The sequence below is a fragment of the Squalius cephalus genome, assembly GCF_949319135.1.
Source record: "Squalius cephalus genome assembly, chromosome: 9".
NCBI classification, from domain to species: Eukaryota; Metazoa; Chordata; class Actinopteri; order Cypriniformes; family Leuciscidae; genus Squalius; species Squalius cephalus.
In genome coordinates, this window is record NC_137130.1 from 13,911,421 (window position 1) to 14,055,599 (window position 144,179).

The 144,179-nt window shown below is 39.5% G+C and overlaps 6 protein-coding genes across 9 annotated transcripts; 5 read left to right on the forward strand and 1 right to left on the reverse strand.

Annotated features, from left to right (window-relative positions):
* Positions 1-12,417: 12,417 nt before the first annotated feature.
* Positions 12,418-24,542, reverse strand: ankrd50l (ankyrin repeat domain 50-like). The gene is made up of 5 exons (XM_079881727.1): positions 24,281-24,542; positions 22,302-23,018; positions 18,204-18,451; positions 13,729-17,340; positions 12,418-13,478 (listed from the first exon to the last, which is right to left on the reverse strand). Exons 2-4 carry the CDS (start codon positions 22,769-22,771, stop codon positions 13,730-13,732), a joined length of 4,329 nt encoding a protein of 1,442 aa, XP_079737853.1. The 5' UTR covers positions 22,772-23,018; positions 24,281-24,542; the 3' UTR covers positions 12,418-13,478; position 13,729.
* Positions 24,543-28,161: 3,619 nt separating this feature from the next.
* On the forward strand, positions 28,162-38,836 carry hpxa (hemopexin a). Of its 2 annotated transcripts, none has more exons than XM_079881731.1 (11): positions 28,162-28,364; positions 35,187-35,282; positions 35,925-35,953; positions 36,081-36,197; positions 36,348-36,505; positions 36,617-36,770; positions 36,875-37,087; positions 37,191-37,292; positions 37,962-38,086; positions 38,191-38,338; positions 38,439-38,836. In XM_079881731.1, the coding sequence occupies exons 2-11, from the start codon at positions 35,221-35,223 to the stop codon at positions 38,666-38,668; spliced, it is 1,338 nt and encodes a 445-aa protein (XP_079737857.1). In that variant the 5' UTR covers positions 28,162-28,364; positions 35,187-35,220; the 3' UTR covers positions 38,669-38,836. The 2 variants fall into 2 exon arrangements, with proteins under 2 accessions (XP_079737857.1, XP_079737856.1); XM_079881730.1 differs by lacking the exon at positions 28,162-28,364 and adding an exon at positions 34,996-35,079.
* A 4,530-nt stretch (positions 38,837-43,366) lies between these two features.
* LOC307164685 (interferon-induced GTP-binding protein Mx) lies at positions 43,367-78,474 on the forward strand. 2 transcript variants are annotated; one of them, XM_079881728.1, is made up of 12 exons: positions 43,367-43,451; positions 45,835-46,064; positions 47,112-47,249; positions 47,374-47,528; positions 50,385-50,523; positions 50,628-50,826; positions 53,310-53,388; positions 53,535-53,657; positions 53,935-54,082; positions 60,386-60,544; positions 77,552-77,841; positions 78,169-78,474. In XM_079881728.1, the coding sequence occupies exons 2-12, from the start codon at positions 45,848-45,850 to the stop codon at positions 78,400-78,402; spliced, it is 1,881 nt and encodes a 626-aa protein (XP_079737854.1). In that variant the 5' UTR covers positions 43,367-43,451; positions 45,835-45,847; the 3' UTR covers positions 78,403-78,474. The 2 variants fall into 2 exon arrangements, with proteins under 2 accessions (XP_079737854.1, XP_079737855.1); XM_079881729.1 differs by lacking the exons at positions 77,552-77,841; positions 78,169-78,474 and adding exons at positions 60,753-61,036; positions 61,430-62,542.
* A 623-nt stretch (positions 78,475-79,097) lies between these two features.
* On the forward strand, positions 79,098-86,344 carry gatd3 (glutamine amidotransferase class 1 domain containing 3). Of its 2 annotated transcripts, XM_079882331.1 has the most exons (8): positions 79,227-79,266; positions 79,403-79,426; positions 79,491-79,540; positions 81,747-81,799; positions 82,342-82,455; positions 82,603-82,722; positions 82,908-83,000; positions 84,808-85,111. In XM_079882331.1, the coding sequence occupies exons 3-8, from the start codon at positions 79,529-79,531 to the stop codon at positions 85,094-85,096; spliced, it is 681 nt and encodes a 226-aa protein (XP_079738457.1). In that variant the 5' UTR covers positions 79,227-79,266; positions 79,403-79,426; positions 79,491-79,528; the 3' UTR covers positions 85,097-85,111. The 2 variants fall into 2 exon arrangements, with proteins under 2 accessions (XP_079738456.1, XP_079738457.1); XM_079882330.1 differs by lacking the exons at positions 79,403-79,426; positions 79,491-79,540 and adding an exon at positions 85,747-86,344 and having other exon boundaries at positions 79,098-79,266; positions 84,808-84,967.
* A 21,971-nt stretch (positions 86,345-108,315) lies between these two features.
* Positions 108,316-110,537, forward strand: olig2 (oligodendrocyte lineage transcription factor 2). The gene is made up of 2 exons (XM_079880324.1): positions 108,316-108,400; positions 108,877-110,537. Exon 2 carries the CDS (start codon positions 108,919-108,921, stop codon positions 109,732-109,734), a length of 816 nt encoding a protein of 271 aa, XP_079736450.1. The 5' UTR covers positions 108,316-108,400; positions 108,877-108,918; the 3' UTR covers positions 109,735-110,537.
* An 8,006-nt stretch (positions 110,538-118,543) lies between these two features.
* Positions 118,544-121,338, forward strand: olig1 (oligodendrocyte transcription factor 1). The gene is made up of 2 exons (XM_079882056.1): positions 118,544-120,150; positions 120,584-121,338. The coding sequence occupies exon 2, from the start codon at positions 120,585-120,587 to the stop codon at positions 121,290-121,292; it is 708 nt and encodes a 235-aa protein (XP_079738182.1). The 5' UTR covers positions 118,544-120,150; position 120,584; the 3' UTR covers positions 121,293-121,338.
* Positions 121,339-144,179: the final 22,841 nt, after the last annotated feature.

Sequence of the window (144,179 nt, forward strand, 5' to 3'; positions counted from 1 at the left end):
AATCACTGTTGTAAAGATATTCAAAGTTACTTACAAGTTTGCTAAATCAGCGTTTATCAGGTATTTATTTTGTTTTGCATAATTCTTATGCTGTGACAAAGTAAAAATTGCCAGTACATTTAAGACATAAGTGCAGGATAAAGAGAATAAAGTTATTTTTTATGGCAAAACATCATTATGCATTTGTACAAAAATGTTCTTTTGTCTAACTTTTCATACATTCTTTCCAATTAGCCCACTAGATTTGTTAGTTTGGGGTGAATAATTTCACTAAATGAATAAATACATAGCTCAGTTTTTCAGCTTTGGTAGTAATGATGTTTCTTGCTTATTAGAATGATTTCTGAAGGATCATGTGACACTGAAGACTGCAGTAATAGCTGCTGAAAATTCAGATTTGCCATCATAAATTACATTTTAAAATATATTAAAACAGAAAACTTTTTACAGTATTTTAAAAAGACTTATTTAAAAAAAAAAAAATATATATATATATATATATTTTTTTTTTTAACATTACCTCAAACCAGGTAAGTAAATGCACTACCTGCAATTCAACCTATTGTAATGTTGAATAAAGGAAGGCATAAACTAATCAATATCTTGAAATGTACCATGGCCATGGAAGAAGTCATGCATTAATAATTACCACCTTATGTAGCTACACTTTAGTACATGTATGATAGTTAATGTATTCATTAACACTAGGGATAAACTGGTTCAAATGGGTTCCTTAACAAGGACGTGTGAATTAAACCATTTGAATCATTACACTTTTGCTCTCAAACACATTTGCAGTTTCATAATGAACATAATTGGATCGGATGGAGCTGGATTATTGCACTTCAACATTTACACAGACGATCCAGTGAGACGCAATCGCCTCCTTTTAATTAAATTATATTAAACGTGATCAAAGGCATAAGGTTGGCCTCTTCACATGCTTTGTAATTGAGCCAATTTATTTATACATGTTAATTAATAGCACTTGTACATTCGAAAGTTAAAGTGGCCATTGTTCACATGAGACTTCAGCTGTATCTGATGAGCTTGTTGACTTGCATTCACCATTATTTCATGTTGAACATTCAATCAATCTAGTACATGATTACTTATTATGTTATTAAGTGTAACTTGGCCTCCTGAGGTGATTATATACATGTGCATAAAGCAAAATTATTTCAGCAACTACCTGTAGAAGCAACTAGATCTTCCATTTGTACTATGGACTTTTACAGTCTCTGTGCTGCATCAGAAGTCTTGATTAGTTAAGTGCTCTTCATAGATGTAGCCTACAGTGTGAAGAGAACACTTTGATATACAGCCAAAGGTCCTCAAACTCCCACAGGATTACCATTTTGTTGATTAGTGACTCATGGAGCTGGCTATCCAGTAGCTGAAATTTCTCTTCTCATGTCAGATCAGTCTAGTTTAGTTAACGGAAAATTGTTTTTCCATGAGCGAAGACCAGTGCTTCATTGTTCATTTTTATGTAAATAAATGCATAATTAAAGTTTATAATATATAAATGGCCTACCTAAAAAATTGGGTACGTTTGAATTGAATTAACTGCAGAAAATTATCATTTTGAAAAATTCTAAGTAACGTTACGAGGAATTTCATAACGGTGCTGTATTTGAAATATATTGTTTCCTGTATTGAAATAAACATATAAGGTGCAGGAGACGTGTAGATGGCTATTCAAATTCCAAAGTCCCTGAAATTAGTTTAATTGCACGTTGTGATAAATAAATACCTTTAAATTTAGAATATAGTTTTAATTTTGCATAATTCATTCTTCGCAAAAGGTGTTTTGGGTCTACTTAGATTACTGGTAGTTAATTGAATTTGTTTTGTACAGTTTCCTAGCAACAGTGGGACAACTAGCAAGAGGGAAAAAAACCTGCTTGAGAGACAGGAGGGCAGTGACAAAGGAGCAGGTGAAAGACACACAGGTAAGACTTACAAATTTAATACAATTTTATAATTGAAGACAAAGTATTTTTTTAAATAGTAATAAACAGTCAAATACTAAGTTCTTTTTGAACAATTTTTCTTTTCTTTTAATGAATTGTCTTTTAAGCAATACAATGGAATTAAATGTTTCACAATGCTTTTAAAGTGTAGTTAAAGAATATAAATGTGAATTGCTTTTTTCATTTATGTGGTTATAAATAAGTTGGAAATTATTCATATCGTTATCTGGCACTGCCAGTTTGCAGTTTGTTTAGTGGACTAGTTTTATTGCTTTTGCCTAGATTTAGTTTGATAATGGTTATTTGTGCACTAAAAATAATTGTTTTTGCTGTTTTTCACTGTCATTCTTGTGCAAAGCCAATACGCAGAGTTCAACTGCAGCAACCCCTCATAGATAATGTAAGAAGTAATATGAGAGGAAAAGACACAGGAGAACACATAAACACATGCACCATATCAAATGACTTTGCATGTACTGTTACAATAATGCAAATGACAGTTAAAATTTGTAATGAATTGGTGTTATCTCCAGTTTTGTAAATTAGCATACAAAAGACATAAGTTCACCTTGACTGTGGACTAAGACAACAACTTTTTAAAAATGTTTATACATCCTGACCAAAAAATCGCTTGAATATCATCAGTGCTTATAAAGTTTTAGCTTTTGTTTGTCAGACTTTTTTTATTTATTTATTTTATAGAAAACTACACACAGAGACAACTTTGCTGAATTGGCAAATAGAGTGACAGTGAACAGTCCCTTATGTCTTTTTTTTTTTTTTTTTTTTTTCTTCTTTTTTTTCTGCTTGGCATTTCTTGCTGACATCTATATTTCTATCTTGTCCCTCCTCTCTTTTATAGCTCTGTCTCTCGAACAGAACCAATCAGGAAAAGTGCCATTAAAATAGCATTACACAAAGAAGGTTCAATTTCAAATACCTGAATGTGAATATATATTGAAATACCTGATTGGTTAAATGCTCATACTTGTATACAAGATCTTGACTCTCTCTCTCTCTCTCTCTCTCTCTCTCTCTCTCTCTCTCTCTCTCTCTCTCTCTCTCTCTCTCTCTCTCTCTATATATATATATATATATGTCAAGTTCTAAGATAGTATATGTGAATTTAACTAATATAAGCTTTAACTTTAGTTGATTAACTAAAGTAATTGATAAACTTTTACTTCAGTTCATTCCCATTTATCCCACTTAGGTTTTTTTTTTTTTTTTATCTTAGAGCAATTGTGATGTTTATCATGCATCTCAAGTACACACTGCTATCAGACGGTGTATTCACAGCATGAATATTCATGTCCTCTGATAATAACCTAATTTTCTTTACTTTCAATATCTCTTCCTCCCACTACACATGCGCACTTTGGACTCGACTGCTTCATACCTCATCATGAATTAAGTATATCAGAACGTTGTGCCTGATGTCACACTGAGCTTGAAGGGGCCTGAAGTGCTGAAAAAGAAGACTGCAGAGTGAGAATACAAGTGAACAATGGAGAGCAAGTGCACTTCTCAGTTTTTTTTTTTCATTTTAGTCTGTCTTATGCCTCCCACATATATGCTGTCCTCTTTCGTTCAACTGTCTGCCTCCCTGAATTTGAAATGCTAATGATCTCCTCAGTGCTAGAAATTCGGACTCTCTTTCTTCTATCTGTCTCTCCCTCGCCTTTGCTTGCATTTGTCTGTCTTTCACTTTTCTGCCATGTGTTTTCCAGTAGTCTCTCTTGCCAATCATTGGTTCCCTCAATTCCTCAGTTCTGTCAGAGTTTCTCAGTTTTCCATCTGTCAGTCAAGGTCAAAGTTGTTTTTATCACATGCTCATCAGTACAGCCAGTGGGAAAGAAATATTTTCTTTGCATCTCTTAAATAGGCTAAGTAATAGAAATAATAATAATAATAATAATAATAATAATAATTGGCAAAGAAATAATCAGTTGCATAATCAACTAAATGTTCCATAGCTGTTCCATCGATTATATAAAGACAGTCAGAGAAGACAAACAAAATGTGCATCCTTTGTTCTCTGGTCTGGTTTCACTATCTGCCCTCTCAAATGTGTTCAGCAACTGTTCCTCAAGACAGCAAACCATATCAAATTCCCAGAGTAAGCTTTTTACTTTTAGTCCGTACAAGAGCCTGAAACAATGGGCTGAGTGTTGTGTTTTTGTCTCCAAGAAACTTCTTAGATATAACATTAAAAAAGGTTGAGATGAAAACTTAAAAAATATATTATATTCTCCTATTTCTGCATTTTTTGCAGTTTGTTTGCTTCTTTGTTTAGCTTGTTAATTTTTTAAATTTTCTCAGGATATAATCCAGAACTATAAGATATTTTGATGTAATAGCAGCGTTAATGATCATAAGATTAATTGCATAACATTGCAATAATTGAGAGAATAGGGACTTTAAGCAACAGCTGCTGATGGAACGGCAACGGCATTCTGTTGCGCATGCGTGACTTTAAAAGCAACTTCGTGACGTTATACAGCAACCGTAGCCTAGAAATCTAGACGCATCCTAGCGGCAGCAAAATGTATTTTGCAGCCAGGGTAGTCTAGCAACTCTCCGTTGACTTTCGGAGCTGTAGAAACCTAAATTGGGTCAGGCCAATCACATCGCGTATAGAGTAGGCGGGGCGGGCTTAACATAATAATGACAGAGTTGCGACCCTGCTACTTGAAAACAAAGACGAGTTGCTGCTTCTGGCGAACAGTCTTTCAAATCGGCTTTGCCCGTGACTCTGGAGGACTTGGAGTTAAGTTTTTCTTTGAGAAAAGAGCAAAGAACGGCACTTAAGTCATTCTTAAAAAAGGAAGATATGTTCGTAGTTTTGCCGGCCAGATTCAAAAGTTGAATCTATCAACTAAGGTTGGTTGGTTGAAGCGCTGTCCTATAGAGAGCCTAAGTCCCGCCCCTCCGCTTCCGGCTCATGGGACCTTATTTCGGAAAAAATATGTATGGAAGTCAATGGCGAGAGATAACTTATCTTTTTATTCCGTCTGAACTGTGCCCTGAACTACACATATGATGTTTGTCAATTTAGAAGGTAATTATGAAAGTCAAGAAAGTCGCAGTTTGTCATAAAACAGAAGAGTAACGTTTAGTTTTATGTGAAAATCGCTCAATGAACTACATCTCTCGTCTCGCACTATGTACGTCACAAGATCCGTTGCTCGTATGTGTGTATTCTGGCTCAAAACACTCAGGCATGATGGCGTAACGTTACGATTATAATGTAAGACTATAGAAAAAATGACAGACGTTAGCTTCAGTAAAGTTAGCTTCATTCATTGAGAGAAAAGGTGTGACGTCGCATGTGCGCCTTCTGGGTTTGTAGTCTTTGTAATTACGTATTTTCACAGTCTTATACCTCAGCAGTTTTACATCAAGCTGCGACTTTCTTGACTTTAAAATGTATCTTTTAAATTGACAAACATCATATGTGTAAATCAGGGCACAATTCAAACGAGATCAAAATATTTGTTGTCTCTCGCCATTGACTCCCATACAATATTTTTCCGAAATAAGGTCCCATGGTGGTCGACCGGAAGGGGAGGGACTTAGGCTCTCTATTGCGTGCAGAGGGAATTTGAATGACAGCCGTTTATCCCACCCCTCGGATTGAGCCGTGTCTATGGAGAGTTGCCAGACCTAACATCTTGATGTAGGTCTGGCTTGCCAGGCTACAGCAACCGTCTACTAGATGGCAAACTTGAATTTTCAGCAGTCTGAATTTCCGTCTACTACGGGAGAACAGCTGATTTGCCATTGTCAAAAGCTTTATCCTGCACTTATGTCTTAAATGTACAATGCAATGTACATTCACATCACATGTTAATGCAGAGGTAGAGTTACACTCAAGGGATTCTGCTATTTATTCAACATTACAATAGGTTGAATTGCAGGTAGTGCATTACTTACCTTGAGTTAAGGTTTAAAAAAAAAAAAAAGTTTTTGAAATAAGTCTTTTTAAAATACCGTAAAAAGTTTTCTGTTTTAATATATTTTAAAATGTAATTTATGATGGGATTCTGCTATTCACAAAAGTTTATTATTTGTATGTTTTAAAGCCTTGCTGGTTAAACATTTAATTCGCGTTACATTAAATTATATACAGATGCAAAAAAAAATAATAATAACATTTACTTATCTAATCTGTCACATAAAATGTGATTGTTGGTGTGAAACCTGTTTGACAGTAAAATTGATCAAATTAATATCCAAATAATTAAGATTAAATATTTCACCTAAGAGAGAATCATTTGATGAATTTCATAACCTCAGTTTGTTTTGTGCTTGAATGTTATATTAAGTTATTAGACAAAGACAATTGTTCAAAAATTATGTGATTACCATGATAATATTTTTTTAATGATAAATACCTTAATATTAAATACAATTTATTGCAATGAAGATCATTTTTCTAATGGCCTCAGTATTAACCCCTCTTTTTCTGTACCTTTCTTAACAGGTCCAAAATAGGCCTTGATACAAGCCTCTGCAAATAGCCTCTACAAATTCTCTGCAAAGATGTCTGCTGGCTCTCCAGTGAGCAACAAGACTTCCCGTAGTACATCTCCACAGCCCCCTCTAAGCCCATCAGCACAGTCAGACATAGAAGGTCATGAGGACTCAAAGCCTACTCCTGTAGGATCTTCGTTTTCCTTACCATGTTGGGCTACCCAGGCCCTATGTGATTTGGCAAGATGTGAAACAGACCTCAGGCGTCTGCGGGAGCAACAAGTGACTGAAGCGCAGACAGTAGTTCGAGGTGTGGAGCGTGCACTGCTTGGAGCACAAAGGGAGGAGCACCGTCTACTGGAAAGGGTAGAACAGGATCACAGGGATCTACAGCGCAGACTGGAAGAGGTGCAGAGGGAGAATGGAGCAGCCATAAGGGTTGGACAAAGATTAGTAGAACAGCGATTATATAAAGTCATTAAACTTCGAGAGCTAATAAGGAAAAGTTGTGGTGGTGATGGTAGTAAAAATCGAGAGGGGGATCAGAAGCGGGACCAGCTTCTTAAGGGCGTTACAGAACTGGTCCAGCCTTGGGAAGTCTCACTTACACTCAAACGTGTATCTTTTAAACCAAGTGCCCAACCAAACGCTGTAACCTTTGGTGATATCAATGTGCAAGATCACAATGTTCATATTCCTGTAGGAGGCTGTGGGCAGCTGGGGCAAATGTGTTCCCTCCATGCCACTGAAATACGCAGTGGGGCTCATGTCGGTGGAGAAGGCCAGAGTACGCCTGATGGAACAATTCCTGGGCAGAACCAAATTCTATCTCCTGGGCTTAATCAAAGGCACTCATCAACTAGTAGCAACTTGAGGGTTGTCCGGAAGCTCCGTTTGTCAGCCCGAAGTGATGATGAATCAGGAGAAGACGTAAAACGCCAGTCCCCACAACTGCGTCACTGGTCCCCTAAACAAGTCCCATGTGAACGTGATTCATCACAGGAGGATGAGTGTGAATCGCCTACATCTGAATGCAAAGGAGATGAGCTCTTCTTGGCTGTACCATCCCTTAGTCATGGTGAGTTAGAGGGTGAGGATTTTGCTTGTATACAAAATGAACCAATCACACAGTTTGCTTCACAGAGAGCAAAAAGACAAAAAGAACTCTCTCCATCTCCAGAGCAAGGTCACCAAGAACAAGGTGGCTGGTTCTTGAATCAGTTTGACCATAAAAATCATGCCAGAAGGACCGGATCTTCAAGAGAAACATCAAGGTATGGCACACACTCATCACCACAAAGCCCCAGAGAGATCATCTCTAGTCAAGGCAGCAACAACAACTTCTTTCATGGCAGGTCTTGCTCCCAATTAAGTGCATCCTCAGATGACCACCCACAAAACCGTGCACCATCCCCTGCAGACAGTGTAGATTCTGGGTACACTTTCATTGTCAGCTCCCCCAGGGATTTCTCCAACTCCCTGCGTCCTACTGCTCGCCTCTCCAGATCAGCTGCTGACCTTTCCTACTGTAACAGACCGCTCAGTGAAACCAGAACACCGCAATCAAGCATATGGTCTGTTTCCAAGAGTCAAATGTCCTCAAGTTCCACCTTCCAAAAACAAAGCGAGGTGTCACGGACTAAATCCTGTCCCAGTCATGGTAACTTCTCTCAAAAGAGCACCCAACCACACGCTACTTGCTCCAGAGTGCCTCGTTCGCTTTCTATGTCTGTTATCGATAACTCATCTCAGAAAAGACTGAACCACCTTACAGCAGGACGGCAGAATTCTCTAAATGAGAACAGAATGCGGGGAGAGAGGAGTGAGCCAGCCCTCCTAGTGTTAGAGGAGGATGAGGAATCATTGGCACCAGAGGAGGTGCGCCTTGTCCGGCAGTTTGGTAAACAAGGCTCAGGACGTGCTGATCTCACGCTACCCAGTGGTGTCCACGCAACACCGCAAGGTCAACTGTTCCTTGTGGATTGTGGGAATGCTCGTGTCCAGGTAACTGATGCCCATGGCAACGTCCTACAACAAGTGACAACAAGTAACGACTTAGGAGGCTCCTCACGACGCTGCCGTAATTACTTTGATGTGGCCGTTAATGCCAAGGGTCTGATTGCTCTGAGCTGTGCAGCAGAGAGGGCTCTCCTGATCCTTAGTCGGCATGGGCGTCTCCTCCAAACATTTGGAGGAGGACCCTACATTGCAGGAGTGCCTCGAGATGAGTTGGAAGCACCGAGGGGAGTGACAGTTACCCAAAGAGATGAATTCCTAGTTGCAGATATACGAAAGGGTACTCTTACTGCACTGAAACTTGAACCTAAAACTGGTTCCAGATTGGAACGCACTGTGGTGACCGGTTTCCACAGGCCTTATCTGGTTGCAGCATGCCTGCACTCTGGTCTGGTCGCAGTGTCTGAGCGAGGCAGTGAAATGGGGCAGGAGCCTTGTGTGAAGATATTAGGACCAGGATGGGACACCTTACGAATCCTGGGTGTGTGTCCCAGCTTAGGGCCTGTACTCTCCTGTCCCTGGGGCCTCTGCGTTGATAAGGATGGGGCTGTGTTGGTGGCAGACTGGGGAGACAAACATAGAGTGCTTCTTTATCCTTCTGAAGGGGCAGGGCGAGTGATTGTGTCTGATGGACTGAGCAGCCCTCGTGGACTGGCACTTTTACCACATGATCTCCTGGTTGTGTCAGATAGCATGCACCACTGCATTAAAATATATCAGTACAAATGAAGTTACCACAAAGCTCAAGATTCAAAAGAAAGATGTCACTGAATGAGATGAGTATTTGGCAACATATGAATATTTGGCAAACAATAAAAATGTACTATTTGCTGCTAGTGCAATATCATACTGCATGGTATATAGCAGGGCTTGACAACCTACAATAAGCAATAAGAGTAGAGATGAATACTATATTTACTTAGATGTTTATTAAAAAATGTTGAAATCCCTCTTATCTACATACCATTTAACCACACAGTGTGCGGCTTGACCCATTTGATAATTCAGTATTCATACTCACGTGACCAGTTTTTGACCAGAATAATATTTTGTGGTATATTTTGTAGAGGTGAAGGTGGTGTGTGTGACTTTTGTGTGACATTTTATTTACTTTTTTTTTTTTTTTTAAAGGAAAACTCAGATAGAATACAGTTGACTGACCTTGGCATGTTGCTATGTAGATTTTCATAGAGTGTGTCTTGACATTAGTTTTGAATCCCTGGTTGCTTCTATTGCTTATAGATTGTAATTTCTTTCACAATACATGACTTTTTGACAATACTATATGCTATTGAAACCGAAGAACCTTACCAGCAGGAGGCAGTAATGATACATGCACATGTTAATGCATTTTGTAATGCTTTGGAAAGGATCTTTCATGAATGAAGAATGGAATTAAAAATAAAACGGCTTAAAGTAAATTAAACCATTCATAACGCAAATGCATATAATGAACAAGGCTCCTGTTCAAATGTATACATTTTGTGCTTTCTAAAATATATATTATTACATATGTGTTAATGTATTTTACTGTTCTTAAAATATATCATTAAAAAAGCTTTTCTGTTTGAGCATTTCTGTTCATCATTAATCTGCTTACACCTGGAGCAACAGGAATTTAACTGGTGAATGTGAAATATTCTTGGTAAGACTGAAATCTTAAAAAGTGAACCAGCACCACTGGAATGTTTTAATTCCCAGTTCTATAACGACTTGCTGTATGAGAGCCTCTCGAAGCTCAACAGGGCATGTTGAGTAACAAACACACCCAGTCTGCCATATCTTTACAGTTTGAATTTAGGCCAAACGTATTCTTTTGGCTAGTTCACAAAGACCAGGATGGCTATACTCTAATCAAAATGACATCTGCTTATTTCTAAGAGGGTCTACATAAGAGTTTATCTCCTCGTTTCATACAGAATTTTTTTGAAATAAAAGTTTCATGCTTTGTGATATCCTTCCTGTGCCCTAAAAATGGCTTGCTATTCAATAGAAAGGTTTTCCTCTCCCTTGTTTACACTCTAAGAGGATGTGGTGTCTCCTTGTCAGGAAGCGGAACCTCGTCTTTAACTTTGTGTGAGACTGAATCCGGAATTAATTTGACTAAGGTTTTCATCACAAGTCCACACATCCCTTTTCCCCTAATGTGCAATGAATGACCTTTAACAGTTTAAGACACACTTTCATTGCAGATAATCTGTTTATTTTTATCAGTGTAGGATGTGATCTTGTGAGAAAACATGGGTAGATGAACTTCCCAGAAAGCTGAACCTGTTCAACTTGCTCCTTTCTAGAATTGTTGTAGGAAATTACATATTTTTTAACAATAAATATTTTAATTGTAAATTTTCCATTGTTTATTTTATTATTATTTCTTTTAAGATTTTTAATAAAGATATTATAGTGTGCTTTATTAATAATTACTGTAAAAATGTTTTACACCGCCATCTTGTCTGAGAGATCCCATATAATGGTTGCAATGAATAAAGCATCTAAGAATGTTATTTAGAAAGGAATGTTAGATGGCCCTTAAAACGTCTCAAATAAAAATGTATCCTGCAGTGTCTACAGGGGAAAAAAATCCCACCTATAAAAGAACTGGGTGCAAGTTGTCCTTCATTATAGAGGAATGCCTGAGTTTGCAGTTTGTCTAGCAACCCCAAACCACATCAGCCAGGTAAAGACTAGTTATGTCTTGGAATAAAAAAAGAAAGAACACAGATGACTAACTTTTAAAATGGAAATGACATGTTTTAAAATGTCTCAGTAGTCTGAGAAATTAAAATGTTTCAAAGAGAATTTTAAATGGATGATAATGGCATAGTGAACCTTTTGATATTGCATTTATGAGTCTTAGCTTGTTGTAACAGTAACAGTTTTACCACAAGTCTCAGTATGCAGCTGCATATTTGAGATCCTCATGCAACCTATAATAATGTGCTTATGGATAATTATTAATATGGAGCTTTTCTCTAGTTGACAAACTTGAGAGGAAGAGTTTGTCACAGTGTTTGGTGTTGCACGTCTTAATGAAATTTACCTTTGGTCATATAATAATAATAATAATAACAATAAACCTTTCATTGCAGTGTTTGTGTGTAACAGTTTTTGCTGAATCTTGTGGCTATTGTGTGTACATTACAGTATAAGCAGTGTCCATATTTGTGGCTGTATGACCAACAGGCAAATTGTCAAAAGAGTAGCAGAATTCTGCTTGTTGCACATAGCCACAGTTGTTTGCTTTGAGGGGGTTTATGGAAGTAGCAAGTAAACTTTAGAGAGGCAATAAAAAATACCCCTCACAGGGAGAGACGTGTCTGTGTGTGTGAGAGAGAGAGAGACAGAGGGAGAGAGAAGAAACAAGAGTTAACCATTACTGAGGATGTACAAATAAGGAAAAGCTCACTGAAGAATGTGTGACATTTTCACATTTAAACCATAGGGGAAATATAGGCTACACACCAACTCAAAAGGACAGAAAACATCTGAAATCTTTTTTTCTGTTAATCATGAATGTCCATGTCCTTGTCCACATTAATATTTCTGTTAAAAATTTATAAACTAAAAAAACTTTCCTTCCACAATTTTCAAAGCTCATTCATTCATTCTTGTATTTACATTTCTGTACACTACAGAGCAATACAAAAAACAAACTGTCTAAATATTTCTGTTCCATGTTAGAAAAAAACCCATACTGCTTTCCAAAGACATGAGGGTGAATTAATGATATTTTGGGGTGAACTATACTATGAAGCTCTTATGATTTCGCTGATTTTGTAATATAACCAATGAAATCATGATAATGCAAAAATGGTTATCGCCTCCCATGCCGGAGATGCCAATTCGAGTCCTGCTCAGAGTGAGGCGAGTAGGGGTTACACATGCAAACCAAAGGGGTGTCAGGTTTGCTTGCTTCTTCTCCATACAAATTTGCACAAAGACACAAAATCATATACATTGTTTTAATTAGTGCATCTCAATAAATTTTAACATACAAAACACTATAAATTACCTATGGCAGTGTGTTAAATTCACATCCCTTTCTCTTCCTGTCACACCTATAAGGTTTTTATGACCTTCCATTCAAATCTAGTCATGCTCTGATGAACATGTACATGTATTTGAGATCACTTATATATCCTTCCCTAACTACATCTGTCTGCTTTTAGAACGATAACTTCTCACTTTCTTTTTCCCATCTCTCTATATAATTCAATTGGAATGAAGCTTTAAAATGTTAATTTGCCTTGCTGATAGGTAGATGGTACGTGAAAATTAAAAACTCAATGTAAATAAGTAGTGACACATCTATGTCCTGAAACATCTTTAAAGGACAGAAACATTGCTAATGACCTGGTCTAGCATATAAAGCCACTAAGTGACAGTGGCGCTTTGAAAAAGCCCTTTTTTAGCAAGTCCAAGCCTGGGTGTAAACCAGAGCAATGTACTGAAAATCACAGACATTTAATATTTTAATTGTAGATACCTTCCAGTTTTGACCACATTCTTTTGAACAAAATAAAATAAAGATGGCACTTCTTAGCACAATGAGTGTGTGTATGAAGAAAAAAGAGTGAACAGCTGTTCGGCCTATGAAAAGTTGTCATTCATGCCGAGTTAAAATGTGCACAAAAATCCCTGGGGTACATATATCAACTTTTGTAAATGCACAACACCAGCAGAGGAAATATCCATAAGTGTCCCTCTGAATGTAAATATATTTTCCTGTAATTGTGTGACAGAGTATGAGAGATTGCCAGCTGCTCTCCATTGTGACGGCATAAGGAGGAAAAGCTCTGGAATGTACACAGCTTGAGCCTTTGAACTCAGGTTCCTCTAGGCCTTTCCCTCTTCTTTGTGCCTTGGGGTCAATTGGTTAAAGAGAGGTGGAGGTCAGTGTGTTATAACACTCTCATCTGCCATCCTCCTCTACTCTTAACATCTCCCACACAGTGCAGTGATTACCCACACAACCCTCACCTCCTTGAAATCATAAATGCCCAGGTTTGCCTACAACAGACAAAGTTGTCATTAGAATTCCAGACATTCCAAGTTACGATCATAAATACTGCAGCTCAAAGTACAGTGTGGTTTACTTCAATCTGGCATATCTGAAAACTGCCTGATAAAACACATATTTTGGACATACTACATACAAATATAAAATCTTAATCAATTAATAAAATTCCCATTTATTAGATAACTGACAAATTACAAGACAAATGTATTGTTCTTGTATGTGTGAAACTCAATGCCTCACCTCAGAGCGGAGTTTCCCGCTTGTAAAGTGCTGCACTGGTCGGCCCTTCAAACTGCAGCTTAATTGCCTGTTTGAGATTCAGCTGGGGGTCAGTAGTTGTCATGTTAAACATAGACTCATTAGGTAAGGCACTATGTGGGGAAATAGCTGAAAGGTCAATGATTGGAGACATGGATGTCTTTTGAATTCCCCCCCAGTCATTTTTTTGTCCATGGGATTGGATGAGAAAAGGTGGATACCCCAAAGGGGGGCTTTCCCTAATTTTTGTCTGTCTAATTGGGACCTCTTGGTTTGGCATCACCCCTAAGGAAGCCATAACAGAGTTCCACTTTAGATCAACTCCTCCAGCTTGTTTGTGGCTCTTCTCAATCACATCCTCTATGATGTAAGGAGTTTTAGGTTTTAAGAGGTAGTTACCATCCCCCATTGATCCAAGCCCTTTTAAGGGGTTTTCTGAGTCAGGCAGTTCAGTGAAGGTGCACTGTTCATGTGTGGGACTGCTCTTGGGTACAGACTTTTGATTATGCCTAGATGCTCTGCCCTGAAGACTGGCAGGATTGGAACCAGGAAGAGGCAAGGTGGATGGACGACTGCGGGAACGAGAAAGTGAATGTTGTTGTATCTGCTGGATGAAATTTAGGCTGTCAGCAGGCACGGTCTGTACTGTGGCATGGGAGTGGCAGGTGGAGGAGGAAGTCTGTGAGGCAGGAATGGAGTGGAAACGCTCTGCAGTCGAAGCTGGGGAACAGGAGGCAGAAACTGAGGTCGAGGATGGAGAAGATGTAACTCCATCAACACCCACCTCTCCTGAACTAAGAGACGTACGGGTCTTGACTAGGGCTGAAAGGTAAGAGGTGTTGGAAGCTCCACTGGGTGAAAATGGTATGAGACCTGAAAAGGGCTTTGCACCATAGTTTTCCAGAAGTCGCACAATCATGAAATGACCTTGTTTTCCTGCTACCTTTACTGGGCTGCGACCATAACGATCCACATTGTCTGGTTCTGCACCTTTTTCTAAAAGCATGGCCACAATTTCAGCATGCCCCTCCTGAGCAGCAATGCTAAGCGCTGTGGCACCCTGCTGTTTGCAAGCCAGGTCTACATTGAGACCTTTAGCCCTAAGGAGCAGCCTGCCAGCAGCTGCATGACCTCTCCATGCCACAGAGTGCAAAGGAGGCCGACCATCAAGATCTCTTGCATTTGGGTCAGCTCCATATTTCAGCAACAGTTCAATACCTTCCAAGTCTCCTCGCCAAGCTGCTACGTGGAGTGCAGTTCGCCCTTCTGCATCTTTTGACTCCAGAGGGACACCACCTTTTTCTATGAGTAGGGTGGCCATGTCTAAACAGCCCTCCAGGACCAGCAAATAAAGAAGAGGTCTTCCTTCAGCATCACGGACATCAGTGTCAGCCCCTCTACGCATCAATAACTCCACAATCTCCCGATGTCCCTGCAGAGCAGCCGCACTGAGTGCGGAGTGTCCATCATATGCACGATGATCAATGGGTGATTTTCGGTCTAGAAGCAGCCTGACTGTACTGCAGTGCCCTTCTTGTGCTGCTAGAATTAGAGGGCTCCGACCCTCCACATCAAGCTCACCCACACGTGCCATGCTACCTCGCTCTGTCAATATTGCACACACACTTTTGTGACCTTCACAAGCTGCAGCATGCAGTGGAGTCCAGCCCAGATCATCTTTGTGATTCTCATCCAAACCTCTGTCCAGCAGTGCTCTTACAACTTCAACGCTACCCTTTGCTGCAGCCAAGCAGAGAGCGGTGCGGCCTTCTCCATCGATGCCATCCACTGCTGCCCCCCAAAACAGCATACGATTAACTGTGCCAGCATGTCCCATAGCTGCAGCCGCAAGAAGAGGAGTGACAGCAGAGGGATGAGCTCCAGAACTTTCATCTACATCAGCTCCAGCTTCCAGGAGGAGTTCAACCACTTCCTCATGCCCTTCGTAAGAGGCTAGTAGTAAAGGGGTCATTCCATCTCTATCCTTATGTTCTGGATCAGCACCGCGCTCCAAAAGAAGATTTACAACCTCTCCATGTCCTCGTCCTCCAGCTGCTGACGGCACACACAATGCAGCAACAGAGAGAGCAGTACGTCCGTCCCCATCTGCAAGATTCAAATCAGCCCCAGCATCCAAAAGTATTTCCACTGCCTCTTTGTGACCCATGTAGGTTGCAGCTATTAGTGGAGTACGTCCCTCACGGTCTGAACGGTCTACTTCAGCACCATGTTTAAGGAGGGTCAACAGAATTTCCTCATGTCCACCCCATGCTGCTGCTCGTAAGGCTGTCCGGCCATCTGAATCGCACCCATCAATCTCTGCCCCAGCTTCCAGAAGTAGACGCACAGCTTCCTTGTGGCCACCCCATGCAGCAGAACGAAGAGCAGTCCATCCCTCACTGTCAACATGCTCCAGCAGGGCCTGTGCTGCAGGACTCTTGCTCCCTTGCTTCTGCACCCACTCTAGCAACACCTGTAGTACACCAGCATGGCCTTGTCTGGCAGCAAGCGTCAGTGCAGTCTGCCCCTGGTTGTCATTCACTGAGGGGTCTGCTCCACGGCATAACAGCAATACAGCTACATCTACAAGTCCAGCATGGGCTGCAGATGCTAGTAAAGTCCGTCCATCTGATGGGTCTGTACGGTTCACACTGATGCCACTGTCAAGAAGAGCTCTCACAGAGTCTTCCCTCTGTAATGCTCGTCGAACTATCCTGCCTCCTCCCCCAACACAGTGAACCCCCACACTGGAGCTATTGTCAGGGGAACAGCTTGCAGGGTAAATTCCACTTTTCATTAAGAGCTGAAGTACATCTTGCTGAACTAATACAGGTGTATGAGGAGGTGATAGCACATTAGAAGAACAGTCTTTTCTGGCACTATTAAGAGATGGAACTCCAGTCCATAGCAACCACAGTGCCAAGAGGGATGGTTCCCCTTGATGGATTCCGCTGCTGAGGAGGTGGTGGGCCAGCTGGCAAGTCTCCTCTGTACCCAAACTACTGGCTCGAAAAGAAAGGGACATGGCCAGAGAAAGTTGACCATCCTTTACACAACACAAAAACTTCTGTGTGCAGTATTTGACATCAGTTAACCATTCTGCAAAGCTGCTGTGAAAGAGGAGTTTACTGCCCTCAGGGCCATCTACAAACAGAGATGCCAGAGTACCCATCTGTGCTTTGAAGTCTCCAATCCCAAGGTAGGAGTCACGGCTTCTAGCAATAGTGTAGAGCTGATCAGCTGTCAGTGGTTGTGGGGATGCCAAAAGGATATTTAGCAAAGGCCTAATATGGACAAACAGATTTCTAGGAAAGAGTCGCTGACAGAGCCATAGGTAAAGGCCATTTAGTGTGCCAGGAATGTCCCGAATTTCTCTAAGTCCTACTAGACCATGGGCAACTCCATCTAGTACTCGTTCAAGAAACAAGAAACATCCACCACTTTTGATGTGCAAAAGATTAAGCATTTCAGCCGTATCTGGTGTAAGTTGTCTTCTCAAAGCCCCGTCCTGGTCAAGCCTCCGCAGGATATATTGCTGTACATCTCGTACAGTTGCAGGCTTTCTTAAGTCATCCAGACACAACCTCCTAAAACCTGCAGGGTAGAAAAGCAAGAGATAAAATCAGAGCAGCAAAATCAGAGATAAAATAAGATACAACAATGAATAAAGCATCATGATGAGTTTTTTAGGGCTTCAAAATTAAAATTGAAACGTAATATCAGTCACGTGAATGGCGTGGAGACCTGGAAGGCAAAACATTATAGGCCTGTCCATTTTCCATCTCAAAAGAAAAACAAAAATAAGTGAACAAAATGCACGTTTTGGACACTTGTGATCCATATACAGCATCTGTTGCAGTATTTGAATTACTAAAAACAGCGGGACATTCTAAAACGCTTAACGCGGAAAAAAGATTTTTAAAGATCAAATTTAGCAGCAGTATGAGATTTTTATCATAACTACAAATGCAGCATTTGTCAGAATAATTGCAATATATTTTTTAGCAAATTGTGTAGACCAACAACAGTAGTTTCTTTCCAGTATTTTCATCTCGTGGGCAGAGGTAAAACATGATGGTCCTCGAGGCTTTTCAAGCCTAGGTTCAGAACCTTGCATTCAAATTTGTTTATAAAGGCTGAACTATGCACACAACTACTGTACAAAAGATTGTAGTCTCTTAATGCTATACTTCAGATGTCATCCACAAAGAGCTATGGGACCCTCATCTCATAAGACCCGGCCATAATATACTGATATAAGAACAAACAGTCATAAGCTGTATGTTTGGTAATACTGAATGTTTGGGTGGTCATACAAGTGTGGAGAACATTATTCATTTGTTACTAAAAATGTTTCTAAAGACAGATTCACAACAATTCACAACAGAAAGCAGTAAAGCTAATCATCTAACATTTCAGTGCTCATGAAGTGGTTTATGAATCATCCAAGTGTGTACCTGAGAACATCTTGCATATGGCTTTGTTCTGTCGGCGTGCAGAGCAGACCAGCAAGATCCAGGGAGGCAGGAGCTGTATGTATCTGAGCAGGAGCTCTGCAATAGAGGAACTCTGAGTGGCCGCAGATCCTGATATTGACCGTTCTCCAATTCCATTACCTCCACAACACCCTGAGTCCAGCGAATCCACCACAATAAACACACTGTGAGCTGGTGGTGTCAAGGACATGAGAGGCTCTAATACTGCCCTAAAGAAAAACCAAAGGAGGAGTTTAAAATATATTATACAAAAGTAAAGGCATAACCCAGCATGACTGCACAATTGATTATATTCAGCTAGAACACTGATAGCAAGTGACCACTGCTAGTATCAAACCATCTTTAACAACACAGACATTACTTTTTTAAAACTGAATCAACCTTACCTGCAAGACACTGATATAAAGTCTTAGTTTAATAAAAAATGTGACCAGGAATAGGGCAAAAATAGTTTGGTAGAAGAAACAGAAGAATGGAGGAAGGAGAAGCAAGGATATATATATATTTCTTTAAACAACAGTGAGCAAATGAAAAAAAAATAAAAAATCAATCATTTTAAGAACTGGAAATAGGAAAGAGATGTCATCACATATGAATGAAAGTCAATTCAGAACTAAAACAGAGCTTATCTGACATCAAAACAAGAGTTCAGAAATGTGGCATTGTTTTGTATAGAATGGAATCATGTGACAAATTTATTTTGAAAAAAACAAACAAACCCAACAACATCCTTTAAAATGCTGGGAGTTCTTTGGATGTTTTTTTTTTAAAGCTTTCTTATTCCTCAGCCTTTCTTTCTTTTTGGCCACTTCTTCTGACTTAAGGTGTGGTTGCAGAGGCATCGTGACTCAGTGTTATGGAAGCTCAGTGATTTCCTGTTGCTTCCAGGGCATACCAGTTGACAGTGAGAAGGTGCTGCTTTATCAGACTCATAATTACCTATCTGTCTTACTCTTATTACTGACCCACTTCACTCACTATATGATTGCCCTGTTAATCAAACACTTAAATGTAATACAGTATAATACTTTCATCTATCCCAGCCTAATATGCAGAGACAACTACAAACCACTCATAGGTTGATTTCCCAAAACACAGTTTGAGCGTCCTCATACAACCTAAAGCATCCTGATACCTAAATCAGTGGCATGAGCAGAGGATTATGTTTGTGTAAATTTAGTAAATTGTGGCAAAGAGCTCAGGAGCAACCATCTACAACTGAAGCACTGCAAATGACTTAATCAATTTGAACTACCTACACATTTAGACTATGTGTGTATAAATAAATCTCAATATTTTCCAATGAGCGGTGTGTGAGCTTGTGTGTGTATATATATGTATGTATGTATGTATGTATGTATATATATATATATATATATATATATATATATATATATATATATATATATATATATATATATATATATATATATATATTATTTTCTTTTCTTCTTTCTTTCTTTTTTTCTTTCTTTCTTTCTTAACTGCTTTGGCCATGGACTCTTTTTTTGACTCTTGGCCCATGGAAGTCTTTCTTTGTTTTTGTTTTTTAAATTGTGATTGAGAAAATGAATTGGAAAAAAAAAACATCCCAAACTGGAAGCATTGCGTTCTCTATAGAATAATCATAGCTCATATTTTGATAATAATGAAGATCCACAATCGCTTTCTTTAATAGCAAAGCGTTTTAAACAACACACCTCATTCTGTCTATTATGGTTACACGGATCAGTATTGAAGTTCCTCTCTCTTACTCCCGCCATAAAATTTATAAATCACAAGCATGCTGTGTTTATCGGTTCCTTATCTCCAACACGTGGGCTCACATAATTTGTTGAGCTAATGCCCTTTTAACATGCTCACAGATCACAGCTTGAGCTGAACAACCTAATAAATGTACTTCCTGACTCATTCTGTCCACAAAGACAAGCTATGGGCTTGTCTTGACCCCGAGAATGGTCATGCTAGTTAAAGTTGTCAAACAGAGAAGGGTTAAGAGATCAAGCTCAAAAGAACAGTTATGTGACACTTTTTTTTTTTTTTTGACTTCAGTAGAGGACAAAATAGAAAGGTTGTGGTCATGGTCAGGCCAGAAGATTACAGGAGTTACAATGAAACTGAGAATGAGTTACAATGGCTATAAGTACAATTCCATTTCGCTAGACAAAACATTTAGCGATCTACTTTTCAATACAATACTCTTAAAATACATTTTCTGTTTAATACAACTATATCTCTATCTAGAGCTTCAAACTGACAAAAGACAAAATTATTTCCTTATGACAAAAGTTCATGTCCAGATAAAATAAACATTATTTATAAGACAACAAGTGATCTCCACTCTGAAGACAGTGTTAAGGATAGCTTATGTACATCAGAGAGCATGTTGAATACAGCAGGGACTGAGACTTGCATTTCACCTCTAAATAATTAACTCTTCTTACAATCTCTTGTCAGGACCAGCGAAAAACATCACAGCAGTTTGTCAGCATGTGTAAGGCAAATGTGAAATGTGGGCCTGTACGTCAGATCTGTGAGGGAAAGCTGAAAGAACTAGTGTAAGAGCAAACACCGAAAAGCAAAAAAAAAAAAAAGAGAGAATAGAGAAAGCTGTCAGCATGGCGACCTCACCAACTCCAGAAACTAGTGGCACAATTCTCTTTACCCCTATTTTTCCCCTGAAGGTTGTAAATAGCGTCATCCATCTGCACTGAACGCTGGGCTATTGTGATAACTGTGAATAGGCATCATTATTGCGATGAGAGGAATAAATAAATAAATATATGTGGCAGAAAAGCAGAACAATAGCCCCCTTTCCTGCCTTTGACAGAGTCTTTCTGAGGGGCACCAGACGAAAAATACGATTGGAGGAGGAGAATACAGGGGGTGGGAGGGTTTGGTAGGAAACAATAAAAGAAACCTTGTTCAAGCAAGATGCCATGCACTGAGTGCATTTATATTCATAACAAACACACAAAAAAACATCAGCTTATTATAAATAACCAGGAAATATAAGAAAAATGTGTTTGCATGATTTTTAAATTGTCCGTTTTTTTCTTTTCTTTTTTCCCCCCAAAATGTCATATGCATAAGACATATAAACATTGAATAAGCCCTCAGCATGGCTCCAAAACTGTTTACATCCAAAGCACAATAGGGCTAATGTGCATGTCTACATGTCAGTTGGGTTGTTCTTCAACAGTTTATGACCTTTACTCCATAACAGAACAAAGTTTGAGGCATTTACATTATCTAAGTATAACTGATTAGGATTGTACAGAAATACACTAATTAAAAAAAAAAAAAAAAGATTAAGTGGTGCGGATTACATTCAAAACAAGTGACTTCTGTAATGACTTTTACACAAAACATCTTGAATTTAAGTTTTAATTGATTTTTTTTTTTTTTTTTACCTTATAACTCATAGTTGAAATACAAAATGTTCTAAGCCTGAAGCGTCACTTTCCTTGCACAAACAATGTGAAATACAGAGGGAGTGTGTAAGGTACACCAAAGGCCTAGCTGTGAAACATCTGGGATTTCTCACAGAAGTAATACTTGGAGAGCAAACATGAAATGCTTGGAGAACTAAAGGCAGAAAGAAATGAGTTCAAAGAGTTCTTGAACAGGGAGTGATTTGTTGCAGAGCAAAAGCAACAGAAAAATGTTAGAAATTCTGAGTAAAGACAAAGTGATTATTAGAACTGCTGAAATAGTGAATGTTTAAGATATAAAAAAATTAAAATAGTATAATTTTGTACATTATTTAAACACATGATTTTCAAGAAGAAATGTAAGTTACTGTGAATCAAGAAGAAAGATTGTCACTGTTTTATATACATCATGACATAACGATATAAATTGTGATTCTTTTTCTCATGATATTGCATTAATAATTAAGGTTCTTCTAACAATTTCTGTAATTATTAATTATTTAAATAATTTATGTGTTCATTCATACAATACAGTTCAGAGGAAACATGCTCTTTAAAAAAACTTGCAATCAACTTATAATATTGTGACATTGCAATGTATAAATTGTGATAGATCTACACCAACCTTTTAAAAGTGTCATCAGGTGCTCTTTGGCAGTAGAGGGGCTCCAGGACAGCGGCAATAGCAGCACTGCTAATCACTTTCATATAGTTTGGTCCCAGTAGAGGACTTTCCTTCAGCTGTTCAACCAGCCCCAGTACAAATCTCCACACTTCAATACTGCTCGCATCCTCTCGCTGGCAATAATGCCAGGCCAAACACCGTGATGCAAACCCTGCCGCCCTGCATGCTTCCGACTGGGGCCAAACCAGCTCTGTGCAGAGGGCCGTCTTACCCGTGCCCGGGCCCCCAGTCACTAGAACCCCTGGAGAGACATGGATCGCTCCCTCCACAGCCTTGGCGGCATCTCGCGCCTCCAGCCATCTTTGTAGCTTCTCGAGAGCCCATTCACGGCAGTAGAACCGCCGGCCCCGTAACAAGCTGGGTAACATGCTCCTCATCTGGCCCTCTGGAGATAAACAGGGACGGACCATGAGGATGTACCTTCTTCCATAGTCCCTTACAGAACAAGCGAAGCAGGTGCTCTTAGAATCTCTTCAAACCTTCAATGTTTGCACTGCAGTAAACACAGAAAGAGCAGAGGGTTGCGTTGGGCTATATGCAAATTGAAAGGTTTCCGGATTGGAGAGTCAGAGAGAGTGTCCTCAGATAACTGTTGGCTGCAGGTGTGTTTGTATTTTGCAATCCCGTAGGTCCAAGTCATGCTGCTACTCGGAAGCCCTGTAAGACAAAACAAACATAAAGCTGGAGGAGAAGGGTGTAATTCTGTCAATGTTTAAATACTTTCTCCTAACCCAAATTAATATGCAGAAACAAGTCATAATAATAATAATATTTTTTATCTAAGTTTAAACAAGTTAGCATATAAAAACATATATAAATATATATATATATATTCCATATACAAAGGAAAGTATTTTAAAATTATATAAAAAAATAAATAAAAAAAAAATCTTAATAATGACTTAAACTTAAACTGTCTAATTGGTCGTATAAACAGACTGTGCCATTCCCAACTAATGGTTGTTGAGCCAATGTTACTGTGAATGTTTTCATAATACCACAGTGTTTAAACTTTTCAGGGAAATTCATTTTTGATTGGGTCACTTTATGAATGACTTCTGGCATACTGTAATGTAAATCCCATGCAATTCTGACGGGGGCGTGGGAAGTAGGGTTGCTGGGGGAGCTGCAGCTGTTTTTCAGAATTTATAATAAACACTTTTAAGTGGGCTAGTAAAAAGTGTTGTTTATATGTTGAATTACGTTTTTTAAAACATACACACTCGTACACTGTTCATTTTTTATTTCCTGTTGCTGTGCAGGATCTTTTATTGTATATGACAGTGTGCAAACAGCTCAATAAACCTTTTATTTATTTAACCCTTGCATTACTACTGCAAGCAGCATCACTGATGTCAGAAATGTGATGTGCAGTCAAATGTCCCAGTGTGTGCTGTTTAAACGAGGGTTCTCATCGGTTCGCTTGACGTGCTTCATGATGTCTAACGTGTTTTATAGACTCAATATTGTTTCTCATTCAAATGTGGTGATCCCCCCCACCCAAAAAACACAGCACCCCCAACCTAAAACATCTTCCCAAGCCCCCGAATTCAGGTGGTGCTGTTTTACCTATTACGCTCAAAAAACATTAATCCTTTTACTGATTGAAAACAGTCATTATTTTTGCAATTCCGTTTGGTGATGCTAGCGGCACAGAAATTACACCCTTCACCTTTAAATGAAAGCTTGGCATTTAACTCGCCCATGACATGTGAGAAGGAAAGGTTGAGAGAGAAACAGAAATAGAAAGAGGGTTTGAACGTATCTGACAAACTCCCATGAAAGTGAGAGCTTGGATATTCAAGCAAGTTAAGCTGCTGGCTCAACCCTCAACTTAAATTGTCCTAAGCAATAAAGAAATAAAATTAAAGATAGAATGAAAGACAGAGAGTGAAAGAGAAACAACAAAAAAATCTCACCTTTCATAAACACTGGTCATGTTTTTCCTTTTTGTTTTCTCCGTGGCAGTCTTCACTCGTCTCAAATATATTCTCTCTCTTCACGTCTTTCTGTTGCTCCTATCTTCCTCCTCGCAGGTCTTATGGTTCTGCTGGCCAGACTGAAATCTGCTCCTTCTTTCGCATATTCTCACCGGCTCCCAGCTGCTTACCGGTTTTTCTGGTCCTTTATCTCCTCCCCTCTTGCTCCTCAACATGTCAGGACATGAAGTGAAATAGCTGACTGCAAGAGAGAGAGAGAGAGAGAGAGAGAGAGAGAGAGAGAGAGAGAGAGAGAGAGAGAGAGAGAGAGAGAGAGAGAGAGAATAAGGGAGGAGTTAGGGTTTGGGGTCAAAGTTTAAACACAGATGCATGATGTCATATAGTGTTTCTCTTCCTTTGTCCATACACATTCTCTTAAGAGAGTGAGAACTCATGGACAGGATCCAGATTGTTGCCCTAAATACACCTCACATGTCTGCAATTTATTAGAATCCATAAAACAACACAGAAGTGCATTCCCTCAACAGCCAGCAACCTCATTACAACAAATACAGTGCTGACAGTGTATTTTTTACACAATGTCTAAATCAACAACTAACTGAACAACAACATGTGGTGGGGGTAGAGAAGTGGAGTGGATAAAGATGCAGGGTGTCTGCCCAGAGGTCGCAGAATCCAATTGTTACAGATGATCCATGAATCCTCTAACCATTGCGCCCTCGAGGGAAGCGCCCAACCCAAGACTGCTCAAGGGGGGCTCTCCCTGTAATTACTGTACTGTGGGTTACTTTGGATAAAGGAGTCAGATGAATAACAAGTAATATATGCGTTTTTAAAAAATATATGTCAGCATGTGCATGTAACGCAGGCGTCAAAATAATAAAAATGAAAAAAATATTATTTGTCCTGAATTTATCTGCTGGCTTTATTGACAAATGATCGGGTTTTTTCACACGAAACATATTTTACTCATAGATCACATCACAAATTTACTATCTTACACAAAGTATTTAAAGTATGTATGAAATGGAAGTTGCTATAGTCCTTTCTTCCATATTGTGACGTGCATCTGAGTGAAACGGCTTCTTGCAAAAGAAAAAAATGTAGTGCGGGACTTGATTTGGCCCATTGGGAATTGATTGGATGGTTGTGGTTTGCTATTGCTGTGATCACATGTGAGTGACACGTTGTGCCCTTTGCCAAGAACAAAAGTAAACTAATCAATCAGTAAACTATTACAGAAAGTTTATTAATACACATTTGAGTGATTCTGAGAACGTAAAATTGATGAAAAATCAAAAATCAAATTGGCTCTAAACATTCATGTACAAAATTACTCAACCCCCAAAAGTCAAATTTTGTGCAGAATCTTTTATTCTTTATAACCTCCAATAAATGCTCCCTGTAAGCTTCTGTCCCGTCTCTACTGCAATCTTGGCCTAGACAGTACTCGCTTGAAAAAGCTTCCAGATCACTGATAATCTTTGGTTTTCACATTACCACAGCTTTATTCAAATTCCACCAAATATTTTCAATGAGATTTAAATCTGAAGACTGCACAGGCCACTCAAGAACATTCTATGACTGATCCCTGAACCAAACTTAAGTATATTTGGATGTATACTTTGGGATGGCTGTCCTGCAAGAAAGTCCATTGATCACCAAGCTTCAGTTTCAGCACCAAAGTTATCACCATCTTTGCCAAAATAGCTTGATATACTTCAAATAATTCATTGTTCTTTATACATTCAAGATTTCCACTTCCTGCAACAGCAAAGCACCCCCGTAACAAGACTAGAGCCCCCCCCCCCCCCCCACATTTTATTCCCCTTAATGATATTGTGTTTTTCTTCAAAACCCTCTAAGGTTTTTTGGTACAACAAATTTTAAACTTATGAATAATGCTGCCAGCTGTGTTTCTAGGAACTCTTAGTGTTTTGGAAATCTTCTTGTAGCCAGAGACTTTCTAATGTAATAAAACAATTTGTTCTCTACAGCTTTTGTGAGAGCTCTTTTGACATGGCAATATTTGCTACTCAACTTTAGCACGTGCATGGGCTAAATGTACAGTATGTGTAACAACACAGCTAATTCAGTTTTGTTATACAGTTTCCAAAGGCTTAATTGTGTTTTAACAAATACCATATCATACAAATAAGTGACTTGGCAGTTAAAAAAAAAAAAAAAAAAAAAAAAAAGTAAAAAAATTTGATTTACAAAAACTGATTGGTTGAATTGTGTTCAAGGATAAGGCTATATTTTTCAGGTCGAGGCAAGTTCAATGATACGTTTTGTTAAAGCTCACATTAATGTTATTCTATGTCAACTACAGTGTTACATTTAGCTTCTATTCTAAAAAGAAGTTACAGTATGCATTTTGAAAACCATTACCAGATAATCAAACTTTCCCCATCGAATAAGAAAAAAAACAGTGCTGGGTACTAACTGATTACATGTAATCTGGATTATCAGATTCCAAAAAAATTAAGTACTTGTAATTAGATTATGCTAGCTTCTAAAATACTCGTAACAAGACTAAAGTTACCTTTTTATTGATTACATGATTACATGTTATTCTCACAATGGCAGAAAATTATTTATAATAGATTGATTCTCCTTACTACCTTTTTACTATTTAAATTTCCTTTCTAATAAAAAAAAAAAAAAAGCCTATACATTCATAAGGTCATCTAGGTTTGTGGAATTGCACACACAGACCAGCCACTAGTCATGAGCCTATCACCGAAAGCTTTTCATTAAACTCACGAACCCCCTGCAGTTCCTTCACAAACCTTAGTCTGGGAAACCCTGTGATTATTATTCTATGTAACGTTACTTCAAGTTGTAGATAAAGAAGGGAATACATTTTCTTTCTCTTTGTATTTTTGGTACACGATAATAGGGTACACGTTTATCCTTTTCAAATCAATGTGATAAACGAGTTAGGTCAAAAGTAATCAAAAAGTAGTCACTAGTCAGATTAGATTATTTTGAATAAAAAAGGAAATAAAAGCAGATCAGTCATTCAGCGCTATTATGGCTGCAGTGTCACGTGACAAGCAATGACGCGTCACCATGGAAACAATAAAGTGATCAAGACGGTCACCATATGAACTCATTGAAAAACTCACGGGGGTCAGCCAGAATATTTTAAATGTAGGCCCTACGTGTAAAACGGTTAAACATGAATACACAGCCTGTGTTAATTCTTTTTATTAAGTAGAGTAGGCCTACTTTTTTTTTTACTTAATATTTTAAGTACAGTACAGTTTTTATTTCACTTTTAGGTGCAATACATTTAAATTGAATCATTATTTACGTTTTTTTAATTTACCTTTATGTAAGCAGCACAGTGCCGTGTTAATATTCAAACTGTGTTTTTACAATGTTTAAAGTAGCTGACAATAATAAAAATTCTTATTATAAATAAAACGGCCTCATTTTTTAGCTTTGCATAACTGTAGCTGAATAGTGAGGCTTACTATACTGTATTTTCACATTGGTCATATGGTGGTAGCCTACTTGGAGAGCCAAATATTTTCTGAGGTGGTGGTAGCCTACTTGGTGTAAAAAGTTTGAGAACCACTGAGCTAAACGACTGCAAATTGTAAGTAATCTACCCAGCACTGGGAATAACATTTATACTTGCATCACATTGTAAGCTACAGTAAAATAATTATATAGGCTAGCTTTTATCAAAGCGTCAAGTTCAGCCCTGCTGGATCTGAAAACACTGAATCTTGATCATAAACACTAGTTTCTAGTTGAAACTATCACCTTTCAGTTACCATTTAACACGCTACACCATGTCCAACTAAGTTCAGTAAAATAAATTATCCAGGACGTCAACATAAGAACTCAGTGGGTCGAAATAAAAAAAGATGTAGAACCCTTGCCTCGACGCTTCCAGCGTTCTGAATCGCCAACCGTTTAATTGACTGGAACCGGAGACTCGGCAGGTTGCAGGTGCCGCATCTTCATCATCCTGACGCCCACCTGGCGCTCACCACGCTACACTTGGACAGAACAAACCCAAAGCCTCTGAATCCTTCAAGATACTACGGTACAATTTCAGCATTGCAACAGATCCACGCATGTCCACAGTGTCGCTCCACGCAGCGCACTCCGACGCGTTGGTTTTTGTACAGTGTGTAATGTAGATGTTTGGTTACATGAAGCGTGATGTTATTGTGCGTCGTGTCCGTCGATAATTCCTGTAGGTTTTCACAAATGCAAATCACTTAATGTGTCTGCAAAAAATAGAGCACATCGCGCGCTGCACCCACCATGGAAGTCTGTTAGAGCTCCAAGTTTTCATGCATCTTGATTGGTTTATTCCGATTTCCGACTCGAACATTATAGTCCACGAGGGGGCGCGTATGTCAAGTAGTGTGAGATGCCAGTTTAATTCAGCTGTAATTAAAAATGGTAAACCTTTAAGAAATATTCCTAATATAAATAAGCAAATGGAAATGGAAACAAATAGCCTATAGAAATATATAAAAGATATGTGACTGTGTGTCAGTGTGTGTCACTTTCACAGTAGATTCAGACATCAAGTGCCATGAAAATGTCATAATGCAAAAAAGATCCTAATAATCTCATATAGGCTTCATTTTTTGTTTTCCTATTTTTATTTAGATTTTGGGGTGAAATAAAACCCATAAATGTTTGTCATTGCTCACCAAAATGTTGTTAAAATATTAGGTTATTTTATCCTGATTTTTTTTACCTTTCTGGCACAAGAGTCTTTACATTCAAGATTCAACAATAGCCTTTTTTCCTTTTTCTGGGATGACCTGGAAATCCTCTGGTGTGATTTTTGCATTTGCAAGGCAGGACCAGGAATTCAGGGAATAATGCTTGGAGTGAATTCACAGCCAGCTTCCTGCCTACAGTAACACACCTGCACCAATGCAAAGATTTCTTCCTCGTTCATTTCACAGTTGGCAGACTGTCAAAAATGTAAAGTTTTCAGACATTACAAGGATCCTTCACGTTGATTAATTATTATATTTTCTAGATCAGATTCCACTTTAATTAATTGACAAGAGTAAAGGCGTTATACACACAAAGAAACATTGAAATTGATCTGAGATGTTGAAATGATTGCATGGGTCTGAGTAAAGCATTCATCTTTTATTCCTCTCACATGAATCAATTTTCCCTCCCACACAAGCCTATAACTTTGCATTTGCATTTGTTGCTTGGAGCTCTGCTCAATATTACAGCTACAGATATATTTTCTTAAAAGAACAGAGCAGAGATGGTTCAGCTCATGGATCAAATCTGTAACTGTTCTGTGTAACACAAGGCTATGTAAACATTGAGCAGACAAAGTCCAGACATGCCAGATATCAGATTGTGTATTAACAGTTTCTGGATGCTGTGATTGAATGCTGAGCCGAGCACAAGGCTGCAGGGGATGATATTGTTATATAATTGAACTGACAGGGTTTTTGTTGTTATGTTGAGACAGGGCTGTAAAGCGATTACATTTTTTTAAAAATCTAACTAGTGTAACATTAATCTTATTAATCGCAATATAATCACACATTAAATCCGGCTGAGAAATTACCCCCGAAAGATCATTTAAAGTCATTATTGTGTTAAATCTGAAAAGTATCAAATAGACTTTACAAAAAGTGGCTTTAGAAAGATTTTGTTTTTTAATTTGATTCAACATATAATTTATTAGACAGACTTTTAGGCTACAACAGGCAAGGTTTTATTTTTTTTTTTATTTTTTTTTTTGAAGCTGCATCTGAATTGGTAGCCTATTTAGATATTTTTACAGACTAAAACAGCTTGCTTACCAACATGCAAGTCATACAGGTTTGAAACTGAGGGTGAGTATAGGCCTAAATGAAAACAACCAGAATTTTCATTTTTGGGCAAACTATCTAAATAAGAAAATAAACTTTCAGTAGGTAAATGTCTAAACGAGTAAGTCATTGAGTCATTGATTAATACATTAGATTCACTCAAATGGCTGATTCATTCAAGAATTAAGTAAATGCCTGTGAATGGGCCATTGAATCATTGGTTCACCCAATTGATTCGCTCAGAACGCGGATTCATTTAGAAACTAAACACCGCTGTGTTGCTCTGGATTAACATTTCAAATATTCGTTGGCAAAATTGAGCATAAACAGACAATATCGTGTCTAAAATAACACAATATTAAGTTCTTATTTAATGAAAATCAATATTACATTTGCACTCGTGCTATTATAAAACAGCACTCGTGTGAAAGGTTATTGTGCTCGTCACTCGAGTAATATTGCTTAACTATCATAAGATATAAATATGAGACCAAAACGGGCATTTTTGCCCATTTTTGCCCTGACATCTTAAATTTAGGGGCACAATTTTTGTGTTAGTTTGTGTTGTATACTGCTGGATGATGCCATAGCTTCATTTTGTTCACATATAGCTACTGCTGAACACACATGATTCTGCTGCATGCATGTTTAAATCCTGTAATTGACTATCTGAATATGTCAACTAGGCTATCACAGTATGCAGGTCATTTGAAGGATCTCATTTGTCCTTAGGTGCAATGCTAATGTGATTATTTGGGTTGATTTTAATCGTGCATGTCTTTATGATGCCTTTAGTCCCAATATTTCTGCTCTAGTTTTTTTCTTTTCACAACCCTACTTTGGTTTGCCTTGACCCTGCATATTACTTAACTGCTTGCAGTGGGCATTAGCTATGCATAATGCTCTTTACTTACATTACTTGCCTTTTGCTTTCTGGATTGAGAATCTCACACTGCACAAAATGTGTTAAGATGAAAATATCATCTTTTCATGTTTGATGCAAACTGACTTATTCTTTGCAACAAGCTATCAGATTTTCTTTTCGTACTGTTTGCACATGTAATAGTGCCTTGACAGCAATATTTCAGGGGGTGTTGCATATGTTACCTCATTTGCATGTATTCATTGTAAAATACAGCAGGATTTGCACCGGCCCACACTGGCAAAATAACCAAAACCTGGTTCAATGACCATGGTATCACTGTGTAATTACGGTGTGATTTCATGTAATATTCTAATTTTCTGGGATTTTGATTTCGTGGGTTTCATAAGCTGTAAGCCATAATCATCAAAATTATAACAAATAAAGGCTTGAAATATCTCACTTTGCATGTAATGAGTCTATATAATATATTAGTTTCACCTGTTAAGTTGAATTCTTGAAATAAATCAACTTTTTGATGATATTCTAATTTTATGACCAGCACCTGTATATATATATATATATACATATATATATATATATATATATATATATATATATATGATGTGCAATGGAGAAGACATGACAAAGCAGAAAGTTGGTTAGAATGCTGAACCTGTCTTTGTCCAGCAGGGGGAAGCAACAGACTTTTAACCATTGTTTTTCGCAGCACTTCGCTTTTTGCTGGTTGAAACATTGCTATTGTTTCCTTGGACACAACTTTTACTGTTTTAACAAGTTATTGGTTCTTTGGTGGGTAACTACCCAAAAGATTCCCAAAACTGCTTAATGCGCTTTAATGCTATGTTACCAATAGGGAGAGTGAGAAAAATATGTGTAGCCTAATGTTTGTAATGCGGCATAATGACTGACCGGAAGTGCTAACCACTATTGTTAAAGCAGTAATGTGTTATGGTAACATTTAAAAACATAATAAATGTAAATAAATATTACACACTTGTCCCATCCTTTACAAACTGATTTTGGCCCTTGCTAGAGAACTTTTAGCTTAGCACATCATCATCCTTAAAATAACATTTCTGTGTAAGATAAATAAAAATGTTATATTTGATTCCATTGCCTATTTAAATTCATTTCTCTAGTCGGGAAACTTTTTCGCGTACCATTTTTGAAGCACGTAGCAATATAGGCTACGTGCCATGTTCAAGGTCACAGTAATGCATAAGGTCAACTATGCTGTGACATAGTCAGGTGGTTTTGTTGGTACACATACAGTCGTGGTAAAAAAAGAATGGCCCTTAGTAAATATGATCAAAGAAGGCTGTGAAAAAAAGAAAATCTGTATTGTTTATCCTTTTGGGGTGTGCAGCAATCGATTTAAATAGTATTTGGGTTTAATTGGTCGTATAATGAGATCTAATAGCCAATATGTTGTCAGTGCCGAGACTTTTCACGTGAAATAGATAGATCCGACTCTTAATATGCAGTAGAGTAGGGGCACACCTTTTGCCAAGTGTGTCAGAGGTTGTGGGTCCTAATCCGCACTCGCATAGTTTTTTTTTTTCTTCGTTTTTTTCTCATCAAAACCGATTAGACCTATGTTTATCAGTGGTTGTATATCAAGCAGGGACACGTTTGTGTGCATTTTGTTTTGTGATTTCACCGGAACGAATAGAGAGTCTCCGCAACGGATTGAAGCGCGCGTCTGAGTGAAGACAGTGCGGCGTGTGCGCGAGCCACAAGAGAACACTGTATCCGCGTTATGTTATGTTTTATTTGTATTGGTACATCCGTGCCGCGAGATGTTTCAAAAGTGGTGGGGATAATATCAACCCATGGCAAAAAGTGGTGGGGACATGTCCCACCCACAAATTACGCCTATGATTTAAGTAAAACTAAAGTAGGGGGAAAATCACATTAAGAAATTAATGTTTTTCTATACTGCACGTTGGCCACAATTATTGGGTACCCTTAGAATTCCTTATGAATAAAATATATACAAGTATTCATATTTTCATATTTATCATTTTTAGCACACCAGGGTGACTAGTAACATGAAATTATCCAGCCATGACTATAAGTATAAATAATAAATCAGGTAACACAAAGGCCAAATTCCTTTAATCATCCATCACATTGGTAAAACCAAAGAATATAGTTCTGACGTGCAGCAAAGATTGTTGAGCATCACAAAATAGAAAGTGGCAGTCAGAAAATAGCTAAAGCATTGAAAATTCCCATTTCCATCATCAGGGCAATAATTAAGAAGTTCCAATCAGGAGATGTTACAAATTTGCCTGGAAGAGGACGTGTGTCTATATTGTCTTAATGCACGGTGAGGAGGAGAGTTTGAGTTGCCAAAGTCTCTCCAAGGATCACAGATGGAGAATTGCAGAGATTAGTTGAGTCTTGGGGTCAGAAAGCCTTAAAAAAAAACCAGCATCCTACATCACCACACATCCGACATCACCACAAGTTGTTTGGGGGGGGTTTCAAGAAAAATCCTCTGCCCTCATCCAAAAACTGGAACCCACTACTGGAACTTCAAATGAAACTGGGTTCTATTGTCAGATGAAACTAAAAAAAAAAAAAAAAGAGCAAACCCACAAGATGTGTTTAGTGCACACAGGGATAAAAAAGTATACCACATGTGTACGATTAATAAACTGCTGGATCAGGAGAATGATCCAAAACAAACATCAAAATCAACACAAAAATGGGTCACTGAGCACAAAAGTAAGGTTCTGCCATGGCCATCCCAGTCCGGTGATCTGAATTCTAACTGAAGAGTAGAGTGTATCAACATGAACTTGGGAATTTAAAGGATCTGGAGAGATTCTAGTCTCTAATCTCAACAGGCATTATAGGAGAAGACTCAGAGCTGTTATCTTAGAGAATTTTTTTTATTTCATTGTTCCATTTATATACATACATACCTTTTCAATTGTTTTAATCCAATTAAGGTTAGATTATTTTCACAGGCTATATATATATATATATATATATATATAGTGAGAAATGCAAGGTTGGATGCTGATGCTAATCTGTGTAAGCCAGTTATATACTGTAGCTGCCTTTATATTATAGAAAGGGGTCCCTCACAATAATAGCAGCATATTTGAGGGTCTGGGTGGCATTCAAAATGCTTGAAAACCCCTCAAATAAATATTATAAAATATAGTGATGTATCAGGTCAGTCTCTCTATCACAGTCTCTGCATTAATATGAATTCTGCAAAACACTTTTATGCTTCCATGAGTATTTTGACAGCGCAAAAATTCTCTGTTAATGATCACCATATCAAACTAAACTGCAGAGGTCAGCACTTCATATTGATTATCTATGTTATTTGCCTGGTTAACCGGGAAAAAGGTAACACGGCCCGGTTCACATGGGTTTTCTAGAAAATTCGACCCTGTGCATGCACATAGTGACAAAGCATACATTTGAGCACACATTGCATTTCAATAACTTTATCATTATCATTTATCATTATCATTATCTTTTCATTAATTAATTTTCTACAGGTTAAAACATATCAATCAGTATTAATTGGCAATCAGCTTGCACTGCTTAGTGACGTGTTAACTTGATGGTTGATCATTCTTGACTTTTTTTTTTTTTTCCTACAAGAATATTATATTATTTTTTTTTTTTTACAAGAAATGTCCCAACAAATTAAAATAACAACAACAACAAAAAAAAAAGTGTAGTGACCAACCTTTCAGAAAACAAAATGCATGCAAATACTATATACAACATAAAGTACAGTTTACTTTTATATTCCTAAGTAGGAAAGTTTGAAGATGCATGCTAAAGCATGTACTATGAACTATCATGCCAATGACTGCTGACCTGCAAAGGGGGTCTCTAATTATTTACTAATTCATGCCAAGTCTAATTCACGATGGATGGATCTTTGCATTGTGCAACTCATGTTACCCGTACCACCCCCAATACCACACCAGAAATTCCTTGAAAAAATCATATGCACCTTGACCAGCTGGTGAATGGGGGAGTTAGGGGAATCGTGCAAACGTGCATTTATGCGTGTTGTTTTGTGTGGGCACGTAAGTTACTGAATGTCCCTTCCTACGCTCTGTGCAAACGGGGGCGTACGTGTTGTCTGGTGGAGTGTATAAATTGGGGTCATCAGGTTGTGCTTTACCTTTTCCAGCTGAGCTCTGTCTCACCAAAGGACCCTGCTGATCATGAAGCTCGTTCAAACGCTTACTCTGTGCCTGGCTCTGTTGCTGAGCCTTGCTGCTCCCTCGTGAGTATACACACAGACACATGTCAACACAGTACGTACAATGTTAAAATGAGTCAAATACTGAATAATGTGTTCAGATTAGCTATATATCACACGTTTATTACTTTAACCTAGCATTAAAAATAACTTTTGCAAAAAAGTTTATCTGTTTGAAGTGGGATTTTATGTGTTCATGTGCACCAACATTTAGATTTTTTCAACTTTAATTGCTTGGTCTCTAACTCAATAAATTATTGAATTCACTTCATTTAGCAAAAGCTTTTATCAAAAGTGACTTATAAATGAGAAACATAACAAGCAATTTATCATAAGAGACAACTATTCTTGCAGTATGGCACAATGGCAAGTTTCAAGTATAAGGTCGATTAGTACAGTAGTTTTACAGTTTCGTTGTACATTTTTTTTTATCTCAGACAATTGCCTTAATTGCTTGATTTGTTTGTTTTTTGATTAAATTATTTCTAAAAACAATTTTATAAATAAATCTAATGGTCAAATAGCTGATTTAGAGATATACTATTTTGTTATCATTAGAGATATTTTGCATGGGCTCCCTAATTTGGGTTAATGAAAAGGGCCCGTTGTTACAGTGTGTTGTAATGGTTAATTTTAACGTAGACGTATTTGTTTATTTGTGTTCAGGCATCATCAGGAGGTTCATGCTAAAAAAGGTGGGTCTTCTCAATAACCAGATGTAAACAATTTTCCCTTAAGTGGGTAGTAAATGAAAGTGATACATCAGCAAATTCTGATTTCATCAAGACACATATTTCATGATATGAATTATTTTTGGTTCAGACAAACCTGAAGGACATAAGCATGAATTGCACCATGATGCTAAGCTTGACCGCTGCGCAGGAATGGAGTTTGATGCAGTCGCTGTGAACGAGGAGGGAGTTCCTTATTTCTTCAAGGGTGAGAGATGAAAAAAAAAATATGGTAAAAAGTAATGATAAATCAATGTAAACAATAGAAATTTGAATTTTCTTGAGTGAATGAATTAATTTTTTTTTTTTTTTTTGAGTGGCCCTTTAACTGACCTTTCTCGTTGACTTTTGACCAAAGGTGACCACTTGTTCAAGGGTTTCCATGGCCAGGCTGAGCTGTCTAATCAAACCTTCCTTGAGCTGGACGACTATCATCATCTGGGACATGTGGATGCTGCATTCCGCATGCACTCTGAAGACAGCCCAGACCACCATGACCACCAGTTCTTCTTCCTGGTAATTTTAACATTACCTGAAGTGCAATTTATTTGTCGAATCCACTGTGATGTTTGCTTTATGTATCAACACCAGACAAGTAAACTAACATCTTCTTTAACACCATTTAAGGACCAAAAGGTCTTCAGCTACTACAAGCACAAACTGGAGAAGGGCTATCCCAAGGACATCTCTGAAGTTTTCCCTGGGATTCCTGACTACTTGGATGCTGCAGTGGAGTGTCCCAAGCCAGACTGTCCTAATGACACCGTAGTCTTTTTCAAAGGTATTGTAATATTGTATTATATTTCTTTGATTAATTATAATGGAAAACATGTAAGTATGTTGAGAAGATTTTGTAGGTTTAAATTCCTTCATAATCCACCAAAGGTGATGAGATCTACCACTTCGATATGAAGACGAAGAAGGTTGATGAAAAGGAATTCAAGAGCATGCCCAACTGCACAGGAGCCTTCCGTTACATGGGTCATTATTACTGCTTCCATGGACATCAGTTCTCCAAGTTTGACCCCATTACAGGAGAAGTCCAGGGCAAATATCCAAAGGAGAGCCGTGATTACTTCATGAAATGCCCACATTTTGGTAAGCGTAACAAGTGTGGAAAAGTTAACAGGCTTGAGAAAGCATGCATTAAAAAAGCAGAACTTGGAGTCTTATAGGGTGTCTCTACTTGTATCACCCTCAGGAGAAAAAAGCACTGATGACCACATTGAGAGAGAACAGTGCAGCCGTGTGCACTTGGATGCTATTACATCTGACGACGATGGCAGTGTATATGCTTTCAGAGGTGAATTTCCTATTGTTATTTTGTCTAGACAGGAACAAGGAATTTTAGTGACTCTTTTTCAGGTTACATCATTACACCAGTAGGTGGCAGCAAGTGACTAGTTGAGAATCATTCATTCAAACGATTCCTTCAAAAACGCAGACCCTGCATCTCATTTGCCATATAATCCGCCATTAATAGTAGGCCTATTCAAGACCTAATCAGGCTAATATTTAGGGTGGATAGGATTCGAATTGGGAGGCAAGATTCGATTCCTATCAGGATCGAAGCCTTTATGAGTGAGTCATTGAATCACTCATTCAACTGATTCCTTGAAAAATGCGAATTGTTGCTCGGATACGCGTTGTTCGCATAATTTTTTTCAATTACTTTTTTCGTATAGGCAGAACAAAAACAGACATTGTAACTGACCATAATGTGTCTAAAATATAAGTTACACAATATTAATCTTTTGTTTATTAAATGTATATATACAAGTAAAATCACTTGCAAAATCCCAATTGTACAGTCCGTCCAAATATCAGTAAGGCATCGAAAGCTCTCTTGTTATTGTGCTATTTCTTAAAAATGTATACCAATGTACACATGCAACTGCAAGTCACTATTTTAACAAATGCAATTTCACAGACCCACACAATAATAATAATAATCTTCGTTTCTCTTCCCTAGGGTACCACTTCCTCAGCATAACTGGTGATAAGTTTCATTCAGACACAATTGAGAGTGCTTTTAAAGAGTTACACAGTGAAGTGGATGCAGTCTTCTCTTATGAAGGTCATCTCTACATGATCAAGGTTATTTTGTGCAGCAGTTTAATTTTTTTTACCAGGCTTTATTATAGCTGTATTTTATTTTATTGTGGAAATGTCTTCTCATATATATTATATTCCATGCACAGGATAAGCAAGTGTTTGTGTACAAAGTTGGAGAGCCACACACACACCTAGAGGGTTACCCCAAACCCCTGAAGGAGGAGCTGGGAATTGAGGGTCCTGTAGATGCTGCCTTTGTGTGCGCAGACAAACACATTGCTCATGTCATCAAAGGTATAATCACAGGAATGCTTGTTCTGTCACATTCTACTGTAGATCCTTACTACAAGCTTTTGTCATAGTGACAGAAAACTCACTGTCTTTTCTACTATAGGTCAAACAATCTATGATGTTGACTTGAAAGTCACCCCACGTAAGCCTGTGAAGGAAGGAAGCATAACACAATTTAAAAGGATTGATGCTGCAATGTGCGGCCCCAAGGGTGTGACGGTTGTCATCGGTAACCATTACTACATATATGATACTCCCACGATTATGATGAAAAGCAAAATCATGCCTGAGCAGCACAAGGTGTCTCAGGAGATGTTTGGCTGTGACCACTAGAGAGTGGCGTGCAGAGCCATTTACTGCCATTGTACGGTGTGCTGGCTAATGCATGTGTCTATTACCACCGAGCCTGCATTATTTTATTTGAAGCTCCATTGAAGAATAAGATTTGGTTATTTCTCCTTGATCTGTGCACTGTGTGGTTAATAAATAATCTTATCTTTCATATTTGTCTGTTCAGTGTGATCCTATATATTACTGCATATATATGTAGTTATTAGATTTGTTCATTAATTACACTGTTATATATAGGCCTATACTTTCTAAACTGCTTAAATGACCTAACTTCACATAAACAGCTTCAATACAGAAATATAGCTGCAAGCAGCCATTAGCTTATTCACCGTATCCCCCAGAGTTAGATAATTCCATAAATACCCTTTTCATCTCACGGAGATGAAAAGGTTATGTATGGACATATCTAACTCTGGGGGATGCGGTGAATAAGCTAAAGTCCCAAAAAGTCGGCATGTTCCTTTAAAGCCTTTTCGAGGTATGCGAATGTTGCGGCACCTTGGACAAAGACCCTGCATGCCACTGCAAGTCAATCGGACTGCATAGCTATAGCTGTTTTCATGTTTTTTTTTATAGTGCCACCAAGTGGCCGTCACCACATCCTTTGTCATACAATCACAGACAGAGCCCAACTCCAGTTTAAGAGTTACTTTTGGTCGCTGTAGCGCTGTAGGAGATTGGGGCAAGTCTTGGAGACGTTGTAGACGGGTGGGTAGGCTACCATCCCTTAAAGATTCAAGTCTCTATGACTTATGGTTTGGTCTGCCCAATCACTTTCAGGGAAAAATGCTGATCCTTGGAAATTCTAACAGTTACAAAAGGGTTTCAGTGATACGTGCTTGATTACATAATATATAGCCAGTCTGTAAACACGCACACCAGAGAGGAAAAATACCCATTTCTGCACTTTCAGGTCATTTATCATGGAAATCTAGTGGGTTTTTTTTGTTGTTGACCTTTTAATGTGTAATAGCTCTGGCCTGATCTCTAGTTTGCACGCTTCTTTAGAATCATGTAACGCATGTGCTCACCTAATTCCGTGAAGTTCTACGTAAATCAGACAGGAAAAGTGTAATTTTCAGCAGCCATTTTCGTGTGATGTGCCATATGAATACAGCATTTTTACAACTTTTTAGCAGTTATAGCCCCACATGTTTGCATGCTTCTTTAGAATTATGTGGCAAATGTCCTCACCTAATGACGCAAAGTTTTCTAAATTACCCTATTATAGCTATGAACATTTTTTGATAATTATTGACCGAGAGTCCAGAGAATTATGCCACAGTGGTTTATCGATGTTGAGCCAAAAATCTAGGACTAGTTTGCGAAAGTAGGTTTTTGAAATAATCTCCAATATTTAACGAACAAATCGATTGACAGCAGTGGTCCTACAGGCAAAGTTGCTCAGAATGAGTAATCCTGATTTTTCCGGATACCCCTACGAACAACGATGGAGCAAACCAGAGCGCACGGCCCTCATGCGCCTCGACAGCAAGCTCGTCGCTAATGTTTGCTAGTTCTGCTGGAAGCTCAAGTTTGACAAATTCCCCTGGCCACACAGTATGCGATGAGGTGGCACGAAGTATGTGAGCTCGCCGAATGGCATGTCTGTCTCCGAACGTCAGACTGGCACCATACTCGTATATGTCTGACCCCACACAGACCTGATGTCGAGCAGGGCGGATGGAGATGTCATTACATTCCATAAAGGGGATGCCAACGAGAATGTCAGAATCCAGGTTTTCTACCACAAGTCCGTCGAAAAAAGAGCTTGTGCCCATCTCTCTGAAAATGTGTGCGTGTCTCTCCCACCACCTTCAATGGCGAGGAGCCGTCTACCTGATGAGCTGACTGCGTATACTACTGGAGACTTTAAGGCCCAGTCTGCTGGCACACGCCACACTTATCATGTTTCCTGTTGCACCAATGGACAGCCTAATGGGGATGTGGCCATGGAAGGCTCCGATGCATAGTCACTGCATGATATGAACGCGCTGTACCGCCTTAAGGTTGCACGCCGTGTCCTCGTTTTCATCCTCGGACTTGCCGTCAGAGTGATTGTCCGGTCTGCGAGCCTCTTTACAAAGTGGGCAGGATTTCCTGAGTTGACCCAGTGAAGCCAGCTTCTCTCTTGGGGGGTTAGACACAGCCGAGCACGTAGCTCTAGCATCCTCTGATGACTGCAGCTCGTCTAGTAATGAGCACAGGCCTTGAGATATCTCTGGTTTAATGGACGCCAGAGTGCGTGACCGTAACTCTGTGCCATACCTCTGCTTTACAAGCTTCAGCAAGTCGCTGTGTATAAGACGAAGCCAAGTGAGAACAACAAAGTTTTCTATCGTGGGGGAGAGCTCCTCATTTTCCGCAATGGGTTCACCTCCGTGAGTAATGCCAGAGTCTCTGCGTATAGTAGATTATCCTCAACAAAAGCCATTAATCTCTGGTACAAATCCTCTGGTCCTTCATTAGACTCTAGTTAAATAGCAGAAAAATCAATAAAATGTGCAGCATTCGGCTGGAATCCATAATGTAGTCTGATTGTCTGCCATATGAGATCAATGCATGTAGAGCTCTTAACAATAATATTTCGGGAAATAACTGGGCAGTAGTTTACAATCTGCGCCAGCATAAGCTCAAGCATGCTAAACTTTTGTTGGCGCTTGCGCCGTTGCACCGTGGGAACATCTGCGTCATCATCGGTAAAACCTCTGAATAGCCCTCATCTTCTTTTCCCAGTGTGCACCGTCAACTAGAAATGAAGCGAACTCTGTGTATGACGCCAGTTCTCAAATTAATTCACAGTCTCAACTTTTGTGAGGCACCATTGTTTCGGTGCTGTGTGTATTCACCATGGGTTAAGTCTCGCATTTCACCAGCGGAGATAATCCACAATGCAGCTCGTTTATGCGTTGTCTATTCACCTTATTTTCGAACGCGGAAGTAAATATGGGCCTAATTTCCGTTTTTTGTGCAGCACTTCCGTTACCTCGCTTCTCTGGGCTAACTAACGATATCGATCGCGAAGGATTATGCAGAGTTGACAGAAAAATGTTACACGTGCCGTAGCAGATGAATACAACAAAGAACTAAAGCCCCGCCTCACCCAGTTCGGGTACCGGACCTGGTTGAAACACTCATGCATTTAGCTGGCAGAGTGCTAAAACTTCGCCGGCGCCTTCAGCACAGCCCTAAACACGGTCGAGCCAACGCTGGACTAATATATCTATGGAGGTATTTTGTCATGTCAAATGTATTTAATGCCATCAGAATGCAACCAAAGCACAGGATAGCAATAAGTAGATGGCTATAAATAATTGTAAATCATACAAAATAAATGCCATGATCATGCCATTATGACTAGATTTTATACAGGGGTTAACGTTACTATAATGATTTTGTTTCCCCTTTTTTGAGTTTTTATTGAGACTTCGTAGCACAGCCACTTTTCTGGTATCGGGTGGTCTTCTGTAGGCCTTGTGTTCACGAAATGAAAAGAACAAACATACGGTCGTTTCGGTGGTTTCTTCAAATGTAATGTTTAATAATTAATAACCAATTATGACAACCTCTAACTTCACAAACAATCCTGGTCTTCCTCGAAGCCATATCGATGAGTTAGTAGTTACGAACACTTGTTTGATTAACGGCTACGGTGAAAAGTCATAGGTCTCCCACCTTACTCATACCTAAACCTACCCATCTCCACCCCATCCCTAAACCCACCCCTAAACAATCTCCACCCCTTAGATCTGGATCCAGCTCCGCCCCCTGGATCACGTGTACTGCAGTGAGGTGTAGGGATGGGCGTATCGATACAAAGTATCGATATATCGATACTGATGTCAAGTATCGAAAGTATCTCTCAAATAAAAATATCAACAGTGTTTTTTTTACCAGTGATTTTGTTTATTTGACAATAAATCTAATGCTTACAATATGCAGTGAATTGGATGAATAACCTATGTTAGTGAATAATTGTGTAGTAGAACCACTTTCCTGCTTATCTGAACTGAATACACGCAAATACTGCAAGTCAGAACCAATCGATCACAGACTGATTCGTTCACACACTGCTGACAATGCATTCAAACAGGGCTGCGTTTCCCAGAACAATGCTTAACAGAAGACAGAAAAACATATGTTTGAGCTATTTCACAAATTTAAACAAATTGTAGCCTACATAGTTTGTGCAATTAAATTGTTTTAAATTGAATGTTAAAAGTTCATACTGATGTTCTATTCTGTAACTAATTTTAATATAAATCATACACTGTCAGAATAAAAAGGTTGCATTTTATTGGTGCAACAGCCTATCACTGGCAGACCCTTATGACAATTAACTTTACAGTGACCATAGTTCAAATAGGTCTATAATATTTTGTAGATTTTTGTAGAAGTAAACATTTTAACCATGTGTAAATAAAATTATAATCTAATACATTCCAATTAAGGCGTATTGAATGTTAAAATGCCTTTCAAATATAATGTTAAGTGGGTGTCATTACCCATTTTAATCTTAGTAATTCAATAATTTAAGAATTTTTCAAATTTTAAAGTTCAGTTTATATCGTATTGGTATTGGTATCGGCGATACTGTCCTTGAAAGTATCGGTATCGTATCGAAAACAAAAGAAGTGGTATCGCCCATCCCTAGGTGCTACTGGTACATTGTGCAGTTTCAGATTAAATGAAAGTGAAACTTTTAAGCGTAGGCTATAACACGGTCAGCGCATCTCACATCACAGAGGCGCCGTTGGAGAACTGAGTGAGTACCTGCTTCCATCTCATATAAACTCTATTCTCTATTCTCTATTCTCTCTCTCTCTCTATAAGTCTTTCATTAAAAATGGAGAGAGAAAAAAACTCAATTTGTTAACTCTGGAACGGAGTGGAGCGACTTTCTGCGCTCAAATCGTTATGTGAGTCCTTTAAATTTAATAATAATGATTATTCTGGTTGTAAGCAAACTTGACATAAACTGTAAACTTGTCCTTCAAATATCTGATTGTTTGATGTCATTCCAGGATCAACATGAAAACATGAACATGAAAACACGTCATAAAAACATGTTCGCCAAAAAAAAAAATGGTGCTGTAATTGTAATATAGCATATAGGCCGACAAATTATGCTCCAAACTTCTGTTTCCATTTCTAAATCTCAGATGGCCAGACAGTGATTCGTATTTCATGAATCGTTAAAATAACACCTGTTACATTAATCCTAAACTAAGTGCTCGATCTGCCTCTTTTCCCTGTTCTTTTTTTCCACATTCCATTCCACTTTTTTTCCACATGCAGCAGAGAGAGAGAGAGAGAGAGAGAGAGAGAGAGAGAGAGAGAGAGAGAGAGAGAGAGAGAGACGTTTTTCGTCAAAAAAAAAATAGTTTTGTAGGCTAGTTTAACTGAATGCAGCACAAAACGTCACGATCTCCAACAGCACACTACATCTCCCATAATCCTTTCAGGCTACCACCTGAGCACACTCAACAGCACACTCAAACTCAACTGCAGCCTGCAGTGCGATGACGTATTTGATTGATCATTTGATTTGACAAGCACGCGCGGAATTGGATGTTTTTAACAAGCATGTGTTAATCTTGTATTTAATGTAATATAAACTGTAATGGCGAGTTAAAGATAGAATAAATAGATACAATGTTTCATTCAAAAAATTGTTAAGTGATTTTAAATCAATAGCTAGCATATTTAAACTTTAATAAACTTTAGAGTGGCCTTTTATTGTGGCCAGCCTAAGGCATACCTGTCTAATCAGCATCTGTGTGTGTATGTGTACAGTACTGTGCAAAAGTCTTAGGCATGCATGTTAATATTAAAGGGGTGGTTCAGGATTTTGGACATCGGACCTCATCGGACATTTACCCACTCCACAGTACACCAAAAGCAAATAAATTATACCACCAGTCTATCGATGTAAATGTCTGTTGAGAGAATAATGTTAGAAATCAAACTACTCTTGCATCTCAATGATCGCATTACATTTACAGGAACTAGTTTCTCAGCAGCGGTGGAATTTTACTTTGCTCGGGTTAGTACTGCGCCGAAAAGTAAACACAGAACAGAAGCGCACTACAGTCAGGACGTCTAGCTAGCTAGTAGTAGTCTCGGTTGCCTAGGTAACTTAATATCACTCCGCCGCTGCTGTAGACTGTGCTAATAAATACAGGGAACAAAGTATAACTATTGCAACGCGATGAAAGGGTAGTTTGATTTCTAACATTATTCTCTCAACAGACATTTACATCGATAGTCTGGCGTTATAATTTATCTGCTTTTGGTGTACTGTGGAGTGGGTAAAACTGTTTTAATGGCAGGCTAACAGATACCGTTGACTCGCGCTAGCCTAGCACCGGCGAACTATGCAACTGGGAGGACTGGGTGAAAATTTTTGAAATATATATATATCAATGTTAACATAAACATTTCATATACAATGATTGAACACGTTTGTAGGTCTATATTGTATCATTTATCATTGTAGCCTTAAGTTGATTTTCTGTATACTGTATATTTATTTTTGGACTGAAAGTGGTTAATAAAGTCAAACAATGGTATGCAAGAGAGTCAGTGGTAATATCATTGTGTTCCTGTCGGTCAGTGTTAAAGGAACGGTGTAAAAACTCAAGCTTAGCCTGACAGTTGGACCAGGTTAGTTTCCCAGTATAAGTTGCCAGAGTAACTGAGTTTGAACAATTTTAAGTTTGCTGCATGTAACAGAATCCACCAACAATAAGTCTGACCAACTAAAATAAGCCTGGCTTGTATTATAAACTTGTTTTATGGAACAGCCCTCTGAACTGTTACCTTGGTGTTTTCCTCTGTGACTGGCACTGCCGTTTTAATAAGACCGAAATATACAGGCATTTAAATCAGAATCTACGTCTCAGCACGTGTCTCACTCAGTGAAGATCCTGATGAATCCTTTGCATTAACCTGTTTTTTTAAACTTCTCTATAGACAGACATTTAAATGTCATCATGGTTTTAATAAGATTGTCAAGTTTTAATAAGGCTGTAACCTATCTTTATTTTTGTTGACTTTGTTTCTAAAATTGATAGGTCATCATTGGTTGACAATTGGTCAATATCACTGATCTACAGAGAACTGTTTCTTTTTGTCATATTTTCCAGACAGAGTTCAGACATGTCTCCAAGCAGTTCTTCAAAGGGAAAGAGTAGTAGTCTGAGCCAGCACTATGAAGAGAAGGTCCGCCCATGCATTGACCTAGTGGACTCTCTCAGGTCATTAGGTGTTGAAAAGGACCTGAACCTGCCAGCTATTGCTGTCATAGGTGATCAGAGCTCAGGAAAGAGTTCTGTGTTGGAAGCCCTGTCTGGAGTGGCACTACCTAGGGGAACAGGTAATAGCACAATATGCATTACACAACAGACTGGAAATACCTGTTTGCTCTTTCCTTATTTATTAGTCTGAATAATGTGTTGTTAAAGGAGAACTCCGGTCAATTTTAACATTGAGCTCATTTTTTTGTAAACTTGGAGTGCTGTCAGTACAGAGAACAACGACAAAAATCGGTGTTGCCTACACCGTGTTATCCTCTTTTTAAAATTTGCACCCTGTTGACTTCAATGGGGCAAGTTTTAAACCTGCTTTTAGCCTCTTAACATCCTTGATGTGTCATTACAAGTGCACAGGTCATGTGAGTGATTCCTTCGGAGTGAACACGGGTGAATCTGACTGCAGTAGATGTGAAAGAATAAAAATGATGTTTATTTAGCCAGCGCAAATACCTGTATTTACATTCTGTTTTCGGTCGAAGCCCACAGTAGTCGATTGTCAAGTTCACGCGCGTGATCATAGGTACTAAACCTATGCGCGTGAACTCGACAATCGACTACTGTGGGCTTCGACCGAAAACAGAATGTAAATACAGGTATTTGCGCTGGCTAAATAAACAACATATGGAGTTGTGGACAGACAGTCACAGAGCGCCACAAACAAACAGCAGCCACCTTTCACAATTCATCCTGAACAAAAACAACAAGCTTATGCTGCGTTCACACCATGTTATAACCGTAATTATGAGATGGCAACTCGTGACGTACTACTCGCTGTTTACATCCTCAGACTCTGATTTATGCGATTCTATGTCAACACTATCAACACCGAAATTAATCAGCAGTCAGGTGGTACAAATAAGAGTTCTGTAAGTTGTTTATGTTCATTGTTATTGTAATGTGCTTTGAGACATGACGTAGTTTAACGCCGTCTCGTGAAGCTTTGCAGACTCTGGCTGTACACGTTCATGCGTTTTGGAGGTGGTGTGACTTTGGAGAGCGCTCTGAAGGGAGGGTGGGATCTAATGCTTTCAAAGCTAGCTTGCTTTTGCTAGCCTCTCTGAAATTGCCTACTCTACCTTTAAGCTGAACATCTAGTATATTCAACACAGGTATTGTGACACGCTGTCCTCTGGTATTGAAACTGAAGAGAATTACAAAGGACAACAACTGGCATGGATTGCTGTCATATAATGGCCAAATAAAGCAACTGAAGAATCCAGCTGAAATAGAGAATGCTGTCTTAAATGGTTTGTATACTTACACATTTTATTGAGAACTTTAATTCCCTGTAAGCCTTTAGAATAGCTGAATTAACTGTTTTGTCATCTGTGGGATGTTTGTGACATGGTTGTTTTTTTTATTTTTTTATAGCTCAGACGGCATTGGCTGGAGAGGGAGAAGGGATCAGTCATGAGATGATCACTCTGGAGATCCAGTCCAGTGATGTCCCTGATCTCACTCTCATTGATCTGCCAGGTATTGCTAGAATTGCCACTGGTAACCAGCCAAAAGACATCGAGAAACAAGTAAGACACTAATAGGCCTTTATCGCATCACAATAGAACGCCGGAAGTAGCCGCGGAAAATTGCTGAAGCAGCTGTACTGCGTCTTCTGGTTATTGCGTTCACCATGGCTGCCTGTTAATTATCACTGGACTACTTAGCTCTCGAATCTCCCAAAAGGTTGCTTTTTTTTTTTCTTGTTTCCTTTTTAATGGTTTAATAAAATTGTTAACGAATTATTTAAAATGTAATGATTTAAGCAAAACTTTATTCAAAGGTTAAACCAAACTTTTATTTTGACGGGTTGCCGTGTAGACCTTTGAGTCTCTCTGTGTTTTATAATATGACGATAGTTTTTCTCAAATGAAGCTAAAATGCTGCTGAAGTGACTCTCAGAGCGTTTGTGTTGATGAAGTGCATTAATGTCCTCATATAGGCTGAAAACATCGCGAGCGTCAAGCGTGCCTCATGTGTGTGTGGTAAATGAAACAGCGCGTCTGTGCCATTCATTCACAGAGACACTCACGGTGCGTCCCAATTCGCATACTATCCGTTCTAAATATAGCCTGGTAAGCCAGACCTACATCAAGATGTTGGGTCTGGCAACTCACCATAGACACGGCTCAGTCCGAGGGGCGGGATAAACGGCTGTCTTTCAAATTCCCTCTGCACGCAACAGGACAGCGCTTCAACCAACCAGAGCGTTTTCCCAACAGCGGAGCAAGTTGATATATTCAACTTTTGCCATATCTGGCCGGCAAAACTACGAAAACATCTTCCTTTTTTTAAGAATGACTTAAGTGCCGCTCTATGCTCTTTTCTCAAAGAAAAACCTAACTCCAAGTCCTCCAGAGTCGCGGACAAAGCCGATTCGAAAGATGTTCGCCAGCAGCAGCCGCCATTCTTTGTTTTCAAGTGGCAGGTAACCGTCGCAACTCTGTCGTCATTATGTTAAGCCTGCCCCGCCTACTCTATACACGACGTGATTGGCCTGACCCAATTTAGGTTTTTGCAGCTCGAAAGTCAATGGAGAGTTGCTAGACTGCCCTGGCTAACCTAACCCTAACCGCCTATAAAAGGTCGCCATTCCTACGCTGTGTTTACCTCAGTAGCTGACGACCGGAAGTAGTTATATCTGTTTTGTAGAACCCGGAAGTATGTTGCGCATAACCCCTATTAGTACGTCGCAAATCGTAGTATGTTGAAATGAGTGTTCCAAAGATACCCGGATGGTCTACTATTTCCGGTCAGAATCCGAAGTGCAGATCGATGCGCACTCTAACGGCTAATATTGCCCACAACTCATCGCGCGTTGGACGAGGATTAGGTTATATTAGAACTACAAACACGAGTGAAAAGTGTTAAAAAACTACAGACATGGAGGACGCGTGAGTCCGCCGTTTATGTAGAGAGGTTTAGATAAAGGGGTTTGAGTGATTAATTATCAGTATCTAACCTGACGAAAATGTATTTATTCAATGTTGTCTACATTATATTGCATCTGCAGCAGCATTGTGAACTTTTGTAAATATACGTTTAGCCATTAACTTTTAAATGCATTATTATATTCAAATTGCAAACACATACCGTTGACGTTCGAACTTGAGTGTGTGGGCCAGTACTTCCGGTGAAAACTTCCAGTGATCTGACAGCGAGAGCGGGAGACAGCGAGTCTTACTGACCTACTTTTCATCTAAAGGTAACTAAGTAACCACCGGAAGTGCGAGTACACTGCTTGGCGATTTCGAACGTTCCGAAACCAGGAAATAAGATAAAGGGTGCTTCTCAATATCCCTCCTCGTCTCCTCTCTCCTCCGTCCTCCATCCTATGACCCGGAAACCGATCGAGCACAGCCATCTTGAAGGACATCTAAATTCTCTAATTGCACCGCGAGGAGTCGAGGATCGAGGAGTCAGGAGGCTTCCTGAGGAGTCGTGAGCGAGGATACACAGGTGTATCCTATACGGAAGAGTTTTATCGACTAAAACGTGACGCACGTATAAATTTTCCTCCCCCTTCACATCGGTCACAATAATTTTGATTTATACTTTACTTTTGCAGTTTATATAAACCACACATCTCACATATTTCAACAGGGTATCTTTCTTTATTATTATTTATTATGCATTTCTTAAATAAACAAATTTCAACAACATAAGGGCAGATCCTCTGAGCGCTGCTGATGACGCGATGAAGTGACGCTCGAGTGATCAAGGATTCCAATGTATAAAAAAAGCTTTCATTCGATCCCTCCGTCCTCGCATCTTTTCCTTGCAGCCTTCCCTCGCATCCTACAGGGGGTGGAGCTGAGACGCGAGGAAAGGAAGCGAGGAGAGGAAACGAGGATACACAAATAAGAATTGAGAAGCACCCAAAGGCTGCGTCCCAGTCCACTTACTTGCAACTTCCCTAAGCACTTCCCCTCGGGGGAATCCCTGCCGCCATTTTGAAGTGTGTTCCACTTCGCGAAGTGGACGAGGGAAGTTTATATGGACAGACCCTCGTTCCCTCGATTTTGACCGAGGGAAGTCTACTTTATATGTACACTTCAGGCACCTATATGATGGCACCTATGTGATTTTTTGTTGTTGTTGACAATTCTCTCTTGCGGGAATGAACAAATCACAGATTCTTGATTTTATTGCATTTTTCAAAATGTCCCAACTTTTCTTGATTTGGGGTTAGTCAAAAAGTCTCATGCCACTGAGATGAAGGGAACAATGAAACATCAAAAGGGTCTGAACGGACCCCAAACACCATATAAGTGTCAACAAATCTTCAGTTTATAAAAAAAGCTTGAGTATCAGATAACATTATGTATTCTAGATGCATTGATTCTTGCAGCACTGCATTCCCTAATTTTGGTTTTCTATAACAGATAAAAGATCTAATTGAAAAGTTCATTAAAAGACAAGAAACCATCAGCTTGGTTGTGGTGCCTGCAAACATTGACATCGCCACCACTGAGGCACTGCAGATGGCATCCAAAGTAGATTCAACCGGACAAAGGACCCTGGGTACAAATAGGCTACTCACTGAATATGTGAAGTATTGTCTGTATAGTTTATCTTGTTTTATGAAGTATTAAAAATAATAAAAATCTTTCTCTTTGCATTTTCAGGGATTCTGACTAAACCGGACTTAGTTGACAAAGGCATGGAGGAGACGGTGATCAGAACAGTCAATAATCAAGTGATACCACTGAAGAAGGGCTACATGATCGTAAAGTGCAGAGGCCAGCAAGACATCAATGAGAAGCTTGGTCTGGTCAAAGCGCTGGAAAAAGAAAGACTTTTTTTTTATGAACATGCTCATTTCAGGTAAGAAAAGAATATCTAACACAAACCATATATGTAAGAAAAACTGTAGAGTGAAAAAAAATAAAGCCAAGAAGTTTGTGAGAGATATAAGAGCAATATTACACGAGTAGCAGTGCGATATGGCTGTGTGAACAACGGAGTGTCTTTAAAAACCCTCTTTTGTGCAGAACTACTTCCTTCCGCCATGGATTCAAATCTCAAGTTGACAGTTTAACAGTTGAGCCCAAGCCTCCGATACTAATTCTAAAAATGTAGAACTTGTAACAAAGGAACGAGGTGGCTACCCCACCCCCTCAGTATAAGAAGAGCAACATAACGTCATAACGACATTCAAAACAACCACACCTCTTCCTCGCTTCACACAGCAAGGAGGGTGATCTGGTGAGACACCTCACTTAATGCTATCAGAGAACCAGGGTTATGCAAGTAACCTATTGTTCTCATTCAAGCATATGTTTCGGTGTCTCACTATGGGATATCCTAACTCTCGTATTGCCAGATAGCCTGTCTCGAAGTCTCCTGCCAACCACAAGTACCGCCTCCAGGGCTGGACAAGTCATGAGTCATGACTCAAACTCCTGCGCTTATTACTGCATGTGCTAAAGTTTGAGCTGTAACATCCAGTTTATAAAACCTTGCAAATGTATGCGGCGAGGACCAACTCGCCGCTTCGCAAATATCCATATTGTGACTCCTTTAAAGAGAGCCCACGAAGTTGACATTCCCCTTGTTGAGTGTGCACGTAAACCAGCTGGGGGCACATGACCCTTACTGGAAAATGCCAACAAAATTGTCTCCACTATCCAGTGCGACTGACGCTGCTTAGTAATCGGCTTCCCCGTACGTGGTTTCACCAATGCAGGATTAGGCTTCAGAACTACCCCTGCATCCTCGGGCATGAACTGTGTACATGCTGGATGCACCGAAAGTGCATGAATCTCACTTACGCGCTTCGCCAAAGTCAAGGTTAACAGCGCCGTCTTAAGCGACAATATTTTGAAATCAATCTTGTCCAGTGGCTCAAATGGGGACATTGAGAGAGCATCAAGTACAAGTTCTAAATCCCATGAAGGGGAAAGCGGTTTTGAAAATTCCCTTGGCAATTCCCTTCATGAACCTGCATACTAAAGGATGCTCAAAACCTATGTGACAAGCAGATATAGCAGCCAAATACACTTTTATGGGTTGAAAATGCTTTCCCTTGGTCTATCAAATCCTGTAGAAATTATAGAACTACTGCCACTGAACACTGAAAGGGAATCTCATGCTTAGCCGCGCACCAGAGCTCAAACACGCTCCATTTGCATTCATAAAGAGACCTCATCGACAAAGCTCTAGCATTCTGTATGGTTCTGATAACGCTGTCAGACAGACCGGTTGTATTCAAATTGAACCACTCACTGGCCAGGCCCATAGTGCCAAGTGTTCTGGTTGAGGATGAAAGATCTCCCCCCCTGCCTGTGACAGTAGATCTCTGCATAACAGGAGAGACCACGGGTCGTTAGAGCCCTGCACGGGCCAAAAAATCCGTCCTAACCCGGCCCCAGCCCGACAACGTCTGCAATTTTTCAGCCCGAACCCAACCTGACCCGAGACTAACATCAATATCACTTTAAGCTCTCTCTGACGCGCACTCTCTGATGCGCGCTGTCTATGCTACACGCACACACACACACACACGCTACTAAGAGGTAAACTTTTATTATAGGCCTCAAACATAACTACCACCACCGGAATACGCGGAAGGGGTGGATCCCATAGTGAGACACCGAAACGTATGCTTGAAAGAGAACAACTTCCTTTTTCTGACTCACTCATAAAGACAGTTTTTGCCGCCATCTAAAGGCATAATAATTTAAGTTTCACTCAAGTCCATATCAGGATCCTTTCTCAATACCAAATACGGCATACTTAAATAAAATATTATTTAATGAACAACAATATTTAAATTAACAACAATCGCCATTATAAAAGACAATAGGGAATAAACAAGCAAACGTACAAGCAGCACTCTAGTACAGGATTTAAGTGAAATAACCTATGAAACTTAATTTTCCCCTTAACCAAAATCGATTTGCTCTGGAACAAGTAATAGATTAATAAAACCAAGGATTGCCCATTTGATATACCCCAAATGAATTATATCTCATGTTTAACCACTATCTACATAAGAACCAGTGGCAAATTCCCGAAGGACTGGCCGATATGACGCTGTGCAATGAGCACATGAGCGCTGAACGGCCGGCCCACTGAAACACCCTTGTTGAGGTGCATCCTCAGAGTTGGACTTTTGTTTTGCAGTTTACAGTGTTTAGGGCACTTGACAATAGACTGCACTGAAATGTGTGTCAGGTATCAGGGACATTTGTGTGGCATTTTAAAAATGACCTTTTTTTTGTTAATATTTACAATATTAAATTATGCAAAATTCTCCAGTTGTCTTAAATTCTTTGTTACTATTGAAGTGATTTTTTTCCCTTCAGGCCTCTTCTTGAGGAAGGAAAAGCTACCGTACCCCTTCTTGCAGAAAGACTTACAAAAGAATTGGTTGAACACATTTATGTGCGTAAGCAAAGTTACATTACATACCTAGTTTATTAGAGTTTGCCTTAAAGAAACAAAAGACTGAAGTAAATTAAAGTCAGAATAGGGTCAGATTTTTTTTGCATTCTAATGTCTCCATTTCCATCTTATTTCTTCACTTTTAGAAAACGCTGCCACAGTTGCAGAAACAACTTGAGAGGAAATTAGAGAAGACGAATGAGGATCTTAGAGCAATGGGAGATGGAGTTCCAACTGATGAACAAGAGAAGAGCAATTTTCTGATTACGGTAAAAAAAAAAAAAAAAAAGAAAACCCACTACTGGACATATCTGGTGGTGAATGCCACAGAACGTCCTCAACTTTATTATTTCCCGTTAATGTACACTCACCGGCACCATCCAGCTAGACTTCTGAGTTTTCTATGAAGTTTCATTATATTTGTCCTAAATTATTGTTAATTACCTAACCCTATGCTGGAAGCATTAATTGTATATGTTCCACCCCAGCAATGTTTTTACTTGGATTTAATTTTTAAACATTTTATTTTATTTTTGTGCTCTTCAGAAAATTCGCCAGTTCAATGATGCCCTTGAAGGAGTAAAGAGGGCAGAAGAAGATCTAAAAAACTCAGACTCAGACATGAGGGTCTTCACCAAAATCAGGGAGGATTTTGGAAAATGGAAACTCGTCCTGACTGCCAAATCCATTAAGAGTGAGTTTATAATAGAATTGTTGCATTAGCATTATAGCATTACCCTGATTAAAATGATCCTGCATCCAGTGATGGACTGCTCTCTTGTGGGATGCAACCACAAGTAGTGACATTTTATGCAAACTTTTGTTTCTGGGATGAAGTTGTATTACTGATGGTTGCTTTGTGCAATTCAGCCTGTTCTATGATTATTTTATCAGAATTTTTTAACATAAATCAAAACTCCAATGAACTATACAAACAGATGCCATGAGAACTGATTACATTGAAATACATGTAATTGGGTAAGTCAAAATAAGCATGCTTAGGAAAACAGGGCTTTAATTTATCTAACAACATTTCAGCGATTTTTGCCCAGCTCTGAATAGTCTTGTCCTTTGCACTTTTAAAAGTAATGTGTTACAATATTACATTATTCCCTAAAAAGTAACTAATTGCACCACTTGGTTCCCTTTCAGTCGGTCACGTTCGACGCCACTCTCGCTAGAGAGGCCAATCTACTTCGAGTGTAACTAAACAAGCCAATGCTCATTGGTATGCGTTGTTTGCATCAGCTGCTCCGCCTCACAACGCAGGTATATAATGAATAGCAGGTGCATCGCATTTTTAGCTTTTCGCTTCAGAGCTGAGTGGTTCATGTCTTCTGCTCTCTAGAAAGCGTGTGTTTCTACAAACAAGTCAGCTCTTCTGGAAGAAGTTCTTCGCTTCGTTGGTGTTACGGCATTGCAGTGGGGTCAAGTTCTCTCATGGAAAAAAAAAAAGGCTGTTCTAACAGCTGGTAACGGTGCACTGGTTGAGAGCGCTAAAAAGGCTGTTATCACAGCTGGTAAGAGAGATTCCTATTTGTCGGTCACCGATGTGGCGTCTCCGTTCCCTCCTTCATGGAACGAGGGTTATGTAACCGAGACGTTACTTTTTATGGAAAGTAATGTTACATTACTCTTTCTAACCTGGACTTGGTTTACTTACTAAACTGAAATGAATAAGCAATGAATGAAATTCACACCAGCACAGTAGAGGGCACTGCTCAAACAAACCTTTCAGCTGTGCTGAAACACAACGCCTCTGCACTTACTCCCAATTTCTCTCAACATGGGAACAGGAGAGGTGTCAGCAGAGAATGTCTAATAGGAAGAGAATTGGCACTCTCTGGTTACTTCTGGTTTCTGGACTGGCTGCAGTAACACGTCTCTGTCCATGCGGGGGCGCTCACAGGCAAGTGCAGAATGAATGGAGGTCTATGGAGCTATACCCATCAAAATCCACTTTTCTCAGGATATAATTTTTTGTCTAGTAATTTGAATATTGTATTTGAAAGGAAATGCAAAGAAATTACACATTGCTGGGTGTTGGATTTTTTAGAGTCACTTATTTGCTTTAAAAAGTATTTTAAAGTGTCAATGACGTCATACACATCGTACGACCAGAGATACTGCTTTACGGCAATCCTTCAGTCGCTTTGGTGCTTTCGCGCTCTGCACTTCCTTTTCTCTCGAGGCATCGACAACACAGCTGACACAGGTAAATACACGTGCTAGACGAGTTTTTGTTTTGTTTGTTTCTGGTCCCGCTTCGGATGCCACGATGCCATCAAGCGGTATCTCTGGTCGTAATCAGTCCTTCACTGACCAATCAGAGTTCATTAGCAGAATGCTAGCGTGTTATGGGCAACAACAACTCAACCTGTAAGGAATCGAAAGGACATAAGTACTCGTTCATTCAACTTTCGACCTATAACCCATGTTGAACTTGCAAAACCTACAATCAAATCTGAGATTTCTCAACGACAATCGGGTGAAAGAGACAAATTTAGCCGTCTAGCCGGTGAACGTGATTTCACCAATAGCCGGTGAACGTGATTTCACCAAGTACCACCTGTTCCTGGATCAACATCTTTGTTGATCCTGGAACAACTTTCCAATCAACCAATCAGATTTGAGGGACAAGTTTACAGTTTATGTCAAGTTTAGGCTTAAAACCAGGGTGAGGTGCTTCAACATCAGTGTTATTCACTTATCATTTCCCTCTGATTTTAGGGAAAAGTTTGGGTAGGGTTAGGTTTAGGGGTAGGGATAGGGTTAGGACTAAATTTTGGGGCAGGAATGTTATTCCAGGATCAACAAAATATGTTGATCCAGGAACATGTCTTACTTGGCAAAATCACGGTGACCCCGTCTAGCTCCATAGACTCCCATTCATTTTGCACTCATGGGCGATCGCCCCCAGTGGAACTCTGGTGGAACTACAACCAAAATTCGGTACAATAGGACTTAATAGGGAGTGGGCAGGCTCTCCGTAGACGGGCTCTGGTGTCAGTCAATAAATGGGAAAAGTAACTTGCGTTACTTATTTGAAAAAGTGACTCAGATATTTTGTTGTAAATTTAAAAGTAATGTTTTAATGCTGTAGATTTAGGTAGGGTAGATTCTGGGTCTTAGCGCTAGTTTATGAAAAACATTTTGTAAGCTTTCTATCCTAATCGCTGAACACATCAGACACACTTTTAGCAGAATTGTAATGTCCTTGCGTTATTCAGTCTGAAGGTGGCACTCTAATGATGATTGACATACTTTAGTATAGGTAACACGACAAACGCGTAAAACAGCTTTTCCCAAGTGGCGAGAGCAGGGGTGCCATGTAAAAACTCCTTCAAAAATTTGGTTATGTCCGTGCTGTCAACGTTAAAGGTGCATTAAGCAACTGTTCATGTTAAAAATACCCGTTTTCTAACCCATACATGCTTAAACAATTGCCTGATGGGCTGAATGAGCCCTTCTCTGATCACTGAGATTGTCTCTATAATCCTGCAAAAACTCAGAGACTTGCTTAATGCACCTTTAATGCATGCGAATAATGTTTTTCAGTTTAATGCGTTAAAAATATTTAACGCAATTAATGCAGCATACATTTTTTCTGTCATCCTTTGGCTAGCGTTACATTATAATCACGTTCTTCTTCATGCAAATGCTTTTAAACCATTCAAGCGCTAAAAAAGAGAATGCGCTGCCTGTGAACGTGCTGCTTAATAATAACAACACACAATTATACCAAAATGTCCGTTTTGTTGAGTGTCCTCATAAGAGCAGTCTTAAATGAGTTAAATAAAGTCTTAAATGAACTTAAAGAGTTGTGAGAAAATGGGAAGAGATCTGGGTCATGTGCAGCAGTGTATGGAAAGCCATGTGCGCCAAAAACACGTGAATTTTAATGTCAACGCGTATTTAACACGTATTTAACGCGTTCTTTACGCGTGAAATACGCTTTAAATACGTGTTGTTTGCACATCAGCGCGTTAAATACGCATATTCAATGCATATTTAAGACGTGAAATACACATTAAATACATACTAAAATACGCTTGAAATAAACGTTAAAGTCCACATGAAATCAAAATTGACCATACTTACTTTGTTTGCCTAAATTGATCGTTTTGTGGTGAACAATTCATCCATGCAAGTCAATCCACACAAAAAAAATGTTTGGCTTCGTAATCTTTAATCAAAATCTGAAAATGCCCCTCCCCTCTGCATTGGAGGACCTTCCCTGATGACGCACACTTGACGGCTTGGTTTGGGAAACGCTTAACCACTCCCCTCAAACCGTTAGTCTGTTATGAGCAGAGATGGAGAGGAGGAGCGCTAGAGTAAAACCCTGCCCTCTGTTCAATATTCCGTTTCACTGGGAAATACGTCACAACACTGGAGAAAAGTCGTTTGCAACTTCCGGTTCACGCGGACTTTAAAAATCAGTTTGAACGGGTCCGTGTCATTGGCTGCTGAAGACTTGGGTCTAACCATTTCTGTGAGCTTAGGGGGTTATACCGTATAGGCTACCACCATTTAACATGCAATTGATCAGCTTATTCAGCCTATTTATTTAGTCTTTTTTGTCTTTTTTTTGTATAACCTATAGAAATAATATATTTAAATTGCAGTTTTATGAAAATTGATAAAAATATAATTTCCTTGTTTTCTCCACTCATGCCTTTTTGTTAATAAACATATTAGTGGACATTCTAGCTTTAACATCAAAGCATTAACATTTGTGTGGGAAATCAGTTACAGTGGAGGTTAGCAATCAATTCAGGTTTAAGATACAGACCATTGTAATCAATATCTGTCTTTGGAAAACAACGTGAGCTTTTGTTGTGCTTACATTTACAGCTAGGTGGCGCTTATTGAAACCTTTTTGTTCAGAGATTGGGCACTCATCAGACAAGCAGTAATTAGGTACACATGTGATATTATTTAAATATGGTATTTAAGACTTTATCCCCTGGTTTCACAGACAGGGCTTAAGACTAGTCCTAGACTAAAATGTAAGTCTGAGCTGTTTCCACTGAAATAAACTTGCACTGACTGATCTTAAAAATATATCAGTGCCTTTTTAGTTTTAAGATGCACATCGGTAATGTTTTTTTCTAAGCATGTTTAGAAAAATTACTTAAATGTCCTAATTGATCTATGGTCTAATCCTGGCTTAGTCTAAGCCCTGTCTGTGAAACCGGGCCTAAATATAAGTATTTAAGACTTTCAGGATTAGAATGAGAGCTTGTGCTCAGGTCAGGGTATAAGAATTTGATTTGGCTTTCCTGACAGCAGAAGTATTCTACTGTACTAAAGTCCTAGGCCACCCTGATGGTATTAAAGCAATTTATCTGTAAAAATTATGAGGCAATTTGTTAAAGCACTTTACAACATTTTAGTAAACATATAAACATAAAAATACCAAGTAGCGCTTGTTTTTTTTTTTTTTTGAACCACACACAAAAAAATTAACACATTTGAGAATTTGGATGAGTGAAATTCACGTTTTTTATTGCCGGAGTATCCGAAACTCGTGTAAAGCAAAAACTGACCCGCCAGCAATAATATCTGGCCCGCACCTGCAGCCAGATTATTTTGATAGCGGCTGGTTCTGAAATAGATCTGTCACTCACGACAGCAACAGTTACTCACAATCACTTCGTCTTTAGTGATTTTGCCTTCAAAATAAAAGTACAAGAATGTTTTTGCAGAAATGTTTTATTTTTAGATGAATTGAGAGCTTTTAATTTGAAAAGTTCAGAAGACATTCAAAAGAGTCTGTGGATCAAGAGTCAAGACACACCGGTTTCGACCCCCTGCCAAATTATTACCCCCCTTGTTGAAGTCAGTACCTGATTGCTTAATCCTAACCCCACCCCTAATCCTAACCCTACCAATGCTAGGGGGGTAATAATTTGGCGGAGGTCGAAATTCGCCACAACACCTGTTTTGCCTTCACAAAACTAGGTAGGATGAACTCATTGTTGTCTTGACATTCTTCTTTGTATGCCCTATTTTCAGTGTCATCTTTCCTCTTTAGACTCTTTGATAGTGCCATTTTTCTCTCACCAGCTATCTTAAATGTTAACATCACTCTGCACATGACATAATAGCGTACCTCCAGCACGCATTTAAAAAAATGCAGTTTAGTACGTGAGGATGCCAAGGAATAATTCTGTTCATCCATTAATTTCTTAAATTATCCTTTGACTATGTTCTGGGCCGCCAAATTTTTTTTTTTGGCCCGATGCCAAACTTACAGGCAGCAGCTCATTTGCATTTAAATATGTACACACACATATGTGACACAAAAACGTGTTTTTTGCTCACACCCAAAAAGGGGCAATTTTGACAAGCTATAATAAATTATCTGGGGGGTATTTTGAGCTGAAATTTCACAGACACATTCTGGGGACATCTTGTGAAACCGGCGGGGCATAATATAAAATAGAAGTAGATCGAGTAGATCAAATAAAAAGGGAGTTCATATTGACTGCTTGTATGCATTGATGAAAATTTAGGCATGTGCAGTAATATTGAAAAGTGAGGATACGACACTTCGTGATATCGTATAGAATCGTTGACATGATATTCGTAATCGAATTGAATCGTGAGATCAGTGACGATTCACACCCCTAACAAATATGTAAACCGCTTAAATATGGGGATCAAGGAAGGTAAGCTGTTTGATTCCTATCTAGCTGCATCATCAAGGGGCATTAATGCTGATGGATTCCCAAAAGTGTACCAAATATGAGATTTAAACATTCAGGACCGGAAACTGAAATATTTGAAACAGAGCAAAATATCATAAGCATAAAGAGATTTTATGTGAGGTATTTACACAGATGTATAGCTGATGACTGACCTACTGCTTGTTGTAACTGCTTACTTATGCAAGCATACTAAAAGCATGATTTATAACTAATGTTGTAAGTTGCAAGTTCAAAACGCCAATGGTTGTATTCAAACAATTTTTTCTGTATTTTCTCTCTAGCGGAGGAAACCATCAGAGATGAGGTAGAAGAGTATATTAGGACTTGTAGAGGAAAGGAGCTTCCTGGATTTTTGAACTACAGAACTTTTGAGAACATTGTCAAGAAACACATTGAGGAGCTGGAGGAACCTGCTTTAAAGCTGCTCAAAGATGTCGCAGGTAAATAGCACCATAATGTTTGATGGTTTACTGTGCCCTCAATTTAAATTGTTCCCCTAAATTTTATGTGATTTGTTACTACTGTAGAAACAACGTTCTTTCAAAAAGATTGAGAGAATCATACAAATGCATAAAATCAGTGGCAATTATGCATACATGATCTTACCTCTGATAAACTCCTCTGCTTTCTCATCTCTTTTATTTACAGACATTGTTCACTCTTGTGTGGACCACATTGTTAACTCTCATTTCAACGCCTTCTCTCACCTGTTGAGGGCTGCTAAAGATCCAATTGAAGATATTTTCGATGAGCAGTTTCAGAAAGCTGTGGAGAAAATACATTATCAATTTAAGATTGAGAAGATTGTCTACTGCCAAGACAGTCTCTACAGTGACCAGCTAAGCAATGTAAAGAAAAAACCCATAGGCCTAAATTGGCTGTGCAATGCAGATTTACGCGAGATGGTATACCATCTCAGCTCCTATTTCAAGGTTTGTATACCTAATAAGTAATCTTTGTTCTTTAAAAGGGTGAAGTGTGTAGTCTGTGTACCACAAAAGGCATCTATAACAAAACTGCAAAATATAACGATTGTTTCTAAATTCTAAATACTCCAACCACTCATTCCTCTGCAAACTAGTCAATTTCCTTCTAAACAGCTACCACAGCTTGAACTGTTTACATTTAACTGATCCTTACATTAAACGTGGGATAGAAGAAAAAAAATAACAGAAAAAATAAACATCTTAAAATGAATAAAGAATTTTAGTTAACCTTTTACATAATCAATGGCATTATGAGAGGCAAAGTCTTATGACAAATATTGATTTGTGCTAGTTATATTTTGTGTTTACATTTAATTTGAACTTTGTTTGTATTTGTAGATTACTTCTGAACGTCTGGCTAATCAAGTTCCACTGATAGTTCAGTATCAAATGCTGGACAACTACATCTCTCAGCTTCAGAATGCAATGCTTGCCATAATTGGACGGAATAATCCAGGAATGCTGATCCAAGAAGATTCTGCTGTTGCACGTAAAAGGAAACATCTGAAAGAGCGACTGGAGCGCCTGAAGAGTGCAGGCAAAATCCTGTCGAAGTTTGTGCATACTACATAATTATGGGTAGCAGCACTGTCACCTCACAGCAAGAAGCTTCTTGGTTGAAATCCTGGCTGAATCAGGAGGCTTTTCTGTGTGGAGTTTGCACATTCTCCCCATGTTGGTGCATATTTTTTTCTGGATGCTCTGGTTTCCCCTAAAATCTAAAGCCATGCAGGTCAGGCCAATTGGAGACAGTATATTGCCCGCAAGTGTGAATGTGTGAGTGTGCGTGTGTGTGTGTTTGCTCTGTGTCTGTAATGGACTGGCCATCTTGATCTGCTGTTTCCCTACCTTCGGCCTTAGGACAAGTGATTTGGAAAATGGATAGATGCAAATTAAAATGTTGGTGGAAAATAAAAAGCAAAAAATAAAATAAATGGTGCTGGAAAATCCCTATTATAGTGGATATACATACATGGAAAACTTGCTCCTATAACGATTCCTGACTGTTCATTTATTTTAAAGTTGGCATAAATTAATTGAAAGAATTTTCGTAATACTTTTCTTATTGTATGTTTCTGGTCTTATTTTGAATGATTAATACTGTTTGTGAATATTTTGTTTTTATTTTATTGCAAATTTTTGACCTTGTAATTTAATTAAAATATCAGAATTTTCACATGAATATGGTGTTGCATTAATAACGTGAATAATTTGTCATAATTTTACTGCACTCATGATGCTGTTCTATGATGATTGGAAATTAAAGACATCTCTGTCCCTACAGAAAAGATCAAATTTGTTTAATTTAGATTGAAATTTCCTTTGATAATTGTGGTGTGTTTTCATTTGAGACATTTATATCTGAATAGGTCCCAGAATCCCCATGATGACCCAAAAGAGGACAATCATTTGGACAATGGATGTTCTTTTTACTGTCTTGAATGGTTCCTTAAAATAATAATAATAAACTAAATAAAATAAACATTTCTCAGTCTAATAATCTTTCCATTTCCAAATGATGCAAAGATATATTTTTGACATTTGACATGATTTTATGGTTTACATGGACTTTTTCCCCCCTCTAGTATACCTAACAGTTGGTGTGCCTAATGTTGCCCCAATAAGCAGAAATAGAAGGGGAAAAAAAAATAACCTATTTTATATTTTGTCCTATGATAATTACAGGAAAAGCCCTGCCTGAAAAGCATAGGGTGTCTTGGGCTGTTACTACTAGGGTGGCATATTGTACCTCTATGTACTGTACAGAGAGAAGAGGAGCCGCCAAGCCGTGCCAATGCATTAACTTCCGTATTCTGTTGATATCTAAAAGTGTTTTATGTTTCTAATTCTCACTAACATTCGAATATTTATAATTTAATAAAACGCCAGTAATAAAAATAACTAGCTAAGTTAGCTGATTAGCCTACCTTAAAAGCCCTAGTGAAAAAAGTATACTTTATTTATTGTATTTGAAATATATTCCTTTTTCAATAGTAGGCTACATATAACAAAAAACTGTACTATCTTTAAATATATTAAAAGTATATTAGCATCATGCTTTTACCTATTTTCACAATACAACTTTTAACACACTTTAAATAATTGTACTTTAGTATATTTTAGAAAAATGCTCTTCTGGCTGGACTTCCATCATGTGAAACTAAACCTCTACAAAAGATCCAGAATGCTGCAGCTCGTCTTGTCGTCAACGAGCCCAAAAGGGCCCACGTCACTCCTCTGTTCATCTTTTTGCACTGGCTACCACTCGTTGCTCGCATCAAGTTCAAGGCATGGACGCTTGCTTACAGATCTATCTTCCTCCTACTTTCACTCGCTCCTACGAGTCTACATCCCTACCAGAAGCCTACGATCGGTCAATGAGCTACGGCTCGTGGCTCGTATTTTTCTTCCACCAGTGAATTCCCGCGTCGGCCAGGAGATGGCGCACGCAGATGATTCAATCATCCATCCATTTTCCAAACCGCGCCGGTTCAGCGAAACATAGGCCTACAGGTAAATTACTTTTTAATTGATTATTAAATTGTTTATTTAATGTCTATGCATGCTAGTTTCCATGGCAGAGTCAAATGATTATTATTAAACAGCAAGCACAAACTATGCATGCACAAGCGGTAGCCCTTCCTGCGCACTCAGTGTCCGCATTCGCTCACTCGATTTCATCCACTAATGTAAGGAATGGTGAATGTGGGTTAGGGGGCGATTTCGAACACATCATTTCAAGGTGATGATACCACTGATCTATATAGAATGTCATTATATAGTAAGATCAGTGGATGATACACAGGGCAACTCTTTGAGCAATGTTGCTAGGCAATGTTGCTAGGCAATGTGGCAACCAGATGAGACACAGGGCCCACGACCGATCTAAATTATCCAGATATAAATTTATTGCCCATTTTCAATGGGAAAGTGCCCAAGCAACAATCGCTCGGCTGGATTGCCCAGCAACATTGCTCAAAAAGTTGCCCTGTGTACTATCACCTTCAGAGTCTGTTCCTCACAGTCACATGCATCCGCTTTAAATTCAATATGGCGTCTAACCTGACTACGGTCAATGACTAGTCTGTACCATAGACTGTAAAAAATAGGGTCTGTACATACAGTGTGAATAATATAATGGATATAGGTAGATAATGTTCAGCTCTAATCAGTGTTCGAATTATACCGTGAGCTTCGAGGGGTACCGCTATTTCAACTGGTGACGTCACTTTTTTGCCCATTTTATAGGCTTACACAGAAGAACCACTAATCTATATCAGAGTTTTTCCTGGCTCAAAATGAGGCGGAGGTGGTAAAATCGTAACTCTAGGGTGGTCCGGGGGCATGCCCCCCCGGAGAAAATTTTGTACATTTTAAAGTTAAATTCATTAATCTGGTGCACTTTGAGTCACTCGAATCTGTTGTTAAAAATAAATAATAATCCACCCGCCAACCGCCTATATACTTTGATTTAGATATCTGCATCTGATCATCACATTACAATTATTCAATTAAGCATGATAATATGGTAACATATCACACTGAAGTAGGCTGATTTAAAATTAACATTTATTTAAAATAAAAGTTCTTCTTTTGGCAAAATTACATTTGCTTTTTAGCCTAAACAGAGGCTTTACTCCCTTTAAACTTAAATTGTCAATGTTTCATTTTTGAAAACACTTATCGGAATAATTTTTTGTACCTTTATAAAGGGCATTTTTCCCCTAATTTTATTTAATGCATGCTCTAAATTTCATTTGAAATTCTTACATTTTATCAATAGCCTACATTCAATTAAAATGATAAGACACTAGGCTGTTACCAATCAAATTAAATAATTTACATTGAAAAAATATAACTGTATTAAATGAGATTATGAGATTGTTTTGAATATTTTTTGAATATACAAATAAGGAATGTTGAAAAGAATGATACTTTATTAAACTAAACCGCCAGTAGGAGGCGGCAGGCGACCGTCTTAATGAGCGAGTCATTGAGTCATTAATTTAAACGATTCGTTCAAACGGCTGATTTATTCAGAATGAGGCAGTTTAATAATGGGTAATTGAATCTTTGACTCGAGCGATTAGTTCAAAACGCTGAATCATTCAGTAATGAATCATGGATGCGTGTTGCTGTGAGATGCGCTATGGTTCTGTTGTTTGGAACTATTTTCCCTGCTGAAACAGAACAAAAACAGTCATTGCGTCTAAAAATGTAAGTAGCCCAATTATTTGTTTATTGAACTGTTATGAAATCAATATCTCGGTTTCAATCGTGATAGCATTCAGGAAAACAGCATTCTGGTCGTGTGTAGCCTATATAACGTTATTGTTTCTTAACTATAATTAATATGTTATAAATAACTGCGCGAACCTCAACAGCGCAACTTTGTTACCGTCTGTACATTAGATAAGTTACCATGATGGGAGTTCCGTGTCTTTATTACACTCAACACATTATAATGATTTATCTGTCATCCACCCTCCATTGAATGGAATGTTGTTATTACTTGGCCCGCTCGACTGGCGGATTATGATCTGTGCAGCACTATCGACAAACTATCGAGTAGCCTACGTACGTTTTGACAGCTAGTGAAGTGATATAAAAAAACGTACTCGGTTACTAATGTAACCTCGGTTCTCTCTAGAAGAGGGAACGAGTATTGCGTAAGGTTAGCTTACGCATCGGGAAAGTCTTCTTTCTTCGAGATCTGAAGCCAAAAAATTATCCTTAATTTTGTATACATTGTCAACGCAGTGCAGCAGCCGACAGACCTAGGCAGGCTGTATAAGCGTGCTCATTGGCTGCTCGGCGGCAACTGCTTAAGCCTATCGGTGAGCGCTCTGAACGCGGCAACCAATGAGGGCGCTTCGCGCCCTCCGCACCCTTCTAACCGTCAGAATGGGTGTGGCCAGCGTGTATATATTCAGCGCTCATAGGCTAAAATTCTGGTTTTCGCAGTCTGAAGCGCAAAAGCTCGTGGCGCGACACGGCAGGTTACGCAATACTCGTTCCCTCTTCTAGAGAGAACCGAGGTTACATTAGTAACCGAGTACGTTCTCTTACGAGAGGTCTCTCGTATTGCGTAAGGTTAGCTTACGCATCGGGAACCCTTTGTCAACGCCGTGTGCGCCGAGCATCCAGCCCATGAATCCCAGGGAAACCGGGGAAAACACTCTGCTGGGAAATGTGGCCGGTCGGAGAGACGGGCCAGCGCAGTACAGGCACTTCATGCAGCATATGAAATAGAGCGGCGCGGCCGGTCTATAAACATATAACAGTACAAACAGTAGGGCCGGCAGAGCGAGCCCATACAGTACATAAGCACTCATAAGGGTAGGAGAAAAACGACATAGTCGGTCTCACATGAAGGGAAAAATTCCCGCGCGACAGAGAATAATACGGGCGGCCAGCAGCGCGGGCCAGCACCGACAACAGCGCGTAACGGGAAATAGGAAACAGAGCGGATCAGCCGGTCTGAGTCAAACACTTCACCCTGAGTATAGTACCAGAATAGCGCCAGCATATGAACGTAGTCTGCACACGAGAAATGGGCAGAGCATACATGTCACTTATGCTGACAGTATTTTTGCCTGTAGGGCAGGAACTTCCAGGTTATAAAACCTCACGAATGTTGATGGGGAGGCCCAGCCCGCCATACAAATACCGTGATTAGAAATTCCGCTGGACCAGGCCCACGACGAGGCCATGCCTCTAGTGGAGTGGGCTCTGATGCCCAGAGGGCACTGCAGGTGTCTGGAGGCATAAGCTGCTGCTATCGCGTCCACTATCCACCTGGACAAGCTCTGTTTCGAGGCGGCAAGACCCTTGGTGCGTCCGCCGAAGGAAACAAAGAGCTGCTCTGAACGCCTGAAAGCGGCGGAGCGCGTGATGTAAACTCTCAGCGCCCGGAGGGCATAGGAGGTTATCACTGTCCCCACTATCGGATGCTGGCAGAGCCGAGAGGGACATAACTTGTGCCCTAAACGGGGTTCCAATCGCTTTGGGGATGTAACCGTGTCTCGGTCTGAGAATGACTTTCGAGTCATTCGGCCCGAACTCAAGACATGCAGGGCTAACAGATAGCGCGTGCAAATCACCCACTCGTTTGACTGAAGACAGAGCTATCAGAAAAACGGTTTTAAGCGACAGATACTTTAGATCCGCGGATTCAAGCGGTTCAAAGGGAAAAGCCTCTAGGGCCGCTAGGACCAAGGACAGATCCCACGAGGGAACCGAGGGGGGCCGCGGGGGATTCATCCGTCTAGCTCCTCTGAGGAAGCGGATAATGAGCTCATTCCTTCCCATTGCCCGGCCGCGCGTCGTCTCAGCGAACGCTGCAATAGCGGCCACATATACTTTGAGCGTGGAAGGGGATCTGCCCTTTTCCAACAGCTCTTGTAAGAAGGAGAGCACCCGCGGGACCCCGCATGCGCGCGGATCCAAGTTTTTAGTAGCGCACCATTTAGAAAACACCGACCATTTAGACGCGTAGAGCCGTCTCGTGGAGGGGGCTCTCGACTGTGTGATCGTGTTCACGACCCCTTCTGACAGGTCAACGGGTATCCGTTGATCACCCATGCATGCAGCGACCAGCGCTCTGGATGGGGATGCCAGATCGATCCACCGGCTTGGGAGAGGAGATCCTTTCTCACCGGGATCGGCCATGGGGGTGAGTGCGACAGCCTCACTAGCTCTGGGTACCAAGTTTGGTTTTCCCATCGCGGGGCTATAAGCAGCACTGAGTGGTGCGTTTCTCTGATCCTCGAAATGACCTGTGGCAACAGGGAGATCGGAGGAAAAGCATACAGCGGGAGGCTGGGCCATGTCTGGGACAGCGCATCCTCGCTCTTCGAATAAAACTTCGGGCATTGAGCATTGTCTTTCGACGCAAAGAGGTCGATTTCCGCTCTGCCGAATAGGCGCCAGAGAAACTGGACTGTCTGGGGGTGCAGAGACCATTCTCCCGGGAGAATGTTGTCCCTGGACAGTCTGTCTGGACCGACATTCAGGTGGCCCGGCACGTGCGCGGCTCTCAGCGAGCGCAGCGAGCAGTAAGCCCACACGAGAAGGCGTTCTGTCAGCCTGCACAGATTCCTGGATCTGACACCGCCCTGTCGGTTCACATAGGATACCACGGACGTGTTGTCCGAGCGGACTAGCACATGGTGATCCCGTATGAATGGGAGGAAGCGCCTGAGCGCGTTCTCGACCGCTATCATCTCCAAACAGTTTATGTGGAGGCATTTTTCCCGGTCTGACCACAGGCCAAAAGCCGGTTTGCCCTCGAACAGAGCGCCCCAGCCTGAGGTGGAAGCGTCCGTCGAGATAACTTTGCGGTGTGAGATAGCTCCCATTGTCACTCCCCGCTGGTACCAGTCGGCCGCTAACCAGGGCTTCAGAGCTGAAACGCAGCTCTGAGTCACTCTGATGCGGATACCGCCGGAAGCCCATGCTCTGTGAGGCACTCGGGCATTCAGCCAGCGTTGTAGCGGGCGCATTCGTAAAAGACCCAGCCGAAGCACTGCTGCGGCTGAGGCCATACAACCTAGTAACCTCTGAAATGTTTTGAGAGGTACGGTGCTGCCCGGCCGGAGGGACGCGGCCAGGCGTCGAATGCAGCGCGCGCGCTGTGTCGACAGGCGGGTCGTGTACTGATATACCTGACCGTCGAAGGCGAATCTCAAGAATGGCCTGTGACGGGGTATTATCAGGATCTGAAAAGCACGCGTCTTTTAGATCGAGAGATCATATAAACCAGTCCCTCGGGCGAATTTGCGCGAGAATTTGTCTGGTTGTGAGCATTTTGAACGGTCTTCTCATAAGAGCCTTGTTCAAACGTCTCAGATCCAAAATTGGTCTGAGAGCTCCGTCCTTCTTGGGAACGAGGAAATAACGGCTGTAAAAGCCCGACTCGCTCATGGAAGGGGAAACCGGTTCTATAGCCCTTTTGCACAGAAGTGTAGCTATTTCTGCTCGAAGTAGATGTGCTACTTCCCCATTCACTCTGGTCTCGATACGCGCTTGAAAGCGCGGAGGGCGGCGAGCGAACTGCAGAGTATAGCCCTGTTTTACTGTGCTTAGCACCCGTTCTGATGCGCCTGGAATAGTTTCCCACGCTTTTGCGTGTGCAGCCAGGGGCAGAATGGCCTCCGGGCTCCGATCGCCGCGCATCGCGGGCTCGAGAGCTCGAAACGGAGGGGCGGGCGCGGCGCGCGCGCTCTTGGTGCTTAGATACGGCGGATCGCACGCAGCGATAGCTGGCCGTTTTACACACAGTGTCCCGGTGGCTTTAGACGGGGAACATAAAGTGTGAGGCGCGACGCGCGATGGCGGCGTCGGGGGCGAAAATGTTCGTTAGTATGTGTGAGCGCTCGAGGGCGGGCACAGGACTTACATTCAGGGGCGGGCGCGGCGCGCGCGCTCTTGGTGGTTAGATACGGCGGATCGCACGTAGCGATAGCTGGCCGTTTTACACACAGTGTCCCGGTGGCTTTGGACGGGGAACATATAGTGTGAGGCGCGACGCGCGATGTCGGCGTCGGGGCGAAAATGTAGTTAGTATGTGTGAGCGCTCGAGGGCGGGCACAGGACTTACATTTAAAACATGACCGGTCGTGCGAGGCCGTGTGACAGAGCGGGCAGTGAGTAGGTGTGGGCACGGAGAAGTGGACACGTGACCTACTTTTAACACTAAAGCGGCTTTTGCCTGCTTCATGAGAGTGGGCTCTGTGAGAGACACGGGATGTATAGTGCTTGTGTACAGGGGTGAGCACAGAACGTGGGCACATTCACTGTACTAGAAACACATACGGCGTCAGCCGTGCAACCAGACATGTGCTCTTTTGAAATTTTTCTGGGTTGCCGTGAGAACGGCGGATGCGCGCAGGCGAGCGGGTAGATACCGGCTCGTTGACTGCGGGGTAAACAGCTGCAGTAGCCGTGGCAACGGGGACTGACAGAGCGTTAAGCTTCGACGGTGGTCCAGCCGCAGGGCTGCGGGATTTAACCGTCTTTTCTTCTCTCGTGTTTAGACGCTCAAAAATACTCGAGCACCCTGAGAAGGTGTGGTGCGAGAGGCGGGTTCGCTTTCTGTGAGTAAGAAAGACTGGCCGCGAGCTCGGAGAAGCAAGCAGCATAAATTATCTTCCCCGAGAGCTGGGATCGAACGCGGATCTCTCGCATGAAAGCGTATGATTCTGCCACTGAGCCACAGGGGAAAACACATAAGCTTTCAGTTAGCGCGAGAATATAAAAAGCGACCTCATGTGTCGCGTCGGCGTTTGTTTGCAGGCGTGCGTGTGTTTAAAACAGGCTCGTTTACTGCAATAGTAATATTTCCAGTCGCCTGAACTTAAGAGGGGACTGAGAAATGTGTGAGGATTGGCGGTTGTCCAGCCGTAGCGAGACTAACACACTCTCTTCTCTTTTCGCCGGCGAGTGAGGCGCGCACGCTGAACGCTGCTCGTGACCGTCCGCTTTGTCATCCCTTGAACGGCGCAATCTGCGCGGCCCAACGAGGGAGAGAGCGGGCTTGTTTTCTGTATGTAAGAAAAACTGGCCGCGAGCTCGGAGAAGCGAACAGCATAAACTTTAACTGCCGCGAGAGCGGGGATCGAACCCCGGTCTCTAGCTTGACAGTCTAGGATTCCGCCACTGAGCCACAGGGGAGAATACATTAGTACTCGGTTAGCGTCATCATGTCTTGTGACGGCGTTTGCTTGCAGGCGAGCGTGTATTTATAACAGGCTCGTATACTGCAATAGTAACAATTCCAGTCGCCTGAACTTAAGAGGGGACTGAGAAATGTGTGAGAATGGAGGTTATAGTCCAGGCCACGGCGGGACGAAAACACTCTGTTCCCCTTTCACCGGTGAGTGACGCGCGAGGACGGAGTAGCTTTCTTGTAACGTAAAGAGAGCTCCAAGACCGTCCGCTCCTGCCATCCCTTGTGAGCGGCGCAGTTTGCGCGGCTCGAACAGAGGGAGAGGAAACTCGCTCCGAGACCGTCCGCTCCTGCCATCCCTCGTGAGCGGCTCAGTTTGCGCGGCTCGAACAGAGGGAGAGGAAACTCGCTCCGAGACCGTCCGCTTCTGCCATCCCTTGTGAGCGGCGTAGTTGCACGGCTCGAACAGAGGGAGAGTACGGGTATCTATCACATTCGCCTCATCTCCTGACGCGGCGGCGGCGCGGGCAGAGCCGGCGGTTGAGCGGCCGGGAGGGAGAGGGCGAGAGAGAGCTCGAAGGAGAGGTTCCGGCGAGCTCCTCAGTCACAACAGTCTCCGGTGGTCGCTGCGAGCGGCGCTTCTTATTGCGCGGCCCGGCAGGGACAGGCGGAGCGACAGCTTGGTCGAAAGCTTCAAGTCGAGCCCGCAGGGTCGACATTGAAAGCTCTTCGCACTCGGAGAGTGCGGTGGCGGCGTGCCCGCGGCCCAGGCGGAGAGCGCAGAGAGGTGGCGGTCTCCGTTGCTGAGCGGGGCGCGGCACGAGCCGCAAAAACGAGGCGTTTTTACAAAAACGCCTCGTGCTCTTTTAGAGTACACACAGAAACAGTAATAATGTAAAGGATATGTCGCCGGATAGCGTAGCAGGCACGGATGGCTGAAGGCGGCGAAGACGGCCGGCTTCCTCAGGCGCTGTCCTAAGCTTGCTGGTCGCTGGTTTCAACGGCGGCGGCTCTCAAGATCGAAGAGCGTCGCTGAAGACAAGAAAATCAGAATTTTAGCCTATGAGCGCTGAATATATACACGCTGGCCACACCCATTCTGACGGTTAGAAGGGTGCGGAGGGCGCGAAGCGCCCTCATTGGTTGCCGCGTTCAGAGCGCTCACCGATAGGCTTAAGCAGTTGCCGCCGAGCAGCCAATGAGCACGCTTATACAGCCTGCCTAGGTCTGTCGGCTGCTGCACTGCGTTGACAATGTATACAAAATTAAGGATAATTTTTTGGCTTCAGATCTCGAAGAAAGAAGACTTTCCCGATGCGTAAGCTAACCTTACGCAATACGAGAGACCTCTCGTAAGAGAACTATGGTAAAGAACAGAGGCTGAACGTACCAGAAAAATGGTACAGCCCGATGGGGGGTAGGGTTTGAAATCGTATTTAAATACATAGCCTACTATTTTGGATAGGCTAACATTATATATTTTTTATTTTTTTAAATCAGTACCCCCCAACTATTATTTTCCTCCCTTTTGGGAGGTACCAAGTCTCATCTAGGGGGGTCGGACCCCCCCAATACCCCCCGTAATTCGAACTATGGCTCTAATAATGCACTTTACATACGCATGAACACATCAGCCCGGACCGCTGAATAAGTGGACCGGAGCGACAGAGATATAAAAGAGTTATATAGGGATCCACCCCGGGTTTTTTTTTTTACATCCGATTTCCCGCCTGTTGATGAGACAAACTCCATTCCGAGCGAAATTGGAGACACTTTTCCTCGACATTCGACCGTCTATGCATTCGACAAAGAGTTGTTTTTTGTTGAATGCACAACAAAACGTAAATATTAAAAAATTCTCCACGTTGTGAAGTTTTACTAAAACTGTAGTAAAACGTATTTCACAGCAGAGCCGTTGATGAATCCAGTGCAACCTACTGCGTTTTTGTTTTCTCTTTGTTCAGTGGTATGGAAAAGCTATAAAGTCATGGAAAGTTTTAACTGTTTGAAAACAGTTCTAAAACTGATAGTGTCAACAATGCATTCGACTCTAGGTTATTAAAAGAGTTATTCGCACAACAACAACGCCCTAACAACGTGCTTTATCCATATTTACTCTATAAACAACTTTTGAATAAAACGTTGACCACATAATAAGAACTCTGGCTGAACTACTGTCTGTTTTTTTCTTTGCAGACATGTCTCCAGGCAAGCGAGGAAATAAGATTAATGGTCTTAGCCAGCACTATGAAGAGAAGGTCCGCCCATGCATTGACCTAGTGGACTCTCTCAGGTCATTAGGTGTTGAAAAGGACCTGAACCTGCCAGCTATTGCTGTCATAGGTGATCAGAGCTCAGGAAAGAGTTCTGTGTTGGAAGCCCTGTCTGGAGTGGCGTTGCCTAGGGGAACAGGTAATATGATTACAATACTATCTATCGTTCATCTGTCTGAATCCTAGATCTGAATTTATTTACTGTATTATACTGTATTCCTTAAGTGTTTGAATTACTTTACTCTTGTTTGTAATTAGAACATTTCAATTGTAAGGAAGTCTATTCAAATAAGAAACTGACTATCTAGTATTTAAAACACAGGTATTGTGACACGCTGTCCTCTGGTACTGAAACTGAAGAAAATTACGAAGGACAACAACTGGCATGGATTGCTGTCATATAAGGATCAAATAAAGCAACTGAAGGACCCTGCTGAAATAGAGAATGCTGTCTTAAATGGTCTGTATACTTAGCCTACACATTTAAGTGTACAGATACAGTTTATTGAGTCTTTAAAATGGTTGAATTAATTGTGTTGTCGTCTGTGGGATGTTTGTGGCATGGTATTGTTTTATAGCTCAAACAGTATTGGCTGGAAAGGGAGAAGGGATCAGTCATGAGATGATCACTCTGGAGATCCAGTCCAGTGATGTCCCTGATCTCACTCTCATTGATCTGCCAGGCATTGCTAGAGTTGCCACTGGCAACCAGCCAAAAGACATCGAGAAACAAGTAAGAGACTATTTGTACGGTATATGTAAGTGTTTCGAAATGTTTACAGCGTTCCAATATTTTGGATAACAGCTCCTTTACACATCGTTTCTTAAACCTTTAAACATAAATGCTGGAGCAGGTGGTTATTATGGTTATAGGAATTTCAAATAAAATTACAGGTTGGACTGTGCCATTTATAATGAACGTGTGTCAAAATACAAACCAAAAACGTATATTTTTTTAATTCAGGAATAAAGTCTATCCCTTCAAAATTACTTATGTTGTTTTTCTGTAACAGATAAAAGATGTCATTGAAAAGTTCATTAAAAGACAAGAAACCATCAGCTTGGTTGTGGTGCCTGCAAACATTGACATCGCCACCACTGAGGCACTGCAGATGGCATCCAAAGTAGATTCAACCGGACAAAGGACCCTGGGTACGTAACATTTCACTGAATAAGTGAAGTATTGTCAAATACATTGTTCCTGTTTTCTTGATAGTAAAATAAAACACTGATAAGAGTGTATAGACAAATATTCATATCTGCAGGTATTCTGACTAAACCGGACTTAGTGGACAAAGGCATGGAGGAGACGGTGGTCAGAACAGTCAATAATCAAGTGATACAACTGAAGAAGGGCTACATGATCGTAAAGTGCAGAGGCCAGCAAGACATCAATGAGAAGCTTGATCTGGTCAAAGCGCTGGAAAAAGAAAGACTTTTTTTTGATGAACATGCTCATTTCAGGCAAGTCTTTTCTCTCACAATTGAAGCATGAGCCATTTCATGTCTGTGGAAGAAAAACAATGGTGTGATTTATATGCAGGCAAGATGTTTGTGAAATATAACCTATTATATATAATGTTCATGACATTCATCTCACGTTATATTTTAGTAATATTTTTCTGTATGTGTTGTTGCTGTTGTTTCACAACAACAACACTGTTTATATATTTATACATGTTTCACATAACCCACTCATAAAAAGTTTGCAAAATGCTGTAGTTATGCTGCAGTCCTCAACTTCCTTGTCATTATTTTAAATTAATTCTTTCCCTTCAGGTCTCTTCTTGAGGAAGGAAAAGCTACAGTACCCCTTCTTGCAGAAAGACTCACAAAAGAATTGGTTGAACACATTACTGTGCGTATGCAGAGAAAGGCTGCTCGATTATGGCAAAAATCATAATCACGATTATTTTGATCAATATTGAAATCACCATTATTTATCATAATTAGGATAGGGTTATATGGCCAAAATCCTATGTGAATCTCTTCTTTTTTTTCACAAGGAAATTATTTTGCTATGATATCAAAAGTTTAGATCCCACTGAAATGTCACAATTCTATATATCAATATCGATACCAAAGCGGAAACTAATACTAGACTAATGTAAGTTAAAAAAAGTCCTCAAATAATTATTGAAGACAGTGAGACAGCCATTAATACAATTAAAATAGATTCAAATTACAAATAGGACAAATATAATATATACGAAATGAAATAATGCTTTAAAGGGGGGGTGAATTGCTGTTTCATGCATACTGAGTTTTTTACACTGTTAAAGAGTTGGATTCCCATGCTAAACATGGACAAAGTTTCAAAAGTTAAGTTGTACGTTTGAAGGAGTATTTTTGTTCCAAAAATACTCCTTCCGGTTTGTCACAAGTTTCGGAAAGTTTTTTTCGAGTATGGCTCTGTCTTACGTAAGATAGAGCGGAATTTCCTTATATGGGTCCTAAGGGCACTTCTCCGCGGCCACGCGCGCACTCGCAGACCAGAGAGAGAAGAGAGCGAAAGCAGTACGTTACCTCAAAGCGCTATGCTCGGCTTTTAGGGAAGTCAATGTCACCAAAGAAGTGGGTTTTTGGTTGGCAGGGCAAGACAACCCTGCACAGATTCCCAAAGAACCCAGCGTTAAGGGAATAGTGGATGGAGTTTGTTTTTTCGAAGCATCAACGGAGGTTGTGCACGACTCTTTGTTCCCTGCATTTCGACGATGATTGTTTTATAAACAAAGCCCAGATCGACTTATTTGCAGATCGTCTAATGCTTAAGGATCGAGCAGTCACGGTGAGTAAACTACTTCAAATGTCTCTCTGTGTTGTTGTTAGATCAGTTAGCACATAGCACACCGCCCACACGGCCCGCCCCCAGCCGCTCGGTTTTTTCCGGAAAGACTCGGTACAGCCAATCTTTCACCTCTAAATATAATAAAACTAAAGACGTTTTGGAGATATGAAGGATGCAATACTACTCTATAGGTACTCAAGATTAACAGGAGATTGAGTGAAAATGAGCATTTCACCCCCCCTTTAAGTTTTAAATTTAAGTCTATCTAACAGTTTAATATTTAGCTAATAAATTAAAACTAAAATTTGATTAATCACTCAGCCCTAACAAAGAGTTACAGCAGAGACATTGACAGAAAAGAGTAAATGACTTAAAGTATAGAAGACTAAAATCAGAATAGGAAACAGAAAGCCTTTTGCTTTCTAATTTCTAATATTTCTTTACCTTTAGAAAACGCTGCCACAGTTGCAGAAACAACTTGAGATGAAATTAGAGAAGACGACTGCGGATCTTAGAGCACTGGGAGATGGAGTTCCAACTGATGAACACGAGAGGAGCAATTTTCTGATTATGGTAAAAATCTTAACAGAATAACTGTACATGTTGCACCCCACATGTTTTTATGTGGCCTTTTTTAAATCTCATAACCTGATGAGATTTGCACTCTGCAGAAAATTCGCCAGTTCAGTGATGCCCTTGAAGGAGTAAAAAGGGCAGAAGAAGATCTAAGCTCAGACATGAGGGTCTTCACCAAAATCAGGAAGGAGTTTGGAAGATGGAAACGCGTTCTGGATGACAAAACCATAAAGAGTGTGTTTATAAATAATATTTTGTTTACATTGTAGCATACATTTAAATGATCAGTGACAGTAATGTTGCTTTGTGCAGTTTATATTGCTTTAATATTATTATCTTTATTTTGCACTTTCTCTGATAAAATAATGTATTTTTTAAATCTTTATTTTACAGAAAGTTTAAATCTAGCACACTACAGGTAGTTTATAATGAGTTAGTGCTAGACATTTCCATTTTTAATAAATCAGTAAACGTTTGACCATGACATAAATGAGAGGGAAGATTGTATTCTTGAATGGAACTCTGTTCTACAATAATCTCATTACAGGAAAGCAGTTCACCCAGTTAAGACTCCTTGTGTCTTTACACTACCAAGCCACTGTAGCCTTTAAAGGACAATCAGTGACAGTGTGTCTTGTTGTCTCTCGACAATTAATGTCAATCAGCCATCAAGCTTGTGAGATTATTTCTTGAGTTCCTTCATAAATTAATTTAAGCCACTTCTGTGCAGCATCAAAACTTCTCTGTGGGCATGCAATATACATGCTGTTTGAGTTTAACCCTTTGTGCTGCAGGGGTGTGTACTTCAAGATTTTCTTTCATCTTTTCTCTCTAGCGGAGGAAACTCTCAGAGATGAGGTAGAAGAGTATGTTAGGACTCGTAGAGGAAAGGAGCTTCCTGGATTTGTGAACTATAGAACTTTCGAAAACATTGTCAAGAAACACATTGTGGAGCTGGAGGAACCTGCTTTGAAGCTGCTCAAAGATGTCGCAGGTGAATGGCAGTATTTCAAGATGGTTTGCAGTGTTGCATGCTAAAAAATAAATTCAAATGCATAAAATCGGTGACGTATATCAAGTATGCATATAATATACTATGTTGTGTCTTACTGTAACTCCTTGGCTGTTTTGTTTTCTTGTGTCCTTTATTACAGACATTGTTCATTCCTGTGTGAACTGCCTTGTTAGCTCTCATTTCAAGGCCTTCTCTCACCTATTAAGGGCCACCAAAGATCCAACTGAAGATTTTCTCGATGAGCAGTTTCAGAAAGCTGAGGAGAAAATACAGTCTCAATTTAAGATGGAGAGGATTGTCTACTCCCAAGACCATCTGTACAGCAATCAGCTTGACACTGTAAAACAAAGTCAAACAGTTCTTGTGCAAAGGCAGTTCATCAGTGCAGATGTACGCGAGATGACACAACATCTCACTGCCTATTTTACGGTAATCATTTGAAACATTTATGCATCTGTTCACATACCTGAAGATTTAGGAGTCTTTTCTCTTTAATCTCTGTGGCAATCCACTATTGCCACTTAGCAATTGCAAGAATAATGATTGTTTTCCAAAAACGTATGGTTGGTTTTCTTGTAGTTGTCTCTGTCTTCCATCTTGGGATAGCAGAAAGATTTTAACATCAAAAACAGATCACCTTCTCCTGTCATATATGCAAGGAGAGGTTAAATTATTTGCGGCAGAGTCTTGAAATAATATTAATTTAGCTTATTATGGTTTACAATGTATTTGAATGTACTTTGTATGTATTTGTAGATTACTTCTGACCGTCTGGCTAATCAAGTTCCACTGATAGTCCAGTATCACATGCTGGACCAGTACATCTCTCAGCTTCAGAATGCAATGCTTGCCATGATTGGAGGGAACAATCCAGGAATGCTGATCCAAGAAGATTCTGCTGTTGCACGTAAAAGGAAAGAACTAAAAGAGCGACTGGAGCGCCTCAAGAGTGCAGGCAAAGTCCTGTCCAAGTTTGTGCATTCTGTATAATTGTTAAGTGTCTGTTGTTCATTAGTATATTTTTGCTGCACCAATCCCAGATGTTTTGCTCAGAATTGCAATGGGGTGTCATTGGAGTTTATTTTGTACATGTACGTACAGTTTACCACCAAATAGTTAAGATGGTGTTTGTGGAAATTCCCTGCTAAAATTCCATTTAGGGACATGTCTTGTTTTGGAAACTGTCTCACAGTTTGCTTTACACTTATAAGAAATATATTTTCTATTTTATGTTATGTGTGCATCCAGTTTCCTAATTGTTCATTTAGTGATCCCTAATTTAATATTAATAAGTTAATAAAAAGAACCACATAAATCTAGAAATAAGTAAATTATAAATTAAGGACACCTTTAAAGAGAACTTGTCACTTGGCAAAAGATTTAGCTTGGACTTTTGTATTTGTAATATTTTTTCATGTATCTAAGAATTCACTTTATAACTTTAAAATAAAAAAAATGGTGAAAGGTTGTTATGGCGGTCTTTAAACTAATTAAGACACACACACACACACACACACATATATATATATATATATATATATATATAGCATATTTATATATAAAGTTATGCTCATTTATATAATTACGTTGTCATGTTATTGTTAATAATTAAACTCTGATGCAGCACATTTTTAAGGCCTAGATTGTGGGTTGGCACAGTAAACTGTAGGTGGCGATATGTTTCTATGATTTTCCATCCATCAGTAACGGCGAAGAAGGAATTGGTCCTCCATGTCCTCCTCGCTCCACACCATGTTTGCTCTGCGCTCGCTGTTCCGTACTGCCCACTTCAGATATGCGGCTGCTGCTCAGTTTCATGCATCTTCAAGCTGCAGTAGCGCAAAAGTCGCTGTTGTAAGTAGTTATGCAGACCCAAACGTGACTCTTGTTGGCGCTCGATGTCAAAATACCTAACGTTACACATTTTAGTGTCACATTTTAGAGCTGTATTGTGTGAAATTAATAGATTTCATGAACATCTGCATTTCAGTGGGGGTTTTACTGTGTTCTGAAAGTAGTTCATTCTCAGTTCTGGTAGAGGCGCTTCATGTCTGTGTTCTGTGTCTGTGTTCTGAAAGTACCGGTAGTTCTTTCTCAGTTCTGGTAGAGGCGCTTCATGTCACCCTGTGTAAGTTGGTCATTTGCATACAACATTAGAAATCAGTGACACTTTTATAATACATGTAATGTAACGTTACGAGAAAATAGTAACTGTCAGGGAGTAATTATCTCAGAATAAACCCCGACGGGCAGCGGAGTATGAACACAGCTACAATATTACAGTATTATTCATACTGAAGTTCTTGTTTAACCTTCACTAATCGATAAAGGAGAAAAGCGAGTTGAGTCCCTGGTGACATGAGAGTACAGCCAGCCGCCAGTATCATTAAAGTGATAGTTCGCCCCAAAAATGTGTCATTACTTACCCTCATGTTGTTCCAAACCTATGAGTTGCTTTCTTCTGTTGAACATAGAAGAAGATATTGTTAAGAATGCTGGTAACCAGACAGTTGACAGCACCCACTGACTTCCATAGTATTTTCCTACTATGGAAGTCAATGGGTGCCGTCAACTGTCTGGTTACCAACAACATTCTTCAAAATATATTATTTTGTGTTCAACAGAAGAAAGAACCCCATACAGGTTTGGAACAACATGAGGGTAAGTAATGACAAAATAAAAATTTTTGGGTGAACTATCCCTTTAAGACAGTTGAACATTGATCTAAAACAGGGGTCGGCAACTGGCGGCCCGCGGGCCAAAACTGGCCCGCCAGTAATATTTTCTGGCCCGCCGGATTATTTTGGAAGTCCTAAATGCTGCACAAAACCTTTCCACTACTTGAGAAAAGCCGTAGCCGCGCGGCGATTTCCCCGCCGCATACTGTGTGAAATGCCCATATAGGGAACCATGAGGCGCGGGATTACATTTTAAAGTAGAACTGTGCGTTCACAGCGGACGCGAATAGCACGACAAATTCGCGCCTGCCGCGTCTAGTTATACGCTTGACCACTTTGTGTCCATTCGCGCGTCAAAAGACGGTAGCGGCCAGAACTCTGGTGTAGCCTACTTTGGACGGAGCCAGCGGTCTGACTGACAATAGCCCACTCCCGACATCTTTTGACAGCGTATCCGCACTTAATTCTGACCATCTGTACACCTCTGAGGAGCTGTTTGGAAACCATTGTCAGTCAACAACATTCTTTTTTTGCAAGGATGTTTGAAATAGTTCGGCAGAAAATAGCCTACTTCATTTGTAGGGCAATATGATTTTCGTTTGTTGCTTAGAAATTTGAGTGATAGACTTTGTCCTATTTAATTTATGTTATTTATATTTCAAAAAAAAATTCTGTGGCATTTTTTTTTCTCTGCTGACAGTAGGCTACAATGTTAAAATAGCCTAATATTTATGCTGACAGTACAATGTTAAAATAGCCTAATATTTATATTGACACTAACACAATTTTTGTATAGCATTTATAATTATTATAGGCAACTTAATCTCCTTCTTTCCGTTAGAGACATTTGAATGTGAGATTCTGGAAACGAGATCTAAATTTTGCGGACCCGTCAGGTCGGGAAATAAAGCGGGTGAACACAGAGTGTATTTTAAGCGGTTGCTGAATAGAACCTTGTGGGAGCGGGACGGAAAAAAAAACAGTCCCGCGCAGACCTCCTTAAACCTTAGGTGTGTATGTGTGTGTCCCGAATAAATAATAATAATAAAAAAGGAATAAAAGTCGGACTGTAAGCGAATGAGGCATGATTGCTATTCACACCTAAAATGGCTGTAATCTGTTACCACAATAGTACTTGATCTGTTTAAAATGATTTCCTTGATATATGCCTAGGTGTTAAATTCAAAATTAAAATTTGTCTAATCCAGTAATTCATTTTTTCTATTTTTGATCTGAGCACAATCAGAAAATCAGAAAACCTGTCATTATTCGTTTTTTCATTTTAGTTCAGGAAATAAATAATGGAAAAACAAGTAGTTTTTCATCTTTTTTTTTTTTTTTTTTTGGTTTTAATTTGAAAAAAACGATTGAACGAATGATCCATGGTCGGTGACGGACCCATCATATTCCGCGATCATAGGCCTATATAAGAGTATTTAATTTGTATCCATAGACCTACTCTGTGTAGCTGGCCCGCCATCTACTGGCTAAAAAAAATATTGGCCCGCGGCCAAAGTTACTTGCCGACCCCTGATCTAAAAGTTTTAAGTAATCCGGAAGACTTTTCATATGTTTTTGTTTATTGCTCTCCAGCTCGTCACAAAACACACGACATCAAGAGTTCTGAGTTCTAACTTTTAATCTTTTATTCACTAGGTGTTGTCTGGATGTGGTGTTTATGATGGCACTGAAATCCATGAGGCATCAGCGTGAGTAACTTACTAGTTTATTTTTTTTTTTTATGTCTCTATACTATTTTTCTTTCTTTAGTTACTAAGCGGATTCACAAAAATCTACTTCTATAAGGGACAGAAGGTCTTTTTGTTGCATGGATTTCATGCCCAGGTTGCATGGATTTAGGGCCCAGGACAGGGGTGTCCAAACTCGGTCGTGGAGGGCCACTGTCTGTCCTGCAGAGTTTAGCACCAATTTACCTCAACACACCTGCCTGGAAGTTTCTAATATGCCTAGTAAGACCTTAATTAGCTGGTTCTGATGTGATTAATTGGAGTCAGAGCTTAACTCTGCAGGACACTGGCCCTCCAGGAACAGGACTGGACACCCTTGCGTTAGGAGTTCTCCACTACTGTAAAATATGTCACAGTTAATGTCCTATTTCAGATTTTTTTTCTCTCTGTGTAACCCAAATGTGTGTCTTTATGCTATTTTGATTTATGCTTTATTCAAGTTATTGCTTGAACTCTTTCCTTTTGCGTGAATATTCGTTTTTGCTGTATGTTTGTGTATGTAGAATCCTTGTGCATCTAAGTCGGGGAGGTGCAGAGGTTCAGATGTTTGCTCCCGATGTGTCTCAGATGCATGTGATAGACCATGGCAAAGGTCAGCCAGTGGAGACAGAGTCGAGGTGAAGTGTCCTCTCAGAAATTCTGTGTAAAGATTACACTGTCAAAACAATTCATTATATTAGCATATCTGTACACTTTTGTGTTTTTGTTACTGTAGGAGTTCAATTATTAACATATTATTAACTCACTCAACTTTTTTTATACAGGAACGTCTTATCAGAATCAGCGCGTATCGCAAGGGGCAACATCACTGACCTGGCAAAACTGAGTGCCAGTAATCATGATGCGGTCATCTTCCCTGGTGGTTTTGGTGCAGCTAAAAACCTGTGAGTGCTGTGACTAAATGTGATAAACTGGACTTGCCTTTAAAAAAAAAAGTTTTAAAGATAAAACCAATGCTAAAAACTTTTTGATAAACATTGTTTGCATTTAGATATATTTTAATTTGCCACTGACATTCCTGTTGTAGTCCTCATTTCTCTGTTGTCTTCTGCATCTTTACCATCATCAGGTCAACATTTGCTATTGATGGGAAGGACTGTAAAGTGAATGAGGAAGTGGAGCGGGTTTTAAAGGACTTCCATAAAGCAGGAAAGCCAATTGGGTAAGTCGTTATAAATTACTATCTATATTCACCTTATTTTACAACGCAGAAGTAAGAGAATATGAATGTGAGACTTATGATTCTTTAGCCTCTATAGATAAATCTGTATTTCAGTGGGGGTAAAAACTATTTGCGCTACAAACCAGTGTGTTTATAATTACGAAAATGCTTAACAACATAACAAAACTGGAAGCTGATGACAGCAAAGGCCAGGAACGTTCAACTTACAAATGACTGCGTCCGCTCTTACATTATAAATGAGGTGGAAAGTCCACTGATTTGGGGTCTTTTTGTGCTTTTATGTGTTAAAAATGTATTGTTATATGGAAATATCTTGTAATTTTGGTGTTGCAATCATTTAAAGTTATTTAAGTAAAGTTTGTTCCTGAGGTCTGGACAATAAAAAGGCCTAAAAAATGTGAAAAGTGAAAATTAAATTAAACACTATTTAAATTTGTATTTATTATCTTATAGGTTAAAAAAACAGAACCAGATTACAATGACTGGCAAGGTTATTAAAGTTGAACAAAAATTTCAAGTCAGTAATTTCAAGAACTTCAAGTGCTATGATAAGTAAGGCCCTGTCCCAAATTTCAGTTCACAGTTATTTGTATAGCGCTTTTCACAACACGTCATTTCAAAGCAGTCTGAAAAGAAAAAAATGTATGCGTCTACAATACAATTTAGAGTGATCTGTTATCAGAGATGACTGTGTCCAAGTACACAGAGTACAAATCACACAGTTAGCTAACAATGTATTCATATAAGGCAGAAACAATGAGTTTAAGTCATTATTACAAGTTGTAAACATAATGATTACAATATATTGAAATTTAGCATTGGTGCATATTGATTCAGAGCTTGCATCATCTGAAGTCCAGGAGTTGACGTCATCTCTTCACAGGTGTTCGGGCATCTGAAGTCTTCATAAGAGGCTGGATCCAAACTGGAGCTGACGTACTCTCTAGTTACCTCAGGATGGTCATCCTGAGATAAAACAGAAGCAAATAGAAAATAATTAGCATAGCTGCTGTTCATTACATTAAGTGTAATCATCTACATTTGATCTGATATGACTGGTGTACATGGTTAAGAGATGTATTATGTGAATGCTTGGCTAAAAAGATGTCTCTTTAATCTAGATTTAAACTTGGAGAGTGAGTCTGAGCCCCAAACATCATCAGGAAGGCTATTCCAGAGTTTAGGAGCCAAATGTTAAAACGCTTTCCTTCCTTTAGTGGACTTGGATATTCTTGGTACAACCAAAAGTCCAGAGTTTTGTAACCTTAAAGGGATTGTTTGGCGATAGAAGATCTGTTAAATACACAGAAGCTGAACCATTTACGGCCTTATAAGTCAGCAGCAAAACTTTGTAATTGATACAGAACTTAATAGGTATCCAAATGGCACATTTATGTGGACTTACTGTGTCCAATGCGAACATGGCTGTACAAGACTGTAGGGTGTCCGTTTTTCATTTTAGGTTTCAGAAGGGTGCTTGCGAGCTGCCCCTTCGCAGCTGATATGCGCCCTCGTTGCACACTTTTACAGAGCCCGCACTGACCCAAGGTCCGCAGCAGACTTCTACCTGACAGTCAAAGTGGCATTATATCGTGTTAAGTGTGGACTCGGAGGAAGACCGCAAGATCTTAGGGTTCCATTTGGGACAGGGCCTAAAAGTTATGATGTGCTTTGAAATAAAAAGATTATATTTGTCAAATCAAACTTTATATGCATGTTTTTTTTTTTTTTTGTTGTTGTTTTTTTATTCTTATAAAGTACTGACTCCTTGTCTTCTGGTCACCAGGTTGTGCTGTATATCTCCAGTGCTGGCGGCGAAAGTTCTTCCAGGTGTGGATGTGACTGTGGGTCATGATGAGGAGGAGGAAGGTGGGAAGTGGCCATATGCTGGTACTGCACAAGTCATCACTGCACTGGGAGCCAAACATACTGTTAAAGAAGTCACCATATCCTACCTGTACAGACTTCTCTTCTCTTCTCTTCTCTTCTCTTCTCTTCTCTTCTCTTCTCTTCTCTTCTCTTCTCTTCTCTTCTCTTCTCTTCTCCATGGAAGACAAAATTATGACATACTGTAAGATAAGTAAGGGTTAATGCCCGACGAGGTGTCCATTGTCAGGTATTAATGGACAACGGCGAGGCGTGAACCGTCCGACGCGCAGCGGAGTCCATTAATACCTGACATTGGACACCTCGAAGGGCATTAACCTGCTTATACCATGGTCACTTGCCAAATAACACATTTTTAAAACATTAGTTTATATTTTAATTAGTTTTACAATCAAAATCTAAAGTTTTTACAAACAATAACTTGGTTTCCCTGGTTACGCCTGACGGTTTATTTAGCAACCGGAGATATTTATAGCCCGCTCAGCTCATAGAACCCTTCAGTTTACTGCCAGTTGCTATGGTTACTCACAGCTGATGTAGCCAGCACATTTATTTATTAATTTCGATTTTCGAACGGTAAACAGTCAGTTTCACCAGAACTCCTTTACTAGGTGGTGTCCTCTATCACTTTTTAATGGACACCCTGCAGCCAATCAGAATCGAGTATTCACCCAGACCATGGTATAAAAAGTCATAATCATTACATACAAGTCATAATTATGACTTAAAAAGTAGAAAATTTTAGTGTCATGATTTCAACTTGTCTTATTTAATTTACTTCTCATTAATGTTATGAGAGCTTTGTTTTTCTGAATTAACCTTAACCTTCCATCCTTACGAAGCTCATGTGGACCAGAAGAATAAGGTGGTGACCACACCTGCATTCATGTGTGAAACAAAGTTGCACTTGATTTTTGATGGGATTGGCGCTATGGTGAGAGACGTCCTAAAGCTCAGCGGGAAGTAAAAGTTCAACCAGTATATCAGTATCTTCATCATTATCACTCATATAGGATCTGTATCAGGCTGCATAAATGAAAAAGAGTAGGCTATTTATTGCTGTGATTTTTAGTGAATTGCAAAACAAGACTGTGAAAGACTTGACAGACATTACTAATCAAACTTGTATCTGCTGTTAAATGGTATTTTGGTGAATATCCAGCAGAGGGCACTCTCTGTTTTTGAAAAAAGTAAATGTGAAGTAAATGTAGCTCTATGATTTCTTAATTTAGAAAACTTTTAAATGTAACTTGACATGTAAAGGAAAGCTCATCAGTTAAAAAAAAAACTGAAATAGAGATGTCAGAGTATCAAGTTAATACAGTGCACCAATAAAAGCTTAACGTGTCTGTGTTCTTTAAATATATTAGACACCGTGTGTTCAAATATGAAGTTTGAAATTGAAAATAAAGTAAATAATTTTCTTAACAAAAGTGTGTGTCTAGTCAGTGTCTAGTCATTTAGTCAGCACTCAATGTAATGCAGTAATGTGCTAACTGAAAATCAAGTTATTTCAAACTCAAAATATTTTCTTTAATAGTTGACAGTCACCTATAACTGTATGACAGTGTTGTGTGCCATTCAGAATTAAGTTGAGAATGCCTTTTAAATTACACTTCAATTCTGAATTTGAATTGAGTTAACAAACAGGATGCAGAATTGCAGTTCGAATGTGAATGTACACTACCATTCACAAGTTTGAGATCGGTAAGGTTTTTTAATGTTTTTGAACATTTCTTGTTATTTTTTATTTTTTTGGTGCTTAATGTAGTTTAATAGCAGACAATCTGTAGTAATCTTATTTCTCTTTGCCTAGAGTCTGATGTAAAAAGTGTCATAGCTTAACCCATTCTCTCCTATCCTAAAGAGAAGAAACCGAATATTATAATAACATTTAATACATTTGCTCCGTCTGACATATAGATGTTCAAATGTTCATGGCTAATTTCTAAAGAGATTGTCTATGGTTAGGAAATCAGGTGGTGAAGGGAGAGAAGTGTGTCCTGGAAACTGAAGAGAGGCAGAAAGACAGTGAGATAAAAGGAAACCGGTGTGTTTAGACTAACAGGATTAGTCACACGTCTAGCTAGAGGCACTGATCATCATATGGCATCACGCAAGGCTACACGCACCTCAAAGAGACCTGCGGTCTGGCCACACACTCATTTCCTGAGCACCCACCCGCATCTTATTGAGGTATGAGTTTAAAGGCTGTGAACACAAACACAATCCTATTATAACTGCTTATATTTGTTAACTGATTCCGAACTCTAGAAACATTTCTTATTATCTGTGTTGGAAACCGTTGTGCTGCTTGATATTTTTGTGGAAACATACTTTTTTCTTTTTCTTTTTTTTTCAGGATTATTTGATGAATGGAAAATTCAAAAGAACAGCATTTATTTGAAATAGAAATCTTTTGTAACATTTATAAAGGGTTTCACAGTCACTTTTCATTAAATTAATGCGTTAATAATGTACTTTTTCATCGAAATTTTTTAATCATAATATAATTTTTCTTTCCTTTCCTACTGCCGCCTCTGCTGTTGTGTGATCTGATAGTGTCAAATTCTTGATTGGTTTTGCTCTTTTCAGTTGTATTTGTGTCAGGTCAGGCAGATGAGTCTCCCCACTGGTTACTTTAGACTTCACTCTTTCTGATGGAGGCCAGTTCTCAGACCAGGGCATGTAGTTCTTCTGTTCCCAGGCACGGCACTCTTTGATGGGGATTTCTCCCACCCACTTCTCATCAGCCCTACCCACTTCCCACAGCCGCCCAAAGAGGCTGGGCAAACAAGACCCCGCGTTCTGCCAATTTGTTCGTACAAAACGTGGGGATTTGGGGGCCTGCAGACGCTCTTACACAGACAAATGGTAAGTATTTGCCTGGCAGTCTGAGATTCCTCACCCCCACCCCCTTCTACTCAGAAACACACACTCGCTTGGTGCTTTCTCTACAGTCTTGGACGACGGGTTTCCTTATGCTGACTGTCAAAAATTGGTCGAAAAAAGATGGTCGAAACGTTGAAAGAAATACTTTTCTGGAGCAGTCATATCAGTGTGCAGACATTACTTTTGTTTTTTGCTTTAGTTGCACACCTTTTTCGTATTTTGACTGTCAAAAAATGGCCTTGACTTGCTAAAGCGTTTTCTTGACCTGTGTATAAATTATCATGTTTTTAGCTTTTTCATGTTGGTTTTTAGGTTACTCATGGCTGTGCTGTTTAGTAAGGACAACCAGTTTTACCAATTTTTGCCAGTATCCGCATTCAAGCAGATCATCCTTGAATTTTAGAGGGTTCAAACTGGTCTAAAGCATACATTTTTTTTGCTTTTATTCTCTGCAATTTTTTTCCTAAATCATAACTAATTCTACCTTTTCCTGCCATTCTTAAGCTGTAGTAGGGTAGTAATCATCTCAAATAATGTTTTTGTACTACATGGAACTAATTTACTTGATTTTAGTCGAGGGAATTTATTTTTCATATGCGTGTGTTTGTGTTGCTGTTTGTTTTAACACTAGTTTGAATATTTAAGCATAAATCACACGTGGTGTGATCTAAAGCATTCAGCTCACATTTGTAAAATTTGGGTTGTGGTCACGTCTGCAACTTGAATATTTTGTATTTTTTTGGCATTTCAGTTGGACGTCATCCGAGTACTCATAGTATGCTACGCGTAGTTGCATTGTTTAGTGTAAACACACACTGTAAAAAATTTGCTGTAGTTTTGCAGCTGTTTGCCAGTAACTTACTGTAGATTTAAATTTATGTTATTTACTGGCAACAGTTTGTTCAAAGTTAAATGAACATTAAACATTAGCAAGTCTTTGTCTTTAAAGAATAAAATTATAAAATAACAATCTAATGCAAAGCATTCTGGGAACCAGAAATCTTCATCAACCTTTTTCTGTTTTTTTTCCTTCAGATTTTGGTTCCCAGAATGCTTTACATGAGGATGTTATTTTAGTTTTATTCTGTAAAGATAAAGACTTGTTAATGTTTAATGTTCATTTAATTTTGAACAAATTGTTGCCAGTAAATAACATCAATTTAAATCTACAGTAAGTTACTGGCAAGTAGCTGCCAGTAATACTGTAATTTCTACAGATTTTTCTAACAGTGCACTACTTGCACTACACAATTATGTGGAATAATATAGAAACAAGTTACTTTGCTTCTGTAGTTATTTGGGCTCCATCTCTATTGAGATCAAATGTGTGGACCGTGTGAGCGGTTCTGACAGCCTGTGGGATGTAAATGGGCTGAGGTCTCAGTGTATTATTGTGAGCGGGACAGTCTATCAGGGGCCGGCCTGAGGCCCCGCAGTCCTCCTGGCATCCTGATCAGAGGATTAGCAGCATACAGCCGCAGGTCAAGAGCTTGCCAGTCTCACACACTCTTTAACACACACACCCACACTTGTCATTTTGCTTTCTCCCACAAACACCTTTCGCTTTCACACACGTACGCCCGGAGAGAGCATTTCTCAACCGCTCACACTTGTGCAGAAGAGGCCTGTTTGATAGCGGGTTGCGGATTAGGTTCTGTGTTCTCTTTTATTCTTATTCTGATTGGCTTATGTCCTTGAGAGGCTTTTTTACTACAGTGAGGTCGTACTAGTCCATACAATGAAAGGGATTTTTTTCTCATGACATCATATTCCCCTGTCCTACTCCATTTAAAAGTTGTTTTAAGGTTTTTTGTTTGTTTGTTTTATTTTTCACTTTAAGATGCAAGGAGGATAATTGTTTGGTTTTATGGCACTTGCATAAAAGATCACGACATGATCAACACAACACATTTGTATGAAATAATTGTTTGATCCATGAAAGAGTTGTTTGTAAAAATGTAAGGATTATAATTATTAAAATGATCATTTAATGATAAATCATTACATATATTTTATATGTCTGTTCTCAAGTAATGCATATTATTGTTCTTATTTCAGATATTAACCCACAATTTTACTCCATACATTAACCACAACCGCTTTATAAATATGACAGCTGGTCAATGTCAGGCCGAACCTTTCCAGCTCAGAATATAGGGGTGGGCTGGTGTTTGACCAGAGAAGCGTGTCCTGTCTGTTAGTGTACCCCTCCACTGACCCCTGTCCATCCCTCAATAGTACAACGCCTTGTTGCCCCCAGCATGAGGTCCCAGCATCCCCTAGTTGTGATAGTGGGGGGCACACAGCAAGGGGCCTTAGAGGGGATGCGGAGTTAGCAGCTAAAATGGAGACTCACATTTCCATATGCATGCCACTGACAAGTGTTCTACTGAAAAACCCGGTACCAATACGTGCACAAGGTTGCCCAATCCAGCAAGACTGGGGGGAAGAAGGGGGAGCCTGGGGGGGTTGGGCTTTAAAGGGGACTGCAATATTGTACTAATTCGTGCAAGAGACTATCAAAGCGAAAGACATACGGTAATTAACGGGGGGGGGGGGGGGAGAGGAAAGAATGGGCAGGAAGAATGAGTTTGGGAGCAAGAGGGACAGGGATGCTGATTTTAACGTGAAAATGCTGTGATGATTAGCATATGGTGGGTTGTCCAGACCCAGTATTTACCGGCAGAACTGAATGCGCGTACGGCATGGATGTGACTTTGTCCCCCCTAAATTTCCACAGCCACCTTTTCAGATCCCTCCCCCCCCCCCCCCCCCCCCCCCACACACACACACCTTTCAATTTCTTTTCTTACCTCTTTTCTATGGCCATTGCCTTTTTCTGCCCTCTTTCTCAATGGTGTGCATGTATAATAAAAAGCTTGTTAACAACGGCCAGGCCGATTATTATTATTTATTTTTTTAAAGATCAGTCTTGCTCAGCAATGAATAATGTGATCAGCTGACACTTATTTTGAATCTTGACAAAAGTATTGTTACTGAAAACTGATTTAAAGAAAAAGTTAACAGGTCCACTAAACAACCTATTGACTTACATTATGAAAACTGAATTAGAAAATAAAATTTGTAATAATTATTTAATTTTTATAAAATCACAAAATAAATTGTTATTTTTGGTTTAGGCTACAGTTTAATAAAGCATTAATTATAATTAATTAAGCATTAATTATAATTAATTATCAATTATAATTTGATATATTTAAATTATATAGATATCTTTTATTACTTATTACTAAATTATTTGTTGTTATTATTTTATTATTATTATTATTATTAATAAAGAAATGGTATTTTACATGATCAGGCATCTGTGCCTCTGTCCTCTCGCAGTAAGGTAAAGTATCTTGCACTTTTCTCTGGGACTGAAAAAGAGCAGAGCAGGTCGCCCAGTGTGTTGCCTCTCATCTTTTGTGAGCTGGTTTCCCCGTGCCAGCTTTCTGCTGTCACATTAGTGCACATCAAATACACAAGCTCACATGCAAATATACTTTTGGACTTTTAGCTTTTTAACTTGCTTCCTCTGCAAACAGGAAGTATTTTTGGTCTTTCAAACAGATTTGGTAAGTGTCATCATGTTTGTCTTGTCTTTCTAAAGTGTCTCTCTGGGATGTTAAGTGGGAGCAAGAATCCTTTATCTAATGAACCGTTGGCAGACCCTCACCACTGAAAATTTCCCTCTTGCCAGAGGAATAGCCAGGATATACATTAGTACGATAGCGAGATGCGATTTTGTATTTTGTGTGGGTATCTGTCAGACGGTCAGTGCAAGTGGTCAGCCTGTTCCAGGTTAAAGTTCATGGTCATCAATGGTTGAGGTGGACGGCTCTCCATCTGGTGGGGACTCGGCCTCTGAGGGTCAGGGCTAAAAAGTGTCTGCAAGTGTGGAGCTTGTCTTCAAAAGTTTAGTTTGTGTTTGGCAGAACAAGTGTGTGAATCACATGTCCATGTGTGTCCTGTGTGAGGTCTAAAGGCCTCTCCAGTTTATAGTGTGTTTAGAGGCAAATTTAGTCCAAGGCTGTACTGAATGCTCCAATCACACACAACAATACCTGTCAAGCCATTTAACCATTGACAAAAACTCTCTCTCTCTCTCTCTCTCTCTCTCTCTCTCTCTCTCTCTCTCTCTCTCTCTCTCTCTCTCTCTCTCTCTCTCTCTCTCTCTCTCTCTCTCTCTCTCTCAGGTAGATCTTTGGTGCTGCAGCTGCATGTCATGAATTGAATGAAAGCAGGCACTTGAGCAACTGTGTGCAGCCAGTACAAAGGTGAAAAAGCCTATTAATCCTTTCCACAATCATTGCACTAGCATTGCCCAATTGCATCCAGCTCATTAATAAAATTAATCAGTGATCAAATTAATTTTGGCTTTTAAAAGCCGTATAATTTGCTCAACACAGCACATTTGGTTGCAAACAGTACGTCTAACTTATAAATCTTTTATAAATCTTTAAATCTTTCTTCAGGCTTTGAAATGTCATGTCATTGTCATTCTTTACATTTAAATTGTAATATTTTGCAAGACATGGAACAGGTAAATATAATAAAATCGTATCTAGGAAAGCCATTATGATTTTAATTCTAGTATGATAATATGCATAATTTTGTCAGATTAACAAACCTAAATATATCCTTTTTTAGTAATTGTAAAAAATTGGTTCATCATAACATCTCTGTCTCCATTCCGGCCACTTTATCCCTCAATTCTCTCTCTCTCTGGCTGTCACTGCAGCACAATGTAGGAGCATTAGTATGCTAATGAGGTGCAGGGCGACAGGTGGCCCGCTAGACAGCTCAATTAAGCAGCTCGTTAAAGGCCAAGCTAACGAAGCGGCCTGCACTGCAAGGCTCAACAAACAATGTGACTGTGCAGGCTACAAATTGGTGTGTCAGTGTGTGTGGCGAAGAGTTGGAGATAGAGACTGTTTTAGTGTGTGTGTATGTGCATGTGAGTGAATGTGTAAGCAGGGGCAGTGAGTTGAAGGGAGAGACAGATTTAGTCTGTGTCTCTGTGTGTGTGTAAGGTAAATGTTTAGCAGTTAGCAGGGCTTTGTGGTGGACACAACCAATAATGGCTAATAAGAGGGGTTCTTGCTTTCACTCCTCAGGAAATTAAAAGGAAGTGGAAAAAATGGAAATCACTTGAACACAAACCTTCCCATTTTTTTTCTCAATAATTTCACTACATTCTCACTTTTTGTTATGTTTTCTACGTATATACACTGACATAGATTTTTATTTGTTTATTTAATTAACTATTTTATTTATTTAATGCATTCTGACATTATGGCTAATTTAAAAAGAAAGCTTTGATATGGAATTTAAATGAAAAATAAACTGTTAAATGTATAGTAGAAAAAAATTATTTAGTACCTTTAACAGAAGAATATGTTTGAATTGGATGAAAATAAATAAGCCCTGATCTTGTCATATCCCAAGATCTGTTTAATAACCAAAAGAAAACATTATTGGACGATGTGGACAGATGTGGTCACTAATATCTTGTGTATCCGCAATATTAATGTACATGTTAATTGCTAATACTTTATTTATCATGTTACAACTGTAAACTTTTGTCTGAGATTATTGACTGTCGTATATAAATCAAATTAGTGATTCACCAACTTTGTAAGCCGCTAATTATTGGCTTATTCTATACTAATTTGTCTTCAGGGTCGTCGCTAGCAGGGCAAAAGGGGCCCCACAATTTCAAATGGAACACATTTTTAAGGTCCAGCTATGGCCCTGTTTGTCTTAATACTGTTCATTCAAAATAAAACACTAAAAAAATCAAACATTTGAAAAGCTATATAATGTACAGTATAAAAAATGGATATTAATTTTGAGATTTCATTTACACTTACAAAATGATTAGAGTTTTTAAAGATTAACTTTAAGTGAACATTAGATGATGACAAATGTGATTTAGAGAGCAAATAAGCATTTAGCCAATACTGACAAATAAATAGAAAAACGTTGATATTGACTGATAACTGATGTGGTAGTGATATATTGCGTATCCTTGCGTACAAAGATTAAACTGCAAATTAAGCATCAGGGATTTTTAGGTCAAGTTTGCAGTGAAGAATTAGTTCATATTTGTAGTAATCATTTTGAACATTCCTTTTTAATAAAGTCTGGGATTGCTTGTTAATGACACTTTATGTTCCTGCATACGATAATCAAATAAACATTTCTTCGTGTGATCACCCTGCAAAATAACCAGGGCTGGGAACATTTGGGCAGTTCTGGGACAATATCAAAAGCTGCCGCAGTTTCTCGTGGAGGAGCATTGTTTATTGTGGCTAGATAAAGTTGTAACACAGACATTTTAATCAGTTTGTAACACTTAGCATTTGAGCCTTATTATCCAGGGTGTGTTTACTGGTGCGTGAAACAGCAGCGTTTGGGTTCATAACCCGACCCTCCTGTCTGAGTCTCGCTGGCATAAAGGGATCATGAGCTTTAATGGTTCAGGGATCTGCCCAGCAAACGAGGTTAGGTATGGAGAAAGACAAAAACACAGGGGCTAAACAGAGCCGCCCCATTCGCGAGCAAGCTGCTGCAAAGCTGGCCGACTCATGAATATGTTAATCCGAATAAGTATGTAGAGAGGGAGAGAGGGAAAAAAAACAACAGCACTCATTAATTAATAAGGACAATGTGCCTTTAATGACAGTGTTGACACTGTTGGCGAACAAGTGATTGGGGCCTGAGAACGAGAGGTCATCAGAATGAGAGGAAGTGAGACAGTGATGGCCATTACTGTCAGAAGGAGAGGCTTTCTGTCCTAGGAGGGCAGAAAAGGTGATCGAGAATGGACATGCAGAGAATAACGCTGACAGTACTGAGCCGTGAGGGAGAGACAAAGAAGCCGGTGAGACAAGTAGACAGTGCAGAGGTCAGAAAAGTGAACTTTACGTAAACACTGAATTAGAGAAACTGGACACTTGAAGGATATTCGAGCAGTAAACAGAAACTTTTCATGTCACATTCTTTTTTCTGTCTGTGCCTCTAACAGCAGCAAACTGAAATGCGAAAGTAATAGAACCTGTTTTCAAACAGGTTTCCCGAAAAACTTTCCCTGACTGCCAACGGTTGTAATACAGATTCCACAGGGATGCTGTGTTAGGCTGATCAGGATGCAGAGCAATGTTTCAATAGCACCACAAGAGTCCACCAAAGTCAGTACGTTTACATACAGTTACAATAGGTTTTTGTATAAGAAGATATTTTGAAGAATGTTGGTGATCAAACAAGATTGGACTTTAATTGTAAGCAATTGTTTTTTGTATAGATGTATTTATGTATAGACATAACCACTTGATTTTATACAGCAAAAATAGCAAAAATTATTTGACTAAAATTCCTTAATCGTCAGAATCGTATCTAAATGCAGTGAATGTATACAATATCTCAGGTAATGTTTATGGTTACCAACGAATGGAACATTTTATTAAAAATTAATTGGATATTGACTCTTTATCAGCCGTACATTTTGGCTTAATAAGATTTCCCCAAGAAATAATCAAGAATGAACCTGTCATCCTACATATTTCCTACTGTTTCCGACAACAAAACTCTTGAACTCGATAAAATCCAAAAAATATTCTGATATCACATGAAGGCTGCATTATAATGCTAGGTTTCATGACTGGATATCCCAATCTCACACATCTTTGCCATCTTTGCTCCTCAAATCTGACATATTAGAGTTTAGAATATAGATATTAAACAAGATGCTAATGGCGTTCATTAGCGGCACTTCAGCGTTTTTGTGCAAATCCATCAGGCCTTAAAAGGATAGTACACACAAAAAAGTTCAATTCTGTCGTCATTTACTCACCCTCAAGTTGTTCCAAACCTGTATGAATTTATTTCTTCTACTGAACACAAAGGAAGATATTTTGAAGAATGTCAGCAACCAAATTGTTGATGGGCCCCAATGACTTACATACAGTAGTATGGAAATAAATACAATGGAAGTCAATGGTGCCCTCAACTGTGTGATAACAAACATTCTTTTATGTTCCACATAACAATAAAATTCATACATGTTAGGAACAACTTGAGGGTGAGTAAAGGATGACAGAATTTTCATTTTTGGGTGAACTATCCCTTTAAGGAGTTTGAGTCAACAGAAAAAAAACAGACTTGCATTCAAGCACGGCATCTCTCAAGTTCGCCGTAGTTGGTGCAACAAATTTAGGTGTTTGAAGTCGAGGCCTGAAAGAACGACAATGGCTCTATCTTTTCAATCGCTAGAGCAGCGCCACACACATAGAGATCAGAGTAAGTTTATGAAGTAATCTCTCTTTCTCTCACTCTTCTCTCTCGCTATCACTCCAAACCCCTCCCTCTCTCCCTCCCTCTGTGTTATGACATAGTAATCTGTGTCTCTAGCAGCTTGACTGAATAGGCGTATGAATGGCTGTTTTCTGCCTACATGAACCTATTGGAGGTGGATCAACCATATGCCCATGGACATACACACTCAATGACAAAGGGGGATACCAACAGGTCCTCTCTGACACAAAGCGCCGTAGGGCTGAGGTAGGCGGGCGAGACGAGGGGTGCATCTTAACTTGAGACGTCCACACACACACACACGCATATATTCTCACACACACCCCACCGCATGCCACCCACACAGCAGTATGGAGATGCGATATTGATACAAACCCAGCCTGAGGAGTTTGTGAAGATGATGCCGTGTTGTGTGGTTTTTCTGAAAGGTCTTGGTGTGTGCGGGTTATGTGTGAAAAATGTTTAGAGGAAGAGGGAGGGACAGTAAGAAAAACAAGCACTTTTTTGGAGGGGACCAATCTGTTGCAGCTCTGGATGAAGTCTTGTGATGGAGAGACAGTGTGTTAAGCGACATATGTGACACAGAGGGACAATAGGATTATGGTCCTCTTCTCGTTATCCGTGCCTTTGGACAGTGGGATTATCATCCGGGGAGTGAAGATCTCGGGCCGCTAAGCTTCAGTGCGGCCCGGTCCCTCGTCTCTTGTGTGGGGTGGGAAAGCAGGGGTGAAGGGGGTCCCCTGGAGAGCAAGCCGCTATCAGGATTTACATATTCATCAGAGATCAGAGCTATGTTCTCTTTCTCTCGCTTTTCTTTCTTCTTTTTCTCTGTGTCCTGCATACACATGCTCAAACATGCTGAGATGTCTTATACTTTACTGTGTCTCTGAATTAGACAGGCCCTGTTTCATTGGATACCAGCACCCCCAAATGCAAAGAGGTTCAAAGTCCACTTATGAAAATGCTTCTATTTTTTTCCACACGTTATGTTTCGTTAAAGTGTAATACTTTAAGTGAAAAGTTTGCCTTAAAGAAAGTAATTTCAAAATATTATGATCATGTTCTCCTGCATGATTTGAGAATGATCCAAAGAGGATCTTGTGCTTAAATGGAAGCAAGAACATTATGACCTTTTGTAAAAAGTTTACATGTTCAGATCAGAAATGTATTTATTTGATTAGTGACCTAGAAATAGTGCAGAGTCTTAAATATTTCAAATTTTATGTCATAATATTTCTATTTTTTTTATTACCTGATTTTGTTTATCTCCTGTTTAAAATTAAAAGATTTTTTTTAATCATATTTTCAATGTGGACTTTTGAACCCGACTGTGCCTCCACAAATCACTCGGACATGGAGAGAAATAGTTATTGTTTTGTTTTTGAAAAAATTACAGAAGGAATGTAACGGAGGAACTACTGTAATGGAGGGCAAATGAAGTTCAACTGAGGTGAAGGGGTGAGACAATGTCAAAGAAGGGACAACAGGGACAGAGATCACGAGAGATGTGTCTAATGAAGGAATGCACACAGAGAGATGGAAACTAATGGAGACAAAGGATGTACAGGGTGAGCAAGAGTGGGAGAAAGATGGCGATGGGGTGGCTTGCTGCTGTTGAACTCATCGTCATCTTAATTGATGAGGTCAGCCTGGGGACTATCCCAAAACCAGCGTGTCCCTGGGAGGTCGTCACCAGGTCACCCAAAAGTCAAAGAGCATCGGAGAGAGATGACGTAGTGTGTAACTTTACTTCATGGTTTTTTTTCTTTGTCTGTGGCCTTTTTGTCTTTAATTAAAAAGACAGACATTAAAGTGGGGAAAGAGATAGGAAGTGGGATCAGGAAAAGATGCAAGCTGGATTGGAACCTGTGACCCAATAAGCACAACATACATTTATATATCCCGACTCGTGCATGACCAACTGTGACAGTGTAAATGGTACAACATCATATATATATATATATATATATATATATATATAATATATATATATATATATATATATATATATATATATATATATATATATATATATATATATATATATATATATATATATATATATATATATATATATATATATATATATATATATATATATATTAGTCATAAAGACAGACAAAATGGATTATGTTATATATACTCTTTAATGCCCACACGACCATGCACGCAACAGTTAGTTTTGAAATAGGATCTTTGAAATGCTGTCAGTCAAATGTTCTCTGCTGGAATTGCTAGAGAGTAGGTGTCAAAGTAACCTTTGCAACATGGGCATGCAAACACACACACACACACACACATATATATACCGAAACCCAAATAGACTCGCTCAATGAAAACACACTCAGTAATTGCTGCCTATTAAGGTCTTCGCTTCTCTCTCACACCTCATTACAGGCCTAAACACACACTGCCCCCTCATTACAGATTGCTTGCTAAACACACACACACATACACACATATATACAATTCCCTCATTCCCACCTGTCAGTTAAACACTCAACCTGGCAAGCGTGACCACTGAGACTTGGGTGTTAACTCGCTGATGACAGTGTGTGAGGTGTTGGCTCTGAAACCCAATCCAAAACATGGTAGAAAACTGTTATGCGTGCTGACCTTGTGTCTGTGTGTGTGTTGTGGGAAGTCTAACGAGAGGCATTTTTTGGGTTTGTGTGCTTTACTTGCTGGATAAGGGTTGACTTGAACACCTTTTGAAGAAAATTGACTCCCCTGTAGGAATCCAATTAGAGCTTGTATCTATACACACACAGGTTGACACTTCAGAGACTGTGTGGTGTGTTTGCATGTTTTAGAGCAACAGGTCCAAATCCGTTGGGCATGTATGTGTAATATAATTAATATTATATATATATTAGAATATATATTAGACATCCCTTGTATCTGTTATTCTCCGCAGTGGAGTAATGTGCAGCCATTAGCAATGGGTGGTTTTGTTTATTGTAATTGTTGCAATTCACTAGAGCCTGATGCTTTTCTCACTCTCTTTCTCAAGGTGAAATGTAATTGAATGTGCCAAGAAGAGCAGATGGGTTGGTGAGAGAAGAGAATAAAGGAAAAGTTACTGCAAAAGAGCCCTGAGAGTAGTATAATTTTGGGTGTACCAGGGTATGTGTCAGATCTGTCTTTGTGTAAAGGGTATGAAAAAGTTTGTCATGATATATATCAGATATATTTATGCAAGGTAACTAAGTGCACACTTACTGAATTACAGGCACAATGCCTCTAAGAGTAACCTGGGATCAAGTGTCTTATGGACACGGCTCATTTCCTTGAAAGACCAGCAGCTTTCCTGTTCCAGGCATTAATGGTGTCGTTTTTGTTTGATATTTTCAAATTGGAAGAAAAAAGGGGCAATTTAAAATTTGAAGGAGGTTCAGAACATCAGAACAAAACAAGGAAACTTCAAATTTAGGAGTAGAAAAAGGTAAGATCAAGGGGATTGGTCCATCTTAATTATTAATATATTTGTATTAATTATTATATATAATTATTAATCTTTTTATTTATATATATATTTTTGTATTTATTGTTTTTTACTCAAAAATACAAAAAAAAGAGAAGGCCTTTATTTTGACATAAAAACGGTCAGATTTTCAGAGTTCTGACTCTGAAAGTCAAAGATTTTGTTGCCATTTGACTGCACCAAGAAACAAAAGCTAGTAATTTCTAGTAAATAAGGTAGTAAAAGCTAGTAAATAAGGAACAGCTTGTGTGTTGGGCATACTGTACTTATGAATGTATGTCCTAATGTGTTGTTTGCCCGTGTCCCTGCTTGCGATAGTTTGCAGTTCCTCTTCAGAGTACTTCAGATGACAAGAGACCCCTCTTAAAAACACAAGCCTGAACTCTTCAGTTTAAGAGCCCTGCTGGTTGTGTGTGTGTGTGTGTGTGTGTTTCTGACTCAGGAAACTGACAGTTGCCCATAAATTATTTGCCTTTATTTTAAAAGCACTGCTCATTTACATCAATTTGTAGAAGGCGGGGGAAAGTAGTGAGGGGTGTGTAACTTTAGGTATGTATATGCTAGTGTGTGTGTGTGGGGGGGGTCATCTTAGGTGGTCAGCATAGCCATTCTTTCGCCCAAATATCCTGTCGTATTCCTTCTATCCCTGCATACTTGCCATTTCCATACACCCACAGTACACAGAGCTCAGATGCCTCCCCGCTAATTAGCAACAACTCAGAGCCGCCCACTTCTGCGGGGCAGTAAATATTCCCACACACTCTCACACTCGCACAGACGTCCCTAACTCGGATACAAGACCCTCGTTCCCTCTCCATTCTTTCCCCTCTTTTCTGATTTTTATCGCCTCCCCTTGTTTTGTTCCCACTTCTGCAGCCATCAATCATCCCATTGACCTATCTTGTTAGGGGAAACTCACAGACACGCCCCCTCGCCTCTTCTAGGCCTCAATCTCATCTCACGCTTTCTTTCTTTCTATAAACGTACGCATCGGAGCCCCAATGTCCATCCCTGACTTATACCTTCACAGTCCATCCCGCTCTCCTGTGCGGGTAGTGGTCAGGACGGGGTTGTGGCTGTGGGCCGGACAGGGTCGTGGGGAGGTGTTAGGGGGGATTAGATTTAGGGAACACTCTGGGTGGTACGGTAGCCCCTGCGACGAGCACAATGCCTCCTATGTCCCCGTGTGACACACACCCTTGTTTTACAACAGGGGAGGAGACACCTTCAATGCCCCAATGATGTGAACCACCCTGAGCCTATTCACGGTGACAAACGGCCACTGCTGGCCCCTGCGACAAACACATGCACAGACAGACCATGAGGACCACAAGCATAAACATGATTTTTGTGCCTAAACCATTTTAGCAAATAACACCACTACTAAATGCACAACGGAAGACACATTTAGACTACCTAGACGACATTAAATATCTGCACTCAAATCTGAGACAAGAGGGAATAAAAGGCTTTCCTCTACCTTCCTCGCTTTCTCCCTCTCCTTTCTCTCTGAAAGAACCTTCTTGGCTGGCTCTCAGTGGAGTTGAATTGGTATGGCTTTAATTGAATCAACTAGCTCTTTTCTTCTGCCGCACTTATGAGGCCAGAGCAGCCAAATGGCTTGATGACAACGTAATGGCAAAAGAATTGAATGAGCGACGCTGCCAGAGGGGTGAGAAAACCCAACGGCATTCCTTCGTATCTGCAGCGAAACACAGTCGCACATACACATCAAAACACTATCATGATCACTGAGCTCTGCCAAAAAATTAGCGGAATTTGGGGATGTTTATGAACTTGTGGATTTGTGGCGAAAGTTGTATAGAATATTCTATTCGAATGAGTGTAGAGTGAGTTTCCATAATCAGATAGATTCTATTCCATTTTTATATGTATTTTATCTTGTTTTTATTACTTCATTTTAATTTCACAATGCATTCAACATATGTACTTTATCAGTACAGAGCCATTTCTACCTTATCTAAGCCATACATTTCATTTTGGTGGCATAACCTACGGGTATTGAAATGTTTTCCAAACAGGGGTTTGCTTACCCCTGAGGGTTCGTGAGGGAACTGCAGGGTTTGTGAGTAGTTGAAAAGCGTTAATTAAATCATGAAAATGTAAAATTTAAATAAACAATGCACATAAACAGTGACAATAAAACATTTGAAAAACACTTAAAAAGATTGAAATTATTAATTTAAAAAATTTTATGTTAGGGTTAGGTTAGGGCATTTATATTGATTCGGTGCTGTAAAATGTTGTTAGACTTGAATATTACCTCCTTTTTTTAGGTAGATTTTTTTTTCAGGATGTGATTCCTGGGAACTGAACCCATGAATGTGCTGTTGCAGGAACAATTTTATAGTAAATATCAGGTCATTTCCAGGTCTGGAAAATTCTTAGATATTAATAAAGTCTTTAAAAAGTAAGGGAGATTTTCATGCAGCTTTCTTTCTTTCTTTCTTTCTTTCTTTCTTTCTTTCTTTCTTTCTTTCTTTCTTTCTTTCTTTCTTTCTTTCTTTCTTTCTTTCTTTCTTTCTTTCTTTCTTTCTTTCTTTCTTTCTTTCTGCAGGATATCCACAGGAAGTGCCACCCATTCTTTGAAGATGCTCAGGTTTTTGGTGAACATTCAGTGTAAGGCTGACATAGATGATCTCGACCCCTGGCTGCTGTGAAAGTTCGGGATGCAGAGGAGGGATGGAGAGATGTATACCTACTAAAGAATCTGGGCAGAGACAATAGAACAGCGCACAGGCACTTGGGGAACAGAAGGGTGACACAGAGGGCAGATCTCCCCACAACAACTCTCCTCCTTTGAAAACAAAACCCCAACCTGTTACTGCTTCAGCCTGCCTGTGGGAGGGGATGCTCGTAATAAAGCTGCCAGCCCCCTCGTTAGACATCACGAGGGTAAGTGCGTGTGTTTGAGTGAAGGACCAGGAACCAATAGTACAGGAATGCTCTCTTTCAAATGACTTTTGGGAGCGAGAGCTCTGTGTCTCAGTTTTTCATATGCAGTCTATTTGGTCCCTTCCTATTTTTATCTTACTTCTAAGACTGACTGAGTTCAGGCGAGTAGCTACACTAAAAATATCCTGTTAAATAAAAAACGTCAGCTGTTGTTGCCAGAAATGACCGTGATAACCATCATAATAATACAGGTGGTAAAATAGAAAGTCACGTGCTAAATCAGAGATTCTTGACAAAAAGACAAAACACCATCAGGGTAACACACATGGCTAAATAATGCAATAAACTAAATAACAGAAAATATAAAACAAAACACACATCATGCAGGGACTTTGGGAATGTCCTTTTACTGTTTTTTTTTTTACCGTAAATTTGACATTATTTTGTGCTTGTGATGTTAAAGAATTTACAATGTTTAACCGATAAATGGTAAGGTAACCAACCCACAGTTAACCAATTAACAAGCTGTTAGCATTTTTACACACACAAAAAATAATAATTTAATGAAAAAGTTTTCAGTATCATTGGCACTGTACAATTCCAAAAGCACAATTTTTTAGAATATATTTTGAAAAAATGTTTAGACCGTTTTTCATACAAAACACACTGGACCACTTCCATTTTAATTTTATGGACATTAAAAAATGTAAAATGATTGATTTATTTTTCACTATGAGAGTGAGCAAATGATGGGAAAATTTTATTTTTATTTTTTGGTGTGTTCCTTTAGGTGCATGTTTCATAAGATACAAAAATGTTTTTCTTGATTAATATCCATACTGACATCATCTCATTTTCAGGGTCCATCTCAGCATCCCCCTGCTTCACACAAGAAAACACCCCTCCTTTTTTTCTTTCCCTCTTACAGGATCAGGGGAGCAGGTTGTGGTAACATTTGTAGCATTTGGTTGCAGCAAATCCCACAGCTTTTTCCTGAAAAGAAGCAGCCACCTTAAAAAGGGAGGGGGGGGGGCTCTTCTCCAGTGAAGCCCCTGGTCTTTCTCCTGCTCTCAGCCTGAGCACAGCGGCCTGCATGCCCCTCACCACCGCCTGCAAATCCCCCTTTATCCGCTGGCAGCCAGATGGGGTGGCAGGAATAATAGGCAGAGCCTGATGAGCACCATTCAATTTGTCCAGCCGTGTAAAGGAGCTTGTAAGCCGTTCCATTTGAGCAGGGTGTAATAGTAGCCAGGGGAGCAGAGGCTATGTTAAGACTTAATTACCTACTAATGGCTGTTGTAGGGACAAAAGACTTGTGTAGACCCCAACAACTTACACTCCTGTAATAGAGGAGAAAAGCAGGGAGAGGAAGAGGTGGGGGGATCTGTTTATTGAGATGTTGTGGCCAGAAATTTGTGATGTCCATATGTTAAAAATGCCATCAACACTTATATTCACTATGTATATGAGGTGTCTGGATGAGAAGAAAGAAAGGAAAGAAGATGCATGTTTTGATTTTCTTTAGAAAGCCATTTGGGCTCAGAAACTTGAGAGAAAAGGTTTTCTTTTTTCTTTCTTTTTCAGTTGGAGGGAAGATTAGCAGGATTAAGACTAGCTCACATATGCTGCTCTTCACTATTGGCATTCAACACAACACAAGCCCAACTGCCACCCAGACGGAGAGAGAAAGAGAGATGTGGAGGGTGAGAGTGAAAGTTTTCTTCTGATATTAAAGCAATGCTACACTGAATCAAAACTGTTTGGAATAATTGTAAGGCTGTTTAGTGAGAAAAGAAACTGTTGGATGGTGAGGGGAAGGAATCAGGATGGATGAGGGTGCAGAAGTTAATTAAATTGAACTGCAAGTTATGCTGGGAAAAAATATTTAATATTGAGCACCTATCAATATTATGCAAATCTGTGACAATGATCATTTCAACTTCTTTACCATGACCAGCTTTAAGATGTGGAGTTCATGCAGTTCGACTGCAAAAGGAAGACAAAAATACTATTAAATTATGAAATTTATGTCAGTTTTTCAATTAAATTTATATTCAATTCAATTACACTTTCTATGCTGATAACATAATTTAATGATTTTTTTAATGGACCCTTTTCACAATGCGTTTCAACAGTTATAGTGCAATTCTATAAATTTTAAAAAAAATGTAATGTACATTTATAACACAATACTTTGTATTATACCTTGGCAATACATTTCAGAAAACTAGGTCGCTAACATCGCTGTGTGGATGTTTCCAATACAACGGCTGAAAGAGTGACAGCAAATTTGACTCTTCTGTAAAACTGTAACAATATATCGTGTCACAATATACTGCAATACAAAAATGCAACAATATGTATCGTGGATAGTTCACCCAAAATAAAAATTACTGTGTGAGAAAGAAATCAAGTTTTCAGAGTTTTAGTGTCAGTACTGCATTAAACTACTATATATAATGTTGAATGTAATGTATAATAATGCTATGGGGGAATATTTGTGGGTCCTGATAATACCAAATGTCTTATGTTACCAGTAAAAAGTGAAAAAACATTATTTTAAATATATCTAGTCAGTGACAGAGTGCAAACATATTTGTCTAAAATAATTCTGTATTTTCAGCTTCAGAATCATGAATATTTTTATTCTGGTGTCACTATTGTCCTGTGCATTGGGTCACCAGCACCAAGTCCAATTCAGTTACACCCCCAATATAATACCAAATTTAGCATTTTAATCAACAGGAAATTTTTTGTGAACCTTTTATCATATGTCTTGGAGTATCGCAATAATATAGTAAGTTCAGTATCGAATTGTGACATGAGGGTATCGTTACACCCCTAACTGTAACCAGTCTTTTTTCTTGTTGTTTTTTCTATTTTGAAAACTCATAGAAACACAATCATATATATATAATATTGGGAGCAAATTGAGATGTTGTAGTTTCCATTCACCGCTATAGACGTTTACACAACTATGACGACTTCCACTTCTGAGAGCCCCGGAAATGTGAAAAGGATCCATTAAAAAAAATAATGCAAAATAGAATCATTTTCACTAGTGGTTTTAAACTTTAGACCCCATTTTCATTTATTTTGCAAAACAAACAGACACATGATCAAAAAGAAGATTAAAAAGAACCTCTGTTTAACAGAACAGCAGAAAATGTTGAAGATGTAAAAAGTGCCGTGACATAACAGTAAAGTACTATACTGTGCTTATGTTGAGTTTGGGGTTTTGCAGAAAAAAGCTGAAAGTGAACTCCAGCTGGATTCATTAACTGAAGTATGACTGCGGTTACAGCACTGGCTAATGTAGCTCTTGGGGTTAACAGTTTTTACACATATACACACCTTCTGCCCACCTCATTATTGGAATGCACACGCAAACACATCATTATCTCATAAAGGTAATGAGAAAAGAAGAGGATTTGCCAACAGGCGGAAATTAGCACTCAGTCTCCCTCCACACTCAACAGCCAGGCTAACATTCATTCACCCTGAGGTGGCAAAAGCTCTCGTATCTAACGTTTCTCTCTCTCTGCCTCTTTCTCCGAGGCAGGAAAGGTGTTGTGTTAAACAAATAGCTTTTAATTAAACCACTGAACGACATAAAATGGAGCCAGTTCTGTATTTCTATCATTTCAGTTGATTTAATTCTCTGCACCTGAACTGTGAAGTTTGAATAAGCTGTAAAATGCTGTCTGGAAACTCGGGAAAATGGTTAATTGAAATGTTTTGCAATATAAATACGAAAAAGACATGCCAAAACTGAATAAAGCATCACTTTGCATCAGTGTAAATTGTATGCATATTACATTAAATAATCACAGTTGCAACAATGACAATGTGCATTATGAACTGATCCACAGAAACTTACAATTAAGAACATTGCTCATTAGGCTTTCACATTGGCTGCTTATTTGTAATCACTCTGTAATGTGGCCAGTGTTTATGCATTAAGTCTTGTTTAAGCAGGTCTGTAAGAAGGAGTACATCTTTTTCATTGCCTCAATGTAATCTAAATCAAGAGGTAATGACGTCAGTCATGGATGCTCTTAATTAGCCTTAATTGGCAACATTCTCGGCGGACTACAGTTACCAAAGTTGGGATGAATCGAGGGCAGACCAACCCCTGTCTTTCTCTCTCTGTAATTGCTCCCAAGACAGTTGTCAGTCAGTGTGTGTCGTGTGTGGGTGTGTGTGAATTTGTGTGCATTGCATTCTTCCCCGGGTGACATTTCAGATAATTATATGCGCGACGAATAAACTGCAGCTTCGACAATAGGGCTCTTTCCGTCCCCCCGTTTCTAATCCAGACAGTCGCGGCATATATTACCATTTTGGTACACTTAACAAGTGAGATTACCGGAATTCATAATGAAGGAACTGAACTACAACTTCTCTCCGACACCGACGGTTTAAACCAACTCATTTGCATAAGCGTATTTAACGAGAGTAAACAAGCAAACAGACAGACGGGACTGTCCGCACGGGGAAAACAACCAAACAACAACAGCTCATAGATGCTTCAGTGAAAATATGTTAAAGACCTTGATCTGGTGATGTCTCTCCTAAACTCACTGATGCGTCTGGTAAATCTGCACCTGTGGAGTCAGATATGAACAAACACATTTCCAGACTCTTTTGAGGATCTATCTATCTATCTATCTATCTATCTATCTATCTATCTATCTATCATCTAAATACACATAGCGCCAAATATGTGTGTTTGTGCAGGCTCAATGTTCAATTCATTTCCAAAGTAGGCTATAAGAGAAACGTAAATTTCTCATAAATATTAGTAGGCTACTATAGCTGTAGCCAGCTACATGTTTATGCCCTTCTCTTCTACCCCAAACAAAAACTTTTGTTCGTCCATATTGGCCTAATTGAAATGTTTCAGATCATAACCGTTAAAAACATTTTGCACGCCTCGTTTCCTAACGTTTTAAATGCGTTTAACGGCTGAAATCAGTCAGCTGTCAGGCGCCCGCATGGGGTCACCGGGTTAAAACAATATGAGCGCATTCAAACCGCAAAACAGTGTCTGCAACTGCCGCGCTCAATCCTGCGGGAAATAGGCTACACACACGATCACGAAGAAAAACTTGCATCGGCATCCATCTTCACACCACATAGGCTATAGCCTATAGAATTTACCATACCTTACTATTATATATATATATATATATATATATATATATATATATATATATATATATATATATATATATATATATATATATATATATTAAATACCAATTAATTACAAATAGTCTAATTATAGTGTAATTTGTGAAAATATTAATTTCTTGAGTGCAGTTTATTTAATTTATTTTTATTGCCATTTAATTTCCCAACATTGTGCAGTGCATTTAGAGTTAGGACAGTTAAACACAGTACAAAATTGTCAAACAAAGTTCCCTGAAGTTTTTCATCCAGCCTACTTGTGGACTCATGCACCACCTGACTTAACTAACTCAACTAACTAACTCAATAGCTTCAGTACAGATTGCAGTTTGTTCAACCGACTCACTGTTATCTAAACCCAACGATGTTCTGTGACTGTGAGGATGCACCATATGCGAAGTGTGTCTAATGCAGTTAATGAAGCCTCGGGTTTTTTTTTTTTTTGGGTTTTTTTTTTTTTGCAATGACATCAGATTTTCGGACTCCCACCCACTGGAGCTCATTGGTTCTTGACGGGCTGTCGGAAAAGCGTTGACATTGTCCCGGTGACTTGTCCCCGGGTGATGGGGAGGAGGGACCTACTATAAAATACCCCTCGTCACTCTCGGGCGTGCCAAACACAAACAGTGCACGAGTGAACTGGAATAACACACTAACAATACACAACACGCGCTTGCACCTGCTACCGGTAAGTTTGAATATATAGAAAATAAATGCAATGATTTGATGACTTTTTAAAAAGTATTAAAAGCAATGTAGCCTGCAATTAGTAAACGCCTAGCATGACTTAAATGATTAAATGATGTTCTCCTTCCAATTATTCAGTTGAGTAATTTGTACATGCTACTATTATATGATTTAGCTATTAGATAATCTCTAACTGTTTTCAAAATTATCTTTTATATAGGCCTATAGTTTGCTTTTTCGCCACTAAACTCGCAAACTGTGTAACAAACTTCAACAGCTTTACTTTAGGGAACTTATGGAGTTGGAGAGATTATGAATTTCTAGAACATGCTACTCTTAATTTGCTGTATTGCATTTAATTAAACCATATTATATATATATATATTTTATTTATTTTACTTTTAGTTTCTAATTACATTTGTTTCATTGTAAAAATGTATTTTTGTATTTGTTTTTAATCATTACCTTCTTTTAAAGGAATATTGACATCTGTGAGAAGCTGCGAGCGCACTGAACATCATGGACTCCGACACGAGCCGAGTGTCCAGTAGACCTTCTTCTCCTGAAGGCGATGATCTCTTCCTGTCCGCAGTCAAGAAGTCCGTGGGTTTCTCCGGCGCCGTCTCCTCCACGCAGAGCGATTCTCCTCCGGAGTTAAGAGGCGCAGATCTGCATGGCAGCTCCAGCGCCGACGAGGACGCAATGGCTCTGAAGATGCTCTCCAAAAAGGACCGTAAACTTCTATCCGAGAACGAACTGCAGAGTATGCGCCTCAAGATCAACAGCCGCGAGAGGAAGCGCATGCACGACCTCAATATCGCCATGGACGGGCTCCGGGAGGTCATGCCCTACGCCCACGGGCCATCCGTGCGCAAGCTCTCCAAAATAGCCACCTTGCTGCTCGCACGCAACTACATCCTTATGCTGAGCAACTCGCTGGAGGAGATGAAGCGGCTCGTGAGCGAGATCTACGGTGGAGGGAGCGGGGCCCATCACGCCGGTTTCCACCCGTCCGGGTGCGGCACCCTTGCACACGCGGCCGCTCCGTTAGCGGGTCACCCTGCTGCTGTCTCGCATTCCGCTCACCCGGTACATCATCCTCTGCTACCACCAGCAGTTTCCAGTGCCGCATCTCTCTCCGGCCCGGGTCTCTCAGCCGTCAGACCGCATCACGGACTCCTCAAGGCACCATCGAACTCAGGGCCACTGGGCGCTGGTTTCCAGCACTGGGGTCCCGGGATCCCGTGTCCGTGTAGCATGTGCCAGGTGCCTCCGCCTCATGTGTCCGGTATGAGCACCGTCAGCATGCCACGACTGACCAGTGACTCAAAATAAAGTACTGAACTTTGATAACAGAACTCTGAGAACGAACCATAGACTTTTATATATATTAAAAAAAATGTATTATCTCGTGTTTATCATGACTGAACAATTTGGAAAGCACAAGATCTGAAGCGAAGAAGAATGAATCAAAGCCACTAACATAGAGTTTTCTAACACTTTAGAGATATTAGGGTTATCCATGTGCATTTCTGTGTATGAATTTTGTGAAAATGGTATACCTTACTCTTTTTAGCCTTCAATCCTGAGATTGCTACGAAAGAACAAGTTTAATGTGAAATAGAGTTGTTAAAATAAATCCGGCCAATTCATGCCTCAGTTAAAGAGGGCTAAATAGTTTCATGGGCCATTACTATTAGACGAAACGAAAGTTTTGAAAAACATAATAGGACTGTATGCTGTGTAAATATGTAGATAGCGTTTGTACAGTTTGAGAGATTTTATATTACCTTCCTAGTTTATATTCGGGGTCAGAATGCATTTGCCAAGCGCTGTCTGTAACAGGAAAGATCCACCTCTCTCTCTCTCTCTCTCTCTCTCTCTCTCTCTCTCTCTCTCTCTCTCTCTCTCTCTCTCTCTCTCTCTCTCTAGTTTTCTGGCTTTCCATCTTTGTTGTTTTTATTTACTTCTTTCTGCACAAACTTACCCGTCATTGCCGATGCGAAAAATTATCAACTTTTATTTTTTATAATAAAGTGCAAAATGATATTTATTTACTTATTTTGATGGTATTTTCAAATTAATGTGCGGTGAATGTTTGTCATAACTGTAAAATAAATGTTTTAAATTGATGCATTTATTTACTTGTTTGTGCTTGATCAATTAACCCAAATATTTTTTTCAGTATGGAAGCTCAAATATATTCTTCAAAGTACTTTCAAAATGAAAGGAAACATGAACTCTATCTATCTATCTATCTATCTATCTATCTATCTATCTATCTATCTATCTATCTATCTATCTATCTATCTATCTATCTATCTATCACTTAAAACGTAAAAAATAAATAAATAAAAAGATAAAGTTCAGCGCAGTTAATTTGACGAAAAAAGTTAAAAACATTTATTTTACGTTTTTAGATAACGGTATGCTTTTTTCCCCCGGAAACAATAACCACTTATTCGCTCGTGATAAGAACAAACAGAGAGTGCTCTGGCCGACACCATTTATTTATTGTAAACTGGAACAAAGATGTTCTAAAAAGATTGAGAATGTTTAATAACTTGAGCCGAGATTATTGACAGACGGTAAACCTGTGTGTACCACCACTCTGTGTGGCAGAATTCATTTTAAATACCACAGTTTACAGATTAATAATTTATTTTTTGTTTTATGTAGTTTATATTTATAATGCATTATTGACGACTAATGCTTGATAAATTCTATAATAATTGTTATTATATAAAAAGTTATTGTAGCCTATATGATTTACGCATTATCCTATCAGAATGTATACAGGCAAATTAAACTAAACTGAATGAGTTTCTTTTTTTAACCAAATATCAGTAATAATACAAAACAGAGAGTGAATATAAATTAAATGGATTGTTCATTCTAATTAACGAAATTAAACAAATGTATGCTCAACTTTTGCGCACTTAAAAAGCGTTCGCCACTGTCCATTTGCGTTCAAATTAAAATTATGTTTATCTTAACCCGGTAACGTGGAACACTAATCATTGATAAAACAGGCAGACAGACTGAGTCAAAATATAAATATAAATATAAATATAAATACAGTCATATAGAAAACAAGTTGATTGAGATAGAAGGAATGTGTCACAATGACTTTTCCGTAATTTGGCACATCTATGACATCGAGCTGTGGAATTCGCCTTCATTTCCTCACTTCTCATGTCACCTGTGAACACCCTTACCTGTCAAAGCAAACAATTCTTCTGCTTTGGACAGCTTTCCAAATGAGACCAAAAGTAGATTTTCTTATTAACTTTTATGAAGGCCATCATTCTGGGAAAAATAAGATTACCCTCATGTTTTTAAGCCTCAAGGAGACGATCATTTATTTAGAATGCAAAAAACGCAGTTGCTGTCTTGCACTACACAAAATATACAAAAAAAAAGAAGATGCGAGATGGAGGGAATAAATAAAGGAGTATTAGGTGGAATACATAACTAAACGCCAGCAGCTGGATGGCAGATTGCTCTTTCTGTTGCAATGTTTTCCAAGGGATTTTTGAGCTGGAACGATACGGAGTGAAGCTGGCTTTTGAATATTCATATTTGCAACGTGTTTATTTGTTTTAAAATTCATTATATTATATTATTATAATAATTCACCATATTAATTTTGCACAGCAAAAAAGGCATTTATTTTTATTTTATATGGACAAACGTTAACTGATTATTTTAAGATATATTTTATTGATGTATACTGTTTCATTTGCATATTTTATTTGCAGATTTATCCTAGATGGGCATTTCAATAACATCTTCATTTCACAACTAAATAGTCTAAATTCAACAAAAAAGGCCTCATAAACAACAACAAATCTTTTTACGTAAGTTTCCAAGCTTCAATGAAAAAAAGTTTCATTACATCCACCCAGTAGCAGTCAGTGTAATACTAATTTCGACTCCAGATTGAGCTCCATGAAAGCAAACAGGCTGCTGATGTCTTGTCTTCCTTCACTAACATCTGCTTGTTAGTAATCTTCAGCCGCCTCGCCCATTTGCTCCGCGTAAAATGCAATTACTTCGAAAGGTAATGAGAATTACACGCTATCACGTTTCCAAATTAATCAGAGCAGCACCTCCCCCGCGGAGCCACTGAACAGAACACCTTAACGAAGGTCTCCTCTCACTCACTGATTACTGACACATAGGCTACTGTATTTACAGATACTAATAGGCATCACTAATAACGCACGGACAAATATTGCAAAGCAAATCTACCTAACCTATTCAGTGATCAGGAAGTACCAATATAAGGGTAGGCTACTTAATTATGCCGCTGAATTCACAGACCAGTTCACTTAAACAAAATGACAAAGACAATAAACTGAATGTACATAATCTGCTACTATTAGAAAAAGTTATTATATAGGCTAAATGAAACTTTTTGAATAGATAGCTAACATTTATCCATGCCAAACTAGAGCAGCCTCATGCATAGCATTTCCACAGATTGTTTAGTCTTTAATATTTATGTGTGTGTGTGTTGGTTTTAAACTCAGATCTTAAAACCATTCTTAAATCCTCTGATTCAGCACAGATGTTGGGCCATTCAGAGGCAAACACTGGGCCTTGTTAGTCCAAAGGATTAGACGGAGAGGATTGAAGAGATGCATCAAATGTGGTGGAAAAACACAAATAATGTAAATAAAAAAAAAAAAAAACAGCCAAAATAAGCAAATAAACAAAGTGCATCTGTAGCATTGTGGGACAAAAGAAAGTAACAAGAAAGAGAGACGGGGAGAGAAGTTAAGTCATCCTCTCGGTCTCCTTCAATTCTAAAATGTGTTTCTCGGCCTCTCAGTTTCATTGATCCATCATCGTTATTACAAGTGTCAGTCATTCATCACATAATCATTCCAAGAAGTGCATTTTAGAGGAGAAGCAGACGGATGATTTGAGGAACCTGTACAGTGGCCATATGAGACCACACGTCCCCTGAGACAAGTGTTTATCTCACCCTCCATCATCTGTTCTTCCTTATGTAACACACCCCGTGGAGCCGAGGACATCCTCATGTAAAAGACATTTTTATTTTAGTTCATTGAGATTCATTAGGAAAGTGTCATGTGATGATTGCATAATTAATCAGTCTGATTAGTAAAAATAAAATGGATTGGAACTATACAGGCATAAATGGGCAATACATTTTTACATTAATTAATTCATTTAGATGTTAATTTGATTTAATTTAGATACTGCTTGAAGCACTTTTTCAGTTTAGAATGAGAATAAATGTGTTAAGCAGTCTTTTGATGTTAAAACATCAATATCACAACAGTGTGATGTGCATTATATTTTTAACATTATACCCAGCACCTGGGTAAACATAATAAAAAAGAACCCAGAAAAATTACCCAACAGACTAAACCAAAACATTTGGGAAAAAAAAGAAAGAAAAGTTTTTCAAGTTGTCTCTGTTGCAACTAGTGCTATTGGGCTTTTGGGAGCGGGAATGAGAGAGACAGCCAGCATTTATGTGTTTGTTTGCAGGTCATGAGCTGGGGTGCTGTGTGCACCTACAAGTCTATGATTTAAAGCCAATGCACTCTCATACAGCCTGGATCAATGCGTTTACTGAAAGAGACTAAGACAGATGGAGAAGAGAAATAGAGAGAAAGAAAAGAGACTCAAAGGAGTGTAAGATAGCTAGAAAGATGTGCATTAGGAATGTTTGAGCGGTTAAAGAAAGAGGGGATAATCCTGTAAGGGGCTGAACTCTTGGATATTCATGACTGGCCGAGTGTGGATGCGCTGTGAAAAGAGGACAGGGCCAGGACAACTTAGCATCAAAGAGCACCATGGGAGCTCTGCAGGCCAATGAGGGTTTGTGGCTGCTGGACCTTTTGTTTGTGGCTTTGTTGCTGTCCAGCTGAACCCTTTCAGAGACATGATCTTATGAGCAGTGTTCCTCCTTTCAGAAAAAAAACTGTGTGTGTACCCGATAAACTCTAAATGACTTTGTCCTGCAATCTGATCCTGTTCTGGCATATGTCTCTCCGTTTCAACCCACAGGGGAACACACTCTTGTTCTCTCTCCTTCTGCAAAATCATATTAGTAACTTTATGGAATGAGAAACTTTCTCTGCCCACTTCTGTCGCCACACACACACTTTCACGTGCAAGCTGTGTCTTGTATTGCTGCATTTAGATGGTGTGTGTTGTGTGTGCATGTGTCAGGGCGGTTGATGGATGGTTGGGTGATAGAGGTGTTCCGTTCTCAGTTTGCATGGGTCGCCTGACTCTTCTTTTCTCTCATTTATCTTCACTCGTTTTCAGCCGCCTTGACAAGCATCTGAGAATCCATCCTTCATCAGGCCTGAATGGACGGCAGACCGGCACTATAGTTAAGTTTCAACACCAAAAAGCTAAATTAGCTCTGAAATTTACTCTGTACGCATGCTATGTTCATTATCAAACAATGGAACATCACAAAGCTTTGTTGCCTATATCGTGAATTTTGTTTGGTTAATTATTTTTTTCCTATTAACTTTTACTCCAGTGACTTTCTGCCCTTTAGCCTATGATCTTGACAGTGGGTGTGTGTGCTTCCGTTTTTTTTTTTTTTTTTTTTTTTTTTTGTCCCTCTGGCTTATTGCTTTTCATGTTGTCTCGTTTGTTCAGCAAGTCACTGAGTTATTCCTTGTCTTCTCTTCAAACCTAATGTGATGTCAACTCATCTATCACATCCCATGAGCCTTCACGTTCCCTTATGGAAGGGAAGTTCAATCCAAAGTCTTTTTTAAAGCAAATGAGCCCATCTTGTCAGCCGTTTTGGTAATGGCCCTGGCTAGACATTGACTTAGAAAAAGAATGAAACTGGCCAGAAGTGTTTATAATCCTTAAGCTTCAATAACATCAAATCACCAACATTGGCAACCAAACCATTTTTTGGGGAAGATTTAAAGGGATTAAGGGGAATAAAGAGTAAAAGAAGTAGAATTCATTGTAAAGTAATTCATTTGAATTATTTGAAAATAATATTTTTATTTTAAAATATGAAGATGGCTCAGTTAATGTTTCTTGTATTGTCACATTAAATGATGAATTAGTTAAAAGGATTTTTAATTAAAAAATGGCAAAACTTCGAAGTAGTTTGCATCTCTGGATATTACTTGGGGTTGTTTAACATTTCTGTCCCAAAAACAAATATTAAATGTTTATCTACTTACATCTTGCCCTCTTTCACTGTTAAAACTGAAGCATTGCGATGGAATTCATCTTCAGCTTCGTGAATAGTAAAGCCCACCTTCTTTAATTTGATGTGCTGTTAGACCTCTGAAGCGGACCATCCTAAAAAATGTACTTAAGAATAAGAGCATGCATGAAGTGTAGCAGAGCAGCTTCAAAAATATCAAATATTGGGGAGACAATAAGGCCAAATGTGATTATTGGGAGGGACCCTTCTATGGTGGTTATAGCCCTGGCACATGTGTTCATTTTCAAATTAACACTCACAAATTTTGTACTACAGTAACACATATAAACTAAAACTGCCTGAATGAGAATATCAATCTATACAGAAGCTTTGCAACACACAGCTATAATGGTGGATTGGAGATACAGAAGTGTTCGTTCGTAGAAAGCTCAAAAAGGACTTTGGGTGGGAATTGATCTAGGAATTGTTACCTCACCACTCAATTTACATGTCAATATCGATAAAGAAGTGAATGATGAAGCGAACTGACAAAACTCAACGACCTTTGCATTTATTCCTGTAAAGAGCTCAACAAAAAGGTGAGAAAAAAACTTTAAAAACCATGAAATGGAAATCTGCCTCATAAAAGGTTTACTTTTTTTTGTTGTTGCATGAAGCCTTTTGGCACGGCGTTCTGCAATGCATATGTTCAATGTGACGTGTCAGAGTGAGTGCTCTTATTAGTGAAATGTGACACACATGGCAGCTGGCACTGAGTAGCCCGTGACAGCTATAATCAGTGTGTCCTCAGCAGGACCGCTTCAGAGCGTGTGTTTAAAGAATGATTCCCAACACTCTCTGGACGTCACTGAGTGTGTATGATTTTGAAACAGTGTCAACTGTTCTTCGGGCAACTTGACAAAAGGCCCATGGGGTGACTCTTCGCCTGGCTTCATCCATCTGAGAAGCCAACCGTTCTGTCCAGGCCAACCTTTCCCAGAGCATGCTGGGAGTCACAATACCCAGCCTTCAGCTCATTGGTTCCGCCCTATTAACAGCTTGTAATCTTCTCATATCCATGGCCGCCGGCCCAGAGCAACACGTCAAGCAGCGTTCGCAGTGCTCTGAAGCTCTAGACAGCTCACCTCCCCCATGTCAACTGTTTTACAGCATCTCCACGAGATACACACTCATTTTTAGAAGCTACTTTGTGGAGAACGTGAAACGTTTGATGGAGGTTTAGGCCCTCCTGCCTCACCCTCCACACCTGCTTCCCTCCAGGGGAGAGAAAGAGAGAATAAAGTTGTGACATCTGTTAATTTCTCATTAGAACTTTTCTTTATGCAGGTTTGTTGGTGTGCGAGACAGCTCCGCAGTACGTGCAGTACGGACACAAGCTGGCGAAGGGCTGGCCAGCCGGCGGTTGAAATATCACGCTCGGCATTTAGCAGACGTTTCTCGGCGTCCATGGTCTGGTAATGAATATGGAAGCAGACCTTCTCCATTTCAATGTTGCGGATTTTTTGCATCAGCTTGTGTTGTGACCTTCCACAACAGTTAGCAGTGCAAGCTGTCAAAGTTAGCACAGGTAGTCCAACTTCTTTATGCCCAATGTTTCCTTGTTGTTTGTGTTTTTGTTTCTGGGCAATTAAGCGCAGGTGTCTGTCACAGAGGTATTGTGATGTTTCTGCTGGTGCACAGATTTATTTTTGGTCTTCCGTCTTGCCTTTGTGCTGCACGATCCTTCACCTCGACACAAGAAATAAGGAAATGGATCGGGAAATTTGTCCTAAAACTTCAGAGGGTATCTGTATGTTTAAGGGAAAGAAATTTACAAAAATATAAGACTTTTTAAATAATAAAATAATTAAAACGTTTTTAATTAAAGACCATATTAAAGAATTTAAGACCATATTTGTAACGATTCATAAGTAGTAAAGGTTTCAACACTACATACATTTTTTATACAAATTACTAATAAAGGTATATACAGTATACACACCTGTTCAACTGCTCATTAATGCAATATCTATTCAGCCAATCACGTGGAAGCAACTCAATGCATTTAGGCTTGTAGACATGGTCAAGACGATCTGCAGAAAGGTGATTTTAGTGACTTTAAATGTTTGTTGGTGCCAGATTGATCTACTGGGATTTTCAGGCACAACTATCTCTAGGGTTTACAGAGAATGGTCAGAAAAAGAGAAAATATCCAGTGAGCGGCAGTTCTGTGGACAAATATGCCTTATTGATGCAAGAGGTCAGAGGAGAATGGCCAGACTGGTTCGAGCTGATAGAAAGGCAACGGTAACTTAAATAAGCACTCATTACAACCCAGGTGTGCAGAAGAGTATCCCTGTCTGAACGCACAACACGTTAAACCTTGACACAGGTGGGCTACAGCAGCAGAAGAACACACCGGGTGTCACTCCTGTCAACTAAGAACAGGAAACTGAGGCTACAATTAGTACAGGCTCACCAAATTTGGTCAATAGAAGATCGGAAAAGAGTTGCCTGGTCTGATGAGTCTCAATTTCTGCTGCAACATACAGATGGTAGGGTCAGAATTTGGTGTAAACAACATGAAAGCATGGATCCATCCTGCCTTGAATCAACAGTTCAAGCCGCTGGTGGTGTAATGGTGAGGGATATTTTCTAGGCACATTTCGGGCCCCTTAGTACCAACCAAGCATTATTTAAACACCACAGCCTAACTGAGTATTGTTGCTGACCATGTCCATCCCTTTACGACCACAGTGTTCCCATCTTCTGATGACTAATTCCAGCAGTATAACGTGCATGTCACAAAGCTCAAATCATTTCAAACTTGTTTCTTGAACATGATAGTGAGTTCACTGTACTTAAATGGCCTCCACAGTCACCAACAGAGAACCTTTGGGACGTGGTGGAACAGGAGATTCGCATCTACTACATCTACTAGCAAGGCGTAGCTAATAAAGTGGCCGGTGAATGTGTGTGTATATTTTTTTATATATGCAGCTCCAGGGACACAGCCCAAGCTTTTTATTACAAGCATAATTAAGCTATCGTATGTGTGTGTGTGTGTGTCTCAGAGATGGGAACCCCAGCGGTGCCAAGTGGACACCACCTCAGCCAGGCGTTTTTCTGGTAACTACAGGAAACAGGCTTGGTGTGAATGAGCTGATTGAACCCCCAGGTGCAGCTCCAGAGACCTAGCCCAAGCTCGCCGGCTTGGCCCAGACGGAAAACACTCTGGCCCCCACAAAGATAGCCCTCATCTCCCCTGCTGCCTGGCTCCACCGGTCCCTGACCTGCTCCAGCCTCTCTATGAAACCCACGGAGGCAATGGGTGCTGGGGGCAGGGGATACGGATGTGAGCCCCCCGGCACTGCGCCACCCCATTCAACCCCCCACAAGCTGGAAGGAAGGACGGAGTGAGCGGGAGGGGGGCGGTGTTGCGGGTGGACACCAGGTTCTTTCTTTCCCTCTCTTTTTCATCTCTTCTCTCTGTCTCTGTGTCAGAGCAGGTGTCCCTTTCGGCCCTCTCTTCTCGCCCTCCCTCCTTTCGGTTGCCGTTTCTTTTCACACACACGTTCACAGACATACAGCTGACGAACATCCCAGCTCTAATCCATCACAGGCTGTCTTTTATAGGTCAGCTAGAAGCACACACAATTCCACACACACCAACACACTGGCAGGTTGTGTTCTGTTGCCCTGCAGGTGCCTGGCGTTGCGATTGCTCTTTTAAATTCCCTTTCCTGTCTGAGCCTACGAGTATGTGCGCATGGATGCCATGATACCATTCACCGGGACCGGGTGCCGCAACCTTCTTACCCTCCTCTCACCCCTGCGAGACAAACAGGAGATTCTATGTTCTCACCTCCCGCTCTCAACGTGAACAACATGCTTTCTGTTTACGTCTCTTCCTTCCTCTCACATTTAGAGGGAGGCTAAATGAAAGTGTGTCAATAGTTTGGTAAAAGAGACAATTGCACCGCTTATATGTTTTACAATCAGTCTTGCCCTGGGTATGTCCGGTGTGCCACCTGTGACGAGAATCATTAGGCCTTCTGTTTGTTGGCTCACTTGTTCATTTGCTTCCCCATTCAGTAGCTGAAAATCAATGTCACAATGTATCCTATGCATGCAAGAAAATGTCACAGTATTGCATTGAGATGAAGACATCATCATATCCCATTCAACAAACATGAGCTGATGTGCTCACGATCAGGGTTTTTAACAGTTGGAAATGAAGATCAAATCATTAGCATGGAGGGCAGATGAGGGGGCGTCAGGAACAGAAAGAGAGAGAGAGAGAGTGACAGAGTAACTCATTAGCTCATTATAGCAGTACTTCTCTCATATTCTTCCAATAGTTAGGAGCGTGTTAGTTAGCCGCAGTTTAAAGATCTCTATAAAGGACATCTACAGTACGTGGACAAGAGAGCAAACCCTCTAATTGAGCATTTAACAATTATTGTTTTTAAGGAAGATTAACTCATGACTAGAATATGGACTTGAAGAAGTGAACTGCTTTAATATTATTTGAGGAATCCCGGAAGAAGATCTGGAGTGTGTGGATCAAGAGCTTGAAGGTAAAGTCTTTGCCTACTAGAAAGACTGAGCAATATGACAACTTTAAAGAGATTATTCACCCAAAGATAAAATATGTTGTAATAATTTACTCACCTGTAAGCCATTCCAAACCTGTATGACTTTCTTTCCTCTGTGGAACACAAAAGAATATATTTTGAAAAATGTCCCATTGTCTTCTTGTGTTTTTTGACAAAGGTTGTTTTGGGCCCCATTGATTTTAATTATTTGGAAAAAAACAGTTCTTCATATTCTTCACAAAATAAATAGTCATACATGATTGGAACGACATGAGGGTGAGTAAATAAAGATGGAATTTTAAATTTTTTTGAGTGAACTGTAACTTTAATACATAAATCCCAAAGATATTTGCAAATCCCTCAATTTGATTTTCAATTACTTATCTTACTCATGTTTTCTCAATATCTTCTCCAGAATGCAGGCTGTGCCTGGTTTTAGGTGTCGAGAGCAGGGCGAAGACTCTTTACAGCAACTCATGCCAAGAATGGTACGGGTAACAGGAGCAGGAGGACCGACCTCCAATGCTGTGGGTCTCCAGGGACATCTCAGATCTTCAAAACCCCCTCGTGAGCTTAGTGCGGAGGAGCAACAGGAGCTGCGGAGAAAGATCAACAGCCGTGAGAGGAAGAGAATGCAGGACCTCAACGTGGCCATGGATGCTTTAAGGGAAGTAATGGTGCCTTACTCTTCTTCTCCCACCGGTGTAGGGGGAGCACTGCAGCACCCTTACCTCCCGACTGGAGCCCCTCCGACTGGAAGGCGCCTGTCCAAAATCTCCACGCTGGTGCTGGCCCGTAACTACATCCTACTCCTAGGCTCTTCCTTGCAGGAGATGAGACGTCTGCTGGGCGAGGTCAGCATTGGGATGGGTGTCAGTGGAACTGTACCACGTCTACTGCTGACAGGAGGGTGGCCATTTCTCACCGGGCCAGGACAGCTTCTGCTTTCCTCCCCTGAGCAGCAACTGGCTGTGGCAAAGTGCCCTCTCCTGCCTCAGAGTGCCCAGGAGGAGCCCTTGGCTTGGGGGTCAAGCAGCATGACGGAGAGCCTGGTGTGCCAGTGTGGGGTGTGCCGGACCCCACGGGTGGTGCATGTTAATCCCGCCACACGTTTCCCAAAGTGATTCCAACATGCCTTGGAGAAAGACTAAAAAAGAACAATACAACAACATGCAGTTTTTTTAATCTCTGAGCAGGAGGAGGTGTCTGGTTATTTAAAAAAATTTTTGTAACACTATACAATAAGGTCCAATTTGTTAACCTTAGGGATAGTTTACCTAACGATGTCATGATGTTTTTAAACCTGTTTGACTTTATTTTGTGGAATCCAAAATATATATAAAAAAATAAAAAAAATTCCATGGAAGAAATAAAGTCAGGTTTGGAACAACATGATGAAAAATTTTCATAAACAAACATTGAGCAGTTCCTTTACAGCACTTATTAATCTTGATTAATGTTAATTTCTACATATACTACTACATTTTTAACATTTCAAGTGGTTTAAACTTGAATGTGCAAATATGCATTAGCTAATGTAAACAAATTGAAACTTTTGGTAAAGTGTTATCAGTTTTTATTTCTGCAAAATCTTCTAGCCTTAACTGTCTCCCATATTGTGTTTGCTTAGAATTAAACTAGTAATACTGAAACAGTGTGTGTGTGCCTGTTGTTTAAAACTAGTGCAAAAGTTAATCTTTAAACACATATCCTGTTTTTTTCCACTTGTTCTCTGTCAGAGTAAGCTTGTGCATGCGTGTGTGCATCCAAACGGATTGAAATAATTAATTGTGCACCCCTTTTGCAGCACAAGGACGAAGCCTTTCTTTCACCGCAGCCTTGCCTGAACCCACCCCATTCAACTCCCCAAACAAACCCCACATCAGCCCCATAATAATTAGCCCACACTCTTTCTCCAACCTCACCGTCTATAATCCACTCCCTCGTTCGCTGCTTGTCGAGGTAAATGCATTTACACGGGCCAGTGTGGCGCCATTCATTACTCTCTGTGAACAACACATTCAAACGGCCAGAAAATGTGTTTCTACCGAAGGAGTTCACTTACCTAAATTACAAACAACACCCTCTCCTGCACCCAAACTCTGACATCCACCCCTCCGAAGGCCGGGCAGTTGAAAAAAAGAAGCAGCAATTCTTTCAATGTCGGGGCACGGTGAAAGCCATGAAAGAGAGGGAAAAGCAATTCCATCTTGTGGATAGGGGTGCATGAATGAGAATGCAGATTATAATCATAAGAATAATGATAAAATACAAGGAATAATCGGCCCTGCAGCAAAAGGGGATTAGTCCGGCCAGGCGCGTGAAAGAGGGCGAGAGGCTGAATGGAAAGAGTCTGTTGCCCATCGCCCAGGACAAAAGGAGAGGTATATGCCATTAAGTGAGATTAGGGTTAATAGGCCTTGATTTTCTTACAAGGAGGTAAAAAAAAGAAAAAGAAGTACAGAGGGGGGAGAGGTGGGACAGAGAAGTGGGAAAGATCAAAGTAAGACCCTCCGACTTAAAACCCTTCTCTTTGCGAGGACGCACACACTCACTTTAACTTGCCACCTCTTACATTTACATATAGCTGCCTTATGTCCGCTGACAACTTGAAGAGATTACCTCACTAATTTCACCTCACTTCAGTGCTTTTCTTAAAGCCATCTTCCCCTGTCGTACTCTCCTGAGGTGATAACTTTCTCTCTGATGATGGTAGGCGTATTGTGAGAAGAATGTAGGGGTCTGCTCTCTCTTTGTGTTCGTTCTTCAGCTCATCAGTGCAGCTAAATCCAGCCAAAACAAAGTGAGACAAAAGAAGAGAAAGTAGAACGGGGTGTCCTATTGTTCACCACTAAATGCCAATGTGTCCTGGTATACTTCACTGATATATGGCCCGACCAACCACTGTGTGTTGAAGAGAGGATATCTGACATCTGTACTGTGAATTCACAAAATTTCAGGCAAATCAATTTTCATGAACTATTTAATTAGAGGAAATGTTTGTAAACCAGTTAATTAAGTGTGTTAGGAATGTATGTACAAATTTTGATTCTTATGAAGACCAAATTGGCAAAAAATTTCCTCACAAATAAAGCGAACATGTTCAAATCTAAATGTATGATGAAAATGAAGTGGTCTTCACTATTTTTGTGTTTTGCTTTAAATCAGCAGGTTTGTATCTAATGTTTTGGTGCCAAAAAATGTTTCCTGAAGTAAAAAAAAAAAAAAATCTAGCAAAATCTCTTTTTTGGGGACGCCCTCAAAGGACAACACTAAAATAATTAATGCTAAAAAACTCAATGCTTTTTCTTTTTATATTTTAAAAATGTAGCCTACATTTATTCGCTTTATTGAATAACAATAGAAGTCTAGCTAGGTAAACATGCAAATGTGTTAGTGTCCGAGACAGGCCAAGTTTAAGACTGATTGAGGGCCATCCATCCTTAGCTATGGGTGAAAAGATGAGTGTGAGAAGATCTCCACTCCTCCTTTCAGAGCCTCTGCACATGTCTCAGGATTTATTTCTCTACTCTTCGGGTTCTTTATTCCAGCAACCCGGCCAAAAAACACCAATCTCTTTGTGACTTATGAAGGGTTAGAGAGTCATCGATATATCACACACACACACACACACACACACCCACACACACACGGAAACTTATACATTTTTTATCATTACATTTCTGATTCATGTTTTTATTTTCATATTCACTATGCAATTACATTATCCACTCTTACTATTGCTCATTCCTAAACTTTAATGTGCAATTTCTGTTAAGAACTTGAATGATGCCTTAAAGTTGCAGCTGACTTATTGAAAAGAAACTTGGACAGGGTTCATGTACCTTGGGGTCAGTAAGCAACCACTCAAAACCCTAGCAACTAGTATTACCCACATAGAAACACCCTATGTATACATAACACTAGGATCTTGAACACTCTAGCATCCTCATAGCAACGCCCTAGTAACCATACAGAACATCTTAACTCACTCACCTTTTATCCCCCAGAAAATTTACAATTTTTTTTTCAATCCTGCACTGTAAAAATATTTTATCAAGTAAGATAATAATGATTTGATCCAATTCAGTCATTTAATTACTATTTCAAATTAAATCATTTATTTAAAATAAAAATTATTACTAAGCAGACTTTGGTAAACTTACAAAAGTAATTTAAATAAAAATTATTTAAATAAACCTTTTTTGTGCTTTTCAGAGTACTATCTTTTCAAGATCATACTCACAAAATATTCTTCTGCTTTCTCTCCCTCTCTCTCTTCTCAACGTGGGGAGTCTTAGAGATAGGAAATGCTGAGCCATAAATTGGAACATGTGAATGAAAGAGAGAGTGGGAGGGATGGGTGTAACAGGGGACCCCCTCTCCTCTTCCCACCCCTCTTATTTATCTCCTTGAGCATTAAACCTCCTGTATTCCCTCATCCCTCCACCCCAAAATTCCTGCCTACTGTTCTCCAGGCCAGATCAGCCCAGTACACATACTTTACTGGGCCCAGTAATGACCTGTGCCATTAACCCGCCGATCCTCTCACACCCTCTCTCTGTCACACACACACAGTTTTATTGGCTTCCATAACAGCGTCTCATTACCCTTATGCCCCTGAAGACTATGAGTGCTTCAGGGTGGTGTGGCATGGGAACAGTCAAACACACTCACACAGACATTAGAAAAGAGAGTTCAATGTCTTGCCAAAGAAATCTGAAACATTACCTTCCAGACATGATATTCTCGTTCAGTTAAGGCCTATTAATTCTGGTTTCTCCTGCATACTACAAAATTATTGTGGCATTAAATAAAGTAACTAATCTCAAGTTCATTTAAATTAGTTTTTTTTCCATTTGGTTTTGTTTATATTTACACATGAACATGTTTCACTAGCATTTAACAAACAGAAAGTGTCTGAATACTTGGTGTCTTCATTTTGAAACATCTTTTCATTTCATCTTTTAAATATAATATAATATAATATAATATAATATAATATAATATAATATAATATAATATAATATAATATAATATAATATACCACTTGATATTTTATGTAATACAATGACAGTCACATATTTAATGTCTGAAAAGTGTCAAAATATTTTCTATACAGCCACTATATGCCACAAAACATATAGAAAAATTAAACAAAACGAATGATCTAATATGTCATGGAAGAAGCATTTATAAATTCCTGAGTGCTAAGAATTAAGTTCTACGGTGCATTTTTGCATTCGGAGCTAGAAAGTAGTCATGTTTCAGTTCTCATAAGAGTCTGTGAAGTGCAATATAAATACACACTCACTCGCACTCTTGGGACAGAGAGAGTTCTCTCCAGACTGAAGAGAAGAGCAAACATACACATACTCACAATCATTCTCTCTCGCACACAGACACACTGTTTGGGCCGGGTGTCCCTGTCGGCGTGGCAATGACCCAGTGGCTCTTAGTTTGACCTGTGCCCCATCACTGCCCTGGGGTCCAGAATGCCAGTTAACACATCACAGAGCTTTCTCTTTTCACACCCTCCCTTTATTCTTCTCTTCTCTTCTTTCTCTCCGACGTGTTCCTGCCCTTCTTGCCCCGCAGAGGCGGCCGCGCAGCTGACAGGGAACAGGCTTTTCTCTTTCTCTCCCTTTCCCTCTCTCCTCTGTTCCTTCTCTTTCTTTTTCCTCCTCTTTTCTGCTTAATTGAGTTGTTTGGCAGACGGGCTTGTCAACCCGCCGCCACAGCGTGGGGAGTCTGTGTGTGTGTATAGACACACACAGAGTGTGTGAGATGCTCTTTGTGCTCCACTAGACGGGTTACTTTTTCACTGTTAGTGCTGCTTGACTAGATATTCCACAGAGCGATAGAGACAGAGAGCAGTAAGGAAAATAATATAATGCTTTTTAGGAATGAATACCCAATAAACAAATAGCTACTTCAAATTCCATCAATTTTTAAATTGTAGACATCATATTTTAAAATTAATCTCTATTGTAAAGTATGGTGGAAAAACTGTATGAACTCTTGTATGTTGCCCATAACTACTATTACCATGGTCATTTCTGGTGAAATTGTGCTATTGATGTAAAAAATTAATTTTAAAGTGTGGTGAAATATTACCGGAACAATGTTTTTAAATTCTCTGACAGGCCATGGAAACTAAACTAAACTAAACTAAACTAAACTAAACTAAACTAAACTAAACTAAACTAAACTAAACTGCAGACATTTGATGATTTAAAAGAGCAAAAATGTGCTCAATATATAAATGAGTGGAAAGGTTATGTAAAATGTTGTAGTGTATTAAAGTTTCATCAAATGTATTGTTTCTTTCCTTTAAAATGGGCTGAGAAAAAGAGCCCTTAGCTCTTAACAGCTAAGCAAACACCATAAATATCTACCTCATTTGAGTCAAAGTTCTTTCCAGATGATTCTAAGTGCAGTTATACTTCACCACAAGAGGCTCGCAGGCATATCTGTTCAGACAAAAGACGAAATAAAAGTGCTCCGTAAACACTGTGTGTGTGTGCCCTTGTTTATATTACATTGTGGGGACCAAATGTCCCCATAAGAATAGTAAAACCTGAGATCACCTACATTGTGGGGACCAGCCAGCGGTCCCCACTTTTCAAAAGGCTTATAAATCACACAGGATGAGTTGTTTTGAGAAAGTAAAAATGCAAAATGTTTCCTGTGATGGGTAGGTTTAGGGGCAGGGGCAGTGTAAGGGGATAGAATGTACAGTTTGTACGGTATAAAAACCATTACGTCTATGGAGAGTCCCCACAAAGATAGTGAACCAGACATGTTGTGTGTGTGTGTGTGTGTGTGTAGCCTATTAAATCACATGTAAGTATGTAATATACATTCATTGAGTTTAATTTCACAACAAATAACTGAATATTTTTGTGAAAGCATGATTTCAGTTTTAAATTGGGTTGATCCTCTTATATGTCAATAAAATTGAACATTTAGTACACACTTACACAGTAACAGTGAAAATTATGTTTTTCAGAATTTATTGAAATCTTGGTTAATGTTCATTTAAAAATAAACTATTGTTCATTGTACTGTAGACATTGTCAGTTCATAATTAATTAACTTCATAATTTAACATCATAGAGCTTTTAATGTTAAAAATGTATTACTATAAGCATAAATTAAAGGATAATTCCGGTATTTAGCACTTTGAGTCTCTTTTCTGGTTTGTTTTGGATGAACTAGAGTGGTGGACACATACATTTTGACGATGGGTCCTGTCTCAACTTTTTGACTTGTTTAGAATCGCCTTTGACCGCTTGAGTGGCAGGCTGGCATGCACGAACATGTCCTTAAAACAACCCTTTAACGTTCGTTTTCAAAACTGTGCAACTCACCGAGTGGTTAGTGGTGTTCGTTGATGATTAAAAACAAATATCGGCGCAATGTATGATTTCAATCCGTGTTATTTGCTATAGTGGAACTATTTTTTTTCAGATACCTCACAACCGCGTATTAACTTCTGCTCGATATTTGAGTCTGAAGCGCAGTAATATCAATGAGCAATGAGTTCTCCAACATAAATCAATGGGATTTTACAAAATGGCAAATAAGAAACTGTATTTCGCTACGCTACTTGTTTTGGAACATCAACGAACATCACTAACCACTCGGTGAGTAGCAGTTTTGAAAATGAACGTGCATGCCCGTAGCCTGCCACTCTGAAGCGGTCAAAGGCGATTCTAAACGAGTCAAAAAGTCGAGACAGGACCCATCGTCAAAATTTCTGTGTCCACCGCTCTAGTTCATCCAAAACAAACCAGAAAAGAGACTCAAAGTGCTAAATACCATAATTATCCTTTAACCTTAATTAATAAATGCCATAAAAGTATTGTTCATAGTTAGCTTAAATGTTCCTTTTCTGCTAACTAATGTTAAAATGTAGAACCTTATTGTAAAGTGTAACCTTAAAGTGTTAATGTTATTGTTAAGTAGCCTAATTTATGGAAACTATGAGGCAATTATTAAAAGAAAATCTGCATATAGGTATATATATGCACATATTAACAATGCAAAGTATTGACATAATTAAGTCACACTTGAATGCCATTGAAATAGTTACAAAATATCAAACCAACTGGCATCTGCAAACAAATGATGCTGCTAGACTTTTTCTCTGAATTCTTTGCTGTTTTTGCAATTACTTTTAACCAACATGTGTCATGGGAATTATAGTGGATGTTCACACAGGTGTCTAAACCCACTGTTCAGTATACGAACACTTGACAACCAGAGAGTGTCCGTATCTTTTGTTTCATAACTGAATCGAATATATTGTGAAATGTTAAACTTGAAATGAGTGCTTTCAGGATTATAGCATGCATATTTGTCTGTTTGTAATTACAAGTAACTGATCCACAATGACATGCTTTTGAAAGTACATTTCTCATTGAATTCGGTATGAGAGAAACCCAGCCCCACAGTAGTCTTTCATATGTGTGTGTGCAAAGCATGTGCTTTTCGCACAGTGTGAGTGATGCTGTCATGCCCTCTTCCTTCTCCCCTGTGCACTCTGCCACTGATCAGAGACAGAGAAGGGCAAACGCTTTGTGTGTGTGTGTGTGTGTGTGTGTGTGTGTGTGTGTGTGTGTGTGTGTGTGAAAGAGAGACATGAGGGTTTGTGTCATTTATAGACAAGGTCTGGACTTGAGCCACCTTACCTCAGCTTTTCCCCACCCTACCACCCCAACCAAACATGCACACCTCTCCTCATTTGGGAAACACTGACATCCATGCCAAGCGTCAGCGCACACACACACACACACACACACACACACACCCTCTGGAACTGTACTGACAGCAGAACTCAGCCAGACGGTGGACAGACGTTGTGCTGACCAGCACAAACCTAAAGACACATCGGCACAAGGGCAGCGGAGGGAAGGAAAGAAAGATGAGGAGAAAGAGGGAGAGAGGGAGGAGAGGGGTCAGATTCTCTCCTCTCCAGCTTGCTGGAATGCCAAAACCAGCAGGCAGGATCAAAGCGCACCGCTCTGCAGAATTCATAAATGGACTAAAATCTGCAGGTGTATAAAATGACTTGCTACTTAACACATTTTTGCGGTTTACCAAAATTTCTAATATACATGGGAATAACATTAATCAATGTTCACATGCCATGTTTTGAATAAAAAGAAAAAAATATTGATTTAAAAACTTTGTAAGCTGAAATAAAATTGTTAACAAAGTAAAAAAAAATATTGCATTCCTGTAAAGTTGACATTTTAATTGAGTTTATAAATATACTATATCCCTTTCAGCAACCTATCACCCAGATGACATTGCAATAATAGCAAACGACAATGACCCAACAAAAAAAAAAAGTGGAAAAAAAGGGAAACAAATCAAGTCCTGTCCTATAAATTTGTTACTGAGAACCCGTTTTACTCGAATATACATCACAAAGGGGAAAAAAGGCTATCCACTTTAAGGAAAATATTCTAAGGAATATAGGAATTTATTTGTGTTTCTATTAAAGTACGTGTACTTACTAAAAATAAAAGAAAACTACTGCAAACAAGTACTGTATGTTCCATTCACATCTTGTTTTCATTCAAAACATTGTATGCAATATCCCAAAGAATATATAAAAAATGAGGACCCAGCTACAGTATTGATGAAGTCAACTTTAGTTTGTCTCTGCTCAATAGAGTTCAATTCCAGATGATTTTATTATTTTGTACATATCGTGTGCTGATTATAAAGTCATTTCATTCAGCCTGTGTACAAATGTCCTTATGCTTACGGAGGGCAGTGAGAAAAGTGGGTGGTGTAAAAAAAAGCCCTCTGTTGGAAGGGCACGGTCACATACACACACACACAACATAAACACACACACACACACACACACACACACACAGGTCACTACTGGTCTCGACTGGTCAGGTCCGCAGGTGCTGCTTGGCTTGACTAGAGCCTCGTTTGCATATATTTGCATACTGTCAGACAGCGTCAGAGAGTTGGAGTTAACCCAAAACCAGAGAGAGAGAGAGAGAGAGAGAGAGAGAGACAGAGACAGAGAGATGCTGACAGTTTAGTTCTAAATTCAGAGAAGAGACAGGGTGATAAAGAGAAAAAGAGAAAACATGTCCTGTTTTAACTATTTAAAAAAAAAACTTTATTAAAATTACTGTCCTTAACTGGTGATGGAAAAGTACATACATTTTTGGGACACACACATTATAAAATTGTTCCTTAAAACCACATGTCACCACCATGAATTGAATCCATTTAATGAACATTAAAAACATTGAATGAATTACCATAAAATTACTGTAAAGATTTATTATTTGGTATGGCATTTCATTTTTTTGGTATGGTGTTCACGAACAGTTTTCTATTTCTGAAAAAGTTGAGGAAGTTTACAAACTCTTTATGGACTCTTTACACCACTAACTCATGTTAGTGTAACATGCACACTTTGAAAATCTACCATACATATGTCATTTCGACACCTTTGGTATTCAATTTTAAATGTAGCCTACTTTGATTTGGGACCTATTAATGCTAACCTTGATATCTATGCAAGATACTGTTGTGAATTGGAATTGGAAATGCATATTTCACCACCCACAGGAATTACATTGATTGTCATCCATGTAGAAAAGTGGTAGCACTTTATTTTACAGTCCTGTTTTGCATGTACATATGTACTTATTGTAATGACACTAACTGGATAATAGGTACTAACCCTGAACCTACCCCTAAACCTAACCTTAACCCATGTTATTACCTTACATTACTCAGTATTTTGAGTCCGACCTCAAAAGGAAACTTTTAGTGTAAGCATATTAGGCTACTGTAAATGCATGAACGTAACATAACGTAAAGGAGTAAGAGAGACTTAAAACAAGATAAGTAGCCAAGCATCTATCTATTTATTTCTTAATTCCAGGATGTACTAGTTTAACATATCGCTGTCTAAAATGAATCTCTGCCCTCCCTTTCTCACCTTCTCTCGGAGTTTGTCCTCTCCTGCTGAGGGACATTGATGCTTGTTTACTGCCGTGGTGTCTCTGGACAGGGAGGCTTGTAGCACAGCATGAGTCTCATACAGGTGTGAAACACACGCAAACACTAAATATTACAAAGTGAGGGAGGAAACATTTCTGCACAATGCGGGGGTTTGATTTAGATGAAGATTCTTGGGAACACATTATTAAAAATGTATTCAGATAAATTTAATATTTATATAAATTTGAAATTCATAAAATATAGTAATAAAAAGTATAAAGAAATTATTTCTTGTTTGGGAAATGAATAGTCCATGGTCACATTTCTTTCTATTATCAATGTTGAAAACAGTTGTGCTGCTTAATATTTTTTGTGGAAACCGTGATACATTTAAGATTTTTTGATAAGTAGAATAGTAAATAGAAAGTGCAAAAACATTTATTACCCTATTTATCAATTTAATGCATCCTTGCTGAATAAAAGTATTAAAGGGGTCATCAGATGCAAAATTCACTTTTATATGGTGTTTGCATATATATGCGTCTATAAATCCATTCACTCCTTTTTTTAATCCTCAAAAAGTCTAAACACTCAATAATCAAGCCATTTGGATTTTCTGAGCAATATGATGTCATATTGCTCATGCTCCGCCCACGACCACAGACGGACGGTCCCGTATTATATTTCCGCCTTCAGTCATTTGTATAGACCTTATGCGCCAGAGAAACAAGCGTGTAGCATCTTCAGAATATTGTCTTTGAACTTCCGTTTTTGCGGTCGCTCTGTAAATCTCTATGGTACGGTGACCGGCTGGGGACATGTTCGGTTCACTTAGTTTTGTTGTGGCCACAACATATAAACTCGTGGGAACGTGATATTAAGTCGTGGTCGAGATCGTACAGTATGTTGAGCGAACGACATCCGTTTCTCGTGGCCACAACTTAATATGTTGAGGGAATGGCATCCGTTTCTCGTGGCCACGACTTAATTTGTTGAGGGAACGACATCCGTTTCTCGTCGCCACGACTTAATATGTTGAGGGAATGGCATCCGTTTCTCGTGGCCACGACTTAATTTGTTGAGGGAACGACATCCGTTTCTCGTGGCCACAACTTAATATGTTGAGGGAACGACATCCGTTTCTCGTGGCCACGACTTAATATGTTGAGGGAACGACATCCGTTTCTCGTGGCCACGACTTAATATGTTGAGGGAACGACATCCGTTTCTCGTGGCCACGACTTAATATGTTGAGGGAACGACATCCGTTTCTCGTGGCCACGACTTAATATGTTGAGGGAACAACATCCGTTTCTCGTGGCCACGACTTAATATGTTGAGGGAACAACATCCGTTTCTCGTGGCCACGACTTAATATGTTGAGGGAACGACATCCGTTTCTCGTGGCCACGACTTAATATGTTGAGGGAACGACATCCGTTTCTCGTGGCCACGACTTAATATGTTGAGGGAACGACATCCGTTTCTCGTGGCCACGACTTAATATGTTGAGGGAACGACATCCGTTTCTCATGGCTATCCGTTTTATAACATGTGGGAACCGAATCTTCACACGCGATACGGGCTCCTCCTTTTACACCGGTCATAATTTACTTTGTTATTTGTTAATTTAAGTTTCTCATAATTTTTTTTTTTTGTTTATTGCCTTAAACGGGACTTTATTCGTGACCCGAGTACTTCATTCAAGCCAGCAAATTTCTGACGAAAAAGCCCATTCAACTTAAGAATGCGCATCAGGTGTCTTTCACGTGAATGTCTTGATGCCAGAGACCGCACTATATCTTTATATGACATTCCTAATTCAAAGTAAAATGTTATTTCATCAGTCATCTCCATCTCCGACTGCTGTATGGTTACAGTATTGACCGGTGTAGTACCCTCAACATAACTCGTAATAATTTCTCTCAAAATATGAAGTCGTGGCCACGAGAAAAATATATCGTTCCCTCAACATATGATCTCGAGGCCACGACTTTACATTGCGTGGCAACGACATGATGTCGTTACCTCAACAAAATGATCTCGTGGCCACGATTTATTATCACGTTCCCACGACTTAACATGACCTTCCCACAAATGAATATCTCGTGGCAACAACATATTATCACGTTCCCAGGAGTTTATATGTTGTGGCCACGACAAAACTAAGTGAACCGAACATGTCCCCTCCCGGTCACCGTACTATGGCATTGCTGTCCAGGAGTAATTAGCTTTTGAAGTGGATTTACTTAATGTAAAGTTAACGAAAGTTATCATGAGGATTGTAATGTTTAAAGCAGATGTCTTAAATGTCAGTAGACCGAGAAGATTTAAAATGAGCCCTACATTCATAAATACATAAGATCGCTGTGAAAATACAGACCGGAAGACAAAAGACAACGAGCGCAGCGCTGAAAAGGGGCGTGGCTACATAAGGTCTACTGTCTGCCAAGGCAGATTGCCAAGGCAGCACTTTATGCCCCACGGAAGAGAGGGGTGGGGTGAGCAGTTGCTCATTATCATTTAAAGAGACATGCACCGAAATAGGTCGCTGTGAACAGAGCTGTTTTTGAGGAGGCAAAAAGGGTGTTGTTTTACACAACCAACATTTTAACCAAAGTATGTTACAAACTTTACATGAAGACCCTAAAGAATATAGATTTTCGTGTCTTGGCAAATAAAGTTTATAATGTTGAGATACTGTTCAAAAGCTTAGGGTAAGTATAAGATTTTAATAGTTTTATTCAGAAAGGATGCTTTAAATTGATAAAAAGGGAAATATATATATTTATATATATATATATATATATATATATATTTGAACTTTCTATTTACTATTCTACTTATCAAAAATCCTGAATGTATTTACATTTACATTTATTTAGCAGATGCTTTTATCCAAAGCGACTTTCAGCTGAGGAATACAACAAGCGATTCATCTCAAGAAGGCAATAAACATGAGAAGTGCCAGTGATACAAAGTTTCAGTCATCGTTCAAGATAGTATAAGCTAGAACAGGGAGGGATTAAGGAATAATGAGAACATAGACAAAGGAACATTGAAAGCATAGAAGCATTTTTAAAACTAAGTGCTCATGGAAAAGAGGAGTTTTTTTTAAGGGTTAGGTAAATTGTGAGGGATTTGAATGTCCGGATGGGGTTGGGAAGATCATTCCACCGGCCAGGAACAGTGAGCATCCTTGAGATTAATTTTGAGCCTCTCAGTGATGGAACCACAAAGCGCCGCTCACTTACCGAGGCAGGCTTCTGGAGGGGATGTAGACTCGTAAGAGAGAGTGGAGGTAGAAGGGTGCAGAGCCTGTGGCCATTCTGTATTCAAGCATGAATGTCTTGAATGAACTTGGGCTCAAATCAAGACAAGATTTGTTACAGCATTTTGAAACAATTGCAGAGGTTTTACTGCACATGTTGGAAGACCAGCTAGAAGATTGTCAAGGGCCTGGACGAGAAATTGTGTTGCATGCTCTGTTAAGGGCCTGATCTTCCTAATATTGTGAAGTGCAAACCTGCATGATTCAAATTCATTCATGCTGAGAACTGAGTCTGAGATCTGTGCAGCTACAGTGGGATCATCTGGTTGAAATGAAAAGTTGAGCTGAGTGTCATCAGCATAATGGTAGGAGAAACCATGTGCCTGTATAATGGGTCCCAGTGATTTAGTGTATATGGAAAAGAGGAGGGGTCCAAAAACTGATCCCTGAGGTACCCCAGTGACCAATGTCCAGAATGCATCACGGTTTCCACAAAAATATTAAGCAGCACACCTGTTTTCAACATTGATAATAGTAAGAAATGTTTCTTGAGCACCAAATTAACATATTAGAATGATTTTTCATGTGACATTGAAGACTTGAGTAATGATGCTGAAAATTCAGCTTTGCCATTACAGGAATAAATGACATTTTAAAATATATTAAATAAAAAAATGTTAAATAATAATAATATTATTTGTTATAATATTTCAAAATATTACTGGACTGTAAAAACAGTAATTTTAGTTACTGTACTGTACTGTATTGGTTAAATAAATACAGTCTTGGTGAGCATAAGAAACTTTTTAAAAAATATTTCCAAAATTATTACCAACCCCAAACTTTTGAATGACAGTGTATCTTCTGAAACCCTAGACAAGACAAATGTGAAATTACTGTGGTCTTTTTCTCAAGAGAATTAAGTAGTAGTTTCCAATCAATCTCATTGCTGTCTATGAGAAATGTCATAGACATTTTCTAAATGACTTAAGGCTCTTGGCAGCCCAGTTGCCTGGTGGACTCTAACCACCTAGGGGACGGCATCCCATCCAATAAGCCACTATCACTGCATTACTACTTCCAGACTGTGCAAGATTCTTTAGTGCTGCCTAAGCTGTGCAGCATCAAGACACCACTCGCAAGTTAGGCCTATTCTTTGCAGTTTATTAGGGACCAGCTGGGAGTCAATTCAGACACAGCATTGCAACTCGACAACCAAAAAAATACACACAAATTTAGACCTTACAGATTACAGTATGTTAAAATATTCAAGTTGCAGACGCGCATGTGCTCCACAGCATTCTACATTCTGATTGGTTACACTTATACCTGCCTGACTTGCAGCTGACAGTATTTTCATATTAGTCACTAAAGTCTAAATTTATTAGATAATGTGAGAGTATTTGTAGATTAAATAGACATTACATATGATTTATTTTTACTCTAATGCAGAGCCTGTTTTTGAGAAGTTTTCAATTACCTCCATAGGGCACAGAACATTTCAACATAAGCACATTTTAAATCATAGGAATTGAGTAAAATATAATAGAGTAACTTAGACGTTTCTTAACACTTTTTCAAGATCCTTCACATTCCATGTCACATTGTCAAATGACCTTTTCACATTTATCAAAAACAAAACAAAAATTCCATCACAGATACAACCAAGATGTTAAAGAGATCTTAACCGCGATTTGGGTCTGCAAACCTGATTGTTCAAAACCAAAATTTCTAATTCACATCGAAAGGTGAAAGTGTGAAACTTAAAAAAGGTGAAATATATCACCATAAAACTTTGTAAAGAGAACTTGAGTGTTGATGGATGGAGAGATAGATGGATGGATGGATACGAAAGTGTTACAGAATGACAATCGCTCTCTTTCTTTTGATACAAAGACGTGTCTGTTCCACAGCAGCTACGAGTAGCCTGACCATCTGTCAACAAACCCCCACAGTACAAACATTGTGATTGACTCGCGCACACACACGCGTGCACACGCCGACACACGCACACCTGACCGGCCCAAAGCATTACATCGCAGATTGTATTCCTGCCAAGAGTTTATCACAATGGAACGCATCTCTTCCCTGTGCAATGATATCATAGAGAACCCGCTGGGCTCTTTTCTCCTTTCTAACTCACTCTCTCTCTGTCTCTCTGTTTCTCCCTTTGACACAAACCCTCTTTTTCAATGTGTGCGTCTTAAGACGGCACAATAAGATCTGGTCCCCATACAGCAGGCGTGACAGTAGAGTATTGAAACGCTATTGGAGAAGAGAGACGCCACTGTGTGACAGAGGACAGAGAAGAGACAGCATGAGTGAGAAGAAGAGAGAGCGTGTTTGTCAGTCCTCAGAGCTTATGGAGCCATCTTTCACTAAGATGCTCATTATTGCTGTGTTTGTGTGTGTGTGTGTGTCTTTTCCAGCAGGTTCTCTCTCACACACAGCTGTGAACAGGGTGTAAAGGGATAGAAACCCCCAGACTGCACCAACCATCACCTAGGCAACAAGATACCACCTGCATCTTTCTTTCTTTCACACTTTATCTCCACTAAAGTTCAGTTTTATTAAAAGTAGAGTTTTGTGGATTTAAGTCCAGTCAAGTCATTATTTCTATAGCACTTTATACAATACAGATCGTTAAAAGGAAAATGATTAATGATGCAAAAATAATTCAATTCTGCAGTAAAGCAGTTATTACAAGTCTGTGCCGTGTTGATTCAGTTCAGTTCATTAACTGTGTAAAGTTAATCAATTATGAAAAGAGTTCAATTCAGCTGGGTAGATCTAGTGTTCACTTTGAGTCAGTTGATGTCAGTTATGAAATGAAGTCATGAAATGAATGGTCAGTGGTCTCATCATCCTGCTAAATTCAGTTCAAGTTTTGTTCTCATCAAATACTGTCAGTGCAGTAAAAACAGTGCAAGCAAGCCAAATTCCATCATTTGTGTTAACTTTGAGAGACTATCTATATAGTGCAGTTAAAAATTAAGTTAAACTAATTTAATTTAAAATATCTGCAATTAACTTTTAGCATATATTCACATTTAAAATCTACAGTCTCTCTCTTCGAGGAAACCTGACCAAAATAATTTTTGTCCAGTCAAATTTTTCTATAATAAGAATGTATCTCCCCCTGCAAACAACTAGAAAGTATCAAATTGGCTGTGATGTAACTCAAAATGTAACTAAAATGTATCTAAAGTCCTGCCAATGAAAAGCAGATCACTAGTCTAAATTGTTTCGTAGACACATGCATTTCATGCTTTGAAATGATATGTATTGTGAAAAGCGCTATACAGATAAATGTGAATTGAATTGAACTGAATTAAATATCCTCATTTTGGTGTGTCACTTCGCTCAACTGCAGTACAGACAATGTGTAATTCCACTCTTCCCTGATGTCAGTTTAAACAACTTCCGATTATTAATTTGTACAGAGTGCAACAGAAGCATTTTTTCCCATAGGTATTTTGAATATTCGTTAACGTTATTAGCAATTAAACAAACCAGCTACAAGATGAATCACAACACAACAAACTTTGATTTGAAGCCAAAACATATTTAAAAATTAGACAAAAAGACAAAGCTACAAGACTTGTGTATTTAACATCTTTAAATATATATATATAATATAATTATGATTCCTGTCTCTTGTTCCCCTTTCTTGTGTTTAATTGACTCTTAGTTTGAAGTGTATTCTGGTTCCTATTGTTTCTGTTGTTGACTTCCTGATTAGTTCCTGGGTGCTTCTCATTTTGTATTTGTTCATCCTCTTTTTCCTTACCTCACGTCTTAGCTCTACCCCCTTAGGATGCAAGGGAAGGATACACCTGTGTATCCTTGCTTATGACTTCAAGACGGCTGAGTTTGATCGGTTTTCGGGCCAAGGGCTAGAGGACGAAGGAGCAAGAAAACGAGGAAGCATCAGTTTGAGTATTGAGAAGCATCTACTGTGTTTACCTTGTTTTCTTTCTCCTGGTTTGTTTCTATAGGCCTACTTAACCTCATTTGTTACCATTGTAACTAATCACTCACACCTGTTCCTTGTTCCTGCCCTTGTTCTCTTTTGTATTCCCCAGTGTTTCTTCTATTTTTGGTGTGGTGTTGTCCTCTATGGATGTTTCATGTGCTATGTTTTGTTTTAGGGTATGTTTACACGACATGCTTAAAACGGAGAAGTGTTTCCTTTAAGTTTTCCGCATACAGATGACACCATTGACAAAATGATCCCCATTCACACGGATCCACAAACAGGACTGAAAACGCTTTATTCTTCTGCTTGCCAGACCATTAGATGGCGATGAAACACTATAGATTGAACACGTAATACGCATATGCATGACGTCATCGTTTTCACAGATTGGCGTTTTTATTGTTTACACTGAGACGTTTGCATTTTCAGGCACCCAAAATGCCATTGTCGTGTAAATAAACGGCCAAAAAAACGTTTTTAGTTAAAAACGGTGTCGCGTAAACAGCCCCTTAGTTTCTGTTTTCTCCTTTGTCTGGAATATCTTGTACTTTGCCTGGATTTATTTTGTTCTCTGCCTGGATTTACTTTTGTGGTTTTGTTTAAATAAATGTTATACTGCATTTGGATCCAATGCTCCTTTACTAAAATGGCCTCGTTAAAAATATACAGTATATGCAAATACTGTATATAAGTAGTCTGAGAACGTAGGGGAAATTATTTACGTTTTAATAATGCTGGCTGGTGGCTTCAACAAAAGCATATACCATGTAGGTCTGTCTTTAAGGTTTATGTTACCATTTCAAATCAGTTTCCCTATGGAGAAAATGAATGGGATTTTTACTTCCATAATCAAACTGTTGCACTCTAGCAACATGCATTAACTGCTTGTGAATAGGGCAACATTTTGAAACCTAAGTTCAGAAAGGCAGTCAGGGCTTGCACCATGCATGCAAGCTACAGCAACAATAACAAGGTGAGACAGGGGTTAATTTCCCAAGTGAGTCTCTCTTCCTCTCTCTAAAACACACACACACACACACACACACACACACAGCGAGAGGCAGGGGAGGATGATCTGCTCAAATAAATGTTCTCAGGTGTGTTTTGTGATTTAACTCCAATTCTGGGTGTTTATCTGCACTAATGAACAACTCTGAGTCAGCGCAGGAGAGCTAATTGTGTGTGTGTGTGTGTGTGTGTGTGTGTGTGTGTGTGTGTGTGTGTGTGTGTGTGTGTGTGTGTGTGTGTGTGTTAATATGTGTGTAGGGGGAACATGGGTTAATTTAGTGAAAGAACATTGGAGACTCTGTGACTCTGACATTTATGGGCAATTAAGGGTGGAGGAAGGAGGACAAAAACATGGAGTAGGGAAAAAGAGAGGAGAAAGTAAGGTGTGTGTTGGGGTTTGTGCAACTTCATGACATGCTGGTATCCAAAGTATAGGCACCCATTGACAAAACTGCTATGTGCAATACCTTGAAACCATTGATGCACTCATTTCATCATGGCCAAAAGTACATGGTCACCCCTTCTAATTACTAAGTTTGCCTATTCCAGAGAAGACAAATCTTAATGCTATTGCATACAATGACATTCTAAGGAATTTAACTATGTGGCAATGGTTTGGGAACCCATTGAACACCTTTGGGATGAATTGAAAGAGTTACTTAAAATGTTGTTTTTCAGGTAGCTAGCATAAACATATCAACAAATTAATTCATTTCAACTCACTTGCTCATCAAGATTATCTTCAAGGTTAGGGTTTATCAGGCTAGTTTTTGTGGTGTGTTCCACACATCGGCTCCAGAGGGGGTTCATTTTGGCGGCAGTTCACCCGGTTCAGCATGTTTAACTGGTGTCAGAGCCGTCGGTGAGAGAGATCGCTCTGATCTACTGTTCAGTTTAGCCAACAAATCAGTGCACAAGAATAAAAGCAAAAGTGATGAAAGCAAGCAAAGAAATCAAGATGGCACAGACAGAAGGCTTTTCTAATTTTACATTATCATACCAATACGCAAATATTTTCATAACAAAATGAGCCGCCTGGAATGAAGTTCACAAGATCACCATTACATATAATCGAATATAGTAAAAGCATATTTGGTGTGCCGTCCGAGGGGAGAGCTCTAGAGAATTTGGCCCGAACACTACTCCCCCTTCCCTGTTTGGGATAGAAAATAGTCAAGAGCTCATTTTGTGCTAATTAGGTTGATTATCTAAACGTGCTCCTGACGAAATTTGTTATTAAAACATCATAAATTGATCATTGATCATTGCCAGCACTGCTTTGTTTACAATCTGTAGCCTATACCTGCAGTCCTAGTTTCGGTTTTCATTTTTGAATGATGAATATAGACTATTGGAGGGATGGGCAACTTCAGTCCAGGAGGGCAACTGTCCTGCAGAGTTTAGCTCCAACCCTAATCAAACACACCTGAACAAGCTAATCAGCGTCTTAGGATTATTAGAAAGCTACAGGCAGGTGAGTTTTATCAGGGTTGGAGCTAAACCCTGCAGGACAGTGGCCCTCCAGGACTGAAGTGGCCCATCCCTGGACTATTGATACCTGCTGATATTGTAACATTCACTAGTGAGAGTGCCCGGGATTACAATCAGAGGGCACTCCAACCCGGACTATTACCACACCTTCACAGACTCCATTCCCCATAAACCTTTGCCCAGACTTATCAGCCATGATTACATACAGCTGTTAATCATTAGCCTCAGGTCTGCCTATAAAAGCCTGGTTCACCCTGTCACTCACTGTGAAGTTTTGTATGTTGTTGCACTGCATTTCTCTGGTTTAGGTTTTTGGACTCTCTGCCTGCCTTTGGAATACCTGTTTGCCTTGTTTCCAGCCTTGTGTGTTTGTTTGTTTGGACTGCCTACCTGTGTTTTGACCTGTTGCCTGTACAATGGACTACGTGTCTGGATTGTCCCATTATTAAAAGCTGCTTTTGGATCTCCAACCTTTTGAGTCTCGGAGCAGTTCGTAACAGAAATAGGTGCAGGAAGCACATGCTAGTTGGCAGTCACTTGAGTCACTAGAGCTTAAGAAAAGATTGCATTTACATATGGCTGCATCCAAAATTACATAATCTCTGAGTAGCACTTTTTTGTTGTTGAAAAAGTAATTACTTTGCAACCATTAAAAAGTATATTCTATATAGTATAAATGTGTGTAGTATGAATGTACTCTAGACGTACAACATTTGTCACGATGTCATTGCTATATGACCTGCCAGCATCATTTTCTTCGCTTCACTGCCACTCACAAATCCTCTCCCGGCCTGGATAGTAAAGTGACCATTGGATGCGCCCTTCAGAATCTCGCCTGAAGTAGAAGGTCATCCGGGTACATCCGGGTCATCTTCTCACATGTACTGTAAGTTATTTCAACTGCAAGATTTTTTCTTAGAGTATTTGTTCATCTGCAATAAGTCTCTAAGATGTCTCCCGTCAGATGTTCAGCAAACATTTGCCCTTAAGATTATTATTTTGATTTAAAATGTATGAGAAACTTTTTTGGGAGAAATATTTATTTATCAGATATTTATACACAAGATGTTTTTCAGATGAAGCAGTCTTTAACAGACGACATGTGCTATTTGGGTACTTGCACAAAGTATGTTTCTGGACTAAGACTGAAAAATGTGAATGAATGTCAGCATATGTCGTAAACCATGAAAACCAGACGTAACCCTGGCAAAAACGGTAACCCAATCTAAACTCACACACGCATTGAGTCATCGTGCCCGATGCCCAAGCATTACACAATCCAGCACGGCTGACAGTCATGCTCGTTTCCATCGGCAACAGCTGCTGGGAGGCGATGATGTCGTGCCACACAATACGGCATGTGAGCGCTGACAAAGGCGGCACTGTGTTGGCGCAATGCCGTCACGGCCCGCTTCCTAGTTCGGCTGCCATCAACATTTGCTTTTTTTGTTGTTATTGTTGCTGCGGTTGTTTAGAGGCCTGTTTTGGAGACTGGGGAGAACACAAGGGTCTTAACCCCCTGGTCTCACAAATAGCCACAAAAGAAGGGTGCATTCAGCAGCCGCAAACACACAACAATGCACCACACGAGGGGGGGAAGTAGGTCATGGGAAGAAGCCCTGGATCTGGACGGAGAAGCATTGTGGGTAGACGAGGTCATTTAGTGCACGTGATCTGTGAAGGTTATGGAATATCATATATATTTGAGGCTTAGTGGCTGGTGAGGAAGTATTCCCAAGATGTTCACCTTGACGACCTCTCAAATCCAGTGGGCAGTGTTCGCCCTCGCTCTTTCCCTCTTGAGATTTGGTTGTATTCTCATTAGTGGGCATTTTAAGTGTCTTTGTTAATTGCGTCCTGGTTCTCTCCACACCTGGCTCCACCTATCCTTCTCGTCCAAGCTCATCCAGTCTTTTCTTCATCTAACTTAATTCCCACCAACCTAAGGTTTTATCTTCTTTTATAAACTCTTGGTATGTCTTGTCCTTTCTAAAGGTACATATTTGACTTCGTTGTCTTGGCTGCACCCTTAATTGTGCTCATAAGGAATTGCTCCCTGTCACAACTGGAGAACAGACCGTACACAGACAGCATGCAGTCTGCTACCATCAGCCCCTGGAGGCCCTCAAGACGGTCTGGCTGTCCCGAAGGCCACACCAACAAACACAAGTGTATACGTAGATCCGAAATATATTTTTTTTACCTCATTTAACCCTACTTTCTGTATATCTTTACTTTCTAAGTTATATTCGTATAGCACACATAATAGCCTTAATTTCTCTCTTGTTCACTCTCTCTCTCTCTCTATGTGTGTGTACAGATGTACATACATAAGACGGAGCCACCAGGGGCCAATGAAAAACTGTGCATTGATATTGTAGCTAACAGGCAGTTTTGGGAATTGCTGGTCCCAGGATTAGAGGGTGGGGGAGGTAAGATATAGTGTAACGAAGCCTGACTGGGAATTCTCATAATATGTGGCATTGGGACGTGGGGACCAATGTATTGTAACCTGACTGAGAAAACACACTTCATTATGTGTCTATGTGCTAAGAGAAGAGGTTATTAATGTTGTAGACAACAACAGGGCTCCTGACCTAGTGTGTCTGCTGCAATAGGAGACAAATTCCATGATTTGTTGTGAGTTTTTTTAGCTAATAAACCAACACTGTAATTACTTATCATGCTCTAGCTTAGGGGTTTTGAAAATCAACTTTAATGCATAAATTAATACATAAACAACAATTACTTATCATGGTAGCCTACACACACTTCCTTATCACAGTAGATTTCTTCATTTTATTTAAATACATATTAGGATATTTCTTTCAATTTGGGAACTTTTGTGTCCCAGGAGTTGTTTTTTTGTTTTGTTTTTTTTATTTAAATAATTTATATAAAAAAATATTTAAAAAATTGTAATATGAAGATCAAATTGAAATGTCTTTTTTTCCTCAAATGCCTTTTAGATTCTACAGTTTTACCTTTGTCACAAATTCAGATGTTCAACTATAAGAAAAACCAGCATAAAAATCTGCAAACTGTGATAACTTAATCAAAGAGTAAAATAAACAAACCATTTATTATTTTTATTTATTGTGTAAAAGTAATTCACCAATTTTTGTTTTCAACAAATTAACTGTCTTTTCATCCACACAAAAATGTTTGCCCCTAATATTATATTATATTATATATATATATATAGTATAGTAAATAGTAAAAGTAAATAACTTTTTTAAAATATCCAATTATATATTATGTTTTTTGGGGGGA

Coding starts and splice junctions, on each gene's coding strand:
- ankrd50l (XM_079881727.1), bottom strand. CDS start 22,771: ATGGTCCGTCCCTGTTTATCTCCAGAGGGCCAGATGAGGAGCATGTTA. Junction 18,452..22,301: donor CCTGATGACACTTTTAAAAG/GTTGGTGTAGAT, acceptor GTTTTTCTTTAG/GGCAGTATTAGAGCCTCTCA. Junction 17,341..18,203: donor CATATGCAAGATGTTCTCAG/GTACACACTTGG, acceptor TCTACCCTGCAG/GTTTTAGGAGGTTGTGTCTG.
- olig2 (XM_079880324.1), top strand. CDS start 108,919: ATGGACTCCGACACGAGCCGAGTGTCCAGTAGACCTTCTTCTCCTGAA.
- olig1 (XM_079882056.1), top strand. CDS start 120,585: ATGCAGGCTGTGCCTGGTTTTAGGTGTCGAGAGCAGGGCGAAGACTCT.
- gatd3 (XM_079882330.1), top strand. CDS start 79,144: ATGTCCTCCTCGCTCCACACCATGTTTGCTCTGCGCTCGCTGTTCCGT. Junction 82,456..82,602: donor CCAGTGGAGACAGAGTCGAG/GTGAAGTGTCCT, acceptor TTTTTTATACAG/GAACGTCTTATCAGAATCAG. Junction 83,001..84,807: donor AAAGCAGGAAAGCCAATTGG/GTAAGTCGTTAT, acceptor TCTGGTCACCAG/GTTGTGCTGTATATCTCCAG.
- LOC307164685 (XM_079881728.1), top strand. CDS start 45,848: ATGTCTCCAAGCAGTTCTTCAAAGGGAAAGAGTAGTAGTCTGAGCCAG. Junction 50,827..53,309: donor TATGAACATGCTCATTTCAG/GTAAGAAAAGAA, acceptor TTTTCCCTTCAG/GCCTCTTCTTGAGGAAGGAA. Junction 54,083..60,385: donor GACTGCCAAATCCATTAAGA/GTGAGTTTATAA, acceptor TTTTCTCTCTAG/CGGAGGAAACCATCAGAGAT.
- hpxa (XM_079881731.1), top strand. CDS start 35,221: ATGAAGCTCGTTCAAACGCTTACTCTGTGCCTGGCTCTGTTGCTGAGC. Junction 36,771..36,874: donor CACCGTAGTCTTTTTCAAAG/GTATTGTAATAT, acceptor AATCCACCAAAG/GTGATGAGATCTACCACTTC. Junction 38,087..38,190: donor GTCATCTCTACATGATCAAG/GTTATTTTGTGC, acceptor TTCCATGCACAG/GATAAGCAAGTGTTTGTGTA.